The 140,493-nt window shown below is 49.3% G+C and overlaps 6 protein-coding genes across 9 annotated transcripts; 3 read left to right on the forward strand and 3 right to left on the reverse strand.

Annotated features, from left to right (window-relative positions):
* The first annotated feature begins 351 nt into the window (after positions 1 to 351).
* Positions 352 to 2,912, forward strand: Egr4 (early growth response 4). The gene is made up of 2 exons (XM_036181790.1): positions 352 to 724; positions 1,059 to 2,912. The coding sequence occupies exons 1-2, from the start codon at positions 592 to 594 to the stop codon at positions 2,363 to 2,365; spliced, it is 1,440 nt and encodes a 479-aa protein (XP_036037683.1). The 5' UTR covers positions 352 to 591; the 3' UTR covers positions 2,366 to 2,912.
* Positions 2,913 to 11,711: 8,799 nt separating this feature from the next.
* Fbxo41 (F-box protein 41) lies at positions 11,712 to 44,432 on the forward strand. Its single transcript, XM_036180481.1, has 13 exons — positions 11,712 to 12,028; positions 30,269 to 31,306; positions 33,704 to 33,929; positions 34,387 to 34,460; positions 34,698 to 35,056; positions 35,859 to 36,100; positions 36,272 to 36,387; positions 36,502 to 36,654; positions 36,783 to 36,878; positions 38,534 to 38,652; positions 38,826 to 38,984; positions 40,790 to 40,905; positions 41,018 to 44,432. The coding sequence occupies exons 2-13, from the start codon at positions 30,408 to 30,410 to the stop codon at positions 41,078 to 41,080; spliced, it is 2,622 nt and encodes an 873-aa protein (XP_036036374.1). The 5' UTR covers positions 11,712 to 12,028; positions 30,269 to 30,407; the 3' UTR covers positions 41,081 to 44,432.
* A 1,525-nt stretch (positions 44,433 to 45,957) lies between these two features.
* On the reverse strand, positions 45,958 to 65,084 carry Cct7 (chaperonin containing TCP1 subunit 7). Its single transcript, XM_036180482.1, has 12 exons — positions 65,008 to 65,084; positions 55,989 to 56,142; positions 55,034 to 55,140; positions 52,519 to 52,644; positions 51,339 to 51,391; positions 50,721 to 50,892; positions 49,832 to 49,996; positions 48,527 to 48,715; positions 47,956 to 48,053; positions 47,467 to 47,599; positions 46,611 to 46,817; positions 45,958 to 46,287 (listed from the first exon to the last, which is right to left on the reverse strand). The coding sequence occupies exons 1-12, from the start codon at positions 65,011 to 65,013 to the stop codon at positions 46,066 to 46,068; spliced, it is 1,632 nt and encodes a 543-aa protein (XP_036036375.1). The 5' UTR covers positions 65,014 to 65,084; the 3' UTR covers positions 45,958 to 46,065.
* Positions 65,085 to 65,762: 678 nt separating this feature from the next.
* Positions 65,763 to 69,984, forward strand: Pradc1 (protease associated domain containing 1). Of its 4 annotated transcripts, none has more exons than XM_036181384.1 (5): positions 65,763 to 66,035; positions 68,206 to 68,306; positions 68,750 to 68,859; positions 69,040 to 69,270; positions 69,359 to 69,545. In XM_036181384.1, the coding sequence occupies exons 1-5, from the start codon at positions 65,969 to 65,971 to the stop codon at positions 69,420 to 69,422; spliced, it is 573 nt and encodes a 190-aa protein (XP_036037277.1). In that variant the 5' UTR covers positions 65,763 to 65,968; the 3' UTR covers positions 69,423 to 69,545. The 4 variants fall into 4 exon arrangements, with proteins under 4 accessions (XP_036037277.1, XP_036037279.1, XP_036037275.1 ...); XM_036181386.1 differs by having other exon boundaries at positions 65,764 to 66,035; positions 69,040 to 69,322; positions 69,480 to 69,537; XM_036181382.1 differs by having other exon boundaries at positions 65,773 to 66,035; positions 69,480 to 69,984.
* A 392-nt stretch (positions 69,985 to 70,376) lies between these two features.
* Smyd5 (SMYD family member 5) lies at positions 70,377 to 85,729 on the reverse strand. Its single transcript, XM_036181381.1, has 13 exons — positions 85,608 to 85,729; positions 78,655 to 78,763; positions 77,966 to 78,105; positions 77,444 to 77,565; positions 77,046 to 77,115; positions 76,447 to 76,551; positions 75,406 to 75,468; positions 75,218 to 75,288; positions 74,824 to 74,930; positions 74,383 to 74,439; positions 72,431 to 72,525; positions 71,777 to 71,847; positions 70,377 to 71,695 (listed from the first exon to the last, which is right to left on the reverse strand). Exons 1-13 carry the CDS (start codon positions 85,701 to 85,703, stop codon positions 71,548 to 71,550), a joined length of 1,254 nt encoding a protein of 417 aa, XP_036037274.1. The 5' UTR covers positions 85,704 to 85,729; the 3' UTR covers positions 70,377 to 71,547.
* Positions 85,730 to 90,117: 4,388 nt separating this feature from the next.
* Noto (notochord homeobox) lies at positions 90,118 to 94,253 on the reverse strand. The gene is made up of 3 exons (XM_036180509.1): positions 93,875 to 94,253; positions 92,799 to 93,013; positions 90,118 to 90,264 (listed from the first exon to the last, which is right to left on the reverse strand). Exons 1-3 carry the CDS (start codon positions 94,251 to 94,253, stop codon positions 90,118 to 90,120), a joined length of 741 nt encoding a protein of 246 aa, XP_036036402.1.
* Between the last annotated feature and the right edge of the window lie 46,240 nt (positions 94,254 to 140,493).

Here is a 140,493-nt window from a genome sequence, read left to right on the forward strand (position 1 = left end):
GCAAGCTCACAGGTGAAGAAACTGGCATTAGGCGGGAAGCAAACGCTCCAAGTAAGAAAGGGTGGTTCCGAACCCGTGATTTTCCGGACGGGAGGACAACGCGCATTCCGGGATCTCACACGGCGCCCAGCCCCTGCGGGGCGCACCCGTGGCCCAGCGCGCACGAGGCTCCACGCTCAGGGGACTCGCGCGCACGCAGCAGCGCGGCCCCGGCGGCGGCAGCGACGTCACAAGCCGAGCTTTCCTTTTCGGGAGTCCCCGGCATACATCCTGTGTCCATGTTTGGTCATTTACGTCACGGCGCCAGGGCCGGGGCCTCCCGAAATGGCAGTGGCCCGGGGAGTCGGAAGCTCGGAGCCAGCGCCGCCTCGGCTATATAAGTGGGGGGACGGTGGGCTGGGGGAGCCCGGCTGCGCTTTGGAGCCGCCAGGAGCCGCCGCCCGAGGCCGGTGCCGGCGAGCGAGAGCATCGCGGCCCCCCGACCCGCGTCCCCAACCCAAGAGTCGGGAGCTTGGAGCTAGAGCTCCAGGCTTCCCCGCCAGCCGCGCGCGCCCCAGCCCAGCGAGGCCCCGGGCGCCCCGCCGCCGCGCCATGCTCCACCTGAGCGACTTCTCCGGCCCCGACGCGCCCCTCGCCAAGCCCACCGAAGGCTGCGCCCACGCCAGCCCCGAGCTGCCCCGGCTGCCCGCCAGGGACGCTCCCTCGGCCGCCGCCTATCCTGGAGGTAAGGAGAAGGACTAGGGGCGCGCAGACGGCGAGCGCAGCGAGAGGTGGTGGAAGAGGCGCGCTCGGTGGATGGGGGGGGGGATGTCCCAAAGCGAGCAGTACCATTCCCACCCACCCCCAACAAGGCCGCAGGCTCCTGGGTGGGAGCCCGTGCGTGTTCCGGTCCTGGGGCGTCCGTGGGGAGGACCCCCCGCGCTGCAGACTCGGAAGTGCACGAGGCGCTCTGCCTGAGGCTTGCACCGGGAGGCTCGGGTGGGATGAGTCGCGGCTGCAGGATGGGGGCACGCCCTTTGAGATGTGCGGGGCTGATGCGTGGTCCCCTCCCTCGGCAGGCGACTTCTTGAGCTGGGCTCTGAGCGGCTGCGGCGCTGGAGGGGACCTAGCTGACTCCTGCTTCCTGGAAGGCCCCGCACCCACGCCCCCTCCGGGCCTCAGCTACAGCGGCAGCTTCTTCATCCAGGCGGTTCCCGAACACCCGCACGACCCGGAGGCCCTCTTCAACCTCATGTCGGGCATTTTGGGCCTGGCACCCTTCCCTAGCCCCGAGGCGGCAGCGTCTCGGTCCCCGCTGGATGCCCCTTTCCCCGCGGGCCTCGATGCCTTGTTGCCGGACCTTTACTCCCCGGATCTGAGCTCAGCCGCCTTCCCGGAGGCGTTTTGGGAGGCTGCGCCTTCGGCGGGAGCCCCCTCGCAGTGCCTGTTCGAGCCCCAGCTCTCCCCGCCCGACGTCAAGCCGGGGCTGCGGGCGCCTCCCGCTTCGCCAGCGCTGGACGCTGCCTCGGCCTTCAAAGGGCCCTACGCCCCCTGGGAGCTGCTGTCTGCGGGGGCCCCGGGGAACTGTGGGTCACACGCAAGCTTCCAGGCCACCCCCGAGGCGCGTTTCCCCACGGTAGGGACCAAAGTTGAGGACCTGCTGTCCATCAGCTGCCCCGCCGAGCTGCCGGGCCCGGCCACCAGACTCTACCCGGCGGGGGCCTACGACGCCTTCTCGCTGGCCCCGGGTGACTTAGGGGAGGGGACCGAGGGCCTCCCGGAGATGCTGACCCCTCCGGGCGGGGAGGGAGGGAGCAGTGGCGAAGGCGGTGAGTTCCTGGCCACCTCTCAGCCTCAGTTGTCCCCGCTGGGCCTGCGCAGCGCCGCCACGGCGGCGGACTTCCCCAAACCCTTGGTGGCCGACCTCCCGGGAGGCAGCGGAGTGGCCCCGCCGCCCGTGTCGCCCGCCGCCGCCTTCCCCGCGGCCAAGGCCCGTCGCAAGGGGCGCCGGGGCGGCAAGTGCAGCGCGCGCTGCTTCTGCCCGCGGCCGCACGTCAAGGCCTTCGCCTGCCCGGTGGAGAGCTGCGTGCGGAGCTTCGCTCGCTCCGACGAGCTCAATCGCCACCTGCGCATCCACACGGGGCACAAGCCCTTCCAGTGCCGCATCTGCCTGCGCAACTTCAGCCGCAGCGACCACCTCACCACGCACGTGCGCACCCACACGGGCGAGAAGCCCTTTGCCTGCGACGTGTGTGGCCGCCGCTTCGCGCGCAGCGACGAGAAGAAACGGCATAGCAAGGTGCACCTGAAGCAGAAGGCGCGGGCCGAGGAGCGGCTCAAGGGCCTGGGCTTCTACTCGCTGGGCCTCTCCTTCGCTGCGCTCTGAGCTGGAGCTGGCCCTGTAGGTTGGGGGCACCGCCGCTCGGCGCACGCGGCAAGGTCTGGCCGGTCCCTCCTCCCCGCTACCCTTCCTGCCTCTTCCACGCACGTCCGGGGCCACCCGCAGTCCAGCTCCAGTTCCCACGAAGCGCCCGCCGCACACGCCCTTTCAGCACGGGTTCCGTGGACAGCGCCTGCTGTCTCGCAGCCGCCTTCCTCCTAGCCAGCTCTGGGGACAGTCCTCTTGGGCCACCCACAGAGCAGGCACTTCCTTTGGGACTAAAGAGGTTTTTTGTTTTGTTTTGTTTGTAACTGGCGTTTGCCCCACGCCCTCCTCGTTATCCCTCCCCAGGGACAAAGCTGGGGATGTGCCGAGCGGGTCTCTTGAGAACTTTGTATAGCAATGTCCAGCAAGCCTTTGGATGTGATGTTTTTGCTTTGGGGTGATTTCCTCTTTGTTGTCGTTCATTTTTGTAAAGCAGACGCTACTCTCAAGCACTTGACAAAACTGTTTATTTTTGCAATTAAAATTATTGTGCTAAAAGCTTACTGAATCTGCCCTGTAAACTCCTAACCCTTCCTAACTCCTCTTCCAGGACAGTATATGCCAGGAGACAGAAAATAACCCACATTGGTGAGATGCAGGCCCCTGACACATTACTCCTACAGGAGACTGACATATGTTAGGCATGTGATAAATACATAGAGAGAGAATGAATTGATGTATTTATTCACAGCTGACTTAGGAATTGTTAGCTGGGTTCCTGGAACCAAATGTGGAAGGTGTAGGTAGTAAAGATGGTTGATATGATGTCCTGATCCTCAGTGTCTAGTACCATTTCAAAACAGGAAGCAGTCGGGGTAAGTTGTGGCAAGTGTAGAGACAGCAAGGGTCAGGTACCTAATGCCAGCCTTTATTGCTTGCTTTCCAACCCCTGAGAGAACCATTTGGAAAAGGCTTTCAAACAAATAAGGAGAAAGCTGCGGCACTAGAGGGCGCCCTGGGCATCAGAGGTTGCCCAGTGACAGTGGGACTTATGAATACTCAGTATTTGCTATCACAGATACATCTGTTCAAGAATCATAGGCTGTGAAGATTAGAAGGGTCTCCAGGTCACAGCCCTTTCCAAAACTTTACTTCCAGGTCTGCCCTTCATGGTTTTGGGGTGCAGGCAGGAGGGTGATGAAAAAAGCATGATCCTGTAATAGGGAAGATGGGTCACCCCCTTTATTCTCTGATCTTCCTCCTCAAAGCTTTTTCCATGTTGGGCAGTATAAAAAGCCTACTAGACACCACGTTGCACCTCCTGAATGACTGCTCTAAGCTAAGGCAAGGAGAGGGCCTATATCTGATAACTTTGTTCTTTTCTGCTCCAAGATAAGCCGTGTGTGTGTGTGTGTGTGTGTGTGTGTGTGTGTGTGTGTGTAAGTTTATCATTCTTCAGGAGCCACCTACTTACTGCTTTTTGGTTGCCTGTATGTATGTATGTATGTATGTGCATGTGTGTTTGTAAGTACACACCTGTGCAAAGGCCAGAGGAGGATGCCAAGTGTCCTCTATCACATTGCACCATAGTTTTTAGCTTTGTTACTTTAGGGTGCATAAATGTGTTGCCTGATGTGTACCATATTCTGACATCTGATGTCAGAAGATAGTATTGGACCCCCTGGAACTGGAGTTCCAGATGGTTATGAGCCACCATGTGAGTTGTGGGAACTAAGCCTCTGTCCTCTGTAAGAGCAACTCGTGTTCTTAACCACCAGGTCATCTTTTCAGCCCCTTCTACTGTGTCTTTGTTTGTTTGTTTGTTTTGTTTTTGAGATGTTCTCTCACCTAACCTGAAGCTCACAGTTTTTGGCTTGGCTTGCTAGCCAGTAAATTTCCTAGATGCACTTGTCTCTACCCCTCAACTCTGGGTTATAAGCACCTATGAGCGGCTGTGCTTGGTTTTTACACATGTATTGGTTATTAAAATCAGACCCGAGCTGGGCGGTGGTGGCGCACGCCTTTAATCCCAGCACTTGGGAGGCAGAGCCAGGCGGATCTCTGTCAGTTCGAGGCCAGCCTGGTCTCCAAAGCGAGTTCCAGGAAAGGCGCATAGCTACACAGAGAAAACCTGTGTAGAAAAACCAAAATAATAATAGTAATAATAATGAGACCCCCCCAGCCAGACAGTGATGGTACATGCCTTTAATCCCAGCACTTGGGAGGCAAAGGCAGATGGATCTTTGTGAGTTTGAGGCCAGCCTGGGCTACACAGTGAGTTCCAGGACAGCCAGGGCCACACACAGAGAACCCCTGGGGTTTTTTTTGTTTGTTTGTTTTTTGGTTTTTGTTTCGTTTTGCTTTGTTTTTAATTCAAACCCTCTTCCTAGCACAGCAAATGAACGTACCCACTGATCCATCTCCCCAGCCATCTAGGTTTGTTTTTTGTTTTTTGAAATTTCGAAAGGATGGACCACAGAGGGCAATCTTGAACCCTTTGGAGCTCAAGAGATAGATTGCCAGACACAGAGAGAGATAAGTGGTGGATTCAGGAGACAAGAGAGGAAAGGTGAATCTCATTATCTTACTAATTAATTGACTACACCTTCATCCACAGGCATGGACTCCAGACTTTTATTTAGATGCAGAGTAGGGCAAGGTAGAGCATAGAGGTCCATATTTTAAGCAGCACCAAACCACACCACCTGAACAAAAGGACATACAGACAGACAGGCCTTCGACAAGATGGACTTGCTGGTCTCTGAACAAGAACATTTGCCTGCTTCTACTGAGTTCCATCACTGTGGTCAGCTCTGTCCTTTCCCAGACAGTCTTCACACCCTACTATTAAGCTTAGCATGATAAGAAAAGGGAACTCAGGCTGTAGAGACGGCTCAGTGGTTATGAGCACTGGCTGCTCTTCCAGAGGACCCAGGTTCAATTCCCAACAATCACAGGGCAGCTCCGGACTACCTGTAACTCCAGTTCCAAGGGACCCAACACCCTCTTACAGACATACATGTAGGCCAAACACCAATGCACATAAACTTATTTAAAAGGGGAAAAGGGACTCCATTGAAGTGACTTTGTAGTAATCCTGGTGTCTGGCCGTAGGACTTTGAGCCAGGAAGCCTCATAAGTCCCCATGTAGTGGAGATTCCACTAGGACTCTGGAGGGAATGTTAGACCAGAGGTGGAGAAAATTAAAATCAATCACAAGACCCAAATCTAGATCCCCAAACGCATCATTTTGAGTTGGTTTTTATTGTTTGGGATTTTTTATGATTTTAGTTTTTTTATTATTTACTTTAGGTTTTAAAAAATAATTTATTTTATGTGCATTGGTGCTTTACTTGCACGGATGTTGGTGTGAGGGTGTCGGATTCCCTGGAACTGGAGCAGAACTGTAAAGAAGGTTGTAAGCTGCCACGTCGGTGCTGGAAATTGAACCTGGGTCCTCTGCAAGTGCACTGAGTGCTCTTAACCACTGAGCCATCTTTCCAGCCTCTTATTTGTTTGTTTGTCTGTCTGTTTGTTTGAGACAAGGTTTCTCTATGTAACCATGGCTGTCCTGGAGCTCAATGTGTGTAGAACAGGCTGGCTTCTAACTTCCAGAGATCCTCCTGCCTCTGCCTCTAGAATCCTGGGATTAAAGGTGTGTACCATCATACTTCACATCTTTAATTTTTTTTATTTTATGTGTGTGGTTGTTTTGCCTGTAAATATTCCCATGCACCACATACATGCAGGTCCCATAGAGGCCAGAATAGGGAACCAGATCCCCTGGAACTAGAGCTAGAGGTGGTTGTAAGTTGCCTGATGTGGGTTCTGGGAACCTAACTCTGGTCCTCTGCAAAAACAGTACACACTTAACCACTGAGCCCTCTCTCCAGTTTCTGGTTTGGATTTTTCTTGTCATTAGTTTTTTGGGTTTTGTTTGTTTATTGAGACAGACACTGGCTGGGTCTGGCCTTGAATTTATGGTGCCCCTCCTACATCAGGTTCTAGTACTGGGTTCCAGGTACAAGCCACCACCCTTGGTGGAAAGATGTCTTTTCATCAATTTTTTTTAAAATTGGGGCTGGGGGAGAGAAACAGATAAACAAATCCTCTCATCTACTCATCAAAATGAGGACATTTCCTCAGACTCAGTTCTTTTTCTTTTTCTCCTGTCTTGGAATTGAACATAGGTCTTCATGCATGCTGGCCAGGTGCTCTAGTGCAGGTCAGCCATAGACCCAGTTCTTAGCTCTTCTCTTTCCTGCTTTCTGTGTTTGGAGAGCACATTCATTTCCACCCCTACAAAATTCCTCCTAAGTCAGCCAGGTGAATGGTGATTTGTGACCTCCATTTGAATGTCCCACCATCATTTCAGATAGAATCTATATAGAATCATCTCATCTCGCTGTAGTCCCAATGCTTGTTAATAATGACAACCCTTTGTTGGGTTCTCTACACCCATCTAAGAAGTTACAGTTCCCTGCCAGTCACCTTTGCTCCTCCCCCTCCCCCCGCCATCCACGTGGCCCTTATCAGCATTCTTTTAAAAAAAATAAAAATACTTACTTACTTTATTTTATGTGCATACGTGTGTGCCTGAGTATATGTCTGTGCACCATGTGCAAAAGCAGCCTGAGGAGGTCAAGAACATTGGATCACCTGGAACTGGAGTTACAGGCAGTTAGTAGCCACCATGTGGGTGCTGGGAATCGAACCCAGGTCCTCTGCCAGAGCAGCCAGTGTCTCTCTGGACTTCTGTTCTCATTCCTCTACAGTCTTGTTCGCTGTCCTTGTGATCAGTAGTTTTATGAGTTGTGGCTTTTAGCTTGTGAGCTCATCTGGCATTGGGGATTGACCTGGGCAACAGCACTCTGTGGAGGAGGTTGAAGGTATGCTTCATTAACCCTGTACGCTAAGAGCATGAGCCCCAGTGGTAGCTAACCCGGTACTCTAAGAACATGAGCCGCAGTGGTAATCAGTCTTTTGTTTCTTGTTCTTTTGAGACAGGGTCTCCTGTGGCCCAGGCTCTCCTCAAGCTCACTGTGTGGTCTCTGTGTCCCCGGCACTGGCTTTGCAGACATGCCACACCACACCCAGTTGAATCTTTTGACAATTTCTTTACTTGGAGTTCCTGTTCCAAGCAGATATAAGTAGTTACAATTTTTCAGAGGCAGCTCTCCTCCTTCTCCAAAGGATCTACAGGCAGTACACGCCCTCCCCCAGGCCTTCCAGGGGGTAAACTCAACACCTCATGCTTTTGTGCTGACATTTGTCTCTTTCTCAATTTCTCACCCTTTTGAAAAGTTTGCATCTCTCTATCTACATAGCTGTCTATCTGCATGAATCTAACCCTAGGCCTCCTGCATGGTATGCAAGCACTCTATCCAAAGAGCTACAGTCTTAGGCCTGGAAATAAGAATTGATGAGGTAGGATCTGGAAGAATTGGACAAAACAGCCTCGAACATTTGCCCTGTCCTTTCCTTTCATCCTAGCCAACACCCCCTGTTCCCAGCCTGAAAGAAGATCAGTATAAACCAGTTTGAACTACCTAACTGTTCCTCTTGTTTCTTTTATTCATGATATCTCCTTTCATTCCATTACACAGCACTCATGCTAGAAACTCCTTAGAACATCATTCAAGATATGATAGTGTCAGATTGACCAAAATACATATACCTGGGCCAAGGAGATGGCTGTTGGCATAAAAGTGCTACTAGCCACGAAGACTGATGACCTGAGTTTATTGCCCCCGACCCACTTAAAAGCCAGACACAGTGGCACAAACCTGCGATCCCAGCACTCCCCCGATAAAACAGGAGTTGGAGACAAGAAAACCATAGAAGAATCGCCTGGAAGTTCATGGGCAGCCGGCACGGAGTATGCAGGGCACCAGCAGTAGTGCAAGAGAGACCCTGCCTTGACAGAATGGAAGGAGAAAAATTACTCCTCTAACCTCCACACACAAGCCATGACACACATGAGCCCACACTCGCATGTATGTATACACACTAAATAAATAGTTTAAAGTCACATATGCATGGGGCATGGTGACACATGCTTTTAATCTGAACACTCAGAAGGCAGAGGCAAAGTGGATCTCTGTCCATTTGAGGCCAGTCTCCTCTGCATGGTGAGTCCCAGGACAGCCAGGGCTAGGGCCTCACAGAGAGACCTTGTCTCAAAAACAAAACAAAATCGCACACATAAAGGTTAGAGAGATGGCTCAGTAGTTAAAAGCACTTGTTGCTACCGGAATGGACCTGAGTTCAGTTTCCAGAACCCACATGGCAGCTGATAACTACCTGTAACTCCAGCTCCAGAGCTCATGGTCTCTTCTGGCCACTGAGGGCACCAACACACATATTCGCACACAAACATACATGTAACCAAAAACAAGTCTTTTAAAAAACAACTACATACACTGTGAGGATAAAACCTTCCACATCTGAATTCACCTTCCTCTATCATCTCTTTGTCTTTTTTTTGGGGGGGGGGGGCTTTTTGGTTTTTTTTTTTCCAAGACAGGGTTTCTCTGTGTAGTTTTGGTGCCTGTCCTGGATCTCACTCTGTAGACCAGACTGGCCTCAAAAACTCACAGAGATCCACCTGGCTCTGCCACCCGATTAAAGGCATGTGCCACCACTGCCCGGCCCCTCCATCACCTCTTTATCCTCTTCCTTTCCAATCTAATACCCAAATGTTCCCACCTTTGAGCTCCCTCTGAGGTAGATGTTTGATCCACACAACCTCCAGCTCACCAAGTTGACCCAGTGCACTTAAAGATTGAATCATTGTTCTGACTAGTTCACAGAAGAGGAAGAGAGAAGGAAGGTAGCCAGAGAGCATGAAGCTGGGAAAGCTGGGGAGATGAAAAGAGGCAGGATGGAGGCCCTGGTACAACGTGGGATCCTGGGAGTGGGACTGTACTATACCTCTCCCATTTGGGGCTGCCTGATTCGTAATTCATGATTCCCTGCTTTAGCCTTGGGAGCCCTAGATGCGTTTGTCACAGAGCACTCGCTCTTTTGGTTTCTCTGGCCCACATGGAGTGAGATTCACATTTTTAGAACAGTGGTTCCCATAACAACCAAGCAGGGACTGTTGTCTGTGAAATATAGCATGGTCACACATGCGCACATGCATATATGTGTGCACATGTCGGAATTCATGTGTGTACTTACGTGCATAAGGACAGCACACCCACCTTCACATACACACATGTATATCCACATGCATACATAACCATACACATGTGCATCTCTATATACTTGCACAGCCACCGGTGTATACCTCCGTATCCGTACAAATCCATGTGTACACATCCACAAAACACATACAAGCACACTCCGTGCTATAAATTGTTTTCGTATATTCATCACAAGGGCAATATCATAACAAAGGTGGAGCCAGGATGGTATAGAGATACTTTGGGCTCGCTACAAAAACAGGTGAAAGAATCAAGTCTGCGTTGGATGGAGCAGGTTCGGGGAACTTCACTGGAGCAGAGAGATGGCGTGAGGGTGCTGTGGTTTGACCAGAGGATGGGCTGAGTATTTTGCATTCCAGTTCTGGTCCTGCCATTCACTGACCTCTGAACTTTAGCTTCTCTTGCAGAAGTGGGTGCATTTTATCATTTCTGTGACAAAAACAATGACATGAGCAACTTAAAGCAGGAAGGGCTTATTCTGCCTCCCCGTTTGATAGGACACAGTCCAGCATGTCCAGGAAAGCACGGCAGTGGGAGTATTTGGCAGCTGGTCACATTGTATCCCCAGTGAGGAGGAGACAGCAGTGAACACTGTTGTTTAACTCACTTCCTCCTTTTTATTCAGTTTAGGATCTCAGGGCATGGGACCGTGCTCCCCACAGGGAGGGTCTTCTCAATTAAACTTCTCTCTAAACCCCCTTTTAGACAGACCCATAGGTGGTTACAAATCCAATCAAGTTGACAGAGGATGAACCATCACAGTGGGAATAAAAATCGTTTCTGGGGCTGGGGAGATGGCTCAGCAGTTAAGAGCACTGGCTGCTCTTCCAGAGGACCGGGGTTTAATTCCCAGCACCCACATGGCAGCTGACAACTGTTTGTAACTCCAGTTCCAGGGTACCTGATACCTGCATACAGACAGACATGCAGGCAAACACCAATGTACATAAATAAAAAGAATAGTTTCTGCTTGGTCACTGTATTGGAAAGTGAATGATGTGTATGGAGATGATTAGTATGATCTGATGCCTGGTTCATGATTGACAGGAACTTATTTAAGTCTTAGAAGAAGTGATTTCCCTTATCACTCTAAGACTTCCTGAAGGTGGAAAGACATCAGAGCTTCTTGTTAGATTTATCCTTCCCCCTAAATCACCTGACAGGTCTACAGACACCTCCCCAGTACTCCATGTCCCTGGGGCCTCTGCCCTCACAGGAGTGGGATGGGATCAGTGGTAGTCATCCAAAGCCTCCAGTCTCCTGGACAGTCCGGCAGCTACGTCGCTATGTTGGCGTTTTGCTCTGCTACAGGCTCTGGTGCAGCTCAGCACTGTGTGGTAGAAGAACCATCTCCCTTTTTTTCCTCATCCAAAGCTCAATTCAGTCCTGGCTTTGCCCCGGGGGTGGGGGTGGGGGGTTATTGATGTTTTTTTTTTTTTTTTTTTTCTTTTTCCAGCTCAACTTCAGCTATGAGGACTTCCTCTAGCATAGGGCAATTTACGGCATTGGAGTGTGCATACTTCAGCCACTAGGTAGGCCTGAAGCCAAGGGTGAGGGGCCTTCTAGATGCTTCAGGGTTGAGCATCCTGGAAGCGGTGGGTTTGTCCCTGCTTCTTTCCGTTTGTAGGTCCACAAGAGGATGGAGGTGACACCTTTAGGGACGGGAACACAACACAGTGTGGCCCAGGGGCAGCCAAATCTTCCCAGAGACCACACCTCCGACCTGAAGTCACAGAGTGCACAACCTTTTGGGCACACGGCCGGTACTTGGGCTCAGAGCCCAAGAAGCCGCTGAAGAACTGTGGTGTGTGTCGTAGCGCTCCTGCCTGCCTTTTATTTATTTATTTTTTTCGGTCCTCAGAACCACCCATCCAAGATGTGCTCTCCACTGGGTGCAGGCCAAGCCGGTGGGGGTGGGTTAGGGTGGATAGGCCCTGATAAAAGGTGGGCAGCAGAGGCCACAGCTGGAAGCTGTGGCACAGGAATGCCTGAGTGGTGGTCTTTGGGGTGGAGAAGGCTGCACCCCCGTCCCCGCCCCGGCGGCACCCATCCCCCACCCGAGCCACCAGCTTCTGCGGAAAACGTGGGGTCCCGGCGCAGCCGCTCCTGGCTGCATCTGCCGCTCCCCGCTCGCTGGAGAGCCCGCCCCGGAGGAGGGGCCGGCTCCGCCCCACCTCCCCGCCGCCTCCCTCCCTGTCTCCTGGCTGCGCCCTGACCGAGCGCCCCCTCCTCTCTTCCCCTCCTCCCTGCGTACCCCGCCCGTGATCGCATCGCGAACCCCTCCCGCTGCGTGGGGTTGGGGGACTCGGCCGCCCCCGCCCCAACTGGGAGGCGGCGGCGGCCAGCCTAGGCTGCAGTGGGGACCGAGATCCGAGGCCCGGTGGCGGCCCTGCGTCTGGACCGGGCACACGGGGTCTGTGCCTCTGCGCCCCCAGCCCAGGGCCACGGTGCCTTGCCTTGCCGCGGACTGGAGGAGGTAAGGGCAAGTCTGGGGCGCGCTGCGGGACTGCTCCTGGAGAGGCTAGGCGAGGAGGACCTCAGCCGCTGCACCCTCCTTCCGTGCCTTCTATCCTGCTGCCCTCCTGAGGCCGCGAGGCCGCCAGAACTGGGAGGGATTCTGGGCAGGCCGGGCTTCAGGCAGCCAAGGGGTTAATTTAAGAAATTAAAATCAGAACGGGTTTGAGACCAGGCTTCCCCTCCCCCCTCCCGCCTGTCGCTGCCCTAGCCTTGTTGTGGGGCGGGGGCGGGCTCCAGAAAAAAACCCACTGGGACTCTGGACTTTGGAGAGGGAGAAGGGGGAGTGTCCTGAAACCCCAGCCCTCTCCACCTGCTGGTGATGGAATGGGGGAGGGTCTTGGTCCCGAGGCCTGGCTGGGCACCTGTACCGTTATCGGTGCGTGCCGATGTGCACGTGTGATCGTCTGGAGGTGTTCATATGTGTGCACGCCTGTTTCTGCCTCCCCACACCCCAGTGCCTGTGCGGGTGACTGTGCCCACAGTATCTCTGGAGGTGTGGGCTCCACTCCATCGCCTTGCGTGTGTGTGTGTGTGTGTGTGTGTGTGTGTGTGTGTGTGATACTGTGTGCACTGCCTACAGTCTGCCTAGAGAACCGAGTGAGGCCTATCCCCTCCCTTTGGTTGAGCCTGCGGTGAGGGGCTCATACGGTTTTCCGGGTGTGGGATCCAGGTGCTGGAGCTTGTGTGTGTGACCTTGGGAGGCGTGTGCATGTTTGCAGGACCACGAGAGGGGGTGCTTAGAACAGAAGGCAGTGTGGCAGGGCGGCTGTATTGACTCCTGTAGGTCTTTACCAGGCTGGGGAGGTCTTCTGCAGACACCCAGTTTAGGGTTGTAGCTGCAGAGCCGAGGCCTGGGCTTCTTGGAAGGTTGGAAGGATTTAGACAGGCAGGACATTCCTTTATTCTCCACCCACTGGGGCATAATGGGGGTACAATGTGGACACCTCCAGCAGCCTCTTCATCCTCAGAATGCCTCCACCTGCTGGCAGAGGCCTCCTGAAAACACCTAGTTTAGAGCTCTATGGGCTTCCAAGTCCATCTAACAACACCCAAACCTTCCTCCCTCGTTTGTGTGATTTCCAGCTTCTCTGCTGCTTTCCTTACATGGGAGGAGGAGGAGGAGGAGGAGGAGGAGGAGGAGGAGGAGGAGGAGGAGGAGGGAAGTGCTCTTGGGCTCCGAAGGCCAAGTGGGAGGGTGAGAGGATGCCATGGGTAGATCAGGCAGGAAGTTGGGGGCCATATGGGGAAATCACCCAAAAAACAACAAACTATGCTAGCTTTTCAGTTTTGCCTGATCTGAATACAGCTGGTGGGACAGAGAACTGTGAAGTGCACACATTTGTTCCTACACTTAGGCATGCCTACCTTTTAGGGAGGGAGTATTTGTAAGGGGTGGTGAAGGTCGTGAAAATGTAGTAGTTATCTTGCCTCTGTGTTTCCCTAGACCTCCCTTCCTCTCTGATAAAGCTTTGTATATTCAACAAATACTCACCGAGTGCCACCGTGGGCCCATCCTCCTGAGAACATCTCAGGATTGGTATGAACATCCCACTCTCAGCCGGAAGGACCGTAGCACAGCTTATGAGTCGGTCAGGAAGTGCTGTGTTCAAGTCCTTGTCTGTCACTGTTTTAGTTACTTCTAGGTAACAAACACCCCCAGAATTTGGAAACTTTGAATAGCAGTTGTTTACTTGTTTGTTCACTTATTTCAGTGCTGAGAACTGGACTCCAGGCCTTGCATATACTAGGCAGATGACCTACCATTAGGCTTAAAGCTGCAATCCCGCTATCAATCAATTATATAGGATTCCAGGCAGTCACCACTAACAATGACACTATTTCTCGTGGTCTCTGACTGGTCTGTGCCTGTGGCTATGGGATCTGAGGATCTCACCTGGAATCATATACACAGCCTCTTAAGGTGGCCTCCCAGCCCCCAAAGCCTCCTTCTACAGTGGTCTCAGATAATTCTAGACAGCTGGGCTCTAGCAGCTGGATCCCAAGGCTTGCTAAGAGGGAACATTCCAAGATGACACGTCCTGATGTACAACAACGTATCTGACTTCTGCTTGCACGAAGCTTGCTGATGTCCATCTGGTCACGCCTGAGTCAGTGTGGGAGAGTACCTCATAAGGGCAACACTAGAAGACTTGATTCATCAGAGGTCCTCATGCAGCACCAGTTTGTTAGAGGTCTTTATTGGCCACGGGCAATCTGAGCCTTCGCTTCCTCATTCCAGCATTGAAGCATTCCACCTCCTTGGTAGCATTGTTGTGAGCACGATGATGTCCCAGAAATCATGAGTAGATAGACACAGGTTTACTGTTTTCTTAAACTGCGGGCACCTGTGGGCCTTGGGCTTGACTGACATCTTGCGTTGGGCACATGGCATAGAATAAAGCAGGTGATCCCCAAACCTCAGCTCAACTAGAGCAAACCGTGGGGATGAGAAGACAGTAAGCTCTGGCCTCCTAGTAAGTGACCAGGGAGCCCTCATGCTTTACAAGTTCATTCTTGGATTGATTTAACCAGTTTATCTAGTTGCATGATGCTGAGTGTCAAAAATTGCCTTGGTTGAGCAATGGAGAGATGGCTCAGCAGTTGAGAGCTTCTCTTGCAGAGGACCTGAGTTCTGTCCCCAGCACCCCTGTGATGACCCATAACTGTTTGAAACTCCAGTCCCAAGAGATTCAGTGCCCTCTTCTGATCAGAAATGCACATACATGCAGGCAAAACACACCTACAAAATAAATCTTTCTAAAACTTCATTTTAGAACATTGCTTGGGCTGCATGAAATCTAATTTATCTGTGATTTGGTAATTCCTCTAATCGTGTACTAGTGTACACTCTGTGAAGATGGTCATTTGTAGTGTCTCTGCCTGTAGAATGTAAGTAATGAGGGACCTGATGTGTATGCACAGGTCAATGATCCCCAGCTGTGGGACCTGCTGTCTTGAGAGTTTATGGTAAGGAAGGGTTTGTGCTGTGACGGGGATTGAGGTGGAGGTGGGTGTTGGGGAAAGGCTTTATGGAAAGGGTGGCATTTAAGATGGGTCTACAAAACTCACCAGTTGGGAAACAGAGTTCCAAGAAGGGAGACCAGCATGGGGCTAGACCTGAGGATGGGACCCGGCCCAGTGTTTTCCAGTAGAGCAGAACCCTCATGGGGCTCCCTGATAGTTTATGTGGAACAGGAGCAGAGACAAGAGCTGGTCAGCAGGAGCCACCCTTGCCGACAAGTATGGCAGGTGTACTTCGCTTCTGAGTAGCTGGGCTGGGGATCTGTTCGTTGAATGCTTGCCTAGCATGCACCAAGCCCTGTATTTGATTGCTAGAACTATCCTAGTATGCAGGAGGTGGAAGCAGGAGGATCAGAAATTCAAGATCGTCCTCAGCTACACAGCAAGTCTGAGACCATCCTGGACTACATAAGAACCTATCCCAAAGAAGGAGAAGGAAGAGGCCATTCATTCTTCAGAGATCATTTTACTATTATTAGGGGGTTTTGTGTGTTTGTGTGTGTGTGTGTGTGTGTGTGTGTGTGTGTGTGTGATGTGTGTATATATTCATGTGTGTGTATGTGTACATGTGGTAGATGTTTCCTTGTTCTCTCCACCACCACCTGTTTTTTTAAGCAAATGGGGTCTCTTCTTGAACCTAGAACTCACTACTTTGGCTAAGCTGGATGGCCATTGATTTACAGCGATCCTTTTGTCTCTGCCTTCCCAGTTCTGGTATTAGAGATACTCACTGCCACACTGAACTTTTTGTGTGAGGATCTGAATTCAGGGCTGTGTGCTCCTGAAGCAAGCACTTCTCCACAGCCCCTATTTTAAGTTATAAGTGACATACATTACTGGGTAGGTACTTGCAAAAAGGTTCAGAAGTCATGAGGATTGTCAGATGAGTGAGTTAGAGTCCACATCGATGAGGACAGAGGTCTGTCCAGCAGCAGTGCCTACAGGAAAAGGAAGTCAACCATAGCAGACGACAGTGTGGGCATGGGCAAGGGAGGAGATGGAACGGAGAGCCCAGAGGCGAGTCGCTGTCCGGGGTGCTGAGCAGATACCGAGGCTGTTGGTTGAGAATTGTACATCGGTATTGTGAGTTTAGTGCTAGCCACTTCAAGCTTTCGGCTGTCTACACTGAAATAGAACCCATTTCATTCTCTACTGATCCCTTCTAAATTCATTTTGCGTTTAGAGGAAAAAAGAAGAGGAAGAGGGAAGGAGAAAGGAAGGCCTCCTTAGCGTGGTTTCGGGCCCAAGACCTTATTTGTGTCTCTGAGCAATGGAAGTAGGTTATCTCTAAGATGTTCATTCTCTCTAATCTTAAATCATGCTCCTGGATTCTCCCACACTGCCTCCTTCCCAGCACAGGGAAGTCATGTCCACGCAGTGCCATGCCCACAGCAGCCAGGCTCATTAAAGCAGCCATCTTAGCAGTCCCCAATGGGTCCTCCTCAGCTCCAGTCCAGTGTGAGCTTGCCCACTCCTTCCAGATTACAGCCATGCCTCCCCAAGTTTCCGGCTGGAACTCCTGTTTCTGCTGTTAGTTCCTGAGAATTCCTTGGCTCTTCTCTCTCCTCTGTCTCTTCTTTCTCTACATTGACACCCTGGGCTTGCTTTTCCAGTATTATTATTATTATTATTATTATTATTATTATTATTATTATTAGTTTTTCAAGACAGGGTTTCTTTGTGTAGCTTTGCACCTTTCCTGGAACTCACTCTGTAGCCCAGGCTGGCCTCGAACTCACAGAGATCCGCCTGCCTCTGCCTCCTGAGTGCTGAGATTAAAGGCGTGTACCACCACCGCCTGGCCAATATTATTTTTTTAATGTGTCCGTTGGGGGCTGGAGAGATGACTAAATGGTTAAGAGTACTTGTTGCTCTTGCTGACAACCCACCCATGTGGTAGCTCACAACCATCACAACTAGATCTGGTTGCTCTCTTCTGCCCTCCAAGGATACTGCACACACTTGGTGCACTGATACATATTCAGGCAAAACACTCATACACATAATGTAGAAATAAGTAAGACTAATTTTTTGTTTGGTTGCTTTGTTTTTTTCGAGACAGGGTTTCTCTGTGTAGCCCTGGCTGTCCTGAAACTTGCCCTGTAGACCAGGCTGGCCTGGAACTCAGAGACCCACCTGCCTCTGCCTCCCAAGTGCCAGTATTAAAAGCGTTTACCACCACCGCCCGATTTAAGCCTAATTTTTTTTAATGCTTAAGTTAAATAAAATTTTGAGACATGTTTTTATGCAGCTTTGGCTGGCCTCAAACTTGCTATGTAGCTGTAAAGGACTTTAAACTCATGATCCTCCTGCCTCTGCCTTGAAACTACTGGGGTTACAGGCATTGACACGACATCTAGCCAGTAATGTATTTAATTTTTTTAATTGCACTCATTTGTGTGTAGGTGCATGCAATTGGATGTGCATATGGACAACTTGTGGGAGTCCATTTTCTCTTTCCACCATGTGGAAAGTCCACCATGTGGACCCCAGTTATCAGGATTATAGCAGGTACCTTTACCCACTGAATGATCTTACAATCCCCAATAATGTATTTCTGGCTACATACTGCAGTAGGCCCAAATGCTTTATGTTTGTTTTGTATTACAATTATTACTAAGTACATGCATGTATGTATGCGCTATATGTGTCTTTGGAGGCCAAAAGCAAGCTTCAGAATCCTTGGAACTGGAGTTACAGATAGTTGTGATCCTCCACGTGGATATTAGGAATCCAACTCAAGTCCTTTGCAAGATCAACAAGTGCTCTTAACTACTGAGCCTCCCTCCAGCCCCTGGCCCCGTTTTTTTGTTTTTGTTTGTTTGCTTGCTTGCTTGCTTTTTGGGTTTTGTTTTGTTCTGTTTTTAGACAGGGTCTTACTCTGTAGCCCTGGCTGGCCTGGACCTTGCTATGTAAAACAGACTGATTTTGAACTCACAGAGATCCACCTGCCTCTACCTCCCAAATGCCAGAATTAAAGGCTTGTACCACCATACCCAACTCTTTTAATTATGTGGACGTGGGGTTTGCATTTGCCTTCAAGTCAGAAGAGCCCATCAGAGCTCTGGTTATGAGCTGCCTGAAGTGGGCACTGGGGATTGAATTTAGGTCCTCTGCAAGAGCAGTGTGTGCTCTTAATCACAGAGAGAAATCTGTTCATCTCCCATACTGTTTTAACCATATCATCCTCTACCCAAGTTTGCCTCAGGACATCACCAGCTACTTGGAGGAAAGGACTGGATTTGTTTATCAGTGTGACCTGCATATGCCTAGCACAACACCTGTGTAGTGCATGGAGCTGAACAGGTACTCAGTAAGTGTACACAGAATGAATTCATGTTTAACTACAGCTTAGGTAAGAAGTGTAGACTGATTGATTAGGTGAGAAGAGGGATTTTTGTTTTGGTTTGGTTTTTCGAGACAGGGTTTTTCTGTGTAGTTTTGGAGCCTTTCCTGGAACTCACTCAGTAGCCCAAGCTGGCCTCGAACTCACAGAGATCTGCCTGCTTCTGACTCTCAAGTGCTGGTATTAAAGGTGTGTGCCACCACCACCCTGCTTAGAGAAGAGGGTTTTATTATAAGTGGCAAATCCAATGTTATTTAGTTTTTAAATTACATTATTTTGTGTGTTGTGTGTACATACATATATGTACTACGGTCGTAGAAGAGAGAGGTCAGAGGACAGTTCCATATGTGGGTCCTGGGGCTGAAACTCAGGTTATCAGGCTTGGTGACAAGAACCTTTATCTGCTGTGCATCTCACCAGCCCCCAGTTTTATTTTTAACAAAATATCTTCACACTCCTGTAACTATGAGGAGGGTAGGCTTTTGGCATAACTGCATCCAGGTTCTCACGGAATAGGGATGACTCTCCAGCTCCTGGCTCCACCTCCTTGGGTGTTTGCATGTTTTTCCCTCGGTGCACGGACTCTCTCTGTGTGGTCAGGCAGTCTGAGCCACTGACGTCCTTTTACTCATCCACAGATCAGTGGAGACTTCACAGTTTCTTAGAGTGCTTCATCCTAGCATGTGATCACAAAAGGAAAGGGGGGCCCCTCCCCCCATTTCCCAGTGAAGGGCTCTAGTGGCGCAGCTTGAGGCATGCACATACTCATCCCTGGGTTGGTCATTATAACCAAGGAAGTAGGACTAGGCCATGTCTCCGCTTACTAGGCATGTGGTAGGCCTGCCAGAGGTACGTGGAGTGTGAAGGAGCAGCTCACCAAAGAAAAGCTGAGACGCTGCCATGACCACATAGTGAGCAGTTGAAATAATAATGTCTACTGCAGGGCTCACCAGCGGATACTAGAGGGAGACCACCTATGCTTCTGCAGGAGCCACTCCGCTCAGATGGGCCCGGGAGCCTAAACGCCATAAATGAATAAACAAACAAACAAACAAATAAGTAAAATCCCTCCAGTGAGTTCAGCGTGTAGAATCCTAGCCAAAGAAAACCTTAAGTTGGGCTTGGAAAGAAAGGCGTTTTGGATGCGAGAAGTAGTGTGGCAAGGAGACAGAGCCAGGCAGAAACGGGGGTGGGTGGGGCGGTTCTCAGGGCTGTAGTAGTTGTTAAGTTGGGAGAACCAGAGCACAAATGAGGATCTGACTAGTGACCCACCCCACCCCCCACCGTGCTCAGCAGCATACAGAGTACAGGCTGGAATCTAAATAGATGGAAACTCATATTGTCTTTTTTTTTTCTTTTTCTCATCCCTCACTACCTTCCATCACCTTTTCCCCCTTTTTTCGTGTGTGTGTGTGTGTTTGCGTGTTTGCGTGTGTGTGTGTGTTTGCGTGTGTGTACATTGTTGTGTTGTGCGCATGCGCACATGCAATGGTCCAGAGTTGGTCGACGTGAGATCCCGATCACTCCTTCTCCTTAGAAACGGGGGCAGACTTTCCCAAACCTGGAGCTCTCTGACGTCTGGTCTTGAAACCCAACTTGCTCCGATCTTGAAACCCAACTTGCTCTGGGGATCCCGTGTGTCTGCCTTCTGATGCTGGAACTACAGGCAGGCAGCCACGCCCACCAGGCATTTATGTGGGTTTCTGGGGATCTGAACTCTGGTCTTCATGCCTGCCCGGCTAGCACTTAACCTCTGAGCCGTATTTCCAGCCCCTATCACCTTCTTGCTTGCATTCAGAGAAAGCTTCGCACTCATGCGGAGGTGTGCAAAGTCTAGACAGGCATATTCTCAAGAGCAATTCATAATCATTTCTCGGGTGAAGTAGGTGGAGGGCAGCTTCGGGGTGTCTGCTGGGCTAAAGGGCTACTGCGATATGAAGAGCCCCACTTTTCACCCACCTAGGTGCTCACCCACAGGCCTGCCACTCCCAGGTTTTGCCCTCTCCTTGATTTCTTAGAGCCTGGCTAGTAGGGTGCTATAAAGACTGGAAAAAAAAATGTTCTTTAAGAGTGGGAAGGGACCGGGAGAGAGCTGGAAGGTACTTAGGAGGCTGCTGCCCTTTGCTGGGGCAGACAGGTACACGGGTCGGAACAGCCCAGCGCCCCACCAGCTGGATATGTGAACTTGGAATCTCCAGGCCCACTGTTGTGTGACAGAGCTGTTCCTGGGGAGACACTACACACACGTCTACTCACCCCTGATAGGGAGCCAGCAACAGATCCAAGTACGGACTAAAGTCCAACTTGGTGAACCAGTGAGTTTTATTGGGTTACTTACAGAATATGGGTGAGGGGTCACTTACAAGAGCAAAAAATGGCTCACAGACAGCTGCATCACCAAAGCCCACCCCAGCATGAGTGACAGCTCACAAAGCTGGGGCCCTGGAGCCTGCTACACAGCCTGCAGGCATCTCCACAGGTTGGAGAGTGTCTTTTCCAAGTGACTCAGTGGGTCTAAACCTCTTCCAGGCAGCTCAGCTGGTTTCTGCTTCTGGCAGGCAGCTGGGGAGGGGGGGGGGGGGGGGGGGGGGGGGGGGGGGTCTCCGGGTCTTTCAGCTTGGCTTGTCTGAGTGACTCAGCGGTTTTTCTTGTTTATTCTGGGTGGGAGGGGCCTAGTGAGTCTGGTCAGTTTCAGGACTTGCTGGAGCTATTTTGAGTGATTTTCCCCTTCTAGCTTAAAGCCTCCCCACAGGATAGAAACGTTTCAATTTCAGAGGAAACTTCTCCACAGGGCCAGCTTCGTCTGTCTTGCCTGTGATAGTGAATCTGTTGGGGTGTTTTTTTTTTTTTCTCCTTTTTAAAAATTTTTGTTTGTTTGTATTTGGAGATAGGGTTTCTCTGTGTAGCCGGGCTGTTCTGGAACTTGCTCTGTAGACCAGGCTCACCTTGAACTCACGGAGATCCACCTACCTCTGCCTCCTGAGTGTGGGGATTTACAGGCGTGGGCCACCATGCCTGTTTAAGGTCTTCTGTTTCTTCTTGAGTCAGTTTGAAGTTTCACATCTTTCTAGAAAAGCATTCAGCTCATTCAGATTTTCAAGATTTTGAGCCAAGAGCTGTACCTAGTAGTAGTTTTATAATTGGAAAAAAAAAATTATCTGCATGCAAGTCACATCCCTCTTCTCATTATAGTGTTATATATGTGTTCTTGTCCTATCTATCTATCTCTCTATCTGTCTGTCTATCTATGTATCTATCTGTCTATGTATCTGTCTGTCTATCTATCTATCTATCTATCTATCTATCTATCTAACTATCTGTCTATTGATGTCTCCTAGAAGCCATGTTTTGAATTTACTTCTGTTGGCTAGTCTTTAGATTTTAGTATACATAAAGGACGGTGATACTGGCACAATTACTAAGTATTTAATGGCCTTAGATATTTCACGTGGTGCTGGGAACTGAATGTAGGGCTTGCGTATGTGAGACATGTGCTTTACCAAATGAGCTGTTCACCAGCATCAATTACCAAATACTTGTTTAAAATGAAAGAAGAAAGGAGGGTAGCCAGTTCAGTCGGGGTGGCACAGGGGTCCTGCCAGCTTAGCGCTTTGGAGATGGAGGCAGAGAGGTCAAGAATTGAAGGCCAGGCCAGCCTTGGCTACGTGAAACCCTATCTCAAAAGAGAAGAGAAGGGGGGGGTGCAGAGATGGCTCATCAGTTAGGAGTGCTTGCTGACCTTCCAGAGGACCAGAATTTGGCCCCTAGCTTCCATGTTGGGCAGCTCATAACCACCTTTAACTCCAGCTCCAGAGGATCTGCCTCTCTCTTCTGGTCTCCCTGGGCACCTGCACTCTCATGCTTATTCCTACACACAGACACAAACACACAAGTTAAAATGAAATAAATCTTTTTTAAGGGAGATGGAAATTAAATGTGGATCTAAATGTGAAAGGGACAGCCTGATGTATTTGCAGTTTCCAGTTTTTGTAAGATATGGTAGCGGTGTTATTTACAAGGGTGGTGGCCCTTGCCTTTAATCCCAGCACTCGAGAGGTAGAGACAAATGGATCTCTGTGAGTTCGAGTCCAGCCTGATATACAGAGTGAGTTCCAGGACAGCCAGGACTGTTAAACAGAGAAACCCTATCTCGAAAAACCATAAATAAATAAACAATACAATAAAATATAAAATCCTTATTTAAAATATATTCTGGGGACTGGCAAGATGGTTTAGTAATTAAGAGCACTTACTGTTCTTTCAGAGGACCTAGGTTCAATTGCCAGTACCCACATGAAGGCCCCCATCTGTTTCCAGTTCTAGGATAATCTAATACCCTCTTCTGGCCTCTGTAGGCACCAGGCACATAGGTAGTGCAGAGACATAAATGCAGACAAAACACTCATACACATGAAAATTTAAGTCCTGAGTACTAAAAGAACACATGCATAATTGGTTATAGCCTTTGGTGGGAACAGACAGCCAAGCATAACAACAACATCAGAAATCATTCAAATTTTACTGAGGTATACTTTCAACATATCAATAAAAATAAAGTAAAAGCCAATCAACATACTTGAGAAAAATATTTGTAGTGCATAATGGTCAAGAGGTCAATATTCTAAAAAGCCTTTGCAGATCAATAAGGAAATATGAATGGTCAATGTAAAAATGAGCAAAATTGGGCTGAGCATGACAGACAGCGCTGTAATCTCAGCACTTGTAAGGCTGAAGCAAGAGGACTGTGGCTAGTTTGAGACCAGCCTGGGCTATATGATGAGACCCTGTCTCCAAAAACTAGCTCCATCGAGATAGGTCAGTAGGTCATAGCACTTGCTGCTAACCTTGGCAGTCCCAGTTCAGTCCTCAGAACCCACATGGAAGGTGAGAACCATCTCCTACAAGTTGTCCAATGTGTATTGTGTAGATATGCACTCCTTCCAGCACACACACACACACACACACACACACACACACACACACACACGGTAAATAAACATAGTTTAACATTTTAAAACCACCCCACCCCAAATAGCATAGTGTTTAGTCAAATCACTAAAGAGACACAAATGACTGAAAAATGGCAGGGAAGTGTCTGAGCTCCGCAATCAAGGAAACTCAGGTGAAGAAACCAGGTCAGTTTCCGCTGTCAAGCTTGCCAGAGCACACAGAGGCCAGACAGGCGGCTGAATTTGGCTGTGGTGGGAAGGCAGTGAGGGAGCCGTGAGAAGACTTTTGAACAGAAGTCGTCTACCGTAAGGCAGGTCTGGAGCTGAGTGTGGAGGCAAATGCCTGTAATCCCAGCACTTCAGACAGTAACGCACAAAAGAGCACAAGTAGTGGGCCCGCTGAACCTGGGCTAGAGTGAGACCACATCTCAGAAAGAACAAAAGCAGTAATTTGAAAGAAAGGAAAAGAAAAGGGAGGGCCCATGTCCTCACACAGGATGAAAGGGAGCTGTGAGACCAGAGGCTAGCCCAGCAGCACAGGCGTGAGCAGGCCTTGGCCTGGAAGAGCACAGAGCATGGACAGATGTTTGGGCTGAAAGCATCCCAAAGAGAGAAAAACCAAGATGGTGGGCAGTGTAGCTGGGAGGAGGGCGGTGTAGTTGGGAGGAGGGCGGGCAACGTTAAGGGAAACCAGGCTGCTGGGAGTGAGTAAGAGTTCCAAATTGGGTTTTGACACTAGAGCAGCGATTCTCAACCTTCCTGATGCTGCAACCCTTTAATACAGTTCCTCATGGTATGGTGACACCCTCAACCATAAACTATTTCATTGTTACTTCATAACTGTACTTTGTTTCTGTTATTAGTTGTAGTGCAAATATTTGTGTTTTCCGATGATCTTAGGCAAACCCTGTGAAAGGGTCGTTTGATCCCCATGGGGTCTGGACCCACGGGTTGAGAACCACTGATTTAGGTCTCTTTTTCTTTTTGGTTGTTTAGAAACAGGGTTTCTCTGTGTAGTTTTGGTGCCTGTCCTGGATCTCACTCTGTAGACCAGGCTGGTCTCGAATTCACAGAGATCCACCTGGCTGGGATTAAAGGTGTGTGCCACCAACCGCCTGGCCTGATTTAGGTCTCATTACTAGACATTGGTAACAAACCAAAACCAAAACACATAAGCTGGAGAGAGTTCATCCTAAAAGCCCGTGTCAAAGCTGGATGTCTTTGTACCCGCCTGTAATAACATTCTTACCACACAGTGGGAGATGGAGACAGGAGACCTGTCCAGAGGCTGACAGACCAGCTAGCCTGACTTACACAGCCACAAAACAGGAAGTAAACCTGCCTTAAAATAGGGTGCAAGGTAGGGAAACAGCTTTGTGGTTCAAGTGCTTGCTACACAAATGTGAGGACTGAAGTTTGATCCCCCACAGAAATGCCAGGTGGCCATGGTTGCCTGCCTGTAATTCCAGCCTCAGAGGCAGAGAGGGGATTCCCCAGTGCAGGCTGGCTAGCAAGACTAGGTGTATCAGTGAGCTCTGGGTTGGACTAAGAGACCCTGCCTCAGTGAATATGGTGGGAGGTGATCAAGGGTGATCTCATCATTAGCTTGGGCCTCCATGTGCACACAAAATAGAAAAGAAAATGGAAAGGCAAGAACTAACTCCTGAAGGTTGTCCTGTGCTCTCCACACACATGCTCCAGTACATGGGAACTGCGGTCACACCCATGCTTCTGCACACAGGAGCTGCAGTCACAGACATCATGTTGTCAACAAGATCTGTGTGCAGAGCAAGAGCTTTGAGCACATGTGGGTGTCACTGCTCAAGTGACATCACAAGCCCTTTTCTTCTGTCCCACAGAAAAGACAATAAGGCCACCAGAAGCCCCAGGCTCCCAGCCTGCCAGCTGCACACAGATCCTGGGGTGTCTGTGTTAACCAGAAATGGGAAACGTGTTTATTTCTCTCCAGATGGCTAGGCCTCTGACAACAGAGTAAGGCCACACGTGCTTCCCTGGAGCCAGGGACTGAGGTCAGCTCTACCAACTCGGAGTTGGCGGGAAACGGCTCTCTAAGAGAAAATTGGGAGTCTAACCAAGACCTAGGGCAGAGTGGCAGAACAGTAGAGCGGTTTATTAAACACACACGGCTTTCTACTTAACTGTTGAATAACTCAGAATGTTTTTCCTGTTCATCCCAATACAGCCATCCATCACAAACTTACACTCTAGTCGTCCTGTCTCCAGAAGAAGCAAGCCCACATCCTCATCCTGAGACACTTCCAGTCCCATACAATATTGTGCCATGTCTGATTAAGTAGTAATCTAGTCTTCAGGGTCTTGCAGTCTGTGGCCAGAATAGAATGAGGGAGAGGAAACTGGACAGCTGAAAGAACAAAACAGCTACCCAGCTGGAGAGGGGAAGGGCGGAAAAACACCAAGTCCACAGCCCACACCTTCAGCTGGTAGCAAGGGTTCTCTGACCTCCCCAGCCCACTACTCTGGTGCCGCAGTCTCCATCCTTAGTGCTCTGAGGCTGTTTGTGAGAGAAGGACGGAAGCCTGCTTGGGATGGAGAGGGCACAGTCTCAGGGGTTGGTAACTTGTTTTCCAGGCTTTTCCTGCAGTATACTGGCTTTGATCCTCAGGAGGGCTTTCTATCAACTTGCCTTCTTTATCCAGAGTGTTTGCCCAAAGCCAGAGACCTCATTGGAAGTTGTAATTCTGGAATGGATTCCCTGATGGTGGTGGGAAGAGGGAATGGGAGTTGTCTCTTAGCAACAGCCTCCCTTGTGCCACTCATTGTAGGAGCCCAGGCTTGGAAGGAGGGCTCCAGCCAGGGCGTCTGCCAAGGGGCAGTGCAGAACCCTAGCTCCTTGGCCCCTTCCTACTCAAGCTGCATCCCCTCAGCACACACAAAAGACTGCTTATAATGAACGTTTCCATGGAGAGGACACAGGAGGGCCAGAGGAGTCAAGAGCAGGCAGGCCCCCGACTGCCCCTCCCTCTGAGTTTGCTACCTTCTCTCTTTGCTTGAGTTCACTTTAGTTTAAAGCTAAGAACTGGCTCTTCATTATCTCTCAGCCTATTAGATTACTGGCCCCAGGCAGAAGAGCCTCTCCAGGCAAGCTAGTTTCTCCTTCTGCTTTGAGCTGGGCTGAAGTGGGTCCTGTTTGACTTTACTAAAGAGGCTACAGGAAAGACCACAGCACCTAACAATATCCCAACGTCTTTCTGCTAATGTAGCAGTCTTTGTGGGGACATGGCCTCAGCTCCAGGGGCTGTGAATGACAGTTTAATCAGCGGATTTGCTATTGTGACAGCGTTCACCAACTTTTTGTTTCTTTGTAGTTTGAGGCAAGGTCTTACAGTGTAGCCTTGGCTGGCCTGGAGCTCACTAGGTCGACCAGTTGGCTGCTAATTCAACAGAGATCTGGCTGCCTCTGCTTTTGAGTGTTGGGATTAAAGGTGTGTGTCCACCAACTTTTGACTGGGGAATGAGGGAAGTGGTACTGTTTACACTCCCCTATCTTAACTTCTTTCCTTATTGTTATAATAAACTACTCGTAACAAAAACAACTTATGGGAGGAAGGGTTTATTTTAGCTTGAAGTTCAAGGTGCAGTCCATCATGGTTGGGGAGTCAAGGCAGCAGGAGCTGGAAGCAGCTGGTCATTGCAGGAGCAGGAAGCAGGGCATTGAAGGCGAGCTGCTGCTCAGTTCTTTTACCATGTACACACCCGACCCTAGTCAGAAAATGATGGGCACATTTTTCCACCTCAACAACTGAAATCAAAATTCCCCAGAGGCCCGTTTCCCAGATGATTCTAGAGTCTGTGAAGGAAGAAGGCCAGGGGAATGGCTCAGTGGGGAAGGTGCTTAGCAGGTAAAGAGTATTACAACCACGCCTGACAGTCTAAGTTTGATCCTGGCTCCCACAGGTTAACCTCTGACCTCCATATGTGTGCCGTGGCTTCATCATCCACCCCACACAAAATAAATGGATTAAATGTAAAGGGGAAAAGCCACTAACTACCATGGGGTCTATTATTTGAAAAAGGAAACCATCTTTTCTTTTCTTTTTTTTTTTTTTGGTCGGAGCTGAGGACCAAACCCAGGGCCTTGAGCTTGCTAGGCAAGCGCTCTATCACTGAGCTAAATCTCCAGCCCCCATCTTTATCTTTAATTTCTCAGATTTTTCCCCAGTACAAAGAACACAGACCCAGTGTGAGTGAAGAAGGAGAGGTGATCATATGCCCCAGTCCACATGGAGGAACTGAAAACAGTGGAAAGGAAGGCAGACTCCCCAAGAGCAAAGCAGAGTGCTGATATGAGGAGGAGGAGGCTAGGCGCTGGGTGGCCATGGGAAGAGAGGTCTCTGTACATCCCTGAGGAGATGGCAGAAGACAAGCAGGACCCTCTGGAGCCCCTCAGGAAGGAGGGGTGGAGCTGAGAGAAGCCTCAAGGTAGGAGTCAGTGGGAACAGAGAGAGCCAATGGGATTACCCCCACAAAGAGGCTGGAATCAATGAAGAGCAGAAAGTCACAGAACCCTGAGGAACATCCCCCCTGGGCAGAATCGAGGCAGCCTATGAGGACGGAACAGTTACGCACCAGCCGACAGATAAAGTGGTGAAGACCTTGATGACAACTGGGTTGTCCTCAGAGCTGCACGAAGCCTGGATTCAGGCGGCTGGAATGGGGGGGTCGGTGAGAGAGGAACGGAAAAGCCAGGGCAAGGGCTGGAAGCCACAGGTGGGTGATGAGTAGCGGGACTGGGTGGAAGAATGGGTGGGTTCCTTGCCAGGAATGGTTGAGGAAAGACAATAGGGCCCTTGCGGGGAAAGGCAGGAACGCTCACTGGAGGCAGTGCCCGGAAGGGCGGGCATGGGATCAGGGCCACCTACAGCGTCATAGTTGGTGAGCATCTTGGTTCTAGTGGTTCAGCCTGCGCGATAGCTGTGGTCTCCGCAGATGAAAATTAAGCATCAGCTTGAGAACCTTCTTAGATGTCACATACATGAGCTAGGGTACATGGAACACCCCAGGGTTTGTATACATGTCTTGATGCTTGTGTCCACACCGACATACAGAAACACAACCCCTGGTTAAGCTACAGAACACTCTCGACCACACACAAGGTTCCTTCCTGTCCCTTCCCAATTCACTGGAGACTCTGTCTTGTGTCTTCACGAGTTTGGACTGTCCTTGATGTCTAACTCTGGAATCTTGCAGTATGTTCTGTTTGGCTTCCTTCCCATAATACTAAACATACTCATCTGTTGTTATGGATACTGGTTCCTTTCTTACTGCAGAATAGCAGTCCATTATGAATGTATGATTATTCCATTCTACTGTTTTCTTGTTTGGGATCTTCTTAATTCTGTAACAATCTTCATTTGGCAATTCACCTGGCTTGGCCTACTGAGTGCTGGGATTGAAGATCTATGCCACCACACCTGAATCCCATTCTGTTGTTGAAGGGTGTTTGGCACTTTTTTCTAGGTCAGGAATCATTGTAATTAAAATTTTTCCTTTTGTTGTTGTTGTTGTTGTTGTTCTGTTTTTTGAGACAGGGTTTCTCTGTGTTGCTGGCTGTTTTGGAACTCACTCTGTAGACCAGGCTGGCCTCTAACTCACAGAGATTCACCTGCCTCAGCCTCCCGAGTGCAAGAATTAAAGGCCTGCACCACCACCTCCTGGCAATTAAAAAAAAAAGTTTCTTTAAGCCAGGCACAGTGGCTCATCCCTGTAATCCCAAAGTGAATTCCTGAAAGTCTGAAGCCAACCTGAGCTACACTGTGTGAGTTCCAAGCCAGCAAGTCTAGGGACTAAGATCCTGTATTAAACAACTTAGTAACAACAATAATTCATTTTTGTTTCTGTGATGCAGAGTCTCAAGCAGGTCAGGCTAGCTGTACCTCTCTATGTAGATAAGGATAATCCTGAAGGTCTCATCCTCTTGGCACCTGCCCCACTGGCAAGCAATTTTTTAAAAAATCAAACATTCCTTAAACATTTTAAAAATTTTTATGGGGTTGGGGATTTTGCTCAGTGGTAGGGCGCTTGTGCAAGCGCAAGGCCCTGGGTTCGATCCTCAGCTTCAAAAAAATTTTTTTTTATTTTGTGTGTATGAGTGTTTTGCCTGCGTGTGCACCATATGCTTGCCTGGTGCCAGGGAGGTCAGAGGAAGACAAAGGATTCCCTGGAATTAGAGTGGTTGGGAACCATTAGTTGTGTTCTGGGACCCAAACCCAGGTCCTCTGCAAGAGCAACAAGTGCTCTTAACTGCGAGGCCATCTCTCCAGCCTTCTGAAACAAACATTCTTAATTTTTAAAAAAGAAGAAAAAAGAAAGAGAGAGAGAGAAAGGAAAGAAAGAAGGAAAGAGATAGGAAGGAAGGAAGGAAGGAAGGAAGGAAGGAAGGAAGGAAGGAAGGAAGGAAGGAAGGAAGGAAGGAAAGAAGGGCTGGAGAGATGGCTCAGAGGTTAAGAGCACTGGCTGTTCTTCCAGAGGCCCTGAGTTCAATTCCCAGCACCCACTTGGTAGCTCACAACCATCTGTAATGAGATCTGGCGCCCTCTTCTGGCCTTCAGGGACACATGCAGACAGAACACTGTATGTATAATAAATAAATAAATCTTTTTAAAAAAATCTAGGCCTAGTAATCCCAGCACTTGGAAGGCAGGAGGTCAGCCTAGCCACACCTGGAGTACGTACCATATTCCACTTCCAGCGAGAAGTCGTACTCTCGAACCCAGGTCCCAGAGCCCCCAGAGTCCTCCATCCTAGGCATTTCCATAGAGCCAGGGTACAGGATTGCTGAACCTGGGAGTGGCAGGTGGGGGTGCGGCTAGCAGGCTGCTGAGCCTCACTTTCTCTCTTCTAGCCTCCTGGGCCCTGGCTATTGGTGACCAGAGCCGTCCTGATCCCGCAGGCCGGGCCCACCTGCGGCCCCCCATGAGTGCTCCCGGCTGACCGGTGAGGCGGCCGCGGTGGAGCCGGCGTGCCCCGAAGGCGGCGGGGCCATGGCCTCGCTGGACTTACCATACCGCTGCCCGCGCTGCGGGGAGCATAAACGCTTCCGGAGCCTGTCGTCACTGCGCGCGCACCTGGAATACAGCCACACCTACGAGACGCTCTACATCCTCTCCAAGACGAACAGTATCTGCGACGGCGCGGCTGCTGCTGCAGCGGCTGCTGCCGCAGCTTCTGGCTTCCCCCTGGCGCCTGAGCCCGCCGCCCTGCTGGCAGTGCCCGGGGCCCGGCGCGAGGTCTTCGAGAGCACGTCCTTCCAGGGCAAGGAGCAGGCGGCAGGGCCAGCGCCCGCGGGGCCGCACCTGCTGCACCACCATCACCACCACGCGCCGCTGGCTCACTTCCCTGGCGACCTGGTGCCCGCCAGCCTGCCGTGCGAGGAGCTGGCCGAGCCGGGGCTCGTGCCTGCCGCGCGCTATGCACTACGTGAGATCGAAATCCCACTCGGCGAGTTGTTCGCGCGCAAGTCCGTGGCATCCTCGGCCTGTTCGACGCCGCCACCCGGGCCCGGCCCTGGCCCTTGTTCCGGGCCCGCCTCCGCATCGCCAGCTTCGCCATCACCTGCCGATGTCGCCTACGAAGAGGGCTTGGCACGCCTCAAAATCCGTGCGCTGGAGAAGCTGGAGGTGGACCGGAGGCTGGAGCGGCTGAGCGAGGAGGTGGAGCAGAAGATCGCCGGCCAGGTGGGCCGGCTACAGGCAGAGCTGGAGCGCAAGGCGGCGGAGTTGGAGACTGCACGACAGGAGAGTGCACGGTTGGGACGCGAGAAGGAGGAGTTGGAGGAGCGCGCATCTGAGCTTTCTCGCCAGGTGGACGTGAGCGTGGAACTGCTGGCTTCACTTAAGCAGGACCTGGTGCATAAGGAACAGGAGCTGAGCCGCAAGCAGCAGTGAGTAGACCCTGGGAGTCCAGGGGGTGGGTGTCTCTGGATGTTACTCACTTATCTCTGCACGTGCCTGGGGTGTCTCCTCTGGTCAGGCTTTGGAACACAAGTTCTAAGATGAGTCCCTGATAGTGGTGCCAGCGAGTGTGTCGTGGTGATGAATTGGGAGCTTGGAATGTGTGCGTTTCTTCACCTTCGACAGCCAGGACAGGCTGCTCTTGAATTTTGAACCAGATTTCCCTTTAGCCTTCCCAAAGAACTGGCCCAGTCCTCCACGGAGTCTTGTACTTTGTAAAAGCATGCAGACACAATTGTATCTTTCCCAAGTCGCATAAACCTGCTGCTTCTTAACCTTCTAATCTTTGCTCTTGGCTTCTTGAAGGCCTTTCTTGTATTTCCGGTTCTCGAACCTACTCTCTGGGGTCAGGTTGCCACCTCCAGCACCATCTTTGTGTCCTCAGTAAACTTCATGTTCATCACGGTCCTGGATCCATCTGCACAGTATCTGATGTAGACGTAGACTCTCGAAATGTAGACTTTGAACTCATGATCCTCCTGCCTCAGCCTCATGAATACTGGTATTATTGCCATGCACCACATTTAGCTTTCCTTTCTTTTGCTCCTCCTCAGCCATCTTTGCTGGCCACCTCCCTGTTTCTCTGGTCTGCAAATGGAGTCATTTGTTGTGTTTGTCCTCATTGTCTACCAAGTTCCACGCAGGCAGGGATTTCCTTCTTTTGTTCAGTATGTTTCCCCTGCATCTCCAATAGTGCCTGGCACCTGGCTTAAATGTTTAACGAGGCCGGGCGGTGGTGGTGCACGCCTGTAATCCCAGCACTCGGGAGGCAGAGGCAGGTGGATCTCTGAGTTCGAGGCCAGCCTGGTCTACAGAGCTAGTCCAGGACAGGCACCAAAACTACACAGAGAAACCCTGTCTCGAAACACAAAACAAAAACAAAACAAAAAAAAGTTTAATGAATGCATGACAGCTGACTATGTGCCGGGATACACACGCGCAGGTAACTTCGAGGGTGCTGTATGTTTATATACCCCTCAGATGCTGGGAGTGCTTTATGGTTTTGTCTGTGTTGATGTGACTCAGTGTATTTTGATACTTCTAAGAGTACATGTGTGTGTTTGATTGGGTTCGTGGGCTTGGCTCTCCATGGTTCTTAATGTATTTCAGAGTGTGAATGTGCCCTGAGAATGAGCATGATTGCATACATAGGAACATGCTGAGGATTGTGTATTAGACCAAGTGAGGATATGTGTTCATAGCGCTGAGGCTCTCAGTGTATGCCTGAGCATGTAACTATGTGAGGAGGCTGTGTGTTGAGACCACAGGGAACGAAGGATGTCTGCTTTTGCTCATGGGACTCTGCATGTGCCTGGAGGTGACTGTGTATAGGATGAGCATACCCATGACTATGTCACTGAAGACAAGTTGTATTTAGGTACTTTTCTTGGTGCGATGACAAAATACCTCGCACAGTTTAAAGGGCTGTCAATTTGTTCGCTGGGTCCCACATGGTGGAAGGAGAGACTGACTCCTTCAATTGGCCTCCAGCCTCTGCACAGGTGCTGGAGCACAGATGTGATTAAATCTTTTAGATTTATTTTTACTATTTTTTATGTGTATGGGTATTGAATGTATGACCTCTGGTGCCTGCAGAGGTCAGAATAGGACGTCACATCCCCTGAAAATGGAGTTAGGGTGGTTGTGAGCCAGATGTGGGTGCTGGGAACCAACCTCAGGACTTCTGCAAGAGCAACAAGTGGCTGAATGATCGATTTCTCCTGCCTGTGTAGTAAAACTCCGTTTTAAAAAAGCAACTTGAAGGAAAAAAGGGTTTCCTTCAGCTCACAGTTTGGGGAGACAATGGATCATGGCAGAAAGGGTGTGGTCTCAAGAGTGTGAGGCAGGGGCTGGGTTCGGTCCTCAGCTCTGGAGGAAAAAAAAAAAAAGAGTGTGAGGCAGCTGGTCAAGGGTCATCCATAGCCAGGAAACGGAGATGGAGGCTGCTGCTCAGCATGCTTTCAACCGTTTATTTGGTTGGGACCCAGCCCAGGGAATGGTGCCACCCAAATTTAGGGTGGATCTTCACACCTCGGTCAACCCAGTCTAGAAACTCCGTCACAAATGTGTCCAGAGGTTTGTCTCCTGGGTGATTCTAGATTCTGTCAGGTTGACTATAGTATTAACAGGGGTGTCCAGTTGTGTGTGTTCTGAGTGTGTGGCAACTTGTGTGTCTGCCTGTTTGTGTTGTATGTGTGCCATTGTGTGGGTCTGCGTGCTGGGCATTGTCCATGGAACCATGAGCAGACACTCTAGGCCACTGCCAGGCTCTCCTCCAATGGGGAGTCAGGCCAGGGACCTAGGGTAAGAGACTGCTCCCGGCCCAGGGAGGTGGTGCAGATCGACCAGTTCCTGAAGGAGACAGCGGCTCGGGAGGCCAGTGCCAAGCTGCGGCTGCAACAGTTCATTGAGGAGCTCCTGGAGCGTGCAGACAGGGCCGAGCGCCAGCTGCAGGTCATCAGCAGCAGCTGTGGCAGCACGCCCAGTGCCAGCCTGGGCCGAGGAGGTGGGGGCAGTGCCTCAGGGCCTGGGGTGAGAGGCCCAGGCAGAATGGTGAGTATGTATGTGCCCTGGCTTCTCACCTGCTCCTGTGGTTCCCACAGCCTTGCCCCACACCACCCCAACTTGCCTCCTTTGCCTGTTCCCCCAGGAGCAAACCCAGACTTGAAGTGGGAGGGAGGTCCACTCTGTCAGGACAGGGGTGCTGGCTCTGAGGCTGTGGCGAGGTTGCTTCAGTAGCCTTCAGAAGCCCATCTCTGTTATTTTCCTGCAAATGAGAGCCTAGCAGCCACATGCTGGGCCCTGGGAGGCTGGGTGGGTGCATTGGGAGGGATTTGGGAGCCTGCCTGTCTAGACTGTCTGTCTGTCCATTCGTCCATCTTTTCCAACTTTATTCTTCTCTCTCCTCTCCTTCTTTTCTTCTCTCCATCTTCCTCTCTCTCCGACTATTGCCTTCTTCTCTGGCCTCCTCTGCCCATCCTTCCTTTCCCTTCCACTCTGGGGGCTACAGCGAGAACACCACGCAGGCGCAGCTGTGCCAAGCACATACGCCGTTTCACGGCATGGCTCCTCTCCCAGCACAGGGTAAGCCTTGGCCCACCCCACACAGCCCACCCTCACCCTGGAAGGTCTGCTGGCCCATCAGAGGCTCATCTCCTTCTGTGTCCATGCCCCTGGTATCACCAGTCTGCCTTTCCATGCTCAGGGAACTTTTGGAAAGGACAGTGGGCTCCCCTTGGCTGGTGGTTAAGGGAAAGTGTTGGGAGTTGGGGCAACCTGGTATCCCTCAGCCTTCACTCTGCACTCCCCCACCCACCCCAGGGCCTCCAGCCGTGTGCCAGCTGCATCCCAGAGCTCAGGCTGCTATGACAGTGACAGTCTGGAGCTGCCCCGGCCAGAGGAAGGGCCTTCGGAGGACAGTGGCCCTGGGGGCTTGGGATCACGGGCCCAGGCTACCAACGGTGGTTCAGAACGGTCCCAGCCCCCTCGTAGTTCAGGCCTGCGACGACAGGCCATCCAGAACTGGCAGCGCCGACCACGCCGTCACAGCACCGAGGGGGAGGAGGGTGACGTCTCAGATGTGGGCTCCCGAACTACTGAATCAGAGGCTGAGGGCCCCTCGGATGTCCCACGCCCTGGACCTGCTGTAGCTGGGCCCTTGAACAGCTGCCGGCTCTCAGGTAAGTCCTGGGAAAGTGGGTAGAGAATCCAGCCTTCCAGGGTGCTGGGTTGTCTCAGGGGACACAGGGTGGAGGTGGTGGCCCTCGGCTCCTACACCTCTCTTATTCTTGTCTACCTGTAAAACACTCTGCAAGCTTGGAGCAGGGATTTGTGTGACAGGCCAGGCCTGCAGTGACCCAAGGATGCTCCATTTAACGGGGTCTGTGTACATAGTGGATTCCATCACAGGTAGGAGAGAAGAGCTGAGCATTTATTTGGGGCTCTGAAGTGCCTGGGGGAATAGCCCTGTACTTATGTGGAAGGCTTAGAGGCTGAGAGTCAGGGTGACTCTCAAAAGGGAAGTTTAGGGCTGGGGAGGTAAGCTACTTCAGCTTGTACATGCTCATCTAGAATCCAGGAAGCCCTGGCTTTGATCTCTAGCACCTCAAACTGGGCATAGTGGTACACATCTCTAATCCTAGTACTTGGGCAGCAGATGCAGGGCAGTCATTGCAGATGCAGTTCCAGATCATCCTGGGCTACATAGTGAGTTCAAGGCTAGGCTGGAATACATGAGACCATGTCAGAAAAAGTTTTGGGTGTGTGACAAAGCAACAGACATTGTTTTCCAATTAGTAAAACTTGGGGTACTATAGAGAAGGGGAAAGCAGAGGACCTGTTATCTTCCCTGGGAGCTGGTCCCCAGTGTAGGCGTCATACTCACCCCTCCTGCCAGCTCCTGCCTTCCCCCTGCTCCCCACCCACAGCCCTGTAACTGTTCTTTTACACTCCACTGTCTCCTTTGGCCCCCATGCTCTACAGCCCGTCCTGAGGGAGGCAGTGGGCGAGGCCGTCGGGTGGAGAGAGGTAGCCCCTCACGCTCCAATGAGGTCATCAGCCCGGAAATCCTCAAGATGCGCGCTGCCCTCTTCTGCATCTTCACCTACCTGGACACCCGTACACTGCTGCATGCTGCAGAGGTCTGTCGAGACTGGCGCTTTGTGGCCCGCCATCCCGCCGTCTGGACGAGGGTGCTGCTTGAGAATGCCCGAGTCTGTTCCAAGGTGCCTGCCCCTGCCCTTCTGGGAGCCCAGCTCTTACCAGCAGTAGACGTCTAGTCTCTGTATCCCTCACTGCCCCGGTTTCCCTACACTCCCATGGTGCCTCCTACTCAGAGCTGACCCATCGCCAGCCAGTCAAGTCTACCTCTGTTCATATCACTTGATCTTCCCCAGTTCCTGGCGATGCTGGCTCAATGGTGCACCCAGGCCCACTCATTAACGTTACAGAATCTGAAGCCCCGCCAGCGGGGAAAGAAGGAAAGCAAGGAGGAATATGCCCGGAGCACCCGGTGAGGCCCGCGGTGGGTGGGTGGGTGGGTACGTGCTCCTGAGTTTAAGTGGGGATGCTTCCCAGATGAGAAAGTGACTGCCAGCAACTCCCTGACTTCTTTGCTCATCCTCAGGGGCTGTCTTGAAGCAGGGCTGGAGTCCCTGCTGAAGGCAGCTGGTGGGAACCTGCTGATCCTGCGTATCTCCCACTGTCCCAACATCCTCACTGACCGGTCACTCTGGCTGGCCAGCTGCTACTGCCGTGCGCTGCAGGCTGTCACCTACAGGTGGGTCCCCCCTTCCAGAAGCACAGCTCACACCTTCTATGCCTTGGTCCCTAGCTACCACGTGGTCTGCTTCTTGGTGACAACAGAGGCCACCACGGTGGGTCACTTGAGCTTTGGTTTTTCCACAGGAGTGCCACAGACCCTGTGGGCCATGAGGTGATCTGGGCCCTGGGTGCAGGCTGCAGAGAGATTGTCTCCCTCCAGGTGGCACCACTTCATCCTTGGTAAGCCCAGGCAATGGGGGTGGGTCGGGAGGGAACAGCCGTGGGCCTGGTCTGGGGCTGAGGACTGAGCAAGTCAGGTGTTGGGAACAGATTACACTATTGATCAGTGTGTTGATAATAAGGAGCTGGGTTGTCTCTCTCTGGCTTGTGGCAGTGCCCTTAAAAAAATTTTTTTTTAATATAATATCTTTATCTATCTATCTATCTATCTATCTAATATAAGTCGGGGAACTTAAGAGCCATTCTTTCCTTCCACATGTGAGTCTCTGAGATCAAATTCATGTCATTAGGCTTGGTATGTACCCTTACCCACTGAGCCATCCTGACAGCCCGGCATTGCCGCTCAGACCTTAGTTTTGCAGCTTAGATTATGAGAGCCGTTACTGGCTCAATGGTGTCCTGTCCATGGAGAGTGTAAAGTCCATAGTATGTGTGCAGTCAACACTAGCCTGGCCTATTAAATAGCAGGTTGGTGAAGTCAGTAAATAATACATAGAGCAAGCTGGGTGTGGTGTCACATACCTGATCTCCACTTACTCTAGAGCTCAGATTGAGAATTCAAGACCTGTATGAGCAATTTAGCAAGATCCCGTCTCAAAACAAGAACAAATCAGTTGTTGGCGAACCCAGGGTGCAAAACATCCCTTGCTCTTCTTGGGACTTCCTTAGATTCCCAGGCTTCTCTGCCCTGCCCCTTACCCTCCCAGGCCCTCTAATACCCTAAAGAAGTCTGTCATTGTGATCTCCTCCTAGGTCCCCACTGCCCCTCATCCTGACCTTAATATCATCCATTCGGTAGTAATTTCTACTTCAGGCTCCCCTACTAGACTTGGTTCTCAAGGAGGACTCTGTGAATGTCCATTTCTGTGTCCTTGCTACCCTGGGCAAGCCAGCAATGATGGAAAGGCAGGCGGAGAAACATCATGAAGGCCTTCTAAAAGATGTGGATTGGTGTGTCTCATGTAGAAAGTACAAGGAAGCTATTGGGGAGATTGTCAGCTTTAAGAAGGGTGTACTAAGCAAGACATGGTGATACACACCTGTCATCCCAGCCCTTGGGAGGTAGAAGCAAGAGGATCAGGAGTTCGAGGTCATCCTCAGCTGTATCATGAGTTTGAGGTCATTCAGCCTGGGCTGCATGAGACACTCCTTTTAAAAAAAAAATCTAAACAAACAAGAGTACCAAAAGCTAGGTGTGGTCTATAACCTCAGCCCTGGGGAGGCTGAGGCAGGGCCGCTACAAGTTCAAGGCTAGGTGGCAGGGACAGATTAAAATCAGACTGCTAATGTTGTATGTCATAGACTGTCTGCTTTGAGGGTGGGAGCTGTCCTCACTGTCACCCTGAACTCCAGGGCCTGATTCAGCTGTCTCGGCTGTAGCAGACACTTGATTGCTGTCTGATGAGTATCTGGCCACCAGGTGCAGGGTAAATGGAGACCGAGGTGGGGCTCTGGTCCACAGCTTTCTCTGGTTGGCTCCAGAATCTGAGCTGCCAGATGTGATAAGAGGGAAGGGCAGAGTCTGAGATGAGCTATTGTCCGACAACTGGATTGTTGGCAAGGTGCTTGCCAGATGCATGGATAGGGACCTCCAGGGAAGCTCACATGTGGGACTGCAATGCCTCCCTGACCACTCTTCACTCCTCATTCTTCAGCCAGCAGCCCACCCGGTTCAGCAACCGTTGCCTGCAGATGATTGGACGCTGCTGGCCCCACCTCCGGGCCCTGGGTGTAGGTGGTGCCGGCTGTGGGGTACAGGGTCTGGCATCACTTGGTGAGTCTTTCCTTGGGTTCGGAGTGGGTAGGTAAGAAGCAGGCAAGGGTGAGATGCTGCCTATGAAATCCCCAGAGTTAGGGGCTGCAGCCTGGGTGATGGCGAGGGACTGAGTGCTGGGCTGGAGGTGGGGCAGGGAGTTTGTCACCAGGCTTCTCTTCTTCCTCTCCTAGCAAGAAACTGCATGCGGCTACAGGTCCTAGAACTGGACCACGTGTCAGAGATTACCCAGGAGGTGGCGGCTGAGGTCTGCCGGGAAGGCCTGAAGGGACTGGAGATGCTGGTGCTCACAGCCACCCCTGTCACCCCTAAGGCCCTGCTACATTTTAACAGTGAGCAATGGGGGCTTGGGAGGTACAGAGCAGGGTATGGCTATAGCCTATCCTTGGACATTTTGCAGCATTGGGTGAACTTTTCCTGCAAAGTTGCCTGTTCCTCCTAGAAAGGGCACCTATGATCTACCAAACAGTGCCACCAAAGTCCAACTTGGTGAAGCGTGGAGTTTATGGCTTATTTACAGAGCACAGATGAGGGTTACATACTGAGTGTGGGTTACCCCAAAGTAGCCATACCACTCAACAGATTGATCTCAGCACAGATGACAGCTCCCTTATAGCTACATAGGTGAAGCTCTCCATACTCTAGTCAGAGTCTAATGCCTCCAAGGTGCAGCCAGGGCAAAACTGCACACATCTGGCAGGGATGGGGAGGAAGGGATGGCTGATAGCTTAGGTGAGCATCTGTCTGATGACTCTCCATTTCTTCTATGAGGAAAAGAAATCAACAAGACCAGAAATGGTAATGGCAGTTATTATGTTCTCTCCTACAACCATTATTTCCTATTGCTCTAACCAGCATGTGCCAGTGCTGAGGCAGACAGAGCAGTGTTCTTCCTGGCTCCTTCAGCATCTCTGAGGCCAGGATGGTACTCCAGGCCCAGCAGCATCTAATGCCAACTATTTAGCTGCACAGGATATCTATTGTTCCATTCTGGCCCATAGTGGCACCAGTTTTGTGTGTGTGGTGCCAATAGTTCCTGTGTGAGCCTCCCACTGGGGCGGAGGCAGAGAGCAGACAGAGTATCAAGAGTTGCGATGCTTCTCTTTAGCACATGACTTTGCTTTCTGAATTCTGCAATCTCATCTTTTGACTTTCTATGGTAGATGGTAGGTTAAAGGTCACAGTATGTTTAAGTCCTCAGGGACGTTTCTTGGGGTACGGACTTCACTCTGACTCCTCTGCTGCCCACATCATCCCATCTACTTGGTCATTCCTCTCTGCCTTCACTTGGACCACCACTCAGGACCACTGGGAAGTCTCCATGCAGACTGACTGAAGGTTCCTCAAGGAGTTTTTTTCCCCACCGGTACTGGGTTATTACCCAGGGTCTCTCTACAAAGTCCTGGCTATGCTATAACTCACTCTGTAGACCCGCCTGCCTCTGCATCCCCAGTGCTGGGATTGAAGGCGAGAGCCACATGCCTGGCGCTTTTTTTACATTTTTATTTTGAGACAGTTTCACTAAGATGTGCAGGCAGGCCTTGAACTTATGTTCCTCATGCCTTAGCCTCTTGAGTAGCTGAGGTGACAGACCTGGGCCACCATACCTATTTCTTTGACCATTATCACCTCCTGAGCCTTCCTATTTAACTTCCTTCAGCCTCCTCGTGTCCACCTAAATGGTCCACCAGAACTCACTACTCAGCCCCCTACATCTTGCTCTCTAGGTCCCCCTCCCAGCTCCTGACCTCCCTGCACCTCTCCCTGACATCATGGCCAGTAATTCTTGAAGCCCTTGTTTCAAGAAGACTTGATTGCCTCCCACCCACCCCACTCCACACTCAGTTCAGCAGCTAGTCATAATCAAGTGCCCAGGCCATGGTACAAGCTGTCCCCTCTCCCAGAAAGTTGTTAGGGCACTGAGCAGTGTGCTGTCACACGTGTCCTTCCAGAATATCCTCCCTGCCTTCTTAAGATGTTCATTATGAGCTGCACCAGCACAGGCAGGCATGGCACTCTTGTTCTTGTGGCTGGCCCATGTATGTTTCCCAGTGGGGCTCTGATTTCATTTGTGAGAGGAACCCATGGAGCACACCGCCCTTGCCAAGCACTATCCCCCTCACCTGCCTTCTGCCAGGCATCTGCCGGAACCTCAAATCCATTGTGGTGCAGATTGGGATTGCTGATTACTTCAAAGAGCCCAGCAGCCCGGAGGCCCAGAAGCTGTTTGAGGACATGGTGACAAAACTCCAGGTGAGGGCTGGGCTTTGAGGCCACAAAAGACCCTTTGGCTGGGGCCGGTGAGGGTGGCAGCAGTTCATCTGCCCAGCACCAAGGAAGAGCTAACCTAGGGCTCTATCTCTAGGCCCTGCGACGAAGGCCTGGCTTCTCGAAGATTCTGCACGTCAAAGTGGAAGGTGGCTGCTAACCCGGGTGAGGGGCGGCAGGGCCCCTGCCAGCCCCACACCAAGGCACTCTTTGGACCTCTGGAGGGGCCCTAGCTTGGACTAGGCCTTTGGAGGCCTAGTGTTACACCAGGTTCCAGACAGTGGTTGAGTACCCTGTCCAACTGGAACAGCAAAGTGACAGGTGACCCAGAGCACAGCCTCCCCAGGGCAGGGGCTTGGACAGAAGCTGCCCTGAGACCCCCCCCATGACATGACATCCTCAGCTGGCACAGCCTTCTGGCACGCCAGCACCTGGTTGTCAACACTCAAGAGATCTGCAGTAACCACCCAGCAGCTCCTCAGCTGGTTCAGGCAGGTTTCCGTCCTGAGGCCAGCTCCTGGTCGGGAGCCCCAGGCCAGAAGGGGCTTAAGGCAGCTCAGACATGGCAAGGAGGACTCTTCTCCCCTTTCCCTGACCAAGCCCTCTGCAGGGCACTCCCATCAGACAGTGGGTGGGTCTCTCTCCAGTGATAATCCAAGCAAGCCTAGGAACCCAGGTAGAAGGTTAGGAGAAAATTGGGGCAGGGCCATAGGGATAAGTTTAAAAGGGTGTTAAAAAAAAAAGTCTGCAACTTCCCAGGATGAGGCCCACACCTCCCTAGCAAGTAAAGGACTGGCCAGTTGGAGGAGACTACTGTAAGACAAAGACTTCTCATTATCACACCCCAGAGCTAAGCTTAAAGCAGTCTCTATACTTAGCACTTCTTGCTGAGGGACATCAGGAGGGAGGACCCTGGGCTCCCTGTTGTGCTGAGGCTTGGGGGTGAAGGGGCTTGCTTTACTTAACAGCTTGCCTGAGGCAAGGAGCCAGATACTGGTGCCAAGGCAAAGAATTCCCTCAGCCCATCTTGCTGAGTCTTTACAGCCCTGGGCTGAGGCTACAATAGAATACTTGGGGCAGGGTGTCATGGGCCCTTGCACCATACCCAAAAGTCTGTTTGAGCCCCAGAGCCTCGAAGACGGAGCTCCCCGAGTCCCTCTTCTCAGAACTTACAGTGGTTGAGGCAAGAGTCTTGGCAATCCTCAGTTGGGCAGACCTTTCAAATACCTGGCCTCTCATCCAAATCTTAGGGTTTTCTTTGCTCCTGTACAAGGTGGAATCGTCTTGTCAATTTTCTCCAGCTAGGCCACAGCTGGCCAGAGCATGAACCCGGCTATGGGTGCTGCCTACCAGTCCCTTCCACTGCTGTATGCCCTCCTGCTCAATGCTCCCAGATCTCACAGCTCTGTCCCAGTTTGTCATCATGAGTTGTGTGGCTTATTCTGTCCCTGTTCTTTGAAGACTGGAATGCCAAGGCTATCATGCTGGATACTCCATGCCTAGTCCTGCATGAAGCCTTGGCTGTTTGGTATCTACCCCATACCTCTCACAGCTGCCTCCAGCTGCTCCTGTCCCCAGGAGTCACAGGCAGCAACACAACTTTCCTCGCCTTCAGTGGCTCAGAAGGGAGGTGGAGGTGCACTTGGGGCCCAGCTGCATCCATGTAGCCCCTGCTCCCTGTGACTCCAAGACCAGAGGTGCTGCCCTTCCTGTCTCCTGGATAAAGCACAAAGTGATGTGGTAGTTGGCCAAGCCTGCTCCCAGGGGCTCCCATTCCTCAACCGCAGGATTTGGACATCTTCCTGGGCAGGGGAGGCACTGGAATGCCTGGTGGTGAGGGAAACAGTGGTAGTGTACACCCATCAGGGCAGGAAGCAAGGTCAAGATAGTCCCAGGCTCTACTACATCTAAACCACATCCTGATCCATGGAGAGGGAACATACCCCTTTCGTTGGCATAGTCTGCTCTCTGAAAAGCTGTTTCCAAGAAGTCTCACCTGTGTTCTTGCTGAGTAAAGGTGGGTAGAGTAAAAACTGTAGACTTAAGCCTTTACCAACCCGAGTGACAGGTCACTGTGTCCTGGCTGAGTCTTAGGCATCTTAGTTTTCAGGCATGCCTTGAGAGCCAGCAGCTCTGCCCCTCACTTGTGGTTCCTTTGCTTTGCCCCTGGCGACCAACCCTGTTTCTGGGTGCTATGCTTGTTTCCATCTTTAGCAGTCAAGAGCCAGAGTTGGGGATGGGGCATCTGGCTTCTTGAAAGTACCTTAGCCCATCTTCAGGCACCCCAAAGGGAGCCCTTTGTATACTTAAGACACAAAAAAACATGTGAGGGCATGCCCTGCTCGAGAAGCACAGGGTCTATGGAAAGGGCTCATGGATGGCAGCCATCTGGCATCTCTTTCAATCCCACCCCCTGCCACACAGCCTGGCTCTAGCACCTGTGAAATATAGCATGTTTGGCCTGAGTACTTCATGCTTATGTAGGCTGCTTCTCCCCACAGTATGGCAAAAATGTATGCACTCCTTCCCAGAACCCCAGCTTTCTACCCATCAAGAGAAAGCACCCAGAAATTGGGTGGGTGTTCTTGTTTTTTTAAAACCCTATGACAACAAGGCCTCTTTCCCAAGGCCTGGATCCATCCTTTGCCTTTGAGTCTTTCCTATCACTAGCCCTTATGGAGAATCTTCAGAACCCAGGCAGTGAGCTGTCAACCTCAGTCTCTGTAAGGCGCTAAGTTGAATGACAACTCCCCAGAGTGACCATTGGTGCCAAAGACACAGCTTCTGGGGAACTTGGAAGAAGTACGACTGAGTGGGACATGGCCCAGTGCCCAGGAGTTAACCACTGATGGGATCTACCCTAGCCTGTCAGCCCTAATGGCCTGGCAGCTTGCTACCTTTGGTGGCCACACTTTCTCATCCAGCCCTGGCTCAGGCCAGCATCTCTGTATATATTACTATGTAGTGTGTCTATTTACTCCTGGACAAGTGAGCTCAGGTGTAGTCCTTGTCCAGGGACAAGGCTGAAGGTGAACAAGGTTGGGTGAAGAGCAGAACATGAGGCTTTCCTCAACTCTTTGGGACCTTAGTCCAAGACTGCCCGACAATCAAGCAGGCATCCCACCATGAGGCCAGCCCCTGAGGAGGCTTGGCCTGGATCCCCCAGCTCTGCTCATCCCTGGCAGGGGTCTCAGAGGCCTGAGGTGGCTCAGAGGGCACTGCCTTCCCTGCCCAGCCAGGCTGCATCCTGCCCCCAGCACACTAGGCAGAGGGCTGAGAGCAGTCTTTGGTTTTGCTTTTGTTTCTAAAGTGGTGCCTGTACCTCCAGCCCCCAGGGGCCTTCCCTGGCCCCACTTATCTGCCCCACCCAGGCATTGCCATCCCAGCACTTTGCTCCATGTCACCCAGATGCCCTTTGCCGAATGTATTGAGCATATGTATTTAAAAGGACTCACGGGCATCAGAGAATTTATGGTTCTGTATCCAATAAAAGATGATGAAACGGAAGAAAATTGTGTTTGGTTCAGAAAAATGTGGCATGCAGCCATATTTGTCAGACACCAAGCCCTACACCCTTTGCTTCCCAGAGTCTCATGTAGCCCAGCTGGTGTCAAACTCAATATTGAAGACAGCCTTGAGCCTCTGATCTTCCAGCTTTCTGGTGCTAGGGAGTACATGTGTGCACCACGTCCCAGATTTCTGTGCATACTGGCAAGCACCCCACCAACAAACAACCTCAGGCCTCATTACAGCTTTTCTATAGCTGAGATTGAGGCAGGAGGAAGTCAGACAGCCCAGTCAGTGGGGCAAATGAAGAATTAGGCACCCTCTTTAGGGCAGCAGACAATGCTAGAGAAAGACCTGTGACTGCCTCCTGAAGCCTCCTTTGCTGTCCAAATATATAAAGCCTCCATTCCAGGGTTCCAAGGTAAACCCAGATAGGCAAACAAGCACAGTAAGGACTGTCCACCCCACAGCAGCTTAGTCCCACTTCAGGAGGCTCTGGCAGCCAATCACTTGACCTATGAGAGACTAAACTGCTACCATAGCCTGACCTTCTTTTCCCCATTTTACATAATGGCCTTCTCATGCTGATTTACAGATGTCTGGCTTAAACTGCATACTGTACAAGTAATCCTTGAGAGCCAGTTGTTCCAACCTGACCACAGGAAGGATGTCTGTCACACTCCAGAGTGCACACCTGCCCACAAATCCTATCCTGCTTCAGGACCATCTAACCATGAGTTCAGAACTCAAATTCTCTAATCACATCCCAGTTCCAGGAAGCAAGAACTTCAATTATTCAACATAACCCCTTCAGTTCTAATAGTCACTGGCTACTTAGGGCAGTTAGCAGAACTGAGGCACTGGTAGAGATCCTGCCAGACTTCTGTGCCAATAACCATTAATTGCCCCCGGTCACAAGAAGCAGGAGCTGGGATGATAGCTTACTCAGAAGACAAAACAGGTCAAGCCCACCTTGGGCAACTTAGTGACACCTTAACAATACAAAGACTATCAGCCCAAAGTCAAAATAGGGCTGGGGACATAGCTCAATGGCAAGTGCTTGCTTAGCAGACCACATGAGGCCCTGGGTTCAATCCACAGTACCAGTTTAAACAAAAAGGACTCTCAAGGTGACTGCGTAAAAATAACAGGTATTTTCTCCAAAGCCTTATGAAGGTACCAGAGTCCAGAGATTGTGTGATGCCCTGACACTCTTCCAAGAGCCCTCACATACAGTATTTTAAGAGGAAACATGCCTAAACTCAGAGAACATGAATGTGGAACATAATCTACCTATACTGTGATGGAAGCCATGCTGTGTGTGCAGTGCCTGAGCTAGAAGGACTAAAGATAATGGTATCAGGAGAAAAGGAAGCCACCATACATCGCCTAGCTACTGCTCAGAAATGCAACTGCACTGAGGCTTCTAGACAAGGGCCACAGCAGAGCTCACCGCTGAATTATTTACTTCTACTTCAGCAAGTACACACAGCTCATTCTGGGAGGCAGGAGGACGTTTCTGAGAAAAACTGTGACCAAATAATCTTAAGTTTTATTTAAATAACCTCCAGTGAGAACACAGTAGACTAATCAACCATATCCTCACCACCAATTCACCTCATCAGGGAGGTGTGCCTCTCAATGGAGACGGCTTTGGCCTCGACCCCGACCAGCTGCTGGGGGAGCATCCACAGTGGAGCGGGGGTTCTTGATAGTCTCATCCACAGATACAATAAGGCATGCAGCCTCAGATGCTGCTGTCAGGGCATTGATGCGCACCATGGCTGGCTCCCACACGAAGGCCTGGAAGTTGTCGGCGATGTCCTCATTGTTGATGTCCACCCCATACCACATACCCCCCTGAAAGAGAGGGAAGCACTTTGGAACTATTTTCTTCCCGCACACCTTCCAAAGGACTCAACTGCCAGAAATTTTGAATTGATGGCACTTTCCCACGGGAATCCGAGGGCAATGGCACCCTTCCCCACCTGCCAACACCTGCTTCCAACTCTGGGTATGCTGACCACAAGCACCTAGGCCCTCCCAGGCAACTGCTGTTTCCAGGTGTGCCAGGAGGGAGTTGTCTACTTCGCCTGGCAGTGACCATATTCCCAGACAGCACATACCTAAGAGCCTACCCTCACTTGTCCAATCCCTGGATCCCAAAGAGAGCAGAGAACTACCTGTGCATGCCGAGCCCGCAGCTTGTTAAGGATGTTTGTGGCATCGAAGCCAGCATTGTCACATAGCTGTCGTGGAATAATTTCCAGGGCCTTGGCATATGCCCCGATCAACAGCTGCTGTTTCCCTGGAATGGTCCTTGAGTAATCCCGCAGGTATTTGGAGAGCTCCATCTCAATGGCCCCACCACCAGCCACCACAGAGTCATTCTGCAGAAACCAAATAGCTCACAATGTAGTGGCCCAGGTCCAGGCTTCAAGTTGGGCCACACAGCAAATCCTCCAGCCCAGAAAATGCCCAAAACGCGAATACTGGCTTGTTCTGTCCCTTCCCCAAACCCCAGATGCCCAGACTCAGTCAGCCAGTATCCAGCACATCCCAACTTCAACCACAGGAACTGAAATGTCACTGTCAAGGCCAACCATAGCTTGGGCGTGGTGATGTCAGGAGGACAGCTGAATAGATCAGCCCCAGCTTATTAACTAGTTTTAGCCTTTAAAACATCATGGCCTATGCCGGTCAGTGGTGGTGGTGCACACCTTTAATCCCAACACTCAGGAGGCAGAGGCAGACAGGACTCTATGAGTTTGAAGCCAACCTGGACTAGAGAGCGATAGCCAAGGCTACAAAGAAACCCTGTCTCAAAATTAAAAAAAACAAACAAACAAACAACTAACTAAACCAAACCAACCAACCAAAACCAGCATGGCCTATATATGAGGCTGAGTTATTTCTCCATGATTTGTAGGGGGAAATCAAAGCCCAACATGCCACCTAGGAAGGACAGGTTACATGAAATCCAAGATTTTACCAGCTCTAGTTAGGGGACTGTATAGGCAAGAGGCATCATCCCAGTACCTTGATGGCCCTCCTCACGATCATGATGGCATCATGCAGGGACCGCTCTGTCTCCTCCATAAACTGCTCAGCCCCACCACGGAGGATAATGGTACATGTCTTGGCCTTAGGGCAGCCAGTGAAGAAATTGTACCTGTGTCCAGGATGTAACGGTGCACACATGAATTGCTGCCACCTTGTTGTCTGATCTTCCTGCCAAGCCCTCCCAAGAGGGAGCAGTGCTTGTTCACTTGGACTGTCAATCCTAACCTTGAAAGTATTTTCTGAGGCAGGACTGGGGTGGTACCATTAGAGCTTGTGGAATCAGATCTAAGATCCAACTAGAACTACTTCCCTCCTGTGACACTATGCCTGAGCTCTTTATCCACCCCTCCACCCAGTAGCACCTTGAAAAAGGAACAGTACAAGCCACATACCACACCCAGAACTTGACAAAAAAAGGGTTGGGCAGACCCAAGCAGTTCTTGGGTGCTGAGCCCACAGGCTTACCTCTCGCCTCCAATTTGGGTCTCTTCAAACACCTGGCAGTGGCCCAGCACATCTGGATTCAGAGAATTCACACTGGTCTGGATTGAGCCTCCACAGGCCTGAGGAGCAAGGAAAACATCAATGAGGCCAATTGGCAACCTGAGACCCACTCAATAAGCCAGTTTCCATGCTGAATCTGCCACAGAATCTTAAGAGCCCAACTTTACCCTAGCCTCTAGATGATCCCTACCACCTCTCAAAAAGATGAAATCAAAACAGAACCAAACACACAAAAGGCAAAAGGGTCTAGTTCAAAGGAGATAGAGATCTGCTGTCTAGTGCTCTGGGTTCAGCAACTCTACTCAGGAGCAGACACCAAGAGGGAAAGCCCTCGCTGGAAGCAACACCCACTGAGCCTGACCCACTGAGCAGAGTGCTGCTGTGTGGCACCTACTTCCTGACCTGTCTTGGTCAGTGAATTCAAAGCAGTTTCTATTTTTGGGTATAGACAGTCTATTCTATTACATCAGGGACAGAAGAAAACAATCCAGGGCCACAAAGGATAAGTAGCAGTCTATGAAGTTTTGCTTACCATCATTGTCCTCTTCAGATCCTCCTCTGGCACTCGGCCAGCACAGAACATGTCCCTATCAGCAAAGTACTGGGTGGCCACATCCCCAATGGGGAGTTTGGACAAGATGACTTTGGCTCCAGACTGATGGATCTTCTCTAACTTGTCGTAGAGAATGTTCCACTCAGCATCAACAATTGCCTGGTAATCCTAGAGACCCCCAAAAAGATGAGGATGTTTGGGGATGAAAGTTGGTGTATATGACAGGCTAAGGCTAACCCAACTCCTTCCCCCACAGAAAACATGCTGACTGTCTGGGAATTAAGAGGGGCCAACAGTCCAAACACATAAGGACCATTAAAAGCAACCACTTAACACTTTCAAACACAAACAAACATACAGAGTAATTTCAAGGAGGGAGTTTGCCTAGGGATTTCCCAATATGATCTCTCCCACCACAAAGGCCACTCTGTGCTGGAAAACACTGCTACCTAGAGGCAGCCTTGGGAACCACAATGGGAGGAACATAGTTCACAAGACTAGAAAGGAAGGAGACTGGTTTAGTCCAAGAGAATCACAATAGAGGCAAGCTTGTCATCCCAGCTACTCAGGACCGAGGGAGGAAGATTATAGATTCAAGGCAAGCCTGAGAAACTTAACAACACTTGTCTCAAAATAAAAATTTAAAAATAGTCAGGCAAGCCTGGGGTAGTGGTGCACACCTTTAATGTGAGGCCAACCTGGTCTACAGATCGAGTTCCAGGACAAACAGAGCTATATAATGAGACCCTGTCTCAAAAAAAGGTAGGGGGAGGGCACTGGGAGTGGTGGTGTACACCTTTAATCCCAGCACTTGAGAGGCAGAGGCAGGACCTGTGTTTGAGGCTAGCCTGGTGGTCTTCAGAGCAAGTTCCAGGACAGCCTGGGCTGCACAGAGAAACACTGTCTTAAAATACAAAAGTTAAAAGGGGCTAGGGACTAGGGGTGTAGCTCAGTAGTAAAGCCCTACTTAATGCATATCAGCCTTACTATGGATAAGAGAATAAAACAAAACAAAAGTTTCAGGCAAGCTGGAGGGCTCATCCCCCTAGGAGGCAGAGCATAGCTGCTCAATAGGTTTTCACATTCAAACTACCCCAGGTAGAAGTCAAAGAGAATAAAGTAGAAAATTAGTGGGCTAAGTATGCAGATGTGGGCGCGGACAGAAGCAAGATCAAGTGCCCACAGGAACCTGAGAAACTGAGCTGGCTCTTAGCAACCTAGAGATTGGAGGCCCTTACCCAGAAAGTTGCTGGCCTCCTCACCCCTGCGAAGCGGGGAGCCTACCTCCACTGTGTGGACTCTGATTTCAGCATTATCTTTCTCTGCTTTCAGCTCGAGCTCAACATTTAAGAGGGCGATCTTGGGGTTCTTATACTTCTTGGGCTGCATTTCAAACCCAGCATAAGAGAAAGTCTTCTTGAATGCAACACCAGCCACCAGCTGAGACTCCTGGTTAAAGACAGACAGCTCAATGGTTTAGTTACAGCCAGAAATCCAATCAATCTATGAACAGAGAAGAGTAAACCCCACTCTTCACTACTGTGATAGTCCTATCCATCATCATCACAAAATTTGGGACTAACCCATCTTTTAAATTTTAAGTGACATAGAACGTACTTTAGTTGCCCCTTTACGGTGAGATAGCATTCAATTTGAACAGAGACAAGCATGGTAAAAGGTATCTACCTGGTTGAGCTCTACAGCTGGCTGAAGTAGCCACCAGAGGACAACCGCCTATACACAGCACTGCCAACAAAGGAGCAGATGGGTAGGGGAAAGGCAGACACTGTGCCATGATTCCACCTCACCTTCAAGTCTTCTTATTGCCTGAACACATGAAGTATACACACTGGAGCCTGCACGCTTCCTTAGTAGCTGTCACTGTGGCTCTTCACCCATCAACCCCTCCAGTTACTGCTATCAAAGGAGCAGTCTCTGGACTGCCGAACACCTCTAGGATTTATCTTTGGAGAATTCACAAGTAATTTGTCTCAATCAATCCCTCCATACACCCCGAGACTAACACAGGGAAACAGCATTCTAAAGTGGCACAGGTCCATGCTCCCATCCTGATGATAAGCAAACAGATTCTTGCATTCTCCCTTCATCCATACTGTGAACTCTGCTCTCACGTCAAGTTGTCTGCTGTCTAGGGAGGCCACAACAGGCTCACCTCTAGGGCTCCACCCTGCACTTTCTTGATGCCAATCATTTTAAGCTGCAGCAACTCATCAAGCATCATCACAGCATCAACCACCATCTTGGCGAAGAAGGCCTTCTGCTGAGAGATCAGCTTGGAACTCAGGGCTGTCATCGCACACTTCTCCAGCATCTTCCTCTGTTCTCTGGAGCACAGGAGGAACTGACAGTGAGCTTCTTCCCTGACTCTACTAGAGCATGAGAGTGGTGCACTGCATACAATACTCTATACATATTAACCATTAGACAGTGTGTCCGAAAACTACATTTGACAAAAGCAGTTATCAACCCATCATTTAAACAAAAATCTACCTTAGCAGCTATACACATCACCTCATTACTTTTTCCTTTAACCCAAAACCACCCACCCCTCTCCACCTGTTACCTTTTCTATCATTAGGGTAGATTTTCAGCCACAGACAGCAGATGCAATCACCTCCACCCCACCCACCCCAGTGCCAGCTCTTTCATGGTGCATAGCCAAGGGTCTGACAAAAACTCAACAGCCTTCTGCCCAGAGACTGCAACATGCTTATACACCCAATCTGGCCACAAAATAGCAAGGCTCTGACAAAGCCCATTGGACACTTACACTTTATCTTGCTTCTTCACAGTCACAGCAATCTCTTTGATCTTGTCAACAGCCTGCCAAGAACACAAGTTGAGTGGGTCTTATGCTAAACACAGAACAGTGAAGTGGACCCAATAGTGCTAAGATCCTAAGCATATCTCCAGGGCCTGGAGCTGCCTAGGAAAATGGAAAGCTCTGCCACCTTGAAAACTCTCAGTTGGAAGGGTAGGGCAGGTACAGTGTTCTGAAGAATCACCAGGCACTTCCAGGCCCTGTCTCTGGGACTGACAAGAACATGAGGACAATGCAGTTGAAACAGACCGGTTGCTAGGTTAGGCCAAGCCTCTGGCTTACAAGTGGACAACTTCTAGCACTTTATAGTAAGGCCTACAGGGATTAAGTGACATGTCACAAGTCACAGTAAAAACCAAGCTATCTTAAGGTACCTGATAAAAAACCAAATTGTACCATCTCAAAAAACTAAAACAAACAATGTACGCATGAAAACCGTCATGAGCCAGGTGTAGCAGCATACACTACCTGCAATCCTACACTCAGGTGGAGGTGGGAGGATCAAGCAAATTCAAGGCCAGCTTAGGCTACATCAGATTATCTCAAAAAAAAAAAAAAAACAAAAAAACAAAAAAACAAAACAAAACAAAAAAAAACCCAAACAAACAAAAAAAAAAAGAAAAAAAGAAATTGGCTGTCCAGTGCCAAACGATCAGCCCTGAAAATATACAAGTGATATTCTATATTATATGGCCTCAATAGGTTCTATTTAAGAATACACATATGCAGTAACAAGAGGCCATGAACTGGAAGGAGAGTGATGAGTACATGAGAGGGTTTGAAGGGAGAAATGCTGTGTAAGTAAAATACAATCTCAAGGAAAAAAAGTTGAAAAAAGTAAAAGAAAAAATAAAGATTGCATTTAGTAGACACATTAAGATGTCCCTATTTTGTACACTCGAAATAATTAAAACCAGCTCTCACCTAAAAAGAGCCTATGCCTACAAAACAAGTCTACCAGTCTTAGTCTATCCCATCAAACAGCTACTAAAGGGCAGAATGGGAAGATGGCTGGAATGCCCGGGTAGCCCTGCTCTGTGCGGTTTCTTCACACCCAGGAAAGGCAGTAGCCTAACAGAAATGTGAGGGCCAGGTTCTAGATCAAGAGAGCCGATTTTGTAGTCCATACCAGCTGGGTGGCTGTGCGGAAAGCTCGGATGATGATCTGAGGGTGCAAACCTTCCTCCACATAGGGCTTCACCTGCTTCAGAAACTCGGCAGCCAGCAGGGTCACTGAGGTGGTGCCATCACCAACCTAGAAGACATGTTTTCTGCTATTCAGGGAATGAAGCTCTGCAAATCATTTTTTGGCAACTTAGCAACTTAAAGTGAATACTTTAAATTGGGTGACAAACTTTTTCCAGAAACCCATATGTTTTGCAACAAAAATGGAAAGGTTAGAGTGTCTAGGGAATCAGCCTTTCTCAGATGGCTTTGAAGTACAAAGTTAATTCCCTAGACAGCACCATTCTCCAGAAAGCCCAGGGACAGTCCACTCTCAGGATACAAACCTGCAGACCAGTCAGGAGAAACTTTACTGTCTTAGTTAAGAGTTACTATTGCGGGGTTGGGGATTTAGCTCAGTGGTAGAGCGCTTGCCTAGCAAGGTTCGATCCTCAGCTCAAGAAAAAAAAAAAAAGAAAAGAAAAGAAAAGAAAGAAAAAGAAAAAGAGTTACTATTGCTGTAATGAGACACCAAAGGAACTGGGGGAGGAAAGAGCCTATTTGGTCTACACTTCCCACATCACAGTTCATCATCAAAGGAGTCTGGATGGACACACAAGCAGGGCAGGGACCTGGAAAGAGGAGCTAAAGCAGAAGCCCCAAGAGTGATGTTTGCTGGTGTGCTCCTCATGGCTTGCTCAGCCTGCTTTCTTATAGAAGGCAGGACTACCTGCTCAAAGGTAATATCATCCACAATGGGCTGGGCCCTCCCCATCAATCACTAATTAAGAAAATGCCTATAGGCCTGCTTACAGCCTGATCTTATTGAGGCTCCCTCCTTCTCCAATGATTCCAGCTTGTGTCAAGTGACGTAAACTAGCCAGTGCACTTTACTATATACAAAGTTAGTAAGAAATACAGCACATGACAAATAACTACAGTACCAAGAAGAAATAAATAAACATTCCTTAAAAATCTTTTTATTTCAAAAGTCAAGTGGCAGCAAGCAGCCCATGCCTTTGATCTCAGCACCTGGGAGGCAGAGGCAACAGATCTCTGTGAGTTTTGAGGCCAGGCTGGTCTACAGAGCTAATTCCAGGACAGGCAGGGATACACAGAGAAACCTTGTCTCAAAAAACCATAAATAAAAAAATAAATAATAAAAAATTTTAGAATATATATATACACACAGTTGAGCACCTAAGTGCAGGTGCCCACAAGACCAGAGGTGTCAAACTCTCTGAAGCTAGCTAGAGTCAGGTAGTTGTGAGGCAGAAGTACACAAACCCCTAGAACTGGCCAAAATGCTCAAACACTATTTGGAAGAGCGGGTTTCTAGTCTGCTAATCTTTCTCAGTTTTTCTGCGCTGCAGTTTAGTACTTGTTTATGTATATGGGTGTCTTGTCTGTCTGTCTGTGTATCACCTGTGTGCCTAGTATCACAGAAGCCAGAAGAGGGCGTCAAATCCTCTGGACTGCCTTAGAGGCAGTTGTTAACCACCATGAGTGCTGAGAACTGAATCTGGGTCTTCTGGAAGAACAACCAGTGTTCTTACCTGCTGAGCCATCCATCTCTCCAGCCCCTGACTGTCTTTCAATGAGAGAAAGTAAGATCATTACAAAAGCGGCTAACTTCTCCTTGGGAATGAACTCCTTTTTCCACTCACACGTTCCCTATGTAAAATAAGAATACTCAATAGGAAGGCAAACACTCCGAGGAAGGAAGGGAGCTGCTACGTGTCTCACAAGAAGCATGCATTACTTCCTTGCTGAAGATAATTAACAAAGCCCTCAAGACACACCTCCACATCCCTATTCTGCAGCACTCCAAAGTACAAAGCTTGCTCTCCACATTTACTACCCAGACTTTAGCATCAAAACTGATGTTTACAAAGACAGACTGGTGGCTGACAGTGAAACGGACACTTGAAACTGGCTGGAAGGATAACTTATGTGCACTTTACACACACAGCAGGATGGAAACCTGTGTCTCCAATCCCATTTGACAAAGTGGTAAGCATGAATAACAGAAAAAACCGCTCGCAGGCCCAATCTAAATTAGAGCACTTAGACTCAGTCTCCAGAACGCAGACCTGGAGACAGTTGCCATCCACAATGGATAAATGGATAGGAAATAGCACATGCAGAATTATAGCTTTAAAGGTTATTTAATCATAGACTGGGTGTGGTGCCACATGCTGAATGGGAGGCAGAGGCAGCAGGATCTCTGTGAGTTCAAGGCCAGCCTGATCTACAGAGCCAGCTATAGGATAGCCAAAACTACAGAGGGCCCCTACCTCAAAAACCAAAAACAATAATAATTAAAAAAAATTTTTTTAATTGTAACTCTTTTTATATGCAAAGCAGTTAGACAACTATAATTTTAGACCTAAAAAAAAAGAACTTCAGTGAAGAGTGAGGCATTGAAGGAGACATTGTGCTCCAGCCTCCACTTAAGTTTCTATGACTGACTTTCCTACCTCAGCGTCTTGGGATTTGGCAATGTCCACTAAGGTCTTTGCTGCAGGATGGACGACATCAAGGAGTTTCAGAATTGTGGCCCCATCATTAGAAATCGTTGCCTTGCCTTAAGAGAGAAAACAGTAACAGTTAAAAACCCCTTTTTTAATCCTGTTTACGGACCTGGACTCCACATACACTTTTTCTTGGGATTGGGTGACAAGCTTTTAAATACCATGGACTCTTGATTTCTTTTGAGTCCAGGCTAACTGAACAGAGTAATGTTTTAAATAGCCAAGCATGCAGTGTGCAAGTCATCTTTGGAGGCTAATGCAGAACATCCAGTTTGAGGCTAGCCTGGGCTATACTGTCTCAAAATAAGAGTAACTCCGAAAATATTTTGAACACAACTGACTTTCTAGTATCTCACGACAATACAACATAGACACCTTAAAGGGCAATTTTGTCCTGTGTTAGCAACATGTTACAATGAGAGGGGACCCCAGAGAAAACCAGTTTCTTAAAAATAAAGAAATAAAAAGATTTCCCGTTTTAATTATGTATATATGAGTACATGTACGTGAGCATGCATGCAGGGGCCCTCAGAAGTCAGAGACGGCATCAGAACTCCAGGGACTGGAATTTCAGAGGCAGTTAAGAGCTGCCTGACATAGGTGCTAGAACTGGTCACCTGAAAGAGCAGCAAGCTCTCCTAACCACTGAGGCATCTTTCTCTCTAGCCCCCAGTTCAATCTATGTCTCTGGGCCACACTTTCCTGGAAGGCAATAGACTCCTGAGCCCAGATCCTCCCACAGATCCCCACAAGGTTTCTACATTCAAGGCCGTGCATACAGTTTCACAGATCCTTAGGAGACCCTACAAGCAATGGGATTTCTGATGGCAACCCTAAGCCCCAAATACCCCATAGGCACCTCTACCCCTTCACAAAGCCCCGAGGAGCCATGAAGACTTACCTCGACCATCCACAATAAGCTTGTCCATGCCACGAGGACCCAGTGTGGTTCTTACAGCCTCAGCAACCACCTGGCAGGCACTGATGTTACTCACAAGCTGAGGGATGCCTTGGGAGCTATCAGTCCCTTCTTTCAGCAGGATAACTGGTGTGGGCTGGAGAAAAGAGAGCAAATGACTGCTTTTAATCATCATCTGCTACTTGAGACTCACAGAACAGTGGGGAGTGAAGGTGATCCCAATTCTACCATGGCAGAGTTATCTGCACCCTTTTAAAGCACAGTCCCCTGTTACCCAGACTGACTCCCCAACCACACCTACCGCTAGAGGTACTGCCGATACTGAAATCTAAACAATAAATTATGCTTTCTGGTGTCCACATGATCCAGTATGGCCCTTTCAACTTTTGACATTGTCCTGTGCTTCATAACTGGGTCACAGCACATAGCACAAAAAGAGCAGGTTCACCTTTTCATATACTGCCCCCCCCCAATAAAATACACACTGGTTTGTGTTAGAGAAGCAGAGGATAACTGGTATGAAAACTGAGACACTGTCCTGGAGATGACCAGAAAGGAAGCTTTACCAGAGACCTCAGCTTGAGTGTAGCAAGACAAAAAGCATGTTTATCTTACATTAAAGTGGCATCACACAGCAATGCTGTCATCTCTCATACCCATTCCAAAATGCTCCCAAGTAACTTGGTAATTTTTGCCTTTCTCTTTAGCATTGGCCCAGAAGGGTTAACATCCCTGCATGGGCTTTCTGTGCACAACCACTCTAGAAACCATAGAAGGTAGGAATGCTGCTTGTTCAAAGGCCTGCTTGGAGACTGTACTGCTTAGTTCTTTGTTAACACAAGCCAGGATCATTTGGGAAGAGAAATAGCAATTGAGAAAACGCCACCATCAGACTGACCTGTGGAAATGTCGATAGGGCATTTTCTTAATTAATGATTGATGTGGGAGAGCCCTGGCCCCTAGGAGTAGCACCACCCTTGGGCAGGTGGTCCTGGTTGTTTTAAGGAAGCAGGCTGAGCAAGGCAGAGGAACAAGAGTCAGCAATGTTCCTCCACATCCTCTGCTTCAGTCTGTTCTGCCATGCCTTTAAGTGGCCTGTAAGCTGGAAGATGAAATACGCCTCGCCCCCCCAGTTGATGACATCACTGTGGTGGTTGAATGAGAATATGGCCCCTGAGGGCCCATGTTTGACCGCTCTGTCTCAGCGAGTACTGTTGGGGAAGAACCAGTTTGACCGCTCTGTCTCAGCGAGTAAACTGTTGGGGAAGAACCAGTTTGAACGCTCTGTCTCAGCGAGTAAACTGTTGGGGAAGAACCAGTTTGAATGCTCTGTCTCAGTGAGTACTGTTGGGGAAGAACCAGTTTGAATGCTCTGTCTCAGCGAGTAAACTGTTGGGGAAGAACCAGTTTGAATGCTCTGTCTCAGCGAGTAAACTGTTGGGGAAGAACCAGTTTGAATGCTCTGTCTCAGCGAGTAAACTGTTGGGGAAGAACCAATTTGAATGCTCTGTCTCAGTGAGTAAACTGTTGGGGAAGAACCAGGTGTGTCACTGGCTTTCAGGTTTCAAAAGTCCAGATCAGGTCCAGTGTCTCTCCCCCTGCCTGCTGCCTGTGGATCAGGATGTAGCTCTCAGCTACTTCTCTGGTGCCATGCCTGCCTGCCACCATGCTCCTCACCATGATAATCATGGACTCACCCTCTGAAACTGTAAGCAAACTCCCAGTTAAATGCTTTTTTCTATAGGCTGCCTTGGTGTGGTGTCTCTTCACAGCAATAGAACAGTAATGAAGGCAGAAATGCTGTTTAATCAGCAACAGAAACCCAACAGGACAGGATCTTTCCTCCAGTGTCCGGGAAATAGCATGGACAATGAAATAGTTGACAAACCATAGATCCCCATAGCTACACCTGAGCCTTCAGAAACAAGTGGTGAGCAAGGTCATCTTCTCAGTACTAGACTAACTCTGTATGTCAAACAAGTAATTAGAAGGAACACCATCTCAGCACATTCACAGCTCTTTGTTAGTAGCTACAACCGAAATTTACTTTTTACTTTACAGTGCAATAAAAATGCCATTGTCTCCAGCCAGGCGGTGGTAGTGCACGCCTTTAATCCCAGCACTTGGGAGGCAGAGCCAGGCGGATCTCAAGGCCAACCTGGGCTACAGTGTGACAGAGTGAGTTCCAGGAAAGACGCAAAGCTACATAGAGAAACCCTGTCTCGGAAAAGAAAAAAAAGAAAATGCCATTGTCTCCTTGCTCACTTCAGATACTGTCCCCATCTAAAAATACGAAGTAAAGGAATCATATTCTGTAATCTAATAATCTATGAGCCTAAGTAACTGAGAAACTTCTGGAAGAGGTGGAGCCTGTGGAGCAAAATGGCGCTGTCCACCTTACTGCTCCAGAAAACTTACTGTTTTCATGGCTGCTGGGCCCTGCCTGGCTCCAGAGCTGTTCTTCAACAGGGTCAAAGTTCTATGTCGGGAGCCAGCCAATGCCAAACCTAACTGGCTGAAAGTTGGGCTGACCTTGGGCGCCATGGTTTTCCTGTGGGTTTATCTCATCAAACAACATAATGAAGATGTTTTGGAGTATAAAAGAAGTGGATTGGAATAAACTCTGGAAAGGTTAATATAGTCTGCTTCATATGATGATCATGGTCATTCCTCTGAATTCACCCATCCGTTGAGTTGTGGATATGAGGAAAAAAGTTATATGTGAATGTGTATCAGTTAAATTAACACGTGCATTTTACAATATTGAACAAATAAAAATACTCATGTTCTTTAAAAAAAAAAAAAAAAAAAAAAAAAGTTTAACTCCTTTGGCCAAAATGGCTGATGGCAAATTAAGAGGATTCCTGGAATAAAGCTGAAGAGTTGAGCAGGAAGTTAACCATAGATACTTACTTGAGATCAGCCATGGCAAGCTCAGGCTGTGTTCCTACTTAGAAAGGAAGCTCTGGAAAATCCGTCAGCAAGAACGACACACTGTGAATCACCTTAAGTCACTCCAGAAAATGACTGCAGGTAAGATACAACATGCAGATGTATAAAAGGGTTCTGGAAGTATGGCCCATGAATGAATGAGGGTTAGTCACTACACCTTTTAAAAGAATATTTACCAGGTGGTGATGGCGTACACCTTTAATCTCAGCACTGGAGAGGCAAAGGCAGGAAGATCTCTGTGAGTTTGAGGCCAGACTGGTCTACACAGCTAGTTCTAGAACAGCCAGGACTACACAGAGAAATCGTCTTGGAAAAAGAAGGAAAAAAAAAAAAAGAGTATTTGTTGCAGGACATAGTGGTGCACACATGTAAGCCCACTAATGAGCTAAGCTGAGGCAGTATGATCATTCTATGTTCTAAGCCTGTCTGGGCTACATAAAGAGATCCTATCTCAAAAACAAACAAAACCCCAAATAATTTACAGAGCAAAGAAACAACACTAAAAGTTGAAAGTGGGAACTGAACAGATGGCTCAGCAATTAGGAATACACACTGCTCTTACAGAGGACCTGAGTTTGATCCCAGCACCCATGTCTGATGGCTCACAACCACCTGTTATTGAAGTTGCAAGGCCAACGCCTCTGGCCTCCACGGGCATTGACACTTACATGTACATACCCACATACAACACAACATATGTACATAATTAAAAGTAAATCCTTACAAGGGAGGTTTGCAGCAGTAGGCCAAAAAGCCAAGAAAGCATGGAGTACATTTCAAGGGGCCCTCAGAGCAAATAACACCACCCAAGACTGTTACATACAGCAAAGCTGTCTTCTAAAACTGCAGGAGAAAAAAGAACAATTCAAGTAGCACATGACCACCAGCAGTAGTTTCCTAATTTGAGTCTTTCTACTGACACATGCCATTTTCCGTTTTGGTCATTTTATCTTCCTTGGTTTCTCTCATCAAGTTCCATTTTAGTGTCATCAGAAGTATTTGCATGTATTTCCACATGGCTGTTCAGATGTGGTAAGGCTGTTTATTGACTATCACCGGGAATTGGACCCACTGACAGAGCAGGTCTGCTTGTTGACTTTTAAATAGTTTGGGAAGGTGCTGAAGTGACGTTAAGAACTATAATCTGTGCACAGATGGCAAAACTGCATTCCTGACTTAGTTAGGGTTACGACAGCTGTGATAAAACTCCACGAACAAAAACAAGTTGGGGAGGAAAGAGTCTATTTAGCTTAAGCTTCCACATCACTATTCATCACTGAAGGAAGTCAGGACAGGAACTCAAAACAGGGCAGGAACGTAGGGGCAGGAGATGATGCAGAGGCCACGGGGGGGGGGGGGGGGGGGGGGAATGAGCTTATTCAGCCTGCTTTCTTACAGAATCCAGGACCACCAGCCCAGGGATGGCAGCACCCACAATTGACTGGTCTCTCCTACATCAATCATGAAGAAAATGCTCTACAGGCTTGCCTACAGTCCACTCTTAGGGAGGTATTTTCTCACTTGGGGTTCCCTCCTGTCAAATGACTCTAGCTTGTGTCAAGTTGATTGATACAAACTAGCCACGCAAGACAATTGTGAACGATAACTGCCTACCAAAGAACTCTAGGCTAGCAAGGGCAAAACCTTGGCAGAGCTGCAAGTGGGCAATAAAGGTCCCACCAAGTCAGGCCAAGTGTTAGTGGCATCATGAAAGATGCCTTTGTACACAGGCAGCTGACAGAGAATGTAGCAGATACCCCCAGGGGCCTAGATAAGTTTCCAGGCAAAAGATTTATGTCTACCAATTGGCTCAGGGGAGTGCCCAGAATGGGAAACTAAAGCAAAAGGGAAGAGGGGCACTGGTCCATGGAGGGGCGTACATACTTTGTACCAAGAGCTATAGGCATTCACTGGACTTACACACGTCAGACTGAGTGCTCCAAGTCCACTACAATCACTGCCATGAGGCAGTGGTAGCTACCTTTGCTTAGAATTACACAGAACAGACCCTGCTCCAGCTCCAAGCCCCCAACACACCTATGGCCAGTCAACTCACTCCACCTCTCCTGATGCCTGTATTAATCTGCTGCACACTGCAGCCAGAGACCCCACTGTCTGAGAGTACTACAGTTAGGGGCCTCAGAAGGAGCTGTCCAAGTTTCCGCAGTCATGTAGATTCCCTGCTGGATGTCCCCTTGTGTTTGCAGTATGTGGGCTGGACACAGATAAGGCTTCTAAAGTGGGAGGGGTAGCGGCAGAAACTGAGCTTTCTCTGCACCAAGAACTTACTTTTCATAGCACCTCATCTCCTGTATGGAACCTTGCTAAGTGCAGACCTCCTTTCTCTCCTCTCTGCTGTTACTGAATCCTGTGGCTGTCATCCAGGGGCCTCATTCTATGCAGGCACTGTAGTGGGGCTGTGCTCTCTCCACCTTGCCTCTCAACTCCAGTGGGTGTTAGGTCTGGAAATGACCTGGGTCAGAGTCTCTGCTCCCAACTTTCTTTTTTCTTTCTTAAAGGCTAGGCTTACAGAACTACACCTTTTTAAACATATAATTTTAGGAGAAACAGAATACGAGTCAACTTTTTGTTAGGTTATTTCATAAACATTTTTTTGAACCATGTGAGCAGCACAGGCACATATGCTACAGGTCAATGGCAAGACATACTAGGTTATTTCATAAACATTTTTTTGAACCATGTGAGCAGCACAGGCACATATGCTACAGGTCAATGGCAAGACATACGACAGCGTGAGCTCCACCTGAGAACTGATCAGAAACGTGTCTTGCTGCATCCCAGACCCAAGGAAACAGGGCCTGAATTTCAGAAAGAGCAAGTGGATACATGTACCCTAAGCTTGAAAACACTACATACAGTTCATATGTGCAAAAGCAAAGGGCCTACAATTGAGTCTCAGCTGGTAAATGGTGTACTTTACCAGATCTCAGACAATGTGAAAAAAGCATGGTTTCGGCCCAACATGACTGACAGAAACATGGGATCCAACAAGCAGAGTTGTCTAAAAAAGAAATTGCTTGGGGCTGGGAAGATGGCTCAGCAATTACAAGTACTGGTTGCTCTTCCCGAAGACTGGGGTTTGACTTCAGCACTCACATGACAGCTCATAAGCACCTGTAACCCTTCTAGGCACCAGGCACACACACACCTGCATGCAGGCAAAACTCCCATACAACTGAAATAAAATTTTTAAAAAAGGAATTGTTCAAGCAAGGTATTAGCAGTTCACTGAGATAGAAATGAAGATGCACCCAGTACCACACACTATAGCCTATCTTGGTTACAGAGCCACTGTCTTTAGTGAATGAAGACTGGTATCAGGGTGCTGGCCTCAAAATTGTATGCACAAGTCACAGAACCTACAAGACAGCTGTAAGCCAATAAAAACCAATTTTTTCTTTCTTTTATCTCCCCCCGTCAGGTTCCTCTGTGTAGCGCTTGCTGTCCTGAACCTCACTTGGTAGCCCAGGCTGGCCTCAAACACACAGAGATCTGCCTGCCTCTGCCTCCTGAGTGCTGGGATTAAAGGAGTGCGCCACCACTGCCTGGTTCAAAGTAAAACAACCAGCTGCAGGCAAGCAGACATGCAAAAGAAAGAAAGAGTAAAAGCAGTAATAAACAAAGTTGCTCTCCGAGGACAGCGAATTTGATTCCCAATACCACAACCATCTGTAACTCCAGCTCCAAGAGTGCATCCAATGGTCTCTTATGACTTCCACAGGTACCTACATAAATGTATATACACACATGTCCACATGAGTGAATACACACACACACAAATCTTAAAAAAAAAAAAAAAAAAAAAAATGCCCACCAAAAGATAAGAAATACTTTAAAGAATATACATCAATCCACTAAAACTAGTTATGTATAAGAGGAAGAGTTCCAGGATAGCTAGAGATACACCAAGAAACTCTCTCGAAAAACCAAAGGGGGGGTGGTGGCACAAAAGGGTTTATTTTAGCTTACAAATCCAGGTTATAGTCTGCTACTTGGGTGTTGTGGGGGTGTGGTGTCATGTAACCTGCAGGTCAAGATCAGAGAAAAATGAATGTGTGCATGCGGTTCGCTTGCTAGTGCTCACCTAGCTTTCTTCTCTTATACAGTCCAGGACGCCACGCTCAGGGAATGGTGCCACCCATAGTGGGCTGGGTCTTTCCATATCAATTAAAGAACCCAGACAATCAATTCCCCACAGACCAAACTGATCTAGACAATCCCTCATTGAGACTTTCTTCCCAGGTGATTCCGAGTTGTGCCAAGCTGACAAAACTCATCACCACAGTGGGCTACACACTGACTTCCAGACAAGCCTTGAGCTACAAAAGAAGACAAGCCTGCTATTAAAAATAAATAAAAGTCTCAGGGGCTGGAGAGATGGCTCAGCGGTTACGAGCACTGGCTGATCTTCCAAAGGTCCTGAGTTCAATTCCCAGCAACCACATCTATAATGGGATCTGATACCCTATGCTAGTGTGCAGGCATTCATGGACAGAGCACTCCTATCTAAAAAAAATAAAATAAAATAAAAACATAAATAAAATTTGGAAAAGAAAAAGAAAATCTCAGGCTATAGTTAAGTGGTAGAACAATCAAATGAGGCCTTAGGTTCAATTCCCAGTACCCAAAAAAATAAAAGCCAGGTTTGGGGATTTAGCTCAGTTGTAGAGCACTTGCCTAGCAAGCGCAAGGCCCTGGGTTCGGTCCTCAGCTCTGGCAATGAATGAATGAATGAATGAATAAATAAATAAATAAATGCCATTACCATTAGACCTGGTGATCTATAAAAGACCAGACAACCTGAGACCAGTCTGTTAGCAGCATGGTGGACTCACATTTTAAGAAAGGAGATAGCCAGAAGGCAAACAAAACAAGCAGATAGGGCAAGAATAATCAATTCAGGTAAAACACAAACGTAGTGTCTGTGCCTTTTGACGAAAGGTTTGCTATTTGTTTGGGGGCTGGGTGGGCTCAGATCTCTGGGCCCTGGCCATGCTATGCAAACGATATACATTAGGTCATATCTGCAGCCCTGATGTTTTATTGTAGCACATTAAGAGGCTCGGTTTTACTCCTCAGCTCTGGTCCTTGTCAACCAAATCAATTTCAAGAATTAGTGACGTTGAAAACAGACTTTGAAAAGGGACAGTGCTAGGGGAACATGGACATGCTTCTGTAAGGGTTCCTTCTACTGAGTAGGAGCTGCAATCACAAAGCATTTATTCGGTAACAGGGAGAACGCCATACAGGTCATCAGTGTGGACTCTGGAGACAAGAAGCTGCAAAGGGCCAAGGATTGACGCCAAAAAGCAAAAATTAATGCGTGAACTGGTGCCAAGTGCACAGGAATCTGGAGTTGGCGTTGCTCTCATTAACAACTGAGGTTTATCATACACAGGAAGGTCTGATGAAGGACCGCTATAAGGAGACCTTTAAGAGACTCCTGCCTAAGGCACTCAGGTCTTCCCATCCCTGTTGCTGTGTACCTCAACTGCTGCCCTTATCCAGCATGCAGCTAGCTGGGCCTGTACATTTCAGGAGACATTAAGAATGCACCCGCTGGACGACTGAGCGAACAAACGGGTTCCAACAGGAAAGAAGGATCCTGTGTCCCCGCATGCGGCAGCCGGGCTGAGAATATGCGGGAACGCAAGCGACCACAGTGCCATGCAGGGCGCCACTCGGCCCAACCCAAAGACTCTCCTGCTGCCTCTGAGCGCTCGAGAAGCTCGGCCTTTACTTCTGCACTTCCCAGGGCAGCGAAACATACTCTCAACCCGCACTCGGTTCCAAAAACCCAAGTGATCACTACGGGGAAGGGGGCTGAAATGGCCCTGAATCACCGTGGGACCCGTAGTCTCGGGGCCCAGTGGAGCCGCGAGCCCCAGTCGGCTCTCATCAACCGCTCCAGTTCCGGGCCGCGGCCGCCCACAGGCAAGGGGTGGGAGCCGGCCTCTGCAGACTCCCGGCAAGGAGGGCCCGGACCCCACGGCCGTGGATGGCAACGGATACGCGAGGAGCTACTCACCATCATCTTGGAAGCCGCTTCAAGGGCTCGCAACTCGTCTGTTCTCGGCCTCGGAACCGCCCACCCAAGCCCACAATGCTCCGCGCCGGAGAAGTCCCCAGAAGCTTCTGGCTAGATGTAGGCCCGGGAGAGGAAGGAGACGGACCACTTCCGCCACTCTATGGTTAGCTACAACCGAGGTGGCCGGCTAGAGGAGTCGGAGGCCCCAGGGGCGCTCTAGGACCTGGTGTTTGCTATGGTGGGGTCATCGAGTTTCGATGTGCTTTTGCACTGTGAGGGCGCAGTCGGGTCCCACTTCGGCCCGCGTCCCTGGATACCATGACAGACAAGCGAGGAAATGTCAACACTGAACGCCGGTTGTGGGAAGCACCTTAAGTGAGCGAGCTCACGGCACCCACACAGCTCCGTGCCGTCGGAGCTCTGTGCGTTTCCCACGTAGCCTGGGAAGTTGAGGTGTCCCGGGTCACAGGTGCGCAGCCCCCGAGCGCGGGAAACCTGTCCGGGCGGCGTCTGGCCCTGCAGCGCCTCCTGTCGGCCGCGGCTCCGCCCTGCGGCCAGAGGAGGGTGAGGACGCGCGCGGCCCCAGCGTGAAGCCAGCCTCAGGCAGGGAGGATATCCGAGCATCCCGCACGTCTGTCCCCGCGAGCCGCCCACCCTCGGGTCGGGAGCCGCACCTATACAGAGGAGCGCGGGGGCGGGGCTGCGAACTGCAGTTGCTATTAAGAGTTTTGGCAAATCAGCTCCCGGCTCCACTTCTCCTGGCCAATAGGAAGTAGCCTAGGGCGCAGAGGCGGAAAGTACGGCCACACGAACAGGCATGGCAGCCAATCAGCCGCCGGCCTCGGTTCCGCGCTCCAACCGGCGCCGAGAGCGGGCCTAAGGGGGGAGGCCGGGGCAGCTGTCAGGCTAAAGTCCGGCTAGCGAGCGCGGCGGGACGGCGGCGGCGGGACGGGCCCTGGAGATGAGCCGTGGCGCCGCGGGCTGGTGCTGTCTCGTGCTCTGGCTGCCCGCGTGCGTCGCGGCCCACGGTGAGCGGCGACGGGCGGGCGGGCGGCGGGCTGGGTGGGCATCCAGCGTGCGCGCTGCTCGGGCCGGGGGCCACGGGTCACCTTGGGGACCCCGCGAGTTTGGGCCGACCTGGTTCTGCGACCAGACGGCTGCAGAGGGTGGGTGCTGGTCCCCGGGGCCATGAGTAGGCGCAGCCAGAGGCTCCCCACGTCGGAGCAAGATCCTCCAGCCCTCCTCCCACTGAGGGCGACCCGGGTGACAGCTAGAGATCTAGAATGGAGAAACGTGAGCGTTCATGCAGGCAGGAACATACACGTGGGCTCACACGCACAGACACTCACTTACACAACTCGCACATAAATGTGCACACCTACGCGCTAAGTGAACACATGAATATATAACCGAAGAGATAAACACACCAGACGCCAGACAGGAGTGTGCTTGTGAAAAGGGTTGCCTCGTGTTGATCCAGAAGGCTTCCTTGGGGGTGTATCCATCCGATGGAGTATGTCTACACACAGGACAAAAAGCTGCAAGCCCCCTGAGCTCTGTCTGGGTGGCTGCGATTCGGACCATAGACAGAACAGCTATAACCACTGCTAGTCGTAGCCACTGCACACACAGTGATAGCTTGGTCGTTGAATTGATTAACAGACCCGAGGTAACAGCTTCCACCCATCAACATTCACTCATCTCTCTGGATTTAAGCAATCCAGGGACTCAAATCCCAGAAAAACATTACACTTCGATGCTGAAATGTTTCTCTATCCTAAAACCCTGGTGGTTCTGGCAGTTCTCCTGTTCAGGACAGGGCAGGTGTTTGTTCATTCAGTAACCTTTGCTGAGTAGCCACTGTGCCCTAGGCACTGGGGATTCATCACTGAGTAAAGCCACAAACAGAATCATTGCTCCAGTGGAAGAAGCAGGCATAGAATATTATACATACATCATCCTTACAGAGGAAGCAGCAGCTGGAGGAAAGTACATTTTGAATGGGTATATAGGAAGGGGCAAGGCGCCATCTTTCTGAGAAATGACAGGTTAACTTTTAAGAAGACCCCAAAAGATGGAGACACTGAAAAGCGAGTTCAGCTTGAACCTGGGAAAGAGGAAAACAAGATTGGAGCAGGAGTAGGATCGTGCAGGATCTTCTACACAACAGTGAGCAGCAGCGTACGCTTTAGTCAGTGAAGGAGACACTGAAGCTCTGGCAGTGAGTGAGTGGTGGCTGGAGGACCTTAAGGACTGTAAGGAGGGTATGGAGAGAGGGAGCTGAGAGACGGCTCAGCAGTTAGGGTACGAGCTGTTCTTCTAGAGGACCCACTCACAACTGCTTGTCCCTCCAGTTCCAGGAGCTGACACCCTCTTTCTGGATGCTGCAGGCACCAGGCACACACAAGCTGCATGGATATCCATGCAGCCAAAGCACACATGTACATAAAATGAAATGAAAATTAAAGAATGAAGACAGAGGGGAACCTGAGGCAGGATTGTTTGACCCCAAATGTTGAAAACCAGTCTGGGTAACATAGCAAGACCCTTTCTGAAAAAGGAGACATGGAAGCAAGACCAGTTAAGTTTGAACAGTCAGGACAAGAGATGACAGTGCCTGGATTAGGAGATGTCAGTGAGACCTGAGCTAACTTGTAAGTTCTGTTTAGAAACTTGGGGGTTTTCCCTATCCACTCTGAGACTAGGTCTTCAGAGCAGTGGTGGATGCTAACCTAAGAGCTCTGGGTTTTTGAGGCTCACCTGCTGTGGCAGGAGGAGCAGGCAAATACAAATCTCCTGTATCCAGTCTGTCCTGTCCGGTGCAGGAACCAGCTCTCGAGCTGCGGGTGGCAATGCATGCCTGTAGTCATGTTTGGGAGGCAGTCAGAAAGGAGGACTCAAGGCTCACCAAGGAAACAAAACTAGCTCAAAGCCAGCCTGGGCTATGTAGGGCTATTTAAAAATGGCGTGGTAGTGCACACCTTTAATTCAGCACTACTCGGGGGGAGGCAGAAGTGGATCTCTGTGAGTTTGAGGTAAGCCAGGGCTACATAGTGAGAGAGAGCCTGTTTTAAAAATAATGCTCCCGGAGGATCCAATCAGTTGATACGCACCCAGCCGAAGACATAGGGAACCCCGTGATCTAAACCCTAACCAGCTTGTTCCCAAGAGGCTTTTCATCTGCACTCTTCCCTTTAGGCTTACGCATCCATGACTACTTATACTTCCAAGTGCTGAGTCCTGGGGACATTCGCTACATCTTCACAGCCACACCTGCCAAGGACTTCGGTGGTATATTTGTAAGTGCAAAGATGCTCAGATCTCTGGCCCTCAGCAGCCTTCTTGCTATCACTGAACCATGGTGACCCTCATCCCACTTTTACGCTGGAACAGTGCCGGAAGCAGAATCCAGCTGTGCCCTCGCATACTGTCAGCCAGGGAGGGACTGCCTTCATTGGTGGAAACTACCTGAAAAACCAAGGGCACCAGCTTCCTCTGTCATTCTGCCTACTTCCCCCTGTCCCTGGGTTATAACCAGCTCCCCTCTCAGAAAGGCAGGGCCAAGTTGGGTAATCAGATGGATCTTTGTGAGAACCAAAGCGCTCAAGTGCTCAGCCGCAGGGAAGGCGCTCCATTTCCTTCCTTCACTCCCTGTGAGGTACCAGGAAGAAGGAATTGTTAGCTCACTCAAAGCCGCGTTTTCTTACACTCTTACTTGTCCAAATGTGTAAACATTTTTCAGCACACGCGGTATGAGCAGATTCACCTCGTCCCTGCTGAACCTCCAGAGGCCTGTGAGGAACTCAGCAACGGCTTCTTCATCCAGGACCAGATCGCTCTGGTGGAAAGGGGGTAAGGAGTGGGCAGACGTGACACATGGGGAGGGCAAATTCTGATCACAGTTCATGATACTTTGAAATGTCGATCTTTAAATTCCTCCTTTTCAGGTCTTTAAGAAATCTCTTGTCTACTTTCTGCTGTGTACTGATGACTCTCTATACATGTTCTCTATGGTCCTTTTCATCCTTCCAGAGAGGATGAAGGAGGGGCAGCTAGCACCTGCTTTTCTTTTGGTCTCAACACTACCTCTTCCAGGGGCTGCTCCTTCCTCTCCAAGACCAGGGTGGTACAGGAGCATGGCGGGCGAGCTGTGATCATCTCGGACAACGCAGTGGACAATGACAGTTTCTACGTGGAGATGATCCAGGATAGTACTCAACGCACAGCTGACATTCCTGCCCTCTTCCTGCTCGGCCGAGATGGGTGAGGGCTCTTTGCTTCCGGCTGTCCACACTAAACTGGGTGGCATGACTTGGTAGGTTCAAAGGCAATCACCAGTCCCCTCTCACAGGCCCTGTCTTGAATATCCCAGTCAGAGGGCCAAAGTTCTCAGGTTCTGGAAGCTCCCAGAGTAACGGGCAGAGGGCAATGTTGGGGTGCTGAGAAAGTGACTGCTCTTCATGCCCTCCCAGCTACATGATCCGACGGTCTCTGGAACAGCATGGGCTGCCGTGGGCCATCATCTCTATCCCAGTCAATGTCACCAGTATCCCCACCTTTGAGCTACTGCAACCTCCCTGGACTTTCTGGTAGAAAGGCTGACCCCAGGTGCCAGCTACACGTGATTCACTTGGAAGAGGAAACCTAAGATTCTGCCACTTGGAGTTTGGAGATAAGACTCTGAGGGCAAGTGAGCCACAAGACTGGCTTTCCCTTCCCTGGGACCTGCAAGGACATCTCATTCTCCAGCAAGAGGCAAGAAGCAGATCCAAGGCTTCTGGCTAGAATTGGGAACAAAAGGTGCTGAAGGCAGGTGGCCATGTCATCTGCAACCTGTCATACGCCACCAGTTGCAGCCTCCCGCAGCCAGGACCTCCTCACAATGAGCCTTGTAGCTGTTGCTGAAGTGGTTTAAAGAACTGGTATTCTGGGACTAAGGATCCCCTACTTTTTAGCAATAAAGCTAAATAAAGCTCATTAGGTTTGTACCTGTGTCCTAAACTAAGAATGCATGGGTGTGGTGGGACTCGTATTTGGTCCTACATCATACTGCTGCATTTGGGGGAGGCTCACACAAGGCCATGGCTTCTCAAGGCCCATTAGGATTATAGACTGCTAGTTGTGGTCCAGCCCTCTGGGAAGACACTTCTCTACCTAGAGTCAGCAATTGAAACCAAACCTCAGAGACCCTGGCTCTGGCTTTAGGGACGTTTACATGCCCGTGGGGCTGACAGTATGAGCACTACTGAGAAAGCTGGAGCATTCTGCTGCCACCCATGGGTCTAACTTGTGCCCTTTGCACCCTGACTACTGCAGGCCCAGAGTGCTCCACCCAGCCCTCTCCACAAAAACACTGCTGCAGAGGCCTATCACCACTCACATTTTATCGAGGCCAATGGGTAGACCAGAGGGAGAGGGTTGCAGGCTGTTGAGAAGAAGTGTGCCCCTACAGGTAGAAGGCAGTCAGGCACGCTGCACCTGGCTCCACCTTCCACAGAGCTTGTAGCCCAGGTACCAATCCTCCCTGGGAGGCCCAGCAGGACTATGTGCAGGCCTCTCGGGGAAAGAATGGGGAGTGGTAGCCGTCATTTCCACAATGCCCACCCCAAGAATGAGATGGTCATCTGTGGTGAGGAGGGAACAAAGTCATAGCTCATCTCTAAGCATCTGCCCAGCACCTTCAGGTTTCTGGAAGACTTCAGTGTTCCTCTATGGATATCCTAAAGGTGAATGTCTGAGATCAGACCCTTTGCTGGAACATTTCAGCTGGTCCCAGGAAGTGGATCATCCTAAATGAAGGAGCACCATCTGCCATACTGCTAGCTAGAGTCCTGATGAAGATAGGCCTCTTCTATACCTTACAGGGCTGGCCATCTTGCCCGAGCCCCAAGAGGCAAGGCACAAGCCTAGCAATCTGGAGTCTAGAGAGTAGGTTACTCTCCACCTCCTTAGTGTCCAATGGGAACAGCCCAGCACCCTGGCACAGAGTCTTCTGAAGTGTATGTTCTGAAGGCCTAGACCTTTGTTCATGCCTCATGCTGGCAAGTGGCAGGCTATTTACTTCAGCTGCAGCTGTGGTAGGTGAGCAGTAAGGAAGAGGTAAGGCATCACAACACCTCTTTCTGTCAAAGAAAACCAGTTTGCTTCCAGATTGGCAATTTTGTTGTCCCCCTCAAATTAACAGCCAGTCCAGAAGGGTCAAGCCTCAGGTGGACGGGTGAGTATGGGCCAAGGGGCCCAGAGGAAGAACATTATGAGGCCTGGAGCCTGTTCCAGTCTCACAGCTACAGTGGGGCATGGCAGGGGAGACCGGTTCTAGAAGGCGTGGTGATGGCACAGGGCCGATGCAGCTCAGCAGCAGTGCTCAGGGCATGAGGTCTGGTGGGGGTGGGTCCAGCCTCTCTCCTACCCTCCGACAGAATGCCAGAAAGGAGAGAGCAGGCAATGGATGCAAGGGGGAGGGGATGTTCCTTCCAACCACATTTGTGGAGGATGGGCCCCTTTCCAGCAGGGTTTGGGCAGAGCCTCTTCCAGGCAAGGTCACACATCAGTCATCTCATCCCCTAGCTCTGCATCTTCTGGCTCTCCTTCCTCCTCATCTTCCTCTTCCTCCTCTTCTGAGGTCACATTGGGGTCATCAGCCTCTGCCAGGCATTTGGGACAGGAACAGATGAACAAGTAGTTCTCCCTTCAAAGTACAGAAGTGACAACAAGTCAGGCGTTGCTAGGATGAAAGAGCCCAGAGCCCGACCGTGTCCCCAGCTGGCACCTGAGGATCTTGTGGCGGCTGTGGCGGCTGCGCTCCCGCTGACAGCAGTCTAAGTAGCTGATACAGATTTCCTGTGGGGTAGAGGAGGGTGTGATTGCCTATGCCCTCCATCAGATAGGAAAGAGCTTCCCCAACAGCTGCCTATCTACTGTCAGCCACTGTTCCTGGCCCAGCATTTAGGTCTTCAATGCCCTTCAACACTGATCCATACCCATGCCTCCAGCTGGCAAGACTCCCATCTGGGTCTGAGACAGACAGGGATGGAGGTTGGCCTGAGACCCTGAGGAAAACTAGCCAGTAGCCAAGGTCTGTAGATGGAGTCAGAGGTTAGTCTCTGGGTGATAACTTGTATAGGAGGAATTTCACCAGGCTGTGGCCACCAACCAGGACTCTCCATCCACACTACACCCTGTGGCTCAAGCCACAAAGAAATCAAAAAGGTAGCTGGGCACATAGCTCTACTTCAACCTGAAACTTTCTAAAGATGTTTGAAGAACTAGGAGGGATCAGAGCACACTCATGGACAAAAAGACTCAAGCCCTGGGGCCTGTGGTGACTTTCTGCCAGCCCAACAAAGAGCTCCAGCTAGTTACTGCTGCTCCCTGGAGAGAACCTGCAAGGCCTATGCCCACCCCTGCTGCCAAGTCCTCTCACCTCGCCTGGCTTAATATCTTCCAAGGCGGTAACATGCAAAAGGAAGTTGTTTTCTGGGAAGGAGGTCTCTGCATTGGGAACACAGCTGTGGTTGCCTGGATCACAAAAGACAGATAATGAGTGACGTATGTGTGTGTAGAGCCCAAGACCTTGCACTTACTAGGCAAGCATTCCATGACTGGTCTACACCCCAGCCCTTAGTTTTGAATCCGGGTCAAGCTACCCTTGAACTTGTGATACTCCTGCTTCTAACTCACAAGTGTATCGCTATGCCCAGCAATGAAAATCAGTTTTTAAAAAATGGTAATTCTAGCTGGGCAGTGGTGGTTCATGCCTTTAATTCCAGCACCTGAGAGGCAGAGGCAGGCGAGTCTCTGAGTTTGAGGCCAACCTGGTCTACAGAGCTAATTCCAAGATAGACAGGGTTACACAGAGAAACCCTATCTTAGAAGGAAACAAAACAAAACAAAAATATAATTCTAGGGGCAGGGAGATGACTCAGCCGGTAAAGGTGCTTGCCTCAAGCCTGACATCCTCAGTGTGATCCCTAGAAACCACTTAGTAGGAAGACAGACCTGACTGACCTCTATCTGTTCACCATAGGCTGTGTGTGTGTAAATAAATGTTAAAAACAAAAGAAAGCAATGTGTGGTGGCACTTGCCTTTAATCCCAGTACTTGGGAGGCAGTGCAAGCGGATCTACAATACCAAGTTCCAGGCCAGCTAGGGCTACACAGTGAGACCTTATCTAAAAAAGAAATAAGTAAAACTGAACTAATATTCTCAAGCCAAGTGGCTCACACCTGTAATCTCCACCCCCATGAGCTAGATAGTAGGATTTGCTGTGAGCATGAAGCCCAACAGGACTACACAATGAGTTCCAGTCTAGTCAGAACTCCAGAGACCCTGTCTCAATAAAAAAAAAAAAGGCTGGCCATGGCATGCCTACAGTCTCAGTACTTAGGAGGTGGAGCCAGGATCAGGAGTTCAAGATCATCCTTGTCTGTATAGCAAGTTCAAGGTCAACCTAGGCTACAGGAAACCCTGTCTCAAAACTCTTAAAAAGGCCTAGGTCACTTACTTTGTGCTTGAACACTGTCCTCTGACCCAGTGCCTCTTCCTGAAGACCACAGTGTTGATATGATGTGCTTTGTATCACTGCTGGCTCCACCCCCATCCCACGAGACTGACCATGTTCTCAGATGTATCCCATTGTCTCACCAAGGGAGGCATGGGGCTCTGAGGACATCTACAACAGATCATTTACTTCTGTCTGCTGACTTAGAACCCCTGACCACCCAGCCTGGGAAGAGAGGTTATTTAGTAGTGAGGAAAGCAGGAGGTGGGAGGCTGGGATCTGGGGAAGGCCTTTGTTAGAGGTGGCCTTGGCCTTCCCAGGTACCAAGGAGACTCTTCCAGCGTGAGGTCTCCTCCCAAGATCCTATAGGCCTCAGGCTTTACTAGTGCTTTCTGACCACATCCCATAGGGCAGTGGTGGTACAATGCCCATGCTTCCCTTTGCAAGCTGCAGGGCTCTGTGCACCCCCTTAGGTGGCCACTGTAAGTATCTGTTCAAACACAATCAGAAGGCTGGAGATGAATGAGCCTTGGGTTGCTTGGCTCCCAGTAACATCACAAACAAGCAAAAACAATGAATGAATGAATGAATGAATGAATGAGAGAGAGAGAGGAAGAGAGAAAGGAAGGGAGGGAGGGAGGGAGGGATGGAGGAAGGGAGGAAGGAAGGAAGGAAGGAAGGAAGGAAGGAAAGAAGGAAGGAAGGAAGGAAAAGAAACTGATAAGAGCAGTAATTTCCAAGAGAATTTCCAAAAAAACACAGACCTAACCCACTTCTAGACTTGGCCTGGTCAGCCCCAAAAGGGTAAACTGGGAAAGATGACTGGCAGGGACAGGAACATGTGGGCCCATTCCTCCCCAGTGCCGAGACTCACAGCAGCTTTGAAGCACAAAGAGGCCAGACCCTTCGCAGTTAAGGAACTCGCCGGTTGCTGTAAGACAATAATGTGAAGATGCCAGTGGAAAGAAAGCCACACTCACAGAAACAGACACCAGCTCTGCTGTCCTGCCACCCTCCAAAACAGACACCCAGGCACTCACATTTTACCTAAACCTGCTTCTCTGAGACAGGCCTGCTCTTCTGTCTGAAGCACTACCTAGTTATCTGGCACTCTCCCCCCTCCCAGCATGGAGCCTCTGGGTGGTCTCAGGACCACTCACCTGCATGTCCTGTGGCTAGATCTGAAGCTTCCCACAGGCACATAGGGAGGGGTTCCTTTCCCTACCATGAGCTCAGAGCTCCCTGGCAAGAACTGTGTCCACTACCTGACTAGGAAAGCTCTAAGGATGGGGAAGCCACAGCCCATCTCACTAACCTGCCTCAATGTCCTTGTACAACTGGTCAATGAAGGTGTCCAGCTTTTCCCGGTCCTGAGGCTTCAGCTCCAGCGCATCACAGGCATGTACCCACTGGCTGAGGGAGCTGGAAGTCCCAGCAGCCCATGGTTGGAAACAGCCCAGGTCATAGGACTCTTCATGTCCAAGCATGTTAAGCCCAGGCAGAAGAGTCTCCCACCCTGCCTTGTTCTTTTTCTAGAGTAAGGACCCTATCTTTCCAAAAGAGCAGCAGATTCCCCTGCCTCATTCCTCCCATCCAGGTCAGTGCAGCACCCAATCCATCTTGAAAGAATCTGTGGCTACCTTCCTACATTAATCTCCCATCTGAACCCCGAGGGATTACCTAATAGGTCTAGAACATTCTCTCCTAACCTGGTTCCAATCCCTTGACCATTGGTCCCAACAAGGGCAAAGAGAGACCGGAATCCATCTGGCGTGAACCACTGTAGGGAGAGAGATGTGAGCCTTGGGCTGCTCTTCCTAATCCAGGTCTGGCCTCACTTCAACTCCAGGCCTGGAGCACTGAAGAAAGGCTTCAGGTCCCACCCTCCCACACTTACCTGGCTGAGGGTCTCCTCATAAAGGGCCTCTGTGAAGAGCCTACGCAGAAGTTCCAGCTGGCCCTGGTTCGGGGAAACAGAGGGACACTTGCAGCCCTGGAGATTTCCCCTCAGTACCATGTAGGTGAGAAAATCAGATGAAAGAGGAAAAGGAGACAGCTGTGTGACCTGAGCTTTCTCTGGGGATAGAGGCAGTATTTATTTCCAGCTGTCTGGGGGCTCCAAGTGAGGGTGTGAGCCCCAAGTTTCTTCCTGTTGTCAGTACTTGTTCCAGCAAGGCTGAGGCAGCACAGCTCAGAACACCCATCCTCATCCTCCCTTGGAGCTTCCCTGAGACTTGCCTGGCCTCTGACCAGCTAGGCTTTCTTCTTTATTCTTTGTTTGCTTACTTGCTTGCTTGTTTGAGACAGGGTTTCTCTGTATAACAGCCCTGGCTGTCCTGGAAGTCACTCTGTAGACCAGGCTGGTCTCGAACTCACAAAGATCTGCCTGCCTCTGCTGGGATTAAAAGCATGCACCACCATGGTCCAGCTCTACTTTTTTCTAGGTCCAGCATAGCAATGCTCTGAGATCCATCTTTCCCACAGCTGCATTCCCAACCTCTGTCTGCCCCCTTGGACAGTCTCTACCCTCTGGCAGCCTGCTCACTTTGGCAGCTCCAAAGGAAGGCTGAGGTCCGTCCTTCTGTCCTGTCTTACTGTCACCACACCAATCTCACAGCTCTCCCTGACCTGTGGACCTCCAGCCCTCTACTCTCCAGAAAACCTGATATGCCGATGCGGCCTTCCACACGGCAAAACAAGTACTCTCGGGTAGGTCATGCAACCCCTCTTCCTACTTCCAGTTTTAGGTCTGTATTAGGTCACAAAGGTAAATGGTGTCAGGAATGTGTATTCTTTGAAGGGATTTTTAGGACCAGGTTTTAACCCCCATTGTAGCTGAAAAGAGACCAAATGTGGAGTTAGTCCCTCGAAGGTAGCCACAGTCCCCCCGCCAGGCTACTTGAGGGGTAGGGAGAGAAGGCCATGAGAGAAAACCAACCTTGAATTTGTCCCCCAGGAGTTTGTGAACAATTTCCTCTTCCTCATTGGCCGTTTTGCTGCAGAACTGGGAGAAAAGCCTGACCCAGTGGTCCTTGTCCTTGGCCTGCAGGGCAAAGGCACGTAAGGGCCATGTGCCCGTGTGGAACACAAGGCTTATGTTTCTCACGTACCTTCGTCAGGGAATGACCACCATCCAAAAGCTTCTGCCCAGGGACCCTCCTCACTCTGCCCACACAGCCATTTCCTAGCTGGAGCCGGGCTTGCCAACTCAAAATACTTTGGAAAAATAAGGCCACCGAGGAAGGACAATATAGACAGAAGTGGTCAGCATGGTGTCTCTCACTTCATGTAAGAGACGCTGTCCTGGAACAGTGATGCCTGTCAGTCAAATTCAGCAACTGCTGCTGCATAGGCAGACATCTCATAGAAAAACGAAGATAGGTAAAACCAGTGCCTATGCCTAACTGCTGGTTAGCATGTGCTGCAGGTTCTACATAGCAAGCAGCTATCCTTCGGGAAAACCCAGGAGCAAAGCATCCAAGCAAGGTCAGGTGACTAAGACCCAGGGCTGGTTGGGGGTCTGCTTCTCTGGCTTACCTGCTTCACCGTGGCCACCATCCGAGCCATCAGCATTATACTTGCAGTCTCTGGAGGATAGTGAACACTCCTGGGGAAAGAGAAGTGTACGCCTAAAAATCCCTCCCTAGGAGCAGAGCCTAGGAAGCCCGTTCTGACAGCCACAGAGACATCAGTTATCAAAGGCTGGACTCAAGACAACTTTGTGTCCCTTAGGGCTTAATGGACTCTCTTGGAGAGTCTGAAAAGGGCTGAAGATGGTAGGACTGGCTGCTCAGATTAAAGGCAGGGTGCTGAAAACTGTGACTTCTGTTTGAGCCTAACAATGGAAAACACATCTTGGGGATGTAACTCACAAAAGCACAACAGCTGCTGAGCTGAGGCAGGAATGGAGGGGAGGGAACAGAGAAGAGACCTACCTCCACGCCTCCTGAAGCTTATTGAGGGGGTGCCGGGGGTCATCCTGGGATGCGCCTGGGCACAGGATTCGGTGGTATTGCTCTGCAGCTGCCAGCCGACATTCTGCACTGCAGTACATCACCTGTTAGGTGGGGTGGAGGTTAGCCCCCAGGACCTGGGGTACTCACCTCAATTCAACTGCATTCTTTCTACAATAGGCCCAGAATAAGAGCTCAGAGAGGATAGTATAGGGTGTTCTAGGGGCATGCACCTAACCTTAGCTTGTTATACTACATGAAGGAAGAGAGCTTTCAGCTCTTCTCAGACTCCCAAGAAAAAGGTATGTCCCACGACACCGATTTTCTGGACGGGCCACACTGGCAGCAAAGAGGCTGAACAATTACTGGGTCCTTTCACTGTCACACACTAGACTGTGAGCCTTGAGGAACAGACCAAGTCTGTTGAGACTTTGTCTTCCCAGTGAAGGCGTAACTAAAGCCTCCTTGGCCTGCTCCCTTTCCTGTGCACCCCGAGGTGCTTACCTGGCAGTGGGGACAGTGCTGCTGGAGGTCCTTGCGCACAGTGCACAGCTCTGGGTGTGGTAGAACCTGGCCTGGTTTCCCAGTCAGCCTCTGGGCATTCTCCTCTGCCTTCTCCAGTGCCCGAAGACAGTGGTCACAGGCTGCAGGGAAGCCAGACACAGTAAGTGCCCTCTTTCAAGAGCCCTCTAGCTCCTCCTGATCCTACTGCTTTTCCATCAGACTCGGTACATGGGGATCCCTACCTCAGACTGCTGCTCCCTCCAGTTTGTCTCTAGCTTAAGAAAAATATGAAAAGGCCTATGGCTGGCAAAGCCAAGGATCATACTTGCTCTGACCCCTAGTACCGTCTTCATGGAGCATGGGTTATGCACCACCTTTTAGTAGGGACATCTAATTTGGTAGAGAGCCCTTCAGCATGAGGTCCAGACACTTACATAATGGGAGCAGACTCCAAGTTCTGTCTAAGAGAGTGTCCTCCCCAAGCAGCATTTTGGAGGCATAGTCCATTGCAGGTACACAGCCCCAAACATAGAGGTAGGCAGAGATGTGACTCTCAGGTCCTGTTCTCCAGGGGAAGACAGCATTTCCTCCCAGCACCCAGGGGGTTAGACAGAAGATGTGTGATGCTCTCTTCCATGCACAAAATGGATGGGCCCAGCCACCACCTGAAGCAGGCAAGATGTGCTCACCCCGGTACCGATAAAGTGCATTCCAGAGAAACTGTGAAGCCACCAGGGGCCTTTCAATGAAGATGGTCTCTCCCTTCCGGATCAGCTGTGTGGCAAACAGTCCCTTTCCCTAACAGGGCAGAGAACAGACAGGGTAAGACATAGCTCCAAACCTGCCCCAGTGACACACACCTATAATCCTAGCACATGGAAACAGAGGGATCAGGAATTCAAGGCTAGCCTGGGCTACATAAGACCTTGTTGTTTTGTTAAAAAAAAAAAAAAAAAAAAAAAAAAAGCAAGCTTGAATGATGGGTCAATTAGTTAAGTGCACTTGTTCCATAATCATGACACCAGAGTTTGGATCCCGGTACACATAAGTAATCCAGGTGTCTCTACAAATGCCTGCAACCCCAGCTCCAAAGAAGGCAGAGATGAGAAGATCACTGGGGTCTATGGGTTATTAGCCAAGCCGAGACAAGAGCCCCAGATTCAGGAAGAGATCCTACATCAGGGGAGTGTGGAATGTAATGGAAAAGGACACCCAATGCTTTCTTCTACTCTCTGTGCACCTAGGCATGCACACCTACATATAGATGCATACACACACAAAGAAAAACAAAGAAAAACAGACAAGGTTTACTGCTCTTCCACAAGACCCAAGTTTGGTTCCCAGCATTCACATCAGGCAGCTTACATCCAAGGCCTCCACCGACACTAAGCACATTAGGATACACTTATGCAAATACATGAATAAAAATAACTTTAAACAAAGACACAGCTCCAAGAGCTCTCAAGACCAGCTGTGCCTCTGGTGAGAGAGGTCATCAGCCTCCTGAAATGTCTGCTCTAGAAGCTGACTGACCTACTTGAGCTGCACCTCTCTCAGTCCACAGGACAGAAGTACCTGGCCAAGAAGGGAACCACCTCAGCAGCCACCTGAAGACCTGGAAATAGACAGTTCAGAATGGCTGGGGGCAAGACCAAGGTTCCTAGCAGGCTGGGGCCTCCCATATCAGCAGTGGCTATCAGGATGGCGCCGTCTTCAATTCCCCACCAACCTGTGCTACTGCTCAGGGTTACAGAGAAATCCTATATCCCAGCAGAAAGCAGCCTAGTCTGGGGAAGAACTGACCTCTTCCTTGAACAATGTTCAGGGGATGCACAAAGCACTGAACTAGTTCTAGAACCAGCTCCCAACATCTCCTGGGAACCTCCTAGTCAACTGCTTCCCACTGGAGAAATGGGTACTCCAGCAATTCTGCCAGGCAGTTTCTGAGATGTGGTGATACAGTGCAAGTGAGCACCCTCATGAACTCTACCTTGTCACTACCGTGTTGAAAAGGCAAACTCTCAGGCCCTGCCCAGACCTGCTAAATCAGAATCTGCATCTTTATTTTTATGTGAGTGCGTGCATGCGCGCGCACACGCACTCACATATGTGATGTGCATGTATGAGTGCAGATGCTGTGTGACAGTCAGGTGACATCTCCTTTCTCTATGGTGTCTGGGGAATGAACTCAAGTTGTCAGACTTGTATGACAAGCACTTTTCCCACCTGAGCCATCTCACAGGCCCAAAATCTACATCTTAACAGGAATTTGGCAATTCCTATGAATGCTAAAGGTTAAGAAGTCTATTCTAAGCCAGGCAATGGTGGCACCTGCCTTTAATCCTAGCACTACAGAGGCAGAAGCAGGCAGATTTCTTTCTGAGTTCAAGGCCAGCCTAGGGTCTACATAGTGTGTTCCAGTACAGCCAGGACTATACAGAGAAACCCTGTCTCAAAAAGCCGAAAAACCAAACCAAACCAAAGCCTAGCCTGGTACATCTTAGAACCAGGATGAAGAGAGAGGAGAGGAGAGGAGACAGCCCTTCAACTAGTCTCAGTCTCTCTTTTCACACAGAGAGACAGAGACCGACAGACACTGGCTTCAAACTTGCTCTGTCCTCTGGAACACTAGAGTCACAGGTATCAGCCACCACATCTGGCTCCACTGCTCTCTTCTGAACAAGCTGAAGAAGTCAGGAGAACGCAGAGCCCAGGCACTCCATGGTTCTGCTGACACTGCAAGTGATGGTGTCCCTGCCAACAAGGAGCTGCTATCACAAAGTGCCAGAGAAAATGCCGTCACTGTGCTCACCACAGCAGCTTCCTGTTTCCCTTCAGCACTGGTACTGGGTGCAGATGGGTCTCTGCCACACTCACAGCAATCCCAACCTCCACATAACCCAGAGAACTTCTTTCTCATTCTTTTTGACAGTGTCTCCCTACATAGCCCAGGCTAACCCTGAACTAGGCAGGGATAACAGGTATGCACTACTGCCCAGCTCTAGAAGCTAATTATAGAACAAGGAAAGTGGAATAAAGTGAGAGGCAAAGCCCAGGACTCCCCCTTGACTGCCTTTCTAGAAGCCCTAACTTTACACTTTGTGGCCCCTGTGATCAATCAAGCAAAATGAAAACTCAGCCTCAGGTGACCTCTGACAATTCTTGAAACTGGGTAACTAACCAGATGTACTGGGCATGCCTTCGTTTTTTGTTGTTGTTGTTGTTGTTGTTGTTGTTGTTTGGTTGGTTGGTTGGTTTTTGTTTTGTTTTGTTTGTTTTGGTTTTTTTGGTTTTGTTTTTTCAGACAGGGTTTCTCTGTGTAGCTTTGTGCCTTTCCTAGAACTCAATCTGTAGCCTGGGCTGGCCTCGAACTCACAGAGATCTGCCTGGTTCTGCCTCCCAAGTGCTGGGATTAAAGGCGTGTGCCACCACCACCCGGCATGGGCATGCCTTTAATCCCAGTACTAAAGGTTAAGAAGCCTAGCTGGCACACATCAGAATAAAAAGTGAAGGAAACAACTCTTCAACTATTCCCCCTCTCTCTCTCTCTCTCTCTCTCTCTCTCTCTCACACACACACACACACACACACACACACACACACACACAGGACAGCTTCAAAATTGTTTCATCCTCTGGAATACAGAAGCAGGCAGATCTCTGAGGCAGAGACCAAGGCCATACTGGTCTACAGAGTTCCAGGATAGCCAAGACTAAAAGGAAAATCCTGTTTAAGGGGAAAAAAAAAAAAGATAACTATAGATCTCCCTCTCCTTTAAGTCCTGGAAGACCAAATGCAGAAAATATTTAGTCACTAAAGCAAAGCAGAGCTAGAGGAATGGTGGCTGGTGTTTGTAACCCCAGCATTTAGGAGGAAGGGGAATCAGGAGTTCAAGGCCACTCAAAAAACAACAGGGCTGAAGAGATGGCACAGTGGTTAAGAGCACTGGCTGCTCTTCCAGAGGTCCCTGGTTCAATTCCCAGCACCCACATGGCAGCTCACAACTGTTTGTAACTCCACTTCCAGGGGACCTGACATCTTCACAGCAATGCACATAAAATAAATTAAGAAAAACAACAGCAAAAAAATAAAAAGCAAAGAAAGAATCAAGAGTTGTTTCTTTCTAATGTTACTCATTCCTCAAACATACAAAAGTATTTCAAGAAAAAACAGCTCCAATGCAGAACATCAAGAAGCATGCAAGGGGCCGGGCGGTGGTGGTGCACGCCTGTAATCCCAGCACTCGGGAGGCAGAGGCAGGTGGATCTCTGTGAGTTCGAGGCCAGCCTGGCCTACAGAGCTAGTCCAGGACAGGCTCCAAGGCTAGAGAAACCCTGTCTCGAAAAACCAAAAAAAAAAGCAGCAGCAGCAGCAGCATGCAAGGTTGGGCACTGTGGCTCACACCTGCTGTCTCAGAATCTAGGAGGCTGATGCAAGAGGGCTGACTACCTGAAGTTCAAGGCTAACCTGAACTACACAATGTGGTGCTCAGCCTTCCTCATGCGTGGCAACCCCAACCATAAAATTATTTTCATTGCTACTTCATAACTGTAATTTTGCTACTGTTATGAATCATAATTGAATCTATGTTTTCTGATGGTCTTGGGTGACCCCTGTGAAAGGGTCATTGGACTCCAAAGGGACTGTGACTCACAGGTTGGGAACCACTGACATAATGGGTTCCACAGAGCTCCACAGAAAGACCACATCAGAAGGAAGAAGAGAACAAGAGAGGGAGGACGGGAGGAGGGGAGGGAGGAGGACAGACAGAGAGGACTATCCAAACTCTGAGACCAGACTGTGTATTTAAGCCCTTATGATTCACTAGGGCAGCCAGCTGGTTCAGGGGGTGAAAGTGCTTGCTGCATCCACCAATCCTGAGGAGCTGATTTCCTACTAAAGTTGTCTTCTGACCGCTACTTCATGTGGCACACACATGCATCCATGTCTAGATAGACACGCATACCATACACACAAGTAATAATAAAATACTTTAAAGTGCATGAGTGAGATTCCATTAAAAAAATAAAATCTGGGGGCTGGAGAGATGGTTCAGTGGTTCAGAGCACTGGCTGCTCTTCCAGAGGTCCTGAGTTCAATTCCCAGCCACCACATGGTGGCTCACAACCATCTGTAATGAGATCTGATGCCCTCTTCTGGCAATAAAGTCAATAGAGCACTCATACACATAAAATGAATAAATCTTTAAAAAATAAATAAATAAAATCTTCCATAAGTGATTTTTTTAAGAAAAATACAATAATCAAAATAATTCAAAAGGAAGCTGGGTGGTGGGTGCACACCTGCAATCCCAGCACTCAGGAGGCAGAGGCAGGTGGATCTCTGTGAGTTCGAGGCCAGCCTGGTCTACAGAGCTAGTCCAGGACAGGCTCCAAAGCTACAGAGAAACCCTGTCTCAAAAAACGAACAAACAAAAATTCAAAAGGAAGTAATCCCAAATTAACGAGCTATGCTGGTACCTAGCTAGTGTACAGCAGTGTAACATTCCAACTGGCACCTCCTGGACCTCGAGTTAGGTTTCTGTCCCCACTGATTTGTCTCTGGCATAACAATTCATAGAGATCTAGACATCATTCCTACTAATATCCACAGATGCAGTACAAAGTGACTAAAAACTATGCCCACACTTGTCCCCCAATACTTCATGCTTCAGGAGACAGTTCTCTAAAACCGTCAAAGAATAAGTAATTCTCATTCTACCCTGAGTCAGGCTTGAGTGTTATGTGGTCACCTGAGGAAGAGGGCACAAAGGGAAAAAAATTACAAATCAATCACAACAGATGACTCCAGCTGCCAGAAGCCCATGATAGGCTCTTAAGTCCACACCGGAAGGCGATTCTCCCCAGTGGAAGGTTAGGGGTAGGCAGAGGAATGTGACCAGCTGGAGTTTTTTTGTTTGTTTTTGAGACAGGGTTTTACTCTGTACCTCAGGCTAGCCTGCAACTCACAACAATCCTCCTGCCTCAGTCTTCTGAGTGCTGGCATACAGGCCAGGGCCACCAGGCCAGTCACCAGCTGGGGTCCCGAGAGAAGGCTGGGACAGAACTGGGCATGGAGATTGGCAGAAGTAAAAATGAGAAGGAGTGAAGACAGGGGAAGAGCAAGACGGGGAGGTAGGAGCGATGAAAAGTGACTACTGCTGGACTGCAGACACCTCAAACTGTGGGCCCCCAGGAGCACTAGAAGCTCTGGGTGGTAATGGGGATGTGAACAGCCAAGGACACAAAGGACATAAGGAAGCTGACTTCCCACCCAAGGAGAGGAGTGCTCCTAATGCCTATGGAACAGAAAGACAGGGGAAAAAAAAACTGGGATGGGAGCCTGGACAGATATGGAGAGGCTGGCAGCAGATGACTACAGAGCTAGGGACCAAGGATATGCACATTATTATTATTTTCAACTTGACTTTTACACTTAGGAATGCAAATAAAGATAAAACAATGCTATTTGCATATGTCAACTGGCAAAGAAAAAGAGGGAAAAATAGTGCTGTAGAGGACAAAAGTCTCTCTACACTGAAACCCAAGAGCGAGACCTTTGCTCTCAGGAGTGATAAATAAGATATGACATAAAGGAGCTATATATAAATAAGGATTTGGTTGAGTGAAGTGTGGCTCTCCCCTGAAACACTATCAGTCAACACTCTTTAACCAAGTAGAAATGGGCTCGATGATAGGGGAAGATGTACTGAGAGGATGTATTGAAAGAAAGAGAGGAGGGGAGGGGTGTTTCAACCACTACCAAGTAGTAACCGAGCACTTGGGAGGTGATAGCAGGAAGACAGCAGGAAAGCCAGGATGAGTACATACGGACCTCATTTCAGACCAAAGAGGTAGCTTTTAAAGATGTAACTTTAATATACATGTATGTGCACAAGTACAATACGGAGTGATCTTTACCTTTATTTATGTGCATTTTCTATTTTACAAGGAACTAATAAAACACGATAACAGTGCTGGGCGTAGTGGCGCACACCTTTACTCCCAGCACTGGAGAGGCAAAGGTCAGCATGGTCTACACATTGAGTTCCAGGACGGCCAGAGCTACATAGTAAGACCATGTCTCAAAAAAAAAAAAAAAAAAACCCAAAAATCTCATGATAATACAAATCTCGAAATCACGTCATTTTCTTGTTTAAAACCCTTCAGATAAGCACTCGGTGTGTGGGTTCTGGTCCAAGTTCCCAGCTCTCCAAGTCTCCACCCATACCTCACTCAGAAGGGTCGCTGGGGTGCCAGGCTGCTTTGTACCTCAGTTTCCTCGGCTAAGCACTCCCCACCCACTGCCTCCTGACCAGCAGCTAAGCCCCAAAGCTAGCCAAAGAACCCCGGAACCTGGTCCAGGAGACTGCCCCAACCCCAGGACCTCCCAGAGCCTCAACTCCACCCACGATAGCCGCAGCACCGCCACCTGCCAGCAGGCCCTGTTCCGCGGCCAGGGGTGCGCACGCAGGCTCCGAGGCTGAGCTTCCCCCACGCGAACGCCACGAGCCTGGGAGCGAGAACAGACCCTGCGCCCCGGGCCCGAGCAGGGGCCAGGCCGGCGCCGTGCGGGCCGGACTCCAGGCTGTGGGCACGGGTCCCCGGGGCGACTCTCCCGGCGGCAACCGGCCTGGCCTCACCTTGGCACTGCTCACAAAACGGACTTCCACGGCGCCCCGGGCACCGCCCGCCACGCCCACGCAGAAAGAGAACACGTCGCACATGGAGGCCGCCATCTTGGGCACGCCTCCGCCTTCTGACCCTTGACCCCGCCCCGGGAAGCCCCGCCCATCTAGCTGCCGAGCGCCACCCTCCATCCCCACCCCGCCCCAGGACGTGCTGAGCCACACCCACGGCTTTGCTCTGCAGCAGGTCAAGGTTTCGATTGTCTTGGTTGCTTGACCAGATGGAACCGGACCTGCCAGAACTAGCACTTTTTTGTAGTATGTTATTTCTGACTCAGAGTCCACCAATGACGGCTGACGTAGTAGCCCAGGGGTAGACCCCTAGACTCTCCCTAGCTACAAAACAAACAAAAACAAAAACAAAAAACCCAGTCTGTGTTCTTAAGTGTCCATTGTTGCTTCTTTTCACGCTGTCTTGTTTTTGAGACAGGGTCTCACTATGTATCCCAGCCTGACCACGAGCTTTGCAGCCATCCTCTTGCTTCAGAAGCCTCCCACCATCCTCCAACACTAAACAAAGCCTTTTTTTAGACTGAGAGGTATGGGACCGCAGAAGGCTGACTTACTCATTTTCTCCTTGACCCTCATCCTGAAAGGAAGCAGCAGTTGAGTTGCTGGGGCTCACTCACAGGTTAAAAACTCCCCTCCCTCGGTTGGCAACATTTCTGTTAGAGTGTTTGCCTTGAATGCAGGTAGAGGGTTTGAGCCCCAACACTACTTAAAGCCAACAGGATGAGCTAAGCCTAATACCTCCGGGGTCAAGTGGAGGCAGGAAGACCAGAATTTCAAGGTTGCCCTAAGCATAACAAACATAAGGCTAGCCTGGAGTACGTGAAAACCTGTCTGAAAAAGAAAATTAAGGGACTGGGGAGATGATTGGCAAGTTAACACTTGTTGCTCGAACAGAGGACCCAGGTTTGGTTCCCAACACTGGTTCACAAGTATCTGTATGTAACTTCAGTTCCAGAGGGCTCTGATACCCTCTTCCAACCTTCTTAGGCACCAGGCACACACACAGTGCACATGTACACATGCAGGCAAAGCAATCATATACATAAATTTAAACAAAAATTAAAAGAAAAAAATTATTTCCTTTCTCTATAAACCCTCCTGCAGCTGGCCAGACTGTCTTATTTCTTTTTCAAAGATTTATTTATTACATATACAGTGTTCTGCCTGCATGTATCCCTGCAGGCCAGCCAGATGAGGCCACCAGATATCGTTACAGATGGTTGTGAGCCATGTGGTTGCTGGGAATTGAACTCAGGACCTCTGGAAAAGCAGCCAGTGCTCTTAACCCCTGAGCCATCTCTCCAGCCCCAGACTGTCTTATTTTAACCAGGCTGGACCAGTCAGTGCCTCTGAGTTGACAGGGACTTTCTTGACCTTGCAGAGTGGAGTTAGGGAGCAATAGTCAGAGGACCTCAGGTGCGAGGACCCCTTAACTAGATGCAGAAATGAATGTACACAGGCATTGTTCTGAGGCTTGGAGAGAGGTGTTCCTGTTCCTTCAGCTAGACCTGACCACCATACCGTATTTTGTTTGGCCCTCAGTTGACTATGTAGTCCCTGAAAAGGGACCTATATCTGCTCTGCTATCGTTTCATAGTGAAACTTGGGAATTAGGTAACAGCCTTGTAATTATTTTATAAGTAATGTTTTTATTTTTCATTTTGAGACAAGGTCTCCATGTAAATCATGCTGGCCTGAAACTCACAGAAATCAACTGACCTCTGTCTCCTGAATTTGATTTTTGTTTTTTAAGTGAGCCAGTTGGGGCTGTGTTTGCCACATAAGTATGAGGACCTGAGTTTGATCCCTAGCACCATGTAACAGGCTGGGCATGGTGGCACACATTGGTAATTCTAGGGCTGGGGAGGTAGAAAGAGGATGATACCTAGGGCTCCCTGGCCAACTAGCCTACTCAAATGGACTCGCTCTAGGTTCAAGAGGAGAACCTGTCTCAAAACACAAGGAGAGCAATCAAGACATTTAGTGTTGCCCTCCAGCCTCCAGTGAACACATATAGATATGCAAACACACAATGAATCAGTTGTTTCTGCAGGAGACAGCTGTGGCTGGATTCCTTGATGAACAGGATTTTTGAGTCTAGCATTCAGAAGGATTTCCCTGAGGACATGGACAGAGACAGGCTTCAATTTTTTAATTTCTCTTTTCGTTACTATTTTTGTGAATTTTTAAGGTTTTTTTTTGTTTTGTTTTGGTTTGGTTTTTGGTTTTTAGGGTTTTTTTTTGTTTATTTTTATTATTATTATTTTTTTTTACATGTATGAATCTTTGCCTGCATGTATGTGGTGCCTGCAGAAGTTAGAAAAGTGCTTTGGATTCCCTGAACTTGGATTACATGGTTGTGAGCTAAGAATCAAACCCCAGGTTCTTTGCAAGAGCAATAAGCGCTTTTAACTGCTGAGCCATCTCTCCAGCCCCATTTTGTGTTTTGTTGTTGTTGTTTTGTTTTTTTGTTTTTTTTTCTGAGACAAGGTTTCTCTGTGTAGTTTTTGGTGCCTGTCTTAGATCTCACTCTGTAGACCAGGCTAGCTTCAAACTCACAGAGATCCGCCTGGCTCTGCCTCCTGAGTGGTGGGATTAAAGGTGTGTACCACCACCGCCAGGCCAGCCCCATATTTTTTCATTAAATTTTGGTTTTCTTACAGTTATTTTGTGAGTGTGTCTGTATGTGGGTGGGTGTGTGCATTGAGGAAGACAGTTCTCTCCTTCCATGATGCAGGCTCCAGGGATCAAACTCACAACTTCAAGCTTGGCAGCAAGAGTCTTTGTTGAGGCTTCTACCAGCCCTTGTTTTTGACATACCAGCATCTCACTGTTTACTCTGGGCTGGCCTCAAACTCACTATGGCAGCTCTGGCTGACTTCAAGTTCACCATCCTTCTGCCTTAGCCTCCTAGTGCTAACCCTACAGGTCTTCAGCTGGGGTGGTGGTGGTACACACCTTTAATCCCAGCACTGGGGAGGCAGAGGCAGGTGGATCTCTGTGAGTTCAAGGCCAGCCTGGTCTACAGAGTGAGTTCCAGGACAGCCAGGACTGTTTCACAGAGAAACCCTGTCTTGAAAACAAAAACAAAACAGACTACAGGTCTGCACTACCCTCTCAGATCCAGAGGATGGCTTCTTGAGACAAGGCTCTGGGTTCCCCCTTGCCTGCCATGTAATGTCTACAAGTTGTTGGTGTTTTTGTTTTTGTTTTTCAAGACAAGATGTCTGTGTGTAACAGTCCTGACTGTTCTGGAACTCACTCTGTAGACCAGGCTGGCCTCGAACTCACCGAGATCTGCCTGGCTCTGCCTCCCGAGTGCTGGGATTAAAGGCATGCGCCACCACTCCTGGCTAAAGTCCACTGTCTTGTGTGCCAGTGACTTTCAAAGCTCAGCTCCTACCATCCACCTTCCTTCCTGTTTCCCCAGAAAATTGGGCCCTGCCTGAGAACAACCTCATAGAGGAAGATCAGGCCCTCCTTTCTCCCCATCACCTCACCTTAGCTCAGGAACTGTGGATGAACAGTCTGCACTACAGAAATCAGCTCTTAAATGGTGGAGGCTGACTTCATGAGAATAAGCTCTCAGCAGGCTTCCTGGCAAGAAATGAGCAGGGTGAGAGGGTCATTCTGGAGGAACTATATTTTCAATGCTGGGTGAAAAGAAGCTATGATAAATGAGGTCAACATAAATTTAGGGGAAAAAAGGTCGGCGCTTCAGAGAAAAAGTTGGTGGGCAAAGTGGTGTATTGCTCCAAGGAAGCAATTACATAAACCTGAGCTCATATTGAAACTGGTAACAGACAAAACAGAAAATGTTGGGCAAAGCATGGCGGCTTTCACCTGTTATCTTAGCACTGGAGAGGCAGAGACATTAGTGTGAGGTCAGTCTGTGCCACATAATGAGACTCTGTGTCCAAAAAAAAGCTGTCATCCCAGCATGTGGGAAGTAGAGGCAAGAGCATCAGGAATTCAAAGTCAAGAGGAGTAGGGTTGAAATGTGGGAAACTGTGCCAAGTAGGCTAAGCAACATGCTTCCCTCCAGACTCCAGGGAGAGTCTTCCACACCCAGATGAGCATCCAGGGAGTTCCCTTCTCCACAGTGAGGCCAAGAAAGAGTGGATGAATCTGTCCTCAGGGCAGAGCTGGGAAAGGTTCTTCCATTCCCTAGGTGACAGGACCTTTAAACCTCACGGGTTCCACACCCTGACCACTGGGCTTGCACTCCTATCAGCAGGGAGAGATGTGTAAGTTGTCAATATACCTGCTATCCCAGCCAAGGATGTAGATCATCCCATTAGTCTGCTCCCTGAGATCTCTTGCTTGATTGTTCCAGTACATTTGGTGTCCTTTGACCTTAAGGAAGCTCTTCATTGAGATGTGGGACTGGGAGGTGGTCCAGCAGGTGGCCCAGGAAGAAACTAGCCCATATAGCATGCCTCTGGCTCAGTCCTTAACTGCCAACTCCTGACTCAGCATCTTCATTCTGGATGTTGCCATCTGAGCTGCTGGAGGGCTCTTCCATGGCAGAGGAGGACGGAGATTTCAGTTTTTGCTGCTTCTGATACTTCACCCTGCGGTTTTGGAACCAGATCCTCACCTGTAATTGGGGGCAGTGGACAGGCATCAGCATGTGGCCAGCAGGTCCCTCTTCCCCTTCACTCACTTCCGGAGCTGCTCACCTCCTGCTGTCTCGACAAAATCTGTTCTTCCTGACAAGTCAAGCATCTCCTCCAAAATGCCATTCCTGTCACCATTATTCACCCCTGGTGTACCTTTGTTGTTTTGTGATGGAGTCTCACATGACCCAGGCTAGCCTCAGACTCACTGTGTAGCTCCAGATGACCTTGAACGCCCGGTCCTCCTGCTTCCACCTCCCAAGTGCTGGGATCACAGGTGTGTGCCACCATGCCCGTTGTATGTGGTACTGGAAATTGAATCCAGGACTTTGTGCTTTTGAGACAAGCACTCTACCAACTGAGCTATGCTCTAACCCCCAGTGAGTACTTGTGACTACAGTGTCCTGTGCTGTACTAGGTGACAATGACAGTGGTGAGAGAGGCAAGGTCCCTGTCCTCTGGAGCTCACCCCCCACCCCCAGTGAGAATCAGAAGATATAAGTGGAGGCACAAACAGAGCTCGGGTTGGGTGATCTCCTTGAGGAGAAGGTCCATCCTGGTGGGGATAGAGAGAAGCAAAATGAGTAGAGCAGGGAGACAGCCTATGGGATGGCTCTCAGTTGATATCAAACTCAAGGTGAGGACCAGAAAGGAGAGCAGAGTTGCAAGGGAGAAAGGGCCGGGAAGTGGGAGTTCAGAAGAGCCAGGACACCTGGGATCTTGAAGGCCACAGGAAGGGAGAGTCCCTTTGGAGGCTTGTAAATGGGATGTGACATGGTCCTGAAGTGAACTGCACAGCTGGCTGAGCTATGGGGGCTGGATGAAGACGAAGGCAAGAAGACAGCCAGGAGACCATAGCTGATCTAGGGTGAGTGAGTGAGGCGTAGAGATAAGGTGGGGCAGTGGGAAAGGGAAGCAATTCCATTTGCAGTTTAGAGGTAGAAGGGACCAGTGTGTGTGTGGGGGGTCTGACCATGGATAAGGAAAAGAACACATTTAGGAAAGAAAAAACAGTTAGGAATTGAGGTTTTGTAAAGTTTGCAATGCCTTCCCAGAGACGTCTAAGTGGAGATTTTAAGAAAGTAGTTAGGGGCTGCAGATGTAATTTAATGGTAGAGAACTTGTGTAGGATGAGGTTTGATTCCTAGCAGAGAAGTTTGGACTGGGAATATAAATTTGAGCCCTCAACTTGGAGATGGTATTTAAACCATGGCTATAGATGAGACTAGATGGCATGAAGTCCCAAAGGGAAGAGTAGCCTAGAAAGGAGACAACCATGGCTAGAGAAGTTGGAGGAAGGTCAAGAGGAGAATGTGTCCAAGTCGGGGAGGTGTAATCATGAGAGCCGTGAAGCTCAGAAGTCAGCTGAGGGGAGGAGCAGGCTTGTTGGCTTTGACAACTTGGATGTCTTGATGAAACAGAGGGAAAATCATCACGTTGGGGTGTCTTCAAGAGACACCAGAGAGCCAGGATTTGATCAGTTGGCAGAACACTGGTCCAGCACACATAAATCTCCAGATTTGACACTCAGCACCGTAGTAAACGGGTGTCATCCTAGCATTTGGGAGGTGAGACAGGAGGATTAGAAGTTCAAGATTATCTCTGGCTATGTAGCAAATTTGAAACCAGCCTGGGATACTTGAGGACCTGTTTCAAAACAGACAAACAGACCGACAGGCACACAGACAGACACACACAGACACACACACACACACACAGACACACACACACACAGAGAGAGAGAGAGAGAGAGAGAGAGAGAGAAGCAGAGTGAATGGAAGAGAAGATGGGAGTGAGCATAGCAAACTCCTGAGAAGTTTGCCTACAATGGGTAGAGTAATGGCACAACAGCAGGACAATATGGGGCCAAAGGGACAGTCATAACTTAAATATCGAGCCTCTTGAATCCCTACTTGGTCTTGCTGACAGCCCCTTGTTTAGCATGGAAACACTCAGAAGGTACTAGAGGAGGCTGGGGAAATGGCTCAGATGGCCCAAGTCTCAGGCTTGCAAAGAGCAGAGTTCAGATCTCCAGAAACCCACATGAATGCCAAGTGGCCCACCTGTAACTCCAGCCTCAGCAAGCAGAGACAGGATCCCCAGAGCAAGTTGGCCCCACATTGACCAGCTCTGGGTTTGATTGAGAGATTCTGCCTCAGCGAACAAAGTGGAAGAGCAGCTGAGAATGATTCCTGACATCAACCTTGGGCCTCCTCCACATGCACACACACTGGCACACAAGTGTGCCTGCACACATGCAAAACATGCATACACATATGCAAAACACACAGGAGAAATAAAAAGGAGCAAGTACTAGAGTAACATTATGTTTGTAATGTGACTCCAAATAGGAATATTATATAACATAGGGAATGTGTAAACCATTAGGGCCTGTCTTCCCCAGCATCCTAGTGCAGAAAAAAAAAGGTCATATCTTCCTCTCATCCCTTCTAGGAGCCTATCAGAAGGTGGTGACAATCTCCACACAGCCTGAGCCTCAGGTCCCTGTTCTCACCTGGTTCTCTGTCAAGTGCAGCCTGGCAGCCAGCTGGGCTCTCTTCTTCCCTACCAGGTTGTGCTGCTTTGCAAACACTTTCTCCAACTCCTCCAGCTGCTGCAAGTTAAACATCGTGCGGACCCTCTTTTGGTGTCTCTCTGTGTCCTGAAGGTCCACGGTAGAAGCCCAGTCCAGAGGGCTCCAGAGGCCTGGACAGTAACGGAGCTCTGAGCCTAAAGAACAACCAACAGCAGAGGAAGTCAGCCAGCAGCCACCTGCCCCCTTCCCCGCCTCCTACACACACATCCCAGAGGAGAGAGAAACCCACAGGCTCCAAATCTCTCCCCTCCCCTTGGCCAGGCAACTTAGGGCAGTGGGAAAACGCTGTAAAGAAATAACCCCAAAAAAGCTGGGCAGATGACTCAGTCAGTAAAACAGAAAATGGCACCAGACTGAGGACCTGTATTCTGATCCCCAGCACAAAGGGAAAAAAAGAAAATAGCAGGGCTGAGCTTGTGGAGACAGTGGGTGCTTGGGAGCTTTTCAGCCAGCCAGTCTAGCCAACTGACAAGACCCAGATTAAGGGAGAGGCCCTGTCTCAAAACTCAGATGGAAAAGGACTAGAGAGATAGCTTGGCAATTACAAGCAATCGCTGCTCTTCCAGAGGACTCAGGTGTGGCTCCCAGCACCATGTCCAAAGGCTTACAACCACTTGTACTTGTAACTAGCTCCAGAGAATCCAATGTTTTCTCTGGCCACCTCAGGTTTACACACATGGCATACATTCACACATACACATAAATAAAAGTAAAAGCATCTTTAAAAGAATAAGGTGGAAAGGTATTGAGGACACCTCCAACATCCACACCTATGTGCACTCACCTGCGTACATATGAATATACATTAAAAAAAAATATAACCTGGAAGTGTAAAAGAGCCAGAGGAATAGGAAGGAATGTGTGAAAAGCTGTCTTCTGAACTTGACATGGTTGTTACAGCGCTGTGATTACAGGCACACACCATCGCCCCTGGCTGACTCTAGGATTTCCCTTCGATGCCATCTGCTACTGCTTCCAAACTCCATCCCCTGTACCTGTGAGGCTGAGGCCCTGCTGGCAGAAAAGGCGAGCCACGTTCAGTCCAGGTACGCAGGGCGTGGAGCACAGCGGGTAGACGCCCATGCTCAGGTAGGCCGGCAGCCAAGTCGCTGCGGAGCACACCCAGGGCAGGACCCGGTATTGTGACAGAGAGCTGAGGTTCAGACTGGAGCAGGAAGAGAGCTGCAGAGGGGTGGCAGCTGTCTCCCGGGTCTCGGGTCTCGCCAGGATAGCCTCGACAGAAAAGGAGGACTCCAGGCGTCCCCGAGCTAGGCGCGGGACCACTGGGGACGCAGCCACGGGACAGGGACCCAAGCGCCGGGGCTGGACCTCAGCGCCTGAGGGAACGAGCTGCTGGGGCTCTGGGTCGGACATGGCGCGACCCCCGAGGGCACCTACACTGGAGAAGAGCTGGAGGACCTTCCGGGCTGTGTAAGGAGCTCAATAGGAGAAAGAGATCACCCTACTAACGGGACAGGAGACATGAATCAGGATCCTTCGGACCAGCTGGTCGCCAGGGCTTTTTAACTTATCAGGTGGGAGGAGGCGGGGCGAAGGCCAGACTTACTCTTCCTAGAGTGAGGCCAGGCCTCTAAAGTCTCCCCCCCCCCCCCCCCCCCCCCCGCAGTAGCCGTAGGTGGCATCCCACCAGGGCAGGGGACAGGGGGGAAGGGGTGGAAGGCGGAAAGGGGATTTCCTCCACCCTGGTGCTTTGCGGGAAGGACTTTGAGCTTACTATAGCTCACTATGGCTCTCCACCCCTCTCCTCCTCCTTTTATTTTAGAAGGTCTTACTGTGTAACTCTGGCTATCCTGGACCAGACTATGCAGATCAGGCTGGTCTTGAACTCACAGAAATCCATCTGCTTCTGCCTTGTGAGTGCTGGGATTAAAGGCATGAGCCACCACACCCACACCCTTCTCAATCTGTAGTCCAGGCTGGCCTCCAAATCAGGAATCATGGCAGAATCATGGCAATTCTGCCTCAGCTTCCCAAGCACTAGGATTACAGGCTTATACCACTGTGCTTGGCCTCACTGTGGCTCTCTGGTGATCCTAGATGTAGGTTCTCTGCCCCTGCTTACGCTATCTACGACCCCAGTCTCCCCTGCTGATGTGGGGAACAATGATCTCAGGAGGATGGGGCAGTACCTACTGTCTTGTTTTCCTAATCTTCACCCTTTTCTCAAATAATTTTGGGTACTGCCTCACTGCAACTGGGACTGTGCCTCACACTTGCTAGGCAAGCACTCTGCCTCTTCAAAGCAGAAGCCCTGCTTAGATTCACATAAGAATTTTAAAATGTGTAAACATTTTATCCATAAGCGCAATGAAAAATAAATTTCCCAGACTCCTCCTCCTCCTGCTGCTATCAATTTCTTTTCTTTTTCGTTTATTTGTGTTGGTGTTTTGCTGCATGTATGACTATGTGAGGGTGTCAGATCTTGGAGTTACAGACAGTTGTGAGCTGCCATGTGGGTGCTGGGACTTGAACCCAGGTCCTCTTGAAGAGCAGTCAGTGCTCTCAACCACTGAGCCGTCTCTCCAGCCCCTCAATTTCTTTTCGATCTTTTCGGCAATGTCCTTACCCTCAGCACAGGGTCTTGCTAGAAAGGTCTTTCCCGCTGGGCATGCTGGCACTTGGGATGCTGGAGAAGGAAAATCTAGAGTTCAAAGCCAAGCCTGCTCTACAAAGCAAAACTCTGTGAGAACAAGAAAGAAGGGTAAGTAAGGAAGGGGGCATGGTGACACTCTCCAGTGATTCCAGCACATAGGTGGAGCAACAGGACCACGAGATCAAAGCCATCCTCAGTCACACAGAGAGATTGAGGCCAGCCTGGGCTACATGAGACATTGTCTCAAAAACTCAGAGGCTTGGAGAGATGGTTCAGAGGTTGAAAGTTCCTGCTGTTCTTGCAGAGGACCTGGGTTGGAGTCCTACTACCCACTTGATGGATCCCATTTAATTCCAGTACTCAACAGGTGGATCTCTGAACTTGAGGCCAGCCTGGTCTACATAATGAGTTCCATGCTAGCCTGGTCTATATAGTAAGACTCTGTCTTTTTTTTTTTTTTTTTTTGTGGAGCTGAGGATCGAACCCAGGGCCGTACAATTGCTAGGCAAGCACTCTACCACTGAGCTAAATCCCCAACCTGAGACTCTGTCTTTTTAAGAGAACTGGACAGGTGCCTTGGGAAATGGCACAGTAGATAAAGCGCTTTCCAAGCAAGCAGGGAGGGCCTGAGTTCAAGTTTCCAGAATCACATAAAATCAGATGTATCTGTCGTCCTCAGAGTTCCTATGGGGAGACAGGAGTCAAAGAGGGTGAGGTCCCCAGAAACCCCAGGGCCTTAGGAGAGAGGGAAAGAGAGGGAGAGGAGAAAGAGAGAGGGAGTTCTTGTTTCTGACAAAGTGGAAGGGGAGGATGGACAGACAGCCAGGTTTGTCCTCTGAGCCCCACCATACATGCACCATTGCACTTATACATACAGGTGTGCACCCACACATGCGCGTGAACACACACACACACACACACACACACACACACACATTTTTTTTTTTAAAAGAGAAGGGGGAAAGGAGGGAGGGATGGGAGGAAGAGAGAAGGAAAAGAAGGGAAGTGGGCAGGACATTCTCTGTAGGCGGTAAAGAGAAAACGGCCCGAGGTAAAAGGGAAAACCACGGCAGCACATGTAGTTTAATTACCATCAGGCCTGCGGGTCAACTGGCAACACCTGTCAGGTCCCCAGGTCTAGTGGCCAGCAGAGGAGCCAAGGTCAGTAGATACAAATCACAGATGGACAGAGGGCTTCAACATGTAGACCACCCTGAACTGAACAAGCAGTATGTGAGCAGTTTCTGATTATCTACCCGGTGAGTCCGGGAACATGACATGTGGACTCCCATTGGTTTGGCCTGTGAGAAGCCTAGAGAATTAACCAGTCTCTGTAGAAATCACCTCCAGCCTTTGCCCAGTTTCTGCTGGAGGCCCTATTAGAAGCCCCGACAAAGTGGCTCTGTAGTTTCCTCCTTTCCTGGAACCTCTCCTAATCTTAGGAGTATCTCTCACACCCCCTCCCTTACTTTCTCAGTTTGCCTTAATAAGCTTTGCTTACTTTGTTTTGTTTACTCCCATATGCTCCAGTAATTAATCATCTTTGTCCTGAGACAGAGACTAGCCATTCAAGAGCCAGTTTGGGGCTAAGCATGGAGGCACACGCCTTTAATCCCGGCATTTGGGAGGCAGAGGCAGGAGGATTTCTGTGAGTTTGAGGAAGAAAGGATCTTCCTATATTCAGCAATTTACATGATTATTCCTATATTCAGCAATTTACATTATTATTATTATTATTATTATTATTATTATTATTATTATTATTATGTGTAGGGCAGTTATTTGTATCCCACCTTTGAAGACTTATCAGTACTTTCTGGCTGTGTCTTTGGATAAATTGCAAGTTTCTATTTGTATTTACCATCTGCAAAGTGGAGAATAATAGTGGAGAATAACACTGCTTACCTTGCCCAGGGATGGTACCTCCCACCGTGGGTTGGAGCCTCCTATATCATGCCCACAGGACAATCTGATGGAGGCATTTCCTCAGCTGTGGTTCCCTCTTCCCAGGTGACTGTAGCTTGTGTCACGGTGACAATAAAAACTAACCGGGACACCTCTCCTGCCTTCTGAGCAACTTAGCAAGAAAGTGAAGGTCTAGGGATATGGCGACTAGCATGTCTGAACTCCTGGGTTCAATACGAAGTACCTCATGAAAACTGAGCACAGTGGTGCATGCCTGCAATCCCAGCATAGTGGGAGGGAGAGGCAGGCAGAGATCAAGGTCATCTCTGGCTACATAGGAGTTTGAGGCCAGCCTGGCCTACATGAGACCCTTTCTCAAAAAAGCAAAAGCAAAAGGCTAGGGAGATGGCTCAGCAGTTAAGCATGTACTGCTCTTGCATAGTACTAGAGTTCAATTCCCAGCACCCACATTGAGCTGCTCACAATTACCTTTAACTCCAGCTCCAGCGGATCTGGTGTCCTTTCTGGCTTCTACAAACTCTCTCTTTCTCTCTCTCTCTCTCTCTCTCTCTCTCTCTCTCTCTCTCTCTCTCTCACACTCACACACACACACACACACACACACACCTGTGTATCACACACACCTGTGTATGTGTGTCTGGTATGTGCATATGAGTATGCAAGGGTTGGGCCCATGGTTAGACATACAGAAGCTAGAGGAAAACATTAGGTGTTTCCCCCTATTGCTTTCTGCCTTACTCTGTATTAGTTACTTTTCTATGCTGTGATAAGATGCCTTGGCCAAGGCAGCCTATAGAAAGAAGGGTTTATTCAGGCTTACAGTTCCAGAGAGTTAGGGTCCATGATGGCTGTCCTGCCTCTGCCTCCCCAAGTGCTGGGATTAAAGGTGTGCAACATCACACTTAGCCCTTTCTGGCCTACTACTGATCTAATTTTTACCAGATGTTTGATGCTCTGTCACTTTTCCTTGGGGAGACATGAATAGACATCTTCCTACCCCAGACTAAGCATCGATGACAGACTGAAGAAATTATTCTATCCAAGTCTACTGTAGTGAACCAATAAGGTCTTTTGGGTTACTTCCAGGGACATGGGTGGCTCAAAGGGAGCTCTGTCACCAAGAAGCCCAACACATTATGGGTGACAACCCAAGAAAACTACATCCATGGAGCTCCTGACTCCACCTCTGCCCTAGAAGAGAGTCTCCTCTCCCTAGTAATTGTTCTGTTTCTGTAACATTATGGAGGGGCCTGTAAATCCTGTAAGTTTCAGGATCTTCCTGAGCCTTTAACTTCCCTTTATTTTATTGGCATTATAGATTTCATTAAGTCCTCCCTCCTCCTTCCAGGAGAGAATGTTTCAAGTTGGAAGAAGCAGCTACACAATGGAAGAGAACTGTGAGAGTGGGGATATAATTTGTCCCACAAGATAGCCTTGACACTTTCAGGCCTTTCTTGGTTTCTTTAAACAGAATTTCTTTCTTTCTTTCTTTTTTTCTTTCTTTTGTTTTTCTTAAGACAGAATCTCAAGTAGCTGAAGCTGGCCTCAAATTTGCTATGAGCTGGGAATGACCTTGAACTTTTGATCCTCCTGCCTCTACCTCCAAAGTGCTGATATGACAGGCGCAAACCACCAACCACTCTCATTATTGAGAGTTTTATTCATTGCTGGAAATTGAACCCAGGACCTAGTGTGTGCTGACCAGCACTGTACCAGCTGAGCTCCACCCCAAGACCTACTTCCTGCTTTGGGTGCAGGATGTTAATACCAGGGCCTCCTGTATACTAGGCAAGCGGTCCACTGAGCCATCTCTCCTGCCCTGTAGCACATTTTATAACCCCTAACTGGCTGGAGACAGAGTTCAGCAGTAAAGCGCTTGCCCAGCGTTCCTAAGGCCCTGGGTTCAGCGTGTGGCACCACAAACAAAAACCTGAAGACAGGGCCTGGGAAGGAAGGGCTCAGCACCCAAGGCACTCACTGGACAAGAATAAGAACAGAAGTTCAAGTTTGGACCTCCAGGCCGGGTAACAGCCAGGTGGATGTGGTGTCCTGCATGTGATTCCAGCCTCAGAAGGTGGAGATGGGATCCCCAGAGCAAGTGGAGCCAGATTGGCCAGCTCCAGATTTGATTGAGAGCCCCTGCCTCAGTGAATAAGGTGGAAGAGCAACTGAGGATGACGTGTCCCCACATTAAACTCAGGCTTCCACATGTATATGTACCTTCACACACGTATGCCCACGTGCATATCACACACACACACACACACACACACACACACACACACACACACACACATGAAAATGGAAAAAGGGAAAACAAGCACTTGGAGACAACTTCTGAGTTCCCCGGATGCAGAATGCCTAGAAGGATTCTGCAGCCCAGAACTTTCCGAGGGAAGTGATCTTTGCCATTCACCCAGGGGCCGTCCGGTTCCTTTTCCTCACTCAGTTGTGAACACTTCTCCCTCCCTCCGAGTCATCCTGTTTAGAACTTCTGTTTTGTGAGGGTGCAGCACTCTACTACCATGAAGCTACATTACCATCATTAACTAGTTAATTAATTAATTGTATTTTTAAAGATAGGGGCTCACCATGTAGACCAGGCTGGCCTCAAACTCACAGAGATTCACCTCTCTCTGCCTCCCAAGGGCTGGGATTAAAGGTGTGCAGCACCATGTCCAGCCCTCTCTTTCACTTTTTTTCTCTTTTCTGCCTCTTTATTTCACAATTTTTTCTTTGTTTGTTTGTTTGTTTGTTTTTTCGAGACAGGGTTTCTCTGTGTAGCTTTGGAGCCTGTCCTGGATCTTGCTCTGTAGACCAGGCTGGCCTCGAACTCACAGAGATCCACCTGGCTCTGCCTCCCGAGTGCTGGGATTAAAGGAGTGCGCCACCGCCACCACCACCACCACCACCATCCGGCTATTTTATAATTTTTGAATTCCAAGTTTAAGAACATCATTTAGAATTCTAATTGAAATAATTACTTCTATTTATGTAATCATTATTTTTTAATTTACTCTCTCATATTTTACATCCTGACTGCAATGTCTCCTCTCCTCCCTTCACTCCCACCCTCTCCTCCTCTGCTTCCCTAGGGATATTGACCAACCGTGGCATATTAAGTTGCAATAAGATTAGGCATATCTCCCTCATATTAAGAAGACTGGACAGGTCAAGCCAGCAGGAGGAAAAGGGTCCCAAAGCAGGCAAAACATCAGAGACACCCCACTCCCAGTGCTAGGAGTTCCACAGGAACACCAACTACACAACCATAACATACATGCAGAGAGTCTAGGTCAGACCCATGCAGGCTCCTTGGTTGTTCAGTCTCTGTGAACCCCCATGAGCCAGGTTAGTTGTTTCTGTGAGTTTTCTTGTGGTGTCCTTGGCCCTCTGGCTCCTATAATCCTTCCTCCCCATCTTCTGAAGGATTCACAGAGCTCCGCCTAATGTTTGGCTGTCTCTGCATCTGCTTCCATCAGCTGCTGGATGGAGCCTCTCTGATCATGATATGTTAGCCTCCTGTCTGGACTTCTCCCAGTCTGTGTCGTCTCATTTTTGAGACTAGGTGTCACCAAGTTTTACAGGCCTTGAACTATAGCATCCCTCCTGCCCCAGTCACTCAAGTAGTACCTTACTGGCTTGCACCCAAGCCGTGGCTGTAACTTGTTCCTTGTAATAGCTGTATCAGGCCCCATGGTGTAAACCACAATTACTCAATCTTTCCTTTGCTGGAGAACATTCTGTAGCTTCCTAGCTTCTACCTCTACAAAAACATTTTTTTCAGTATCCAATGCACAATTGATGATCTTATTTCTGCACAAAAATTCTGCAAATAGGATTAATGGACATGCATTTATATGAATTTATATTTTATATCACATTGATCTCCAGACTAGTTTTTAATAATTAATAATTTAATAATACCTGCTATATCTAAGGACCCAACACAATGCCAAGGACTCAACTGGTCAAGTAAACAATATAAATATTTAAAGCTTTGTATGATGGTGCATGTCTGTAATCCCAGCATCAGGAGGTAAGGGCAGGATGATCAGGAGTTCAAGGCTACACAAAAACATGTAGCAAGTTTGAGACCACCCCTTCTTATATTAGAACCTGCCCCAAACACACACACACACACACACACACACACACACACACACACACACACACACACACGGACACGGACACAGATACGGACACACAGGATGGGGGGAGAGAGAGAGAGAGAGAAGAAGCTGGTATAACTCAACTCAGCTGGTAGTGCTTGCCTAGCATGTATAAAACCCTGAGTTTAACACCCAGTACCCCATAAAACTGGGCATGGGGACATGAAAGTAGGAAGATCAGGAAATCAAGAAGATCAAGGTCATCCTCAACTGCATAGCAAGTTCAAGGCCAAGCTGGCAACATGAGCCTTCTCTCAAAGACAAAAACACAGGCTGGCAAGATGGTTCAGTGGGTAAGAGCTCTTACCAAAAGGACTGTCAATCTAAATTCATTGCCCCAGGGTCTACAGAATGGGAAGAGAAAACTGGCTTCTAGAAATTGTCCTCTGACCTCCACACCTGTACTGTGAACTGCACATGCACACACACACACACACACACACACACACACACACACACACACACACAAAATGCCAACTTAAAACAAAACAAAAATGGCCAGGCTTGGTAGAAGGCAGAAGCAGGTGGATCTCTGTGAATTCAAGGTCAGCCTGGTCTACATACTGAGTACCAGGAAACCCTGTCTCAAAAAATAACAAAACAAGCAAAAACAAGAAGCAAGAAAGTAGTGGTGCCCACCTTTAATCCCAGCACTTGGGAGGCAGAGGCAGGCAGATGTCTGGAGTTTAAGGCCAGCCTGCTCTACATAGTGAGTTCCAGATCATTCATAACTACACAGTGAGACTCTATCTCAAAAAAAAAAAAAAAAAAAGAAAGAAAGATATATTGTGTATATAGATGTTTTATCTATATGTATGTTTATACACCATGTGTGTGCAGTGTTCACAGAAGCCAGAGAAGGGTATCAAATCCTCTGGAACTGGTGTTGCAAGTTGCCATGTGGGTCTTGGGAACCAAACACTGGTCCTCTGGAAAAGCAACAAGTGCTCTTGACCTCTGAGCCATCTCCCAGTCTCCAAGTTTATATATTTGTAATGGTTAGTAGCACACACCTGTAACCTGGACACCTGGGAGGAACTGGTCCACATGGGCTACAGAGGGAGACCCTGTCTGTTTCAAACACAGTAACTAAAGGAGACTTGGCTATCCAGCTGTTCCCACCCCAGTTCCTCCCGCATCCAGCCTTCTCTGTAATGAGGGCCTCTCTCTCCTCTCTCGGAATGCACTGAGCACTGATAGTGAATGAGGTGTGTGGCAGGAAGTGAGCGTGATACCAACAATTGGAGCTTTGCTTGGCAGTCTCCCTTAGGTCGAGAGCAGGTTTCTTCCACTGAATTGAGGGGTGCCCTCGCTGAGATCTTAGAGCCGCTGGGGAGCTGAGAATTGGGGGTATAGTTACGGACTCCCTTGCCACCCTTTCTCCCAGCATCTCTGTTTCCTGTTTTCTTTTTTCACTGTCCCTTTTACAATGGTCCCACTCCCCTCACCCCCAAGGAGGGTCATCTCTATCCTAAGGCCACATGCTTGGTGATAACCATGAAGCTCTCTGGAGCTAAGGCCTCCAGTCCACAACCCACACCACAGGCTTCAAGTGGAGCGTAGCCTGCAGAGTGAGAGGACCTGAAGACCCCCTGGAGGAGCCCCTCACTCCCCACCCCCCGCCCGAGCTTCCTCAGCTCCAGTGCACACCTGCTCCTCTTTCTCTGCCCCTCCTCCCATACTGCACCTGACTAACAGCAAAGAGCAAACAAGGTTGTTTGTTCCTCCCTCCCCGGATGCTCTGGCACGGGAGGTGCTGTGTGTTGACATGCACGCACTTAGGCAGGGCTCTCTTAACTTCTTCTTATGTATGTTGCTTTTAAGACCCTCTGAAGTTCTATGCTCTTTAATTAGACCGAAGTTAACAAACATGTATTTGTTTGAGCTCTTTCCTGTGAGTTGGGTTTTATGGGGGGCACAAAGAGCTATGAGTGTGCATGTGTTACAGTTTCTGCCTTGGGAACTACCGGTCTCATGGTGGGGTGGGAGATGAGACAGAGAGACTCATCTACAATTTGCTAAGGCAGCTGCCAAGCCTGGGACAGAGTCTATGGGAGGATGAAAGGCAGAGAGGTTAGGGATAACTTACTGTATTTTTTCAGCACCAGGGAATAGAACATGGTGTCCTGGTGCATGATAGGCTAGCTCTCTGCCATTGAACTATACCCCAGCACACTTTTTACTTGGAGACAGGTTTAGGCGGGCCCTGAACTCACTTTATAGCCCAGACAAGCCCTTGACCTTCCGATGTTCCTTCTTCAGTCTTCCAAGTGGCTGAGCCAACAGGCCTGCACTGTTGGAGATGGCTTCCCAGAGACTTCCCTCGGTAGTCAAGTCCAAAACCAGCAAGGCTGGCCAAAACGCCAGAGTCTGGGTGAGATACAGCAGAGGGGGAGTTCTGTGTAAGGAAGAAGAGCTGGTCCGAGCCTTAGAGACTTCAAGAATGAGTAAGATAAAGGAGGATTGGTCAGAGAAGGGGACAAGGATGTAGCCTAGGCTCCCCTTGGCCTTGCTATAGCTGAGGACGACTTTGAACTCCCAAGCCTTCAGGTTCAGCCTCCCAAGTGCTGGGCTTGGGAGCACATGCCATAATGCCAGGCTTGAGACAGTCCATGTCCCAACCACTTGGAACAGCCTGGTGCTAGGATTTGGCAGTAAACTAATGAAAACCCTTTGATGTGTTGAGAAGGACACTGAGGACCCACCAAGGGAAGGAACTTCTCCAAAGGCAGATCTTGGTTCAGGCTCTGAACATGCAGGTCACTCTTCCTGGCAGCTGTGAGGTCACACAAGGCCAGGTCAGCACCTCCCTCAGTCTTAACCCATTGGACACGTGGAGCTGAGTGCAGATGTGCTGCCTTTGAATTCTCTTTTTCCTTCTCCTCCAGTCAGTGTCTGAAGAAAGAGGCTAGAAAGAGGGATGCCCCTGACCTGACATCATTGCAGGTACCACAAGATGTGCAGGCACTCATTCCTACGGCCCCCCCCCCTCTCCCACTGGTACTTTCTTCCCATTTCAGACACGCAGAAAATAGAACCTCTGGTTTTGTGACAGGGTATCATAGCCCAGGCTGGCTTTGAACTCACTATACGAGGATGACCTCAAGCTTCACTCCTATCTCCACTTCCCAAGTGCTGGGATTGAAGCTGTACCCCACCATGCCCTGTTCATGCAGTGCTGGGATTGAAGGTGTGCCCCACCATGCCCTGTTCATGCAGTGCTGGGATTGAAGGTGTGCCCCACCATGCTCTGTTCATGCAGTGCTGGGATTAAAAGTGTACCCCACCATGCCCAGTTCATGCAGTGCTGGTATTGAAGGTGTGCCCCACCATGCCCAGTTCATGCAGTGCTGGTATTGAAGGTGTGCCCCACCATGCCCAGTTCATGCAGTGCTGAAAACAAACCCAGGGCTCTGTGCATGCCAGGCAGTAGCCTACTAATGGAGCTACATCTCCAGCCCTGTGACTTCTTTCATAGTTAGTAATGTATAAATTCAATCTTGATTTGTTCAGCTCTAAGTTCAGCTGGGGATGTGGCTCTATTATGGAACACTTGCTTCATATTTTTGAGACTCTAGATTTGATCCCCAGCCCTAAAGGGGCTTATACATGTAATCCTAGCACTAGGAAATGCTAAGGCAAGAGGATGACCATGAGGGCTGATGAGATGGCTCAGTGGGTAAAAATATTTGCCACTAAACCTGAGTTAAATCTCCAAGGACCAACACAGCGGAAGTAGAGAACTAACTCTCACAATTGGCCCTCTGACTTCCACACATGTTGTGACCCACACATGCCCATACACAAACACATACATTCACTCAAAAGAAATACAATGTAATTAAAAGTTAAAAATAAAGGCATGATGGCAAATGCCTTTAATCCCAGTACTCAGGAGGCAGATCTCTGTGAGTTTGAGGCCAGCCTGGTCTACATGGAAAGTACCAGGTCAGTCAGTACTACTTTTTTTGTTTGTTTGTTTGGTTTTGGTTTTTCGAGACAGGGTTTCTCTGTGTAGTTTTGGTGTCTGTACTGGATCTCGCTCTGTAGACCAGGCTGGCCTCAAACTCACAGAGATCCACCTGGCTCTGCCTCCTGAGTGCTGAGATTAAAGGCGTGTGCCACCACCACCTGGCCAGTCAGTACTACTTAGTGGGACCATGTCTCCAACCAACCAACCAACCAACCAACAAATAAAAACCAATAGTAACAACAACAAAGACAAAGCACATATTTTAAAAAGTCAGATTTGGGGCCAGGTGGTGGTGGCACACGCCTTTAATCCCAGCACTTGGGAGGCAGAGGTAGGCGGATCTCTGTGAGTTCAAGACCAACCTGGTATACAAAGTGAGTTCCAGGAAAGGCTCCAAAGCTACACAGAGAAACCTTGTCTCAACCCACCCCCCTCCAAAGATCAGACTCGGTAGCACCTATCTTCAATCCCAACACTTAGGAGAAATGCTGATCACTGAGAGCATGTCTAAAACAAACGAAGGCCAGGGGCCGGAGAGATGGCTCAGTAGTCAGGAGGGAGTTCTGCTGCCCTGGCAAGAGGTCCATCCGATGGCTCTAGGCCATCCAATGCCCCAGGCCTCCTCAATCCTTCCTATTTCTCTCTCCCAAGAGAAAATCTTAAAACAGTAAACAGGGCTGGAGAGATGGTTCAGAGGTTAAGAGCACTGACTGCTCTTCCAGAGGTCCTGAGTTCAATTCCCAGCAGCCACATGGTGGCTCACAACCATCTGTAATGAGAACCCTCTGCTGTATACATAATAAATAAATAAATCTTTTAAAACAAACAAACAACCAAAAAAACTAAAGCAAAAGTTTGAACTTGGATTGAGTTGATTTCTCACAGCCCATAGAGGGGAAAGGTAATTTTTACTGTAGAGATTGGGAGATGGGGTTAATAAGGGGTGGGGAGTAAATCTTCAGAGCTCTTTTTTTTTTCTTTTTCTTTTTCTTTCTTTTTTGAAGAGTGTCCATGTAGCCCAGGCTGACCTCTAACTCTCAGCAATCCTCCTGCCTTCACCTTGGGAGAGCTGGGATACCAGGTATGTGTTACCAGACCTCCTAACTGTCCTTTCTTTACAGATCTCACAATGGTGCAGGCTGGTCTAGAACTGCATGTAGATAGACCAGGCTAACTCACAGAGTTCTCTCTGCCTCTGTTTCACAAGTGATAGGATTACAGGAATGTGCCACCATGTCCAGTTATAATAGCTCTTTTTAAAAAGGTGGAGCTGGGCGTGGAGCCAGCCTTGAATCCCACCACTTGGAGGCAGAGGCAAGGACATCTGGGTCTCGGTGGATTTCAAGCCAGGCAAGGCTAAATAGTGAGACCCCTTGTAACTTCACTACTCCAGAGGCTGAGGCAGGAGGGTTGCTTCTGATTCAAGGTCAAACTGGGCTACATAATGAGACCTCATCTCAACACTGCCCTTGCCATTCATTGGTGCCTGCTCTGATGAGGATGGGGAGTACCATTGAAATGACAGAGAGAATTGAGTTAGGATGCCTTGAAAGCCAAGGGGTTAGAGGGGAGAGAGCATGATTGAACCACCTAGAAGCGTCTATTCTTAAAGGAAAGAAAAACAGATGCTGCCGATGGTACCCTGCAGATGCCAGGTGGTGCTGCACCAGGGGACAAGGACAGACGTCACTGGCCAATTGATCAGCTCGGATGTTCTCTCATCCCATGTAACCTTTCAAGCTCTTCTACAAGTAGACTTCCTGGTTGGTCACTAAGCAAGCTGTTGCCACTGGCCCCAAGGCTGGGGTCTGAGCCTAAGGGAGCAGGCTGGGGGGAGCTTTGGGGGAGGGGTGCTGGAGGTCCTGGGAAAGCTCATTTCCCAGGCCAGGTGCAGAGCCTAGCCAGGCCTGCTGAGGGTCTCCTAGTGCGATGGTGGCCTGACTGGCTGTTTGCTCAGCACAGACCTGAGATTCCTGTGAGAAATGTGTGTTCAGACTGATTTGTTTGCTGTTCACACTTGCACAAAGTGCTGCCCCTTGGGGAGGCCTAGGAAGGGGTATAGGATGAACTCAAGAGTCCCCAGCATCCAGAGAATGGCCTAGAAAAGCCACTGTCTTCAAGCTTCTAGAGGGAGAATAGGGTTGAGCTCAGTTGGAAGCTGTAGGAAATGTGAGGGGTTCAGCCTGCCCCCTCCTTTCCTGGAAGGAACAGCATGAGTCTCATCCTGTGAGAATCTTGGGTTAGAAGGACTTGGGTTTTGCAGGGACCACCCAGAGAGGAGCAAATGATCTTACTCTGAAGTCCCACCTGGGAGGTTCTGACTTGGTTGGTCTACCCTGTGGCTACAGTTGGAGGTCGGGAGGCTAGCTGCTTCCCAAACCTCAACCAGTGGAGCTGTGTCCCCACCTATTCAACAGGTCTATCTTGGGCTCTTAAGATCATTATTTACTTTCTTATTCAGTGTGTGTGTGTGTGTGCATGTGTGTGCGTGTGCCTAAGGAAGCCAGAGGTGTCTTCCTCAATTGCTCCACTGGGGTTTTTTGTTTGTTTGTTTGTGTTTTGTTTTTGAGACAAGGTCTTGCTATGTAGCCCTGGCTGGCTTAGAATTCACTGTATAGACCAGGCTGTCCTTGAACTCACAGTAATCTATCTGCCTCTCCTTCCAAATGCTGGGATTACGTGCCTTCAACACCATACCCTGCTTTCCACCTTGTGTTTTGAGGCCAGTTATCTCGCTGAGATGTATTTCATCCCCCATGGCCAGGAGTGCTGATATACAGCATGACACCAGGCTTTCTCACATGGGTTCTGGGCACATGAACTCAGGTGTGTTTACATCAATAGAGTGTGGAATCAGTGGTGCGTTCTAAAGCTAGGCGTTATGATCTGGAGCCTCCCCTCACTGTAGTGTTGTTTGTTCTTTGGGTCCAGTGGCTACGTGAAGAAGAGAAGAGATGGGGAGAGAGGAACACACACACACACACACACACACACACACACACACACACCACACATATACACACACACATACGTACACACACACACACACACACACACACACACACACACACACACCACACATATACACACACACACATACGTACACACACACACACACACACACACACACACACACACGGGGGTGTGGGCTGGGGAGAGAGACAGAGAGAGAGAGAGAGAGAGAGAGACAGAGACAGAGACAGAGACAGAGAGACAGAGAGACAGAGAGACAGAGAGAAGACTGAAGTCCAGTTAAGATAATTCCTTTGGGGGCTAGAGAGATAGCTTAGCAGTTAGGAGTGTTGGCTACTCTTCCAAAGGACCAGCACCCACATTAACAGCTCACAACTGTCTGTAACTCCAGTTCCAGGAGATCTGGCATCTCAGACATACATATAGATAAAACCCCAGTGTATGTAAAGAATAAGTAAATCTTTAAAAAAATATATAATTCCTTTTATGTGTGTGAGTGTTTTGCCTGCATGTGTGTGTGCCTGGTACCTACAGAGGCCAGAAGAGGGCATCTGATTCCCTGGAACTGGAGTTACAGACAATTGTAAACAACTTTGTAAGTCCTGGGACTTGAACCCAGGTCTCCTGGAAAAGTAGTTAGTGCTCTTTACCACTGAGCCATCTCTCCAACCCCAGTTGGGTTATTTTTCCTGGTCTAGTCATCCTAGATCAGCCACCAATGACAAATCAAAATAGCAGCAATTCCAACCAGGTCTAGCCTGGTGGACCAATGATTTTATTAGACTTACTTACAGGTATATGAGGGTTACTCCCAGAAGCGTGGGTGATCCCAAACACTCCATCGCTGCAGTGTGTGTAAACAATCCCACAAAAGCTGCATAGATGTGGTCTCCTCTGCAGTCAGCCCACTACCACCTGTATACAGCAGCAGCTCCTGAGACCACAGACAGCTGGGGTAGATTGCCCCATCACTGGGTACCAGGAAGGGGTGAGTGACTGGAATCTCAGGAGGCGCCTAAGGACCCCCTAAGACTCCGCCCTCCAGTGAGGGCATATTAATAGGCTTGATCTTGCTTGACCTCAAGCAGGCAGTCACAGCTACTTTGCTTTCATGACTGTAATAGTCATGTCCTGTCTGGACAACAGCATGGACCCATTGCCTAGGCCACTCTGCCAGGATCCTAGATTTATGAATGCAGTTATTATCTGAGACAGTCTAGTCCCAGCACCTATGTGGTTATAGCCAAGACCAACTACATAATTTTTAGGGGTCAGTACACAATGAAAATGGGACATTGTGGTTCAAAATAAATCATTTAGGATGCAAGATAACAATAGCAGTGCATTGACTGAACCCCAGGGTCCCTATGAGCTTGGGCCTGGGCACCCACAAGGTGCACACCCAGAAAGCCTGCTTTCTGCAACTTTGTATGATCAACCCTGGGCTAGGGCTGGGGTTCAGTTGTATAGTGCTTGCCTTATTATGTTCAAACCCTGGGTTTGAGTCCCCGCAATGCATTGACCAACTGGGCATGGTGGCACTCACATGTAACCACAGCACCCGGGAGGTAGAAGCAGGAGGATCAGTTTTTCAAGGTCACCCTTGGCTACATAGTTTTCAGTCAGCAGTAGTTACATGAGACCATGTCTCAGAAGACAGCAAAAAGGACAGGTCTTCATAGTGAGTTTCAGGATAGTTGGGGCTACATAGAGAGACTCTGCCTCAAAAATCAATCGAACAAAAATTATATTTATTTCATTTCTGTGTGTGTGTGTGTGTGTGTGTGTGTGTTGTGCTGTGTTATGCTATGGCATGTATGAAAGTCAGAGGGACAATTTGTGGAAAATGGTTTTCTGTTTCTATCATGTGAGTCCATGACCATCTCAGGTCATCTCAGGTCATTGGCAGCAAATGTCTTTACCTGCTGAGCCATCTTGCAAGCCCTTGTTCCCAAAAAATTTGAGCAAAGAAAGTAGTTTCCAGCCAGGCAGTGGTGGTGCACACCTTTAATCCCGGGACTTGGGAGGCAGGGGCAGGAGGGTCTCTGTGAGTTTAGGGCCAGCCTGGTCTACAGAGTGAGTTTCAGGACAGGCTCCAAAGCTACACAGAGAAACCCTGTCTTGAAAAAAAAAAAAAAGTAGTTGCCATTAAAACCACAGTGTTTAGGAGTGGTTTGTTATATAACCACAGAAAACCAAAACACAGTCCACGGTGGTCTGATTCTTTTACAACACAAGAGGTACACGAGGGGAGGTATAACATGTTGTGACGGTGACAGCCCATTTAGTTATTTTTGTCTGGCTTTGACAGGGTCTTTCTAGGTAGGCTTGAACTTGCCACCCTCCTGCCTCAGCCCCTTGAGTGCTAGGATTACAGATATACTTGAGTGGACTGAGAAATACCTAGGAGATTTGTTAGGCACACTTCTGGGTATATCTTTGAGAGTGTTCCAGGACAGCAGCTAAAGGAGAAAGACCTGTCCTGAGTATGGTATCATCCAATGAGCTGGGGAGGGGGGCAGATGGAGGGAACAGGAAAAGGAAAGCTTGCTAGTGCAGGCCCTCCCTCTCCCCTTATCTCTCCCTGTCTCCCCTCTTCCCCTCTTTCCTCTGCTCCATCACACCCTTTCCACTATGACACTCTTCCTCACAACAAGCCCAGCAACAATAGAACTGTGTCCATGGACAGTGACCTCTAAAGCCATGAGCCCAACTCCTTCATCCTTCTCAGTTGTTAACACAAGCTATTCCATCATATGGATGAAAAGCTAGCTGTCATACGGGCCACTGAATTGGGAATCTCTTGGGTTAAGATCAGCACCAGGCTTTTAGGGAGGAAAAAATCCCTGTTCATTAAATGCCAGTTCAGATGATGGAGATGCTTCACAGACTACAAGTCAAGGACTAAGCTGGGGCTGGAGAGATGCCTCAGTGGTTAAGGACACTTGCTGCCCTTCCAGAGGTTGGGAGTTTGGTCCTACATTGGGTGGTTTAAGTGTCTGTAACTACAGCTCTATGGTATCTGGTATCCACTTCTGGCTTCCTCAAATCTCCTCTCCCACATTCATGTACACACACAGATACACAAACACATACAGCATAAATACAAATAATTTTTTTTTAATTTTGGTTTTTCAAAACAGAGTTTCTCTGTAGCTTTGCGCCTTTTCCCTGGAACTCACTTGGTAGCCCAGGCTGGCCTCAAACTCACAGAGATCTGCCTAGCTCTGCCTCCCGAGTGCTGGGATTAAAGGCATGCGCCACCACTGCCCGGCCAATTTTTTAAAAAAAGAATTAAGCTGGTGGCCAGTGAGCTGACTCATCAGGTAAAGGAACTTGCTGACAAGCCTGACGGTCTGAGGTGAGTCCCCGGAGTTACACAGGGGACGGAGAGAACTCCTGTTACCCACAGAACCATCTTGTCAGCCCTCTTTTATCTGATTTCAGACAGGCTCTCACTATGTAGCCCTAGCTGGCCTGGAACTCACAATGTAGACCAGGATGGCCTCAAACTCACAGAGATCTCCCTGTCTCTGAGCACTGGGATTAAAAGCATGTGCTATCATGCTAGGCTATTTGGTGTTTGAGACAAGATCTCATGTAGCTCAGGCTAGCCTCAAACTGGCTATGTAGCCAAGGATGACTGTGAACTCCTGATCTTTCTGCCTCCACCTACCTAGTGACGGAATTATAGGCCTGTGACAGGCATCACGCAGGCTTTTGTGGTCTTTGGGTATACCTTTTCTTTCTCGTTGTGTTCCGGTGCACCTAATACACTAATTTATTTTCCTCAATTAATCTGCCTGCTGGCCTTTATTTCAAACCCAGGGGTGGGGGCATTTTCTTTTTTCCCCTTCTCTACAGTACCACTAGGTGGTATTAAACCCTTTAAACGGACATACTATTTTGTTTTTGGAATATCGCCCTCCTAGGTTCTGTCCCAGCCAGGATTCAAGAAAGCACCCAATAAGGGCCCGGCATATGCTAAACCGAGGACCTGCGGGGGCCGGGCCTACGCAGAGTGTCATCTCTCACAGTGGGCAGCAGGTGGCGCGCGCAGACTGTTCAATGGGGGCGCCCAATTTCTGCAGCGGCCGCTGGGGACGCGACAGCGCTGTCTCAGTGATCCAGACTGGGGATGATGCTGGGACGGAGAGGCCCTCACACGGAAGCCTAGGAGCTGGGACCATTTTGGCTTACAATTCCCTCCAAAGCTAGGAGAAATTAAGCTGGCATGGGGGAGGAGAGGCAGGGCCCTGAGCCCAGAGGGCAGCAGAGGACGGGGGAAATGAGTGATAGATACAGCCTCCCTCAGTCCTAAATCCCAGGAGCTGGGAAGCATTCAGTCCCAGAAGCTATGTAAGCAATTTAGAAACAGTGAGTTCAGAGAGCACAGAGCCGGGTAGGGACTTATTTGGTCAGTTCACAAGTGTCTAGATAGCAGGAGGAGGCTTTGCAACTCCAAGGAGAGGGGATTGATTGCTCCAGTTGGCCTGTCTCCCAAAGGTGGGGTCAGAGGAAGGCAGGGTGGAGCGCCCCTGTGTGACTCCCGAGAAAAACCTAACACATGGCCCGAAGGAAAGGGGAGAAGGCTGACACCCCATTGCTGGAGAGCTGAGGTGGGAACAGATGTTTGTTCCTTTCATCTCTGAGATGAAGACGACCTGGAGGGCTTCCTGCAGGAACAGGTTGGGAGTCAACAGTGACAGGGCAGATGGAGGAATTGTCAGCTTACACAGGGAAGGTGCAGGGAGGGAGGGACGGATGGCAGAGAGCAGGGAGGGGGATCCAGCTAGGGACATGGCTTCTGTGTGAGTCCAGTGGCATCCAGAAGTGGGCGACTGCACTGCCTTTCCCACCTCTGAGAGCTCTGAGAAATTTGACTTAAGACTCAGAAACACACTCCTGGCCAGGACCAAAGGAAGCTGAAGGCTTCAGGGCACCAAGTACTCAGAGCTGGGCTGGGGACCAGCCAGGTCTTCTGGACACCATGGATGCCTGTGCCTGGGGACTCAGGGTGAGAAGAGGGGACTGAGGACGGGAGGTGGGTCTGAAGATGGTGAACTTGGGGGTGGAGGTGAGATGAGAGGAAAGGGGGCCTCTTTACTGCTCCCTCTTCTTCCCACCTCTTTTCTTGTCCCCCAGCCCGCTCTCTCTTCCTCTCCTTTCCTTCTCTTTCTCCTCTCCCCCTCTAGCTTTTTGAAACAGGGTGGCATGAATTCACTGTGTAGCCAAGGCTAACTTGAATCTGATCCTCCAGCCTCCACCTCCCCACTGCTGGATTACATGTGCCACCACCCTCTTGCCTTAGTGGCCATCTCCTTCCCACCTCTTCCTCCTCCTCTCCCTCCCCCTTCTCTTTCTCTCCCTCTCTTTTCCTTTCATTCCCTTGTTTTGATCTTTGAACCAACCCTGTTTTTACCCGGAGTTGGTCCCCCACATGCTCAAACCTCAGAGGATAGACAAGCTGCAGGTTTTGTGGCACTGGAAGGACGGAGGCCTCCCTGGTCCTCAGCGGGCGCCCCTCGGCATCTCCCCTGGGTGCTCCCCCTCCCCGGGACCAGTGCTTAAGCGGCCAATGCCCGCGGGCGGAATCGCGGCAGGGGGATTGAGGCGGCGCCCTAATCTCCGATACACTTGCGAGTCGGCTTCCAGCCCCAGGCCTGCTTCGAGAGCAAACAGGCGGGCGCGCACCGCATCCCAAATGCGGCATTTGAGCTGCGGGCGGAAGACCCGGGTGCCGCAGGCTGGTCAGCGCCCTTCCTGGCCTAATCCCCGCTAGGCCCAGCCGGCTGCGGCCGGGGGATTAGCGCGCCGGCCTCTCCGCTGACTCCCTAGGGCCGCTGGCTGCCTCCCTCCCCTCCCCACGTCCTTTTCAACTGAGGCTCTCTGTCCCTGGGAAGGACAGCAAGGTTGCCAGCAGGGAGGTGGGGGCACCTTCTGACTTGACTTTCAGGGGGCGGGGCGGCTCTTTCCAGGCTGGGGAGGACATGCCCGACCACGCCGTCCATCGAGGGGTCCAGGGTCCAGGGACTTATTGGTGCCGGTGGGTTCCACACCCTGTGAGCTCACTATGGGGCTGGGGAGATGCGGAAACCAGCATGGGGCCTCAGCACACCTGCTCTTCAGGTAGACCATGAGTCCTCACTCAGCCGTAGGGTGGAAGGCAGGGCTTCAGGGGCTCCAAGCCAGGCAGACACAGGCTGCTGCTCCACAAGAAGTTAATGAGAAAGGTCACACCGGGAGATAGATGGGCTCTGTGGGAGTCTCTGAGAACTGCATGGGCTTGCAAGGCCCATCAGCTCTGGATGAGTCGTCTAGTGAGTAGTGCCTCTCACCTTTCACTTCCCAATCCAGTGAGTCATGTCTGTCTCACTCCCAACAGAGCCCAGGAAACCTGAGCACAGCTTCTCTGGCCCAAGCTGACAGAACAAACTTGGGCTGTGGCCTCGCCTCCCCTAGTCACCTGTAAGGGTAAAGGAGGCCCAGATCCCCACTGTGGCTCTCTGAACAGCCTGAGGAGCTCCTTGGAGTTTTAGGAGCCTCAGCTTAGACTGTAACAAGGTTAGTCTCTTTGACACAGCTAAAAATGTCAGTTTCATGAAGGAGAGTGGGAGATTTTATTGAAGGTTTTGTTTGTTTGTTTTTTGGAGACAGGGTTTCTCTGGGTAGTTTTTGGTGCCTGTCCTGGATCTCACTCTGTAGACCAGGCTGGCCTCGAACTCACAGAGATGAGTTCTGGCTCTGCCTCCCGAGTGCTGAGGATTAAAGGCCTGCGCCGCTGCCACCCTGCTGAAGATATTTTAATACAGGCTTAAGCATGAGGACAGGAGGAAATGGGCACTCAGAACAAAGGAAGGCAGATCCAATAGCCTAGATGTGGGCTTCTCGGAGTTCTCCTCGTTGGTTTTACAATGTCACTGGGTGGTTCCTGAAGGGCAAATGGCAGGCTTACAACAGGCAAGGTGGAAGGTGTCTTTACTGCCAACAGTTCTGTTTGAGAATCTTAGGAGATGGCTGGCCACCCAATGAGACCACTCCCAAAGTCAGAAACCTTAGGCCTGGGTCGCTATTATTTTAACATAAACTATCTACATATGAAAGGAATGTTGTGGTGGTTTAAAAGAAATGGCCCCCAAAGGGAATGGTGGCTCTATTAGGAAGAGTAGCCTTGTTGGAGTAGGCATGGTCTTGTTGGAGGAAGTGTGTCACTGTGGAGGCGGACTTCCGAGGTCTCATACATGCTCAAGCCATGCCCAGAGTCTCAGACCATTTCCTGTTGCTTATGAGTCAAGATTTAAGAACTCTCAGCTACCTCTCCAGCACCATGTCTACCTGCAGGCTGCCTTGCTTCCTGCCATGATGATAATAGACTGAACCTCTGAACTGTAAGTGAGCCACCACAATTAAATGTTTTCCTTATAAGAGTTGCCGTGGTCATGGTGTCTCTTCACAGCAATAGAAACCCTGACTAAGACAGTTATCAGCTTCATGTTAGCAGCCTTTACAGCAAATGTCGGCTTATAGATGTTCCATTCTGGAACTGGAGACCTTCATCAGACTCCCCGAGGCAGGATTCCTCACCCTCTCCTGTCCCCATTAATTCCCTGCCACTGTAACACCCTGCACTCCTGGAAGGGAAGCTCTAGCTGGGCACAGGGATGCTGGACAGAAACACAAAGACAGATGGAGGAGGACTCCAGAGCAAGCTGACCCCTATGTCTCGCTAGGAGGCCAGCAAGGCCCACTGAGTATCCAGTTGTACATGGTACGTGTACCATGGTACAAGACAGAGTGGGCACCTGAGAGGAAGTGCCTCCTTGCCTCACCATGGTCTCAGGCCCTAAGAAACCCTTGCTCTGCCTCAGATAGTCATCATCACTGTGTACTACCCGTGGGTCCGTGTCAACAACCCCACACTTCCTCATCCACTTGGTTGGTATGACCAGGGGACTGTCCCAGTGAGACAGCCCAAGGCAGGGGCCTCAATTCTTGCAGTCACTGCCAAGAGCAGTACTCAGCAAACACTCAGGGCCTAATAAATGGCTCAGGAATTAGTAACTACCCTGAATCCACCACTCTCCTCTAGCCTACCAGATAGAGCCAGCTGCATGGCCACATCTGGCTTGCTTGTTCTCTACAGCTAGGTTTCTAGCTGACACCAAGTTTGGTATCTCCTCTGACACCAAGGGCTGCTTTGGTCTCTGGAGAGACACATAAGCCCCTGAGGGACCCAGCTTTGAATTCCTGGAGCACTTAATGGAGTGGGCCTCCTTCACACTTGATGAACTGGTATTCTATCCATTTTTTTTTTTTTTTTTTTTTTTTTGGTGGTGGTGGTGGGGCACGGCAGTGGCATTGAGGCAGGATCTCTTTACATAACTTTGGCTATCCTGGAATTCACTATATAGACCAGGCTGGCCTCAAACTCACAGATACCTGTGAGTCATATGGGATGAGTTAAGGGAGATGCAATTCCTGGGTCTTAAGTAGGTAGGTAGGCTGGTGGAGGTTTCCCAGCTCTGTTTTTTTATTTTTCAAGACAAAGTTTCTCTGTGTAAGAGCATTAGCTGTCCTAGAACTCACTTTGTAGACCAGGCTGGCCTTGAACTCACAGAAATCCACCTGCTTCTGCCTCCCAAGTGCTGGGATTAAAGGCGTGTGCCGTGGGTTGGGAATTTAGCTTAGTGGTAGAGCACTTGCTTAGCAAGCACAAGGCCCTGGGGTTGGTCCTTCAGCTGCAAGAAAGAAAGGAAAGAAAGGAAGGAAGGAAGGAAGGAAGGAAGGAAGGAAGGAAGGAAGGGAGGGAGGGAGGAAGGAAGGGAGGGAGAGGGAGGGAGGAAGGAAGGAGGAAGGAAGGAAGGAAGGAAGGAAGGAAGGAAGGAGGAAGGAAGGGAGGAGGAAGGAAGGAGGAAGGGAAGGAAGGGAAGGATAGGGAAGGAGGAAGGAAGGAAGGAAGGAAGGGAGGAAGAAGGAGGAAGGAAGGAAGGAAGGAAGGGAGGAGGAAGGAGGAAGGAAGGAAGAAGGAGGAAGAAGGAAGGAGGAAGGAGGAAGAAGGAGAAGGAAGAAGGAAGGGAGGAAAGGAGAAGGAAGGAAAGGAAAGGAGGAAGGAAGGAAGGGAGGAAGGAGAAGGAAGAAGCGAAGGAAGGAAGGAAGGAAGGAAGGAAGAAGGAAGGGAAGAAGGAAGGAGGGAAGGGAAGGAAGGAGAGGGAGAAGGAAGGGAGGAAGGAGAAGAGGAAGGAAGAAAGAGGAAGGAAAGAGGAAGAAGGAAGGAAGGAAGGAAGGAAGGAAGGGAGGAGGAAGGAGAAGGGAGGAAAGGAAGGAAGGAGGAAGGAGGAAGGAAGGAGGAAGGAAGGAAAGGAAGAAGGAGGAGGAGGAAGGAGGAGGAAGAGGAAGGAAGGAAAGGAAGGAAGAAGGAAGAGGAAGGAAGAGGAGGAAGGAAGGAAGGAAGGAAGGAAGGGAGGAAGGAGGAAGGAAGGGAGGAAGGAGGACGTGCATGCACCACCACCACACCCAGCTGGTTTCTGAGCTCTTCTCAAGGCTGCCAGCTCCAAAGAATAAAGCACCATGCATATATGTATGAGAGTGCGAGAGAGAGAGAGAGGGAATGGTGTCTCCTGAAGGCGTGGGGTTTATTTGTGTCCTCAGTTGATGACATGTATGGATTCTGTTAGGTGGGTGTAGGTTAACAAGGGGCTTGCCTTAGGGATACACATCTGGGACTTTGGTGTTCATGCAGTATGTCCTGAGTTGTCTAATTTTGTGGTGTTTGTGGAAGGTGAGGGGAAGCAGTGTCTGTGAAATGTACATGCAGTGTGTGCAGGGCTAGGAAGACACTCATGTCTCAGGACTTCTGTGTGTGGGTAGGTAAAGGTGCCTGCTGGCTGATTCCCCACCACTGGCTCTGGTTCTCCCCGGCAAGCAGTCAGGGTCTGTGATGACTGTGGTGATATTGTGTTCCCCAAAATATTGTACACCCTAATAAACTTATCTGGGGTCAGAGAACAGAACAGCCCCTAGATATACATAGAGGCCAGAAAATGGTGGCACACACACCTTTAATCCTAGCATTCCAAAGGCAGAGATCTGTCTGGATCTCTGTGAGTTTAAAGCCACACTGGAAACAGCCAGGCATGGTGACTCATGCCTTTAATCCCAGGAAGTAAGGGCAGAAAGTAGAAAGGTATATAAGGCGTGAGGACCAAGAACTAGGCTGGTTAAGCTTTTCGGCTTTTGAGCAGCAGTTCAGCTGAGATCCATGTGGATGAGGACTCAGCAGGCTTCCAGTCTGAGGAAAGAGGATCAGCTGGGGAATTGGCGAGGTGAGGAAGTTGTGGCTTGTTCTGCTTCTCTGATCTTTCCGCATTCACCCCAATATCTGGCTCTGAGTTTGTTTTTATTAATATGACCATTTAAGATTCGTGCTACAGATGACCGACCAGTATCTCAGGAGACCAGGAACTGAGGAACAGCAAGCAGTAACTGTCATAGCCAGGGCTTGGGACTGACTTACAGAGACAGGCAACAGCTGCAAAAGTGATCAGAGGCCATACTCGAGTGTTTCAAAGCCTGTGGGAGATACGTGGGTTTAGGTGTAGTGGTCTATGTCTATGATCTCAGCACTCAGGAGGCAGAGGTGGGAAGGTGGTGGATTCAAGGGACCAGCCAGGCTACATAGTAAGACCCTGTCTCAAAAAACAAACAAAAACCAAAAACCTAGCTGGTGGTAGATGCGTATAAATTCAGTGCTCAGGAGGAGGAGGCAGGAGGATCAGAAGTTTCCAGGCCACCTTCAGCTACATAGTGAGACCCAATCTTGGCTACAGGAGACTGTCTCAAACAACAAGATAACAAGGCCCTGCACATCACAGACCCCAGAGATTCCAGGCAAGAAGAGATGGTAAATAATGACATTTGAGTCTCAATTCAGACAGCACACTGAGGCTCAGGAGAGGAACTCTCCAAGAAGGCTGAGCCCAGGTGGTTAGAGGAGAGAGAGAAGTGAGCCAGGTCTGCAGGCCCAGGCTTGTTCACACACCATCCTTCTGGGCAAAGTCAGCCCCACACTAAGGCACAGGACTCTGAGGAGAGACCAGGACCTGGATCCCAGCCCTTTACCGTTCTAGCCAGGTGCTCCCTGTGCAGTTTACATCCTGCCTGCCAGAGGTGGCAGAGAGGAAGGTCCGGGAGGACCAAAGTGGGTAGGTGGCAGGGTAGTAGAGGCCTAGTGGCTGAGGCCTGGGAAGATGACATAGAACCCACGGACTTCCTGAATAAGAAGGTCAGATGGCTGCTCGCTGGCCACAGAACTGTGACAGTGGAGGAGACCTGTTACTAACTGTGACCTGTGGCTGTACCTACTGTCTGGCCTTGGCTTTGCCATTGCAGGGAGAGGGTTGTGATAAGAACTGTCCTTTCCCAGGCCATGTCCTTATTCCCAAGAGGAGCTGGGAGAAGGGTAGAGGGGGCGGCCTCTCTCCAGGCTGAAAACCAGCTTGTGGCTCATAGCTGGCCGGCTAAAACCTGAGGCTCCTGTGTGAAGAAAAATGTGTGACTCTTGCAGTGTTTCAGCTCCAAGAAGGACCCTTTCCCCCCTCCCTCCTCCCCTCCCTCCCTCCCTCCCTCCCTCCCTCCTCTCCTTTCTTCTTTCTTTCCTTCCTTCCATTAGATCTCACTATGTCCACCAGGTTGCTCTCAAACTTTTAACCTTCTGAGCACTGTGATTAAAGTGCTTTTTCCCCCCTCCCTCTTTCTTTCTTTTATTATTTTATTTTATTTTATTTGGTTTTTAGAGACAGGGTTTCACTGTGTCGCTTTGGCTGTCCTAGAACTCACTATGTAGACCAGGCTGGCCTCAAACTCAGAGTGCACCTGCCTCTCTCTGCCTTCAAAGTGCTGGGACTAAAAGTGTGGGACACCATGTCTGCCTTGTCTGTCTTTCCTAATCCTAAATACAATTTGGAGCTTGCTGCAGCCAGCGGCTCATAGCTTCACATAATCCCAGCGCTCAGGAGATAGAGGCGGGAGACTGGCAGGTGGAGGCTATCCTCAGGAATGTAGGCTTCTTGGCTATCCTGGGCTACATTTCGGTAATGGGGTTATTCATCTGCCCTCCAGGGCTCAGAGGACACAGAAGGGCAAGAGGCAGAGAATTCCAGGCCTGTGGAGGGCACAGAGAAAGTGAAAGAGGAAGGGGCTGCTTCTCCAAGCAGCAGGGAGGGGGCATGATGGGAAAGATTTTTCATCCCCCAGTGAAACAACAACAACAAAAAATTATTTCTCCCATTTCCTTCTCCGAGATTAATGATAAACTGTCTGTCCCCTAAAAGAAAATGATAACGACTTTAATTTTACTTGCAGGCTTAGAAATGCCATTTCCACGCAAAACAGGAGCCGTAATCAGAGCTGAGCCGGGCATCGCTTTGATGGAAAACGGTTCCCTTTCTCTCTATTGCGTCCCTCCTTCCCCATGCAAACCAAGATGCCCGACAGCTAAGAACAATGCTCAATAAAGTGAAATCATATTTTAGTCAAAATAGGCTGAGACTGCTCCCAGCCAACTGTAAATTAGCATTTTGAGGGCAAATATGCAGACAATTTGAGATAATGAAGGCTGATTATTCAATCCAATGAATGTTAACTAGGAAGCAGGGCCTCTGCAGCCTTATCTCGCTCTCTTCGATTTATTTTTTTAATCATTTCACATTTGAACTCTTTATTTGTTTCTGTTTTCTGTGCAACACACACACACACACACACACACACACACACACACACACACACACACACACCCTTCCCCTCCTCATTCTGCCCAGGTTGTAGCACAGTGTAATTCAGGAGGTTGTCAGTTTGTCTATACTGACCTTTGGAAGGATCAACAAGCTTCACTGAGCTCCTGCAGTGTTCTGGTCCTTTGGGGAACTGGAGGGGCGTAAGGTCTGTTGACACTGTTAAATACAGGCTTTGTTTCTCTGGATTCAGAGCAGCAGGCATTGGGCAGGACCTGGAAACTCAGTTATTGTTTGTAAAAGAGGATGCCAGGGTGTGTGTGCAAGGATTAGGGAGTGTGTGTGTACTTGAAATCCAAAACAACAAGAGGGACATAGTCCCCCAATATACCCTCCCCAGGCCTTGAGGGGGCTGCTCTGCCCCCAACCCAGGGGCTGTGAAAAACTTCTTTAAAATGCCCTTTGCTTAGGCAGGACAGACTTCATGCTTTGTGGGCCCTGGATACAAAGCCAAAGTTCATAGAGCCTTGATAAAAATGGTTGAAAAAGTTGACTGGCCGTGGTGATGCACGCCTTTAATCCCAGCACTAGGCAGGCAGGGCTGGGTGGATCTCTGTGAGTTTGAGGCCAGGCTGGTCTACAGAGTGAATTCCAGGCCAGCTAGGCTACATAGAGTGAGTGACCTGGTCTCAAAACAAAACAAAAGGCTGATAATTTCAAGACAGACAAAACAGAGTACAGGGCACACACCCAAGCAGCTGAGCATGGCTCTTAGAGCCAAAGAGGCACCCAGGGGAGGGTCAAGGCATGCTGGTTTATACCTATTCTCAGTGCTCTGGAAGTGGAGGCAGGGGGATCATTATCAGTTATATAACCAATCTGAGGCCACTCTGGGCTACAGGAGACTCTGTCCCAAAACAAAGCAGTACTAGGCTTGCTGGTGCATACCTGCAGTCCCAGGATTCAGGAGGCAGTAGCAGGAGGATTGCCAAAAATTTGAGGCAAACTTGGTCTATGAAATGAGACCTTGTTCAAAATGAACACAGCTAGTTCTCATTCTCAATGGGTAAGAGTCTGAGAACCTGAGTTCAGACCCTGGAACCTACCTGAATAGCCTGGTGTGGCCATCATGGTGTGCCTGTACCCCACTGTTGGGGGTGTGCACATAGGAGGATCACTGGGGCTGGCTGGTCACCATCCCAGCTGGAAAACCATAAGCTCCAGGCTGAGAGACTCTGTTTCAAGAAAATAAGGCAGACCCATAGAAGAAAATATCTGACTCCTCCTCTGTCCTCAACGCACATGTGCACACACATGCAAACACCATACATGATCTTTGGTATGCACATACAGAGCTAGGTATGCAGAAAGTCTCCCCCTGGAGCCAGCGCGCGCGCGCACACACACACACACACACACACACACACACACACACACACCCCTCCCCGATGGGTCCTGTGTGCCACCATCATATTCCTGTGTCTCCGCTCATTCTAGGCCCTCACTGGGTCTTCCCGCAGCCTCTCCTCCTTGAGCTTTCTGTTCCACACCCAGCCCACACGCTGTAGGTTGTATCACCTGTCCCAGCCTTGGTCCCCACCTGTAAATGGGATTGTGTGAGTGGGACCTGCTTGATATGGTCATGAGAAGCAGGATTGTTTGATAAGGGTAACGAAGTCCCATTTGGGCTAGCCTCAGGAAAGTGCCCACATTAGCTCACTGCTCTGGGAAACCTCTCACCAGCTGCCCTCTTGTCTTGGATTTCCATATATTCAGAGTCTCCTTCCATCAGCCTAGGGTTATAGAATTTTCTAGAACTCACTCTTAAATGTCTGGATGTTCAGCTGACATCTCGTTTTTATCTTTTTTTTTTTTTTTTTTTTTTTGTAGCTTTGCGCCTTTCCTGGAACTCACTTCGTAGCCCAGGCTGGCCTCGAACTCACAAAGATCCTCCTGCCTCTGCCTCCCAAGTGCTGGGATTAAAGGCGTGCGCCATCACTGCCGGGCGAGTTTTTATCTCTTGCTTCCTCTTCTTGCTTTATCTTTCTTCTCAAGGAAGTCTTGGTTTATGTGTATGGGTGTTTTACTTTCATGTATGTACCCTGTGTATTTCTGGCATCCTCAGAGGCCAGAGGAGGGCATCGGATCCCCAGTAACTAGAGTTATAAAAGGTTACAAGCCATCATGTGGGTGCAGAAAATGGAACAGGCTCTTTTGGAAGCTTTATTTACTTACTTTACATGAGTCTATGTATGTGTTGTACAGGCACAGGGGCTCATGTGTAGCAAGCATCTGTGGGGAGGCCAGAGATGGACAGTGAGTGTCTTTCTCAGTTGATATCCACTTTATTTTACAGAGGGTCTCTTGTTGGACCCAGAACTCAAACATTTGGAGCCAACATGCTCTAGGGATTTGGCCTTCAGCTCCCAAACTCCTGAGTGCAGGGATTACAGGCAGGGAGCCATGTTCACATGGCTTTTTTTTTTTTTTTTTTTTTTTCATTTTTGAATGTGGATGCTGGGGACTCTTATGGTGCAAGCCCATTTTCCATGGAACCTTCCTAGTGTCTTTTTTCTTTTTAAACAAAGCTTTAAGCTCACAATGCAGCCAAGGCTGGCCTCAAATTGCTGACAATCCTGCTTCAACTTCCCAAGTGTTGGGATGTCAGGGCGTGAGTCATTATGCCTGGCTACACTTTTAAAAGTATCTGTTTTTCCACTGCATCTTTCCTTGGGGGCTGGAGAGATGGCTCAGCAGTCAAGAGCACTTACTGGTTTAGTAGAGGTTTTGTGGAGTTCTCAGCACCTACTTTGGGCCACTCACAACTGCCTCTAACCCCAGCTTCAGGGGCTCCAAAGCCTCTGATCCCTTCAAACACTTTCACTGAAATGCAAATACCCACACACATATGCATAATTTTAAAAGACAAAAGTAAATATTATAAATAAGCTGGGTGTGGTGGCTTATGACTGTGTTTTGTTGAGACAGGGTTTCTCTGTGTAGTCCAGAACTCTGTAGACCAGGCTGGCCTCAAATCAGAGATCCACCTGCCTCTGCCTCCTGAGTTCTGGGAGTAGAGGCATGCCTCCCCATGCTTATCTAGCATCTGACTTGACTCCTAGTACTCAGGAGGGAGAGGTGGATCTCTGAAAATTTGAGGCCAGCCTGGTCTATATAGCATGTTCTAAATCAGGGAGGTACACAGTGATAACCTGTCCTCATAAAATTAAATCAAATTAAAATAAACAAATCTTTGATTTGTAAAAATGCTCAGTAGAGCTTTCTAAGCTTAACCTGGCAGGCAAATCACAGAACAAGCCACAGATATCTTCTTTGATTTCCTGACACGGCACACAAAGTGGATGCTTCCTCTCCCAAAGAAGCCTTGTTCTGCACACAGACTCCCTGGCTCCTTCCCGGCTTCCTTCACCTCCTGCTGTCCCTAAAGGGCTCTGTGCTCCACAGCTGGTCCTTGGGCTTCAGGGAAGCTCCTGTACCTCTTAAATACTGTCCATGGAGATCCAGGAGAGCCTGTGTGTATACATGTGGGGTAAGTGCTCATGAGTGTATACACACGTGCTTGCAAGGGATGTACATGTGCGTGCCTTTAGAGGTCAGAAGTTGATGTCCTATGCCTTCCTCAATCACTCTCCACCTTCAATTTTGTGACAGGCTCTCACTGAACCCAGAGCTCATCAATTCAGCTAGACTAGCTGGACAGTGAGCTCTAGGGATCCATCTGTCTCTGCCTCCCCGAGGGATAGATAAGGTGGGAGGTAACAGCAGCATGCTGCCATGTCCAGTTCTTCAGTTGTATTGTACTGTTGTTTTTGAGGCAAGCTATCACTGTGTAACTCTATGTGGACCAGGCTGGCCTGGAACTCACAGAAATCTGCCTGCCTCTGTCTCCTAAGTGCTGAGACTAAAGGTGTGTACTATGCCTGGCTAAGCTTTGTTTATTTTAGATTGTGTGTGTGTGTGTGTGTGTGTGTGTGTGTGTGTGTGTGTGTGTACACTTTCTGCTATGCCTTCCTACATGTGTGCACCATGTGACGTGACTGTGGAGGTCAGAAGAGGGTACTGGATTCAATGGAACTGGAGTAATGGGCAGTTACTGTGAGCTGGCACGTCACGTGAATGCTGGAACTCGAACCCAGATCCTGAAAGAGCAGTAAGTACTCTTAACCACTGAGCCATCACTCCAGCCCGGATTTACTCCTTTAGAAACAGGGTCTCACTTTGTAGCCCTGGCTGTCCTGGAACCCATTATGCAGACTTGGTTGGTCTAAGCATTCACAGAGATCCTCCTGCCTCTGCCTCCTGAGTGCTAGAATTAAAGGCATGTACCAACAGTCTGGATTTATGTCCATCTCTTACACCGGTTCTGGGGATTAAACCAAGGTTCTGATGTTTGCACGGCTGTCACTTTACCATTGAGCCATCTCCCCAACCCCAAATGCTCACCTTTGAGGGGCCACGATATCCTGCTTCCAGCTCTCTGAACACACAGTTAACATCTCCAGATTCATCCTCTTTATCCCCGGTTACCTGATAGAAGTGGTATTCTTACCTGCTGCTATACAAGGCTAGCTACAGGTCCCCTGCCACAGCCTCCCACCTTCAGGTCACAGTCTGTCTCAGAGGCTGCCTGGCCAGCCTCACCTGGTCCTGCCTGCAGAAACATCTGGGCAGAATCCTCCAGGGTCTCCTCCTCAGCTGGAGAATGGGGGGCGGGGGAGGAGCCAGGGTGAGTGGCAGCTTTCATGGACACCTCACTCTTCTCGACATGTTTACTCACAGGCTGTCTGGGAAGTGAGAATCCTCCCTAATGGGTGTTTCACCCAATTAAATAATTAACTCAGAGTGTTGCTAAGCATTCTGGGCTCAGGCTCCCCTTCCTGGAGGGGGCCTCCCGCCAGGCAGAGGCTGTTGCCAGCTAGGCCCTGGCCTGGGCCAGGAGGAGAAGCCGCTGGGAGAGGCTGGGAGGGTGCCCAGCTCCTTGGAGTGCACTAGGCAAGGAAAGGATGGTGAGGAGTTTAGATAAGGGAGCTGAGAGTCACAGAGGGGTGGCAGAACTTTCTAGGGCTTTTCCATTGGCTTTCTAAGTTTTACCCTCCCCAATCCTTGCCATACCCCAGCACAGGAAAAGCAAGAGGGAACTCCCCTCTACATGTATGTAGGAGGAGGGTCACTCTCCCTGCCAGGTAATCAGGCAAGGAGTCGACAGGGAGAAGCTAAATGCATTTGGTTCACTCATGCTGTAGAATATCACTCAGCCCTCAAAAAGAATGGATTGCTGAGTGTAGGTGATACATGTCTATAGTCCCAGCACTTGAGAAGGGGAAGCAGAGGCAGGAGACTTAGGAGTTCAAGATTATCCTTGGCTATATATGGATTTTGAAGTCAGCCTGAGCTACATGAAATCTGACTTCAAAACAAAACAAAATAATGAGACCACTTATGTGTGGGTGTGATGGTTTGAAAGAAAATAGCCCCACAAGGAGTGGCACTATTAAGAGGTGTGGCTTTGTTGGAGTAGGTGTGGCCTTGTTGAAAGAAGTATGTCACTGTTGGGGTGGGCGTTGGGGTGGGCTTTGAGGTCTTCTATGCTCAAGCTAAGCTCAGGGTGGCACACGGCTACTTCTGCTGCCTGTGGATCAAGATGTAGAACTAACTCTCTGCTCCTTCTCCAGCACCAGGTCTGCCTGCGTGCCACCATGCCACCTGCCCTGACAATAATGGACTAAACCTCTGAACTGTAAGCCAGCCCCAATTGGATGTTTTCCTTATGAGAGTTGCTGTGGTCACGGTGTCTCTTCACAGCAATAGAAACCCTAACTAAGACAGTGGACAGAATTACTAAGAAAGACAGAATGGCAGAAGATAACTTTGAAAACATAGGATCTTGGGCAGAGGAGGCAGCCCAGTGTTCAGAGCATCAGTTGCTCTTACAGAGGACCCTGGTTCAGTTCCCAGCACCCACATGGCAGCTCACAACCCTATAACTTCTGTTCCAGGGGATCTAACAACCTCTTTGGCCTCCATGGCTACTGAATGCACACGGTACACGTAACACATACAAGCAAAACCATCCCTGTACATAAAGTAAATTTAAAAAATAAAGAAAATAGATTCCTAACCTGAGTGAGTTAAAGTTCTTCTTCTTTTAGGGCTTCTTTTGAGAGAGGGCTTCTCTTTATAACAGCCCTGGCTGTTCTGGAACTCGATTTGTAGATCAGGCTGACCTTGAACTCACAGAGATCCTCCTACCTCTTCCTCCTGAGTGCTGGGATTAAAGATGTGCACCATGCTGGCCAAGTTAAGGTTCTTGAATGTGAATTTTTCAATCATATTTGCTTCAACTCAAAGTAAGATCACAGCATATAGGTGTGGGAGCCTACAGAGGCTACCTAGTGAGAACTTACTCAGGGTCATAGAATCTGGGCTTGCTTTACCCAGAAGGGCTGCATAAAATGATTTGGCCAGGAGAGTGTTTACCAGGCATTTGGAAGGGTCTACACTTGGCTGTATTATATGCTTTGATCTTGTAGGGAGGAGGTCTTTTCTTTTCCCTTGGCATATTATAAAAAGCCCTTTTGCCTGACGGTGGTAGTACACGCCTTTAATCCCAGCACTCAGTGGGCAGAGCCAGGCGGATACCTGTGAGTTCAAGGCCAGCCTGGTCTACAGAGTGAGATCCAAGACAGGCACCAAAACTACACAGAGAAACCCTGTCTCAAAAAACAAACAAAACAAAAACAAACAACAAAAAATGAAGGGGCTGTTGGGTATTGAACCAGGCCCTCCCAAAGCTATCCTGTGTTTCTGTCTTTCTTGTTGTCATCTAGGTCTCCTCTCTCTCTCTCTCTCTCTCTCTCTCTCTCTCTCTCTCTCTCTCTCTCTCTCTGAGGATCAAACCTAGGGCCTTGTGCTCTACCACTGAGCTAAATCTCTAACCCTAGGTCTCTCTCTCTCTCTTTTTGTTTTTTGTTTTTGTTTTTGTTTTTCAAGACAGGGTTTCACTGTGTAGCTTTGCGCCTTTCCTGGAACTCACTTTGGAGACCAGGCTGGCCTCGAACTCACAGAGATCTGCCTGCCTCTGCTTCCCAAGTGCTGGGATTAAAGGTGTGCACCACCAACACCTGGCTCCTAGGTCTCTTTTTATATCTGATATTTCCTCATTCCTGTATCCCTCACCTAAGAACCCTTCTAAAAGTGGGAGCAGGCTCCCACACACAGGTGTGTGCTGCAGTCTTGTGTCCAGTGGCCCACAAAATCAAATTTTCATCTAGTACAGACAGACCATGACCCTGGCTTTTCGTTTCTTTTTGTTGTTTTTGTGACAGGGTTTTTTTTAAACACATTTTTTAAAATGTGTTTGAGTGCTTTGCCTGAAGGGATGTCAAATCCCCTGTAGCTGGATGGGTGGGAATGGCCATGTGGGTGCTGGGACTTGAACCTGGGTCCTCTGCATGATCTGTAGTACTGTCATCTCAACCCCTGTGCTGTCTCTCCAGCCCCCAGTTTCTATCATTTCCACTCTTCCCTTTGAAAACACTGTTTGCCTGGCATGGTGCACATCTGTAATCCCAGCACTTGGGAAGTGGAGGCAGGGGGATCAGAAATCCAAGGTCATTCTTGGCTACTGATAATTTGGTCTTGATCGTCATTGGACAGGATCTAGAGCAATGGTTCTCAACCTAGTGGTCCTGAACCTCTCAAAGGGTTGCCTAAGACCATGAGAAAACACAGATATTTACATTGTGATTCATAACAGTAGCAAAATTACAGTTATGAAGTAGTAACAAAATAATTTTATGATTGGGGGTCACCACGACATGAGGAACTGTATTAAAGGGTTGTGGCATTAAGAAGGTTGAGAACCAAGCTGGGGGCGCACGCCTATAATCCCAGCATTCCGGAAGCAGAGACAGGTGGGTCTCTGTGAGTTCGAGGCCAACCTGGTCTACAGAACCACTGGTCTAGAGGATGAGCCTCTGGATGTGCCTGTGGGGGATGATCTTGATTGCATTAATTATGTGGTAGGATCCATCTTAACTATGGGAAGGACCATTGCCTGGGCAAAGAATCCTTGTTTTTATAGAATAGAGAAAGCCTGCTGAGCACTAGCATGCACTGGTCTGTCTGATCCAGCTCCTACGCTGTAATTTCCCCACTCTGATGGACTGTTACCTGAACTGTGAACTTGAGGAATCTCTCCCTTGAGTTGCTTTTGCTCGGCAATCATCACAGCAGCAGACAAGAAGGTAAGGGGGAGAGAGAGGAGTGGAGGCCAGTGTGGGCTACCCACTGAAACTTTGTCTCAAAAGACCAGGATAAATAAATAATTAATCACAGACCTGGCTGTGACCTTCTAAATAGATCCAATCTTTACAAAGTCTCAATTTTTCAGTCCCTAAAGGAGCAGGGAGCTGTCCCTCAGAACTCAGCCACTGGGTGGCAGCCTCGATACACTTGCCACCGTTGCAGGTTCAGCTCAGATGATGATGATTGGTGACGGCGATAATTATGATTTGAGACAGCGATAATTATGATTTGAGACAGCGTATGGCTTGGGAGCCCAGACTGGCTCAGCCTCTAGTCTGGGATTACAGTTTACAAGTGTGCTTCACAATGCTGAGGGAAGTTTATCATTTAAACCATTCGGGATCCAAAATTACTTCCCTACCTCCTGCAAGTTGCCTCCCTCCCACTCTGCAAGCCCCCATGGGCTCCTGAAATGAGAGGCGTTATTGTACCCAAATAGGATGGGGCTGGGGGTGTGTGGAAGGTGAGGTCAAATTCTGAGAGGGTCTGGCTCTCTCCCACTGTTGTAGTGGGCTGAAAAGGAAGCAGAGGGCACCTAGTTTCAAAACGCAAATCTGCAGCAGCTGTGTGGCCTTAGGCAAGTTCCTTATCCTCTTGGTGTCTGATTCCTCAGTTATAAATGGACTTAGGTAATAGTGATAGCTCTTTCCTTTGAGGAAGTGTGTAAAAGAAGCACAAACAAGCAGGTTAATACACAGCTAAATCCTGCAGACACAGCACTTGGAGCTGTTACTACTCTATTCTCTGGAAGTCAGAGAAGTATGGTACAGGTCCATTAACTGTGGAGTGAATGAAGCTGGATCCCATTCCCACGCTCCCTGGGGCAGGCAGCCGGCTGAAGCTGGGGTTGAGCAAGTGGAAGGTGGCCCTTTGATGGGATGATAAGCCATGCCTGGTAAGGCACCTACATCCGAGCTGCTGTCCCCCCCCCCCCCCCCCTGCCAACCCAGCCAGGCTGTTCATCCCTGGCCCCTGAGCCAGACCTCCCCTCCCCGTGACTCTGTAGTAAGCCTCTGTACTGGCTTTATGCACCCTCCAGGCTGCATCCTAACCGCCATTCCCTCCTTCACACCTCTGCCAAAGCTCCCTCCCACTCCTGGACGTCCCCACCTTCTCTCCTTTCTCAGATCTGACTGAAGGCCTTCTCTGCATGCCTGCTCCCGGAAGTCCTTGGCTCATTAAGGTCTCTGCCACACACCTGAACCCCAGGCATATTAAGACATGATGGTATCTACCTGGATGCCTAACCTGAAAATTGCCTTCTAAACATTAACAGTATGGCTTTATAAGGGCCTCAGGACTTCTTTTGGAATTGTTTCAGTGGATGGAACACCATGGTGGAAAGCCAGCTCTGAGAAGTAGGTCTTTGTTTAAACGTGAATCCTGCCTGTCTTGGTTTAAAAACAAAAATACTGGGGCTGGAGAGTTGGCTCCATGGTTAAGAGACTTTGCTGTTGTTGCAAGGGATCAGGGTTCGATTCCCAGCACCCACATGGGGTCTCTCTGCCTCCTCGGGCACGGGGCATGAACGTGGTACACAGAAGTACATGTAGGCAAAACACTCATACACAAAAAAATAATAAAAATAAGTTTAACTTAAAAACATTCCCAGTAAAACACAAAACCTACAGACTCACAAGAAAAGCCATTATCATTTTGTAGCTTTTGTAGGATTTGGTAGCACAGTTAAATGTTGGGCTGGTCCCAGCAGTCCAGAGCTTACACATGTGAGAAGGCCACTCATGGAGGTGACCTTATAATGGGCTGTGTGGCCTCCAGACCTTAACAAATTCAACTGTTCTTAGCTCATATTGGCCTTCCCAGAGTGTTGGTCCAATGATATCAGAGCTGATCAAAAGTGCCCCCCCCCCAATAAAACCACCTCTGATGGAGGGTCTGCCATTTGAGCGCTTGTAGACACTGGGCCCAACCTGCATGCCCACTGCCATCTGCACCTGATCTCCACTGTCCCTGTGTGTCCTCCTCATTCTCTGGCCTACCTGGCTTTACACATTCTCTTCCTAGAGAGCCAGTGCTCCTCATTTTGGCCAGATTAGACAAAACACCTCCTTCATGGTTCAGCTAAATGTCATCATTTCCATAAAACATGCTTTCCCAAGAAACTTGCCAGCCATGCATAGTGGAGCATGCCTATCATCCCAGCAACTAGAGGGCTCAGGTAGGAGGATTGCCTCCAGCTAAGTCCAGCCTGGGTTACATAGTAAGTTCCAGGTCAGTCTGTGATACATATCAAGTGTTTAAAAAAAAAAAAAAAAAAGGTAGGGGGGCTGGAGAAATAGCTTAGCAGTTAAGAGGACTGGCTGCTCTTCCAAAGGACCAGGGTTCAATTCTCAGCACCCACATAACAGCTCATAACTGTTGGTTAATCAAGGGATCTGATACCCTCTTCTGGCTCCTTCAGGTACTGCACACACATGGTGCACTTAAATTCAGGCAAACACTCATACACATGATAATAAATAAAATCTCAGCAGCAAAACTCAAAAGCCAGGCATAGTTGCACAGGGAAAGACAGTGCAGAGTCCTCCATCCTGGATTCTTGCTGAGGCCATTTCAGCTTTAACTAGAATTTGATCTTCTTGATGAAGAATCCCATGAAAAAAATCACCCAACTCTGTTTTAGGCCCTGAGGTCCAAATGCCTCAACTAGCTTAGCTTCTGTTAAATCACCTGCTTGTGCAAACCTCCCCTGCAGCTGATGAGTGAGACAACAGGATGTGGTTTGTGCCTTTAAACCCCCCTGGTCTAAATGCTCAGGGCTACACAGGTTCTGAATACCTGAGAGTGTCATCCCATCCAGCTGGAATAAAGACTTTCAATTGCTATAAACTGTGTCTGAATGTTCATTTCTGGTGGGCTCCCTATAACACCACACCTATAATCCTAGGACTTGGTAATGCAATCAAGATCAGAAGGTCAAGGCCAGCCTTAGGGCTGGAGGGTCTCTGCTAGATAAGTCCAAGGCTAGATGAGACTCTTCCCCCACCTCCTCAGAAACTACAAAGAGGAGGGGGAGAGAGAGAGAGAGGGAGAGCTGCAGCTGGAGGATTGCTTTGAGTTCAAGGCCAGTCTTGATTATATAGTAAGACTGTGACAGAACAAATATCAAAGGAATTCCTCACCATGAATCCCACCCCCACCCCCCACACCACTCACCTGCTCACAGGACTCAAGTTAACAGCGGAGCAGGGCTTCAGCTTAAATCAAACTGGGGGCTGTAACAATTTGATCTCATAAAACAACACCCAATAGTCCGCAGCCTTCGTAAATGCGTTTATTTTGGAAAATTATAGATTTACATTGTTAAAATTCCAAAGTTAAAAATTATATAAACCAGTCAAGTGTGCCACACAACTTTAATACCAGCACTCACCACAGAGGCAGGGGGATCCCGCTCGAGCTGGAGTTAGAGGTGGTTATGCTGGGAACCTAGCCCAGCTTTTCTTTGAAAGAGAAGTGAGCACTCTTAACTGCTGAGCCATCTCTCCAGCCCGGGTTGTTTTTTTATCTTTGTTTTTTTATTTCTTATTTGGTTCAGGCTGTAGTGGTTTTAAAATTCTTTGGTCTTCCGACTTTGTAGCAAAAGGAATTTAGGGGATGTGGACGCGGGTAGATATGGCAGTGTGCAGACGACCTCTCAAACTAGGGCATGAGCGGCATTGCTTCCCCCTTGCTTTGCTCTTGATTACGTCATCATTCATTCTAGGGCAAGCTAGCTGCCTTGTCAGAAGAGTGCTCAGCAGGCGGTGTGGTGGTGCAGACCTGCAATCCTAGCACTTGGGAGGTGGAGGCAGGAGGAAGGAGGCCTTCAAGATTGGCTTCATTTCTGGAGCCACCTGGAAAGGACATTCTTCAACCTGTTGAGTTTCTTGCAGGCTATGCAGTGTCCTCCAGATCCCCAGCTTTTATGTCTTATCACCCGTGCCGGGGTGACTTTAGAGATATAGCTGTGTTTGAGTCATTTCTGCCTCTGTAAGGAACCACAATAAAACCGAACTGGACTTTGTTGGTATCTGTAAAAAAAACAAAACAAAACAAAACAAAAAACAAAAAAAAAAAAACAAAAAAAAACAAAACAAAAACAAAAACAAAAACAAAAAAAACAAAGAAGGATGCTCTAGCTGCCCTGTGGAGAGACCTGTGTGTCAAAGAACAGTCATGCGCTATGCCTTCAGGTGACTGCTGCCCAGGTTGATCCTGACTGGGACTTCATGACAGTTCTCAAGGGCTTGTAGTCAGGACAACCAGCTAAGCTCCCCAATTTCTGACCCCAGATTGTTCCGTCTTTCCTCCTGATTGGCACTAGGGTTGTTCCATGAAGTCAGCTGCAGTGCTGGCAGCAGACATTGACCTCAGCTCCTGTGGGAAATGCAGGGCTCCTGGGAGCCTTGAGTCAACTGAACGGTTTTGCACCCCATAAGCCTCTCTGCCAATGCAGCAATCCAAACCAAACCAAATCAGACTGAATTAGGAAAAGGCCCGGTTTAATGTGTAAAGCGTTCCTGGGTGATTCTCCAGCCCCCCAGAGGGGAGACAGGGAGGAAAGACTGGAAAACCATGTGTCTGTTTTCTGGGATGCAGTTTAAATACCCTATGGGAATGGTCTCGAGCATCTCTGGGAGAGGAGCCGTGTTTGGCAGGCTTTGAGGGGATGGGTTTGGGGAAAGAGATGGGGGAGGGGAGTGGAGGTAGAGCTTCCACCAGAACATCAAACAGGCAGCCCACAGCTGGTTTTTGTTGCTGTTGTTATCCCCCACACCTACCCCAACACAGGGTTTCTCTGTGTAGCCCTGGCTGTCCTGGAATTATCTCTGTAGACCAGGTTTGTCTTCTTTTGAGGTAGAGTCTCTTGGAGGCCAGGCTGGTCATGGACTAGCTATAGAGCCTAGGATGACTTTGTACTCCTGATCCTCCTGCCTCCACCTCCCATGGGCTGGGGTTACCAGTGTGCTCGGCCAACCTGGTTTTACAAGGAACTGGAACTAAAATACAGGGCTCTGTGCGTGCTAGGTAAGCCTTCTACTAACTGAGCTACATCCCCAGCCTACAGAGCTTATGTGTATGTGTGTTTGTGTTTGAACATACAGTAACCTCATTTAAATCATATAGTAGTTTTTCTTTTCATTTATTTATTTGTGTGCATGTGTGTAAGCATGAGAGTGGTACCACAGCATATGGAGGTCACACCAGAGGCGGGTGGTTCCCATGTGGGTCCTGGGGATAGAACTCAGGTCATCAGGCGTGGCTGCTGTCACCTTTGCTTGCTGAGTCCTCCCGTCTACCCTCTGTGGCAGAGTCTGAACATTAAACTCACTGCGGACAGTGGGTGAACAGGAGACTACACTGTTACTGACAGTTTCTGTGCTGTGGGATGTTCAAGTATGTCAAATGTGTTGCTTGGATGTGGTTGAAGATTAGATAGTTATAATTTCCTCAGTTATGATAAAAGATAAGTTAGATATAAAACCTTAGACTCACAAATATAAGATAGATAGGAGATCTTCAATATTGTAACTGTAATTCTTGCTTGATAATTGTTTTGTTATCTGTAATTTTACTATATAAAAGTTAAAACCTTGCTTTTTGAAAAAAAGAAAAGGGGAAGTGCTGTGGGATGTTCAAGTATGTCAAATGTGTTGCTCTGATTGGTTAAAATAAAACACTGATTGGCCAGTAGCCAGGCAGGAAGTATAGGTGGGACAAACAGAGAAGAGAATTCTGGGAAATGGAAGGTGGAGGGAGAGAGACCTGCCAGCCGCAGCCATGACAAATGAGATGTAAGGTACAGGTAAGTCATGAGCCATGTGGCAAAGTATAGATTAATAGAAATGGGCTGAATATAAGAGTAAGAGCTAGACAATGGCAGGCCTGAGCTAGTGGCCAAGCAGTTTAAATAATATAAGTGTCTGTGTGTTCATTTTATAAGTGGGCTACTGGACTGCTGGGGCTTAGTGGGACCTGGAGAAAAGCTTTCCAGCTACACTTTTGTTCAGTGGTAGCCCCATAAGATTGTATAGCCTGTTGGGGCATTGTTGAGGGATAATCTTTTTGCACACTGTGAAGATGTGTCTTTGCTAAGGTACCTTCTGATGGGTTTAATAAAGAGCTGAATGGCCAATAGCTAGGCAGGAGAGGATGGGTGGGACTTCAGGGAAGAGATAGGAACTCTGGGAAGAAAAGAGGTAGAAGATGCCATCAAGACACTGAGGAAGACTGATGTACAGTATGGAGGAGAGGTAATGAGCCACGTGGCAGAAGGTAGATTAATATAAGCCACTTAATTTAAGTTATAAGAGCTAGTTGCGAACAAGCCTAAGCTAAGGCCAAGCTTTCATAATCAATAAGAAGTCTCATTATTTGGGAGCTGGAGGTCCAAAGAAAGATCACCTACAGGGCATGGCAACACAAGCCTATTACTCCAGCACCCCTGAGGCTGACATGGTAAGATCTGTTGAAACTCAAAGTCAGCTTAGGCTATATAGTGAGTTCCAGGTCACCCAGAGCTACACAGCAAGACCCTGTGGTAAAAATTTTAAAAATCTATAGCCTAGTGATGTCGTGGTCTTCTCGGTTAGTGTCAGTCTACTCTGGGATGTTCACAGAATCTAAAAGCTTCCCCAAATCATGTTTCTCAGATGCATACCCATGGTTAGGTGACACATGACTGCTTTCTCTGTAAGGTGATGGCAGTTTCCTGTGCTTAGGAACAATAGACAGCATGCTAACCAGGCACTGGCAGGCTTTAAACATCAAAGGCAAGTTTGGTGTGGTGGCGCACACCTTTAATCCCAGCACTTGGGAGCCAGAGGCAGGCGGATCTCTGTGAGTTCAAGGCCAGCTTGGTTTACATACTGAGATCTAGACCAGCCAGGACTACACAGAGCAGTAGTTCTCCAGCTGTGGGTCACAGCCCCTTTGGGGCTCTAATGACCTTTCATAGGGGTCACATATCAGATATTTACATTATGACTCATAACAGTAGCAAAATTACAGTTATGAAGAAGCAACAAAATAATTTTATGGTTGGAGGTCACTACACCATGAGGAATTGCATTAAAGGGCTGCAGTATTAGGAAGGCTGAGAATCACTGACATAGAGGGACCTTGTCTACAGAACCCCAGCTCCCAGTTTCAAGGACCTGTCACAGAGCTATGGCCTTGTCAGTGTCCTTCCCCCCACTCCGAAGGAGGGATGCCTTTTGTTGACATGGGCTGGGGCTCGTCGAAAAAGTTGTGCTGTGTCTATTTACTCTCTCATCCCCCACCCCCACCCCCACCCCGTGTGTATATACAACTTTCTGGAACTGGTTCTCTCCTTCCCTCGTGTGGGTCCTGGGAATCAGACTTAGTGACTGGCAAGTGTGTTATCCACTGAGCCAGCTTGCCATCCCAGAAGGGCCTTTAATCCCAGCACTCAGGGGGCAGAGGCAGGCGAATCTCTGTGAGTTCGAGGCCAGCCTGGTCTACAGAGCTAGTCCAGGACAGGCTCTAAAGCTCCAGAGAAACCCTGTCTCAAAAAACCAAAAAACAAACAAACAAACAAACAAAAAAGAGTGCCATGGTGATGGTGTCTCTTCACAGCGATAGAAACCCTAAGACCGGCTGTCTCTTTCTAAGGTCTGGAAGTCCAGCTCCCCCTCTGACTCAAGGGAAGGTGGCTCCTGTGAGTCCGGAGGGAGAGGTCCGCAAGGGAAAGGCAATTCTGCGCTGCCTGGAGCTCTTTGGGCAGAGGGGTTAGGATTTCTATTGCTGCGACAAGACACTATGCCCAAAAGCGAGTTGGGAAGGAAAGGGTTTATTTGGTTTACCCTTACTTTCAAACTGTAGTTCATCATTTAAGGAAGCCAGGATAGGAGCTCAAGCAGGGCAGGAACCTGGAGACAGGAGCTGATGCAGAGGCCATGGAGGAGTGCTGCTTACTGACTTGTTCCCCACGGCTTGGTCAGCCTACTTTCTTCTAGAATCCAGGACTACCAGCCCAGATTGGCATCACCCACAATGGACTGGACCTTCCCCATCAATACCTAATTTTTATAAAAAATGCCTTATAGCAGATCTTATGGAGGTATTTTCCAATTGAGGTTCGTTCCCTCCTTTCGGATAACTCTAGCTAGTGTGTCAAGTTTGCATAAGACTAGCCAGCACAGTCGGTTTCCTCAAACTACACAGACCCTGCTGAGCGTATCCTTGCAAGCCAGGGCAAAGAGTTTTATGCCCTTGGAGAGACAGGGTAGGGGTCGGGTAGGACTCCAAACCCTGTCCCAGCTCGTAATTGCCAGGGCTAACGTCCATAGAAACTGTAGTTCTCCATATGAGCAGCAGAGGGCGCACCCAGCTAAATGCAGAGCAAACATGGGCGGCAGGCCTAGGAAGAGCTTTGCTGTGGTCCTGAGCAGAACCGGGAGGCCTGGGAGATGGACTCCACAGTTTCTGATAACGAGAAGCTGGCCCTGGTGATGACTGACCGTACTTCCAGCACTTGGAAGAGGAAGCAGGAGGATCAGGAGTTCAAGGTCATCCTTGGCCAATCTGGGCTATGTAAAATTTTCTCTCAAGAGTGGAGAAAATAAACGTGGGTGAAAGCTACCATATTGACTATAATCCCAACACTAGGCAGGCCAAGGCAGGAGGATTTCAAATTCAAGGCTGGGCCAGGTGTGGTGGTGCATGGGGCCATCCTGGTCTACATAATGAGTTCCAGGGCAATAATTAGAGCTCCATAGTGAGGTCCCGCCTCATAATAAGTAAGCAAGTATATAAATAATAAATAAATAAGAAAAAAATCAAATCAAGGCCAACTTGGTTTACACAGTGTCTTTAAAAAAGGGGGTGGGGTGGGTGGAGATGGAGAAAGTGTTCTCCCACCCTTGGGAGCTGTCTAAAAAACTTTACCTGCAGAGTTTCGCTTTTGTTTTTGTTATTGTTGTTTTTGTTTGTTTGTTTTTGTTTTATGATAAATGGAGAATTCAAGGCAGAGAGATAAAATCAAGAGGCTGGATGGAGGATTCTCACCCTTACCCTGAGAAGCTAAATTCGTCAGTGTTGTAAAAAACAAAAACAAAAAAACAGGCCAGAGAGGCTGGTAAACTGCAGGGAGAAACCCAGTCACTTGCAAACAAACAACTGCCACAAAACAAAACATGAAGGTCAAATTATACGGCGGCGGCGATCTCACGATCTCACGATCTCACGGAGGGGCTCCCACAGCTCTCCCTGTGCCCATTGATTTGCTCACTGTTTGTCTTCCTGAAGCACGCTCCTCAGCAGGGTTTTGCACCTGCTTACCCGGCTAATCACAGCTTTTGTGTGTTCTGAATCCTCAGTTCACCTTGCTCTCCAAGGCTAGCTATGCTGAACATTTCATTCTAACCTGGCAGCTGTTTTCCTTCCAGCCTTTGAGAATGTTACTCTATTATGGTCTGTTTACCCTTGCCAGTGAGAAACTTGTGGGTTCAATGGTTGTTGTTGTTTTTTTGTTGTTGTTGTTGTTGATGATGATACGGCTTTGCTTTCTGATTGGGGGAAAAAAATCCTTTTTCTGATGGAAGTTTTCAAATACTCTAAAATAGAGAGAAGAATACAATGAATGTTTTCATTTTCAGTATCTAGTTTCAAAAGTTGTCAATATTGATCTCCATTCTTCCCGTCTCCCCACAGACAGACAGAGTTTCACATAGCCCAGGCTAGCCTTAAACCCCATATGTAGCTGGTGATGACTGTGTATTTCTGATCCTTGTGCCTTTATCTCCCAAGTGCCGGGATTAAAGGCCAGCACTGCCATGCCAGGTTTATGAGTTTCTGGGAATCAAACCTGTGCCTGCTAGGCAAGCTCCCTGCCAACTCAGTGACAGCCCTAGCCCCAGGCCACATAAACTATTCTGCACAAAACCCAAACTAGGCCCTGAACCACCATTCTCTGAAGGCTGAGTAGGACGGTTGCTGGGAGGTCAAGCTGTGAGTCCAGGATGGCTAGAGATGAATACAAAACCTTGAACCAAACTAGACTGAGCGTGACCTGAGTGGAGGGAAGTGAAAACCAGGCTTTCAGGTTGGAGAGAAGAGTCTTGTCCCAGATGGAGGAGAGGAATCCATCCCTATTCCCTTTGGAAGAAGAGAGTCCCCAGCTTCGATGCCTGAGTTCAGTTATCTGAAGCTAACTTGGATCCTGAAATGTGCAATAGAAAATTCATGGGAGAATGGTGGGATGGATGGTCCAGCAGGTCACGGCACCTGGCACCAAGCCCGAAGGCCTGAGTTCCATTCCCAGGCCAACCGGTGAGGAGTGGCATAGACACCCCAGCTTCCCCCTTCCCACATACGTTTATTTATATTTTCCTTGTCCTCTTCTTCCTCCTCTTCTTCAATTAGGGTCTCATTATGCAGCTCTGGCTGGCCTAGAACTCACAACGTAGATCAGGCTGACTACTGCCTGATCTGTCTGCCTCTGCCTCCCAGTGCCAGGACTGAAGGTGTGTTCTACCACACATGGCTTTAAAAAAATTTTTTTTGTTTTTGAGACAGGGTTTCACTGTGTATCCCTGGCCGTCCTGGAACTCACTCTGTAGACCAGGCTGGCCTTGAACTCACAGAGATCTGCCTTACCTCTCCCTCCCGAGTGCTGGGACTAAAGGTGAGCACTACCACCACCCGGCTTTTAAAAATATGATTATAATGCTTTCTCTAGTGACAAAGCTTGGGAGACTTTATAAATGTTTTAAGACATAGTATAACACCTTTCTCTAAGAATTTCAAAATAATTAATTATGAAAAAATCCAAACATATCTCTAAAACTCAGTGACTGAGTTGGCTTCTCATAACCATGACAAAATACTTGAGACAATCAACTTGAAGGAGGAAAATGTGTTGGGGTTGACCACT

The sequence above is a fragment of the Onychomys torridus genome, chromosome 3 (genome assembly GCF_903995425.1).
Source record: "Onychomys torridus chromosome 3, mOncTor1.1, whole genome shotgun sequence".
Classification (NCBI taxonomy): Eukaryota; Metazoa; Chordata; class Mammalia; order Rodentia; family Cricetidae; genus Onychomys; species Onychomys torridus.

Bases quoted from the DNA above. Each gene is read 5' to 3' on its own strand.
- Egr4 (XM_036181790.1), top strand. From the start codon at position 592: ATGCTCCACCTGAGCGACTTCTCCGGCCCCGACGCGCCCCTCGCCAAG. The intron at 725-1,058 runs GTAAGGAGAAGG...CTCCCTCGGCAG, and splicing joins GGCCGCCGCCTATCCTGGAG to GCGACTTCTTGAGCTGGGCT.
- Fbxo41 (XM_036180481.1), top strand. From the start codon at position 30,408: ATGGCCTCGCTGGACTTACCATACCGCTGCCCGCGCTGCGGGGAGCAT. The intron at 38,653-38,825 runs GTGAGTCTTTCC...TTCCTCTCCTAG, and splicing joins ACAGGGTCTGGCATCACTTG to CAAGAAACTGCATGCGGCTA. The intron at 40,906-41,017 runs GTGAGGGCTGGG...CTCTATCTCTAG, and splicing joins ACATGGTGACAAAACTCCAG to GCCCTGCGACGAAGGCCTGG.
- Cct7 (XM_036180482.1), bottom strand. The intron at 52,645-55,033 runs GTAGGAAAGTCA...CATGTCTTCTAG, and splicing joins CCAAATCCCAAGACGCTGAG to GTTGGTGATGGCACCACCTC. The intron at 49,997-50,720 runs GTGAGCCTGTTG...GTCTTTAACCAG, and splicing joins TGCAGGGTGGAGCCCTAGAG to GAGTCTCAGCTGGTGGCTGG.
- Pradc1 (XM_036181382.1), top strand. From the start codon at position 65,969: ATGAGCCGTGGCGCCGCGGGCTGGTGCTGTCTCGTGCTCTGGCTGCCC. The intron at 66,036-68,205 runs GTGAGCGGCGAC...TCTTCCCTTTAG, and splicing joins CGCGTGCGTCGCGGCCCACG to GCTTACGCATCCATGACTAC. The intron at 68,307-68,749 runs GTAAGTGCAAAG...AACATTTTTCAG, and splicing joins AGGACTTCGGTGGTATATTT to CACACGCGGTATGAGCAGAT.
- Smyd5 (XM_036181381.1), bottom strand. From the start codon at position 85,703: ATGGCGGCCTCCATGTGCGACGTGTTCTCTTTCTGCGTGGGCGTGGCG. The intron at 78,106-78,654 runs GTGAGCACATCT...GCTTCCCTGCAG, and splicing joins TGCACTTTATCGGTACCGGG to CCTGTGACCACTGTCTTCGG. The intron at 77,566-77,965 runs GTAAGCACCTCG...CCCACCTAACAG, and splicing joins AGCACTGTCCCCACTGCCAG to GTGATGTACTGCAGTGCAGA.
- Noto (XM_036180509.1), bottom strand. From the start codon at position 94,253: ATGTCCGACCCAGAGCCCCAGCAGCTCGTTCCCTCAGGCGCTGAGGTC. The intron at 93,014-93,874 runs GTACAGGGGATG...GTTGTTCTTTAG, and splicing joins GCAGGGCCTCAGCCTCACAG to GCTCAGAGCTCCGTTACTGT. The intron at 90,265-92,798 runs GTGAGAACAGGG...CCCCAATTACAG, and splicing joins TGCACTTGACAGAGAACCAG to GTGAGGATCTGGTTCCAAAA.